Genomic DNA, 117,277 nt, shown 5'->3' on the forward strand with positions numbered 1-117,277 from the left:
CCCCCCCCCCCCCCCCCCCCGTGAAAAGTGCTCTTTTAATCCCAAGCAAAGTTTCGCACTCCATCTGCATTTGCTGCTGTGAAAGATCACGGGCGTGGCCTTTCCTGCTCACAATGAATCATGCGATGTGAAGTGAGACAGGACGGAAGAGAAAGAACCAAGGCATTAAAATTCTTGATGAGGAGCCTGGTGTTCTCCCTGCTCAATCTGTACACCTCCTGTCTCCAGGCAGGTTGGAGCTAGCAGCACACCACGCTACACAAACAGACAAGCTGCCACCCCTGGCACCACCACACAACTTGATGTGCCATCACAGCCGGCATGTTCCCAGAGCTTGTTTTTATATTTGTGCGGCAACATGGGGGACTTCTGCATAGTTAGTTTTAATGTGTGTATATTTAACCCATTTTTTTGTGATTGTCTTAGGCAGGGAGCTGTTGTCAAGGAAAATTGAGCTCCTAAATATACAAATCCTGTGGAGCTTCTGGTCATGCAACAGCAGAGCCTCACTAGAGTCCCTGTGCAGACCACTGACTGAGCTAATTCACACATATCTTACCGTATTACAAGAAAGATCTCGGGCTTTACTGGTTGTGTGGGTGAGCCACATATTCTGTCTGGGTTGCATGTCTTTCAATCACGTGTTTATTTTCAAGATGACACATTTTCTCCTCCATAGTGAATTATATTGCTGCAGATGCAGAGCAAAGTACAGACAATTATATGAGCAGCAAGCACACATCTCTGCTGGTATCACCCTGCAGACAGGATGTGGGGGCGGAGGAGGTGGTTTCAGTTTGACTGATTTATCTCTTCAGTCACACCTTTTCTTTGGATTATCAGCTGCTGAGCACCCAGACTCCAGGTGAAATTCTCTACACAGAATAAACAAAGGTTTTACACAGAGTGGCGAGAACCTCAACCATGAGTTATTTTGAATGCATTGTCTCAGGGAAAAGTACAGTACAGTGTGCGAGAGATGGAAGATGAGGACGAGGGGGTGGGTGGGTGGTGTTACCAGGCGCTGATTGGTGCACCCAAGCTAGTCACACTCAAAGTCTAGAGCGTGGGAGGCTCTGCGGGCTGGAAAAGGGTCTATGCTCCACTGAGGTGTGTGGGCATCGCTGACTTTGAGATTCAGTGGAATTAATCCACAGAAAAAGAAGGAGAGATGTGGTCAGCAGCAGTAGTGGTCCTAATCGCACAGAGGCCCATGTGTGTGTGTGTGTGTGTGGGTGTGTGTGTGTGTGTGTGTGTGTGTGTGTGTGTGTGTGTACGCCCCTCTTCGTCCATGCCAAGCCCCAGAAGGCAGAGCTGAAGGGCCATGTGATGCCACCCACTCTCGAGTGCAGTGCATGGCAGGGCTGGCGCTAGATCCTGCGGAGCGGGTGGGATGAGCTCAGATATTGGAGGCTGGCACTGGCTGAGAACAAGGCTTAGCTATGGGAGGTGGGGAGGGGGTTGGCATTACCACTCACTGCAGCAGAGACATCAAAGGCAGCAATCCTGCTTAAAACACAACAGCACCGTAAATACTATCAGGTAGAGTTGCTTACAGTTTAGCTGATGAGAATAGTGCAAAGAGGATCTAAATACTCACTTCATATATATATATATATATATATATATATATATATATACACCCATGGATATGCATAATAGTCCCACATATTAATACTATCTTCTTAACGAGGCAACTGCTTACCATAAAAATCTATATTTATGAACTATTGTGTTATGTTAAGGCCTGTAATGGGCTCTAATTACAGGAGGAAGGGGACACATGCATCTGAAAGGGAAATAAAACGGCAGTTAACAATCACTGCATCCTGGTGATTTCAGTGTGCGTGTGCGTGTTAGAAATGAGTTGAGTGAATTTGACAACATGGAGGCTGTGCTGTACTGTTGGAGAGGATGAGAGGGCTGCCAAACGACTGCTGTATGCCTGATAGAGCTCTTTGTTGCCTCAAAAAGCAAAGGGAGGTCCCTCATGCAAATTCAAAGGATATTCTGAGAAAAGAGGATCCAAGAAAGTAGACAATGCACTCTGTCTCATTCACTACTTGTTATGGAAGACGCAGGAAACAAGAGCTGGGGATACAGTGCTGTGAAGAAAGGGGCCCTCTGTGACTAACATTAGACATCACGTGGAGATGTAATTCATCCTCAAAACTTAACAAGTCACTCCATATTATTAGCAGCCGCAGTCCACAACCGTGACCTGGAGCACGGGGCAACAGTTGGAGAAGTGAGTCTAACCCTCATTGTCGTCTCTAGCAGCCCAGTCACGGGACTATATACACTCAGTCAGAAGTATGCAACCCATCCCACACATAACAGGCTTCTGCCCACAGAGCAGACCCTCCCCTCACTCTCACTCCACCGACTCAGCCTGCTGCTATTCTGTACACTTGAAAAAGCAGAGACTAGTTTTACCTCAGCTCATACTTGTAGGTTGTTTATTGAAAAAGACAAAAAAACCCCAAAACAAAACAAAACGGAAACATACGTATCTTTTTGTAGCACGAGTGTATTTGAGAGTTCTCACAAGCTGATATATTAGTGTGTTTACACTTCTGTTTCCTGTTACAGGCCTTTGTGTCTCTCCTCACTTTTTAAAAACTGTGGTTTCTTTATGGTTTAATCAGCCAGGCTAGCAGCTCTGTGAGGCTGGACTTTGGTACAGTGTGACTTTGAGCTCAGTGATAACACTAGCATGCTAACATGGTTACGTGGAGCAGCTAAAAACTTTTAACCTGTTCACTATCTTAGCATGCTAACACATGGCTGAAGGGAATGTCATAGTTTTGCTTGCAGGTATTTGTACATAAACCGTTATTTGATATAAGTTTGACATAAGTTGATATAAGTATTTGATATAACTTTGACCTGATGAAAAGTCAAAAGATCATAGCGTCATTAGGATCCATCCTCTGGGGACCATGAATATCTGTAAAAAAAATGTCATGGTAATCCATCTAATTGTTTTTGAAATCTTTCCGGCTGACAAAGGTGACCTAAAGACCTGATGATAACCTGATTGGAAGCCTTTGGAAACAGCTTTTAATGCACTAGGATGAAACCCTTCTTACTGAGCTGTTCTCTTTTCTCTGCATTAGAAGATTAAATTAAGCTTTAAGTAAATTAATCCTTACATATATCTTCTGTATGGTGACCAATACACGACTAAACCTCTCCTTGAATATGCTCTGAATCATGTTTATGCAAACTTTGATACCTTTTGTCTCTATAGTGTGACAAGCCCTCACTAGAAAACTAACTAACTGTCATAGGGATGCAGAGGACACTTCACATGAATGCACTTGCATTTTCTGCTGCTTTCCAAAGGCCTGTTTCGCTGCTTGGCGTCGATCCTCTTGCCAGTGAGCGACCACCTCTGGAGGAATAAGGCAGAGTTACAGCTCTCCGTCTGGAATGCTGCCCTACTTGGCAGTTCACTCCTAAGAATCTCAACTCTGTAACCTCAGACCAATTTTGGTGGGAATTTTCCCCTCATTCAGTTCCGTCTCATTCAATAAGCCGACCCAAGATTAATTACCTTTTTCCATTAATGCTGAATGTTATAAATCAGTGTGTGTCCTATTCTAGAAACTCAGATAGCCTCTTAAAGGAGCACTGCACTTATTCTACACATGAACATCAGTTTATCCATCAAGGGGAGTGTCATACGTCTTTTGAGGCTCTGTAGGAGCTTTGTCTAGTCTGATAATCCTGGTGATGTCATAGTGATGTTATCTTGTTTGCAGCTTTCAGAAATTTAAATTTTTTATGGAAGCAGGTGTGTAATGAAAGATGCTTTAGAGCTGTATTATGGGAATTGTAGGACCCAACCTTTTGGGAGCTTGACCCATATTAAGTGACTAAAAATATTAAAGGGAATTTTTGCCTCTGCAGCAGCAATTTTGATCAATATTTTAAAATGACGTACTCTGGTGATTGAGTATCTAAAGGTTGCTAAAGACATTAAAAAATCGTTGCTATCTGAGACATCCTGACTTTTAGTTCCTATAATTCAACCTAACAGCATCTTTTTTATTAGACCTTCCCTGCTTGTTAAATAACTCATCTTTCTAACATTGATTTGTTTCAAAACAGATTTTCTGTCAAATACTTGAAGTCTCAAGTCTAGTTCAAGACAACACTGATGATCACTAGGGGTTACTTTCACAGACTGCTCCTCTAGAGATACATAAGACATTATATGACTATTTTCACAGGCTGAGTAGTGCTCTCTATTATGGGTAAAGTGACCTTTATGTGTAAAATCATTGGAGTGCCTCTTTAATCTAAGTCCCCCAGCATTATTGAAATGCAATACTAATGTACTGGAGAACATGTTCAAGGATGTTGGGTAACTCCAAGCACTGATTTCAACTGCCAGAAAAACAGTTCAGATGACTTCATTGTGTGTTGTGTAAAATCTCACAATCATATTCAGTCTTGATTAGTTCTGGTACACTAATACAGTAATGTCACCCATTATCATCTGCTTTTAGGCCCTGCTAAAAAAAGGAAAGAAGATTAAAGCAAATAGATGGCAAAACAAGTGTATTGTAGTGCTTGAAGAGCTCCCTGGATTCTTATGAAATACCTGAAAACTCCCAGAACACAGTAAAAACATTCCTCAGCCTAAAGATAAACAAAACAAAAAAGACGCAGACACACCATGTTTGTAACAATAAACTATTTTTTTCCATATTTACATCTGTACCTAATGTGCAAATTAATAATTTAAAGTAGTGTAAAACTCTTAAAGGAATACAAAATCATATCTTACAGTTCTAACATGGTGAGAGTCCATGAACTGGTCACATAGAAACAAAGAGGAGCAACACTGCAGTGTGTACAGGAGAGAGAGAGAGAGAGACAGACAGAAGCGAACTGAGGGAGCAGTGGACATCCTTGGCCAGGACACACTTAGTTAAGGACAGCATGGTACATTATCCAAGCATCACCAGAACAAACAGCAACACAAACACTGCGTCTTTACAGTAGTCATGTCGAATGAGCAGAAAGCACTTGGAGGCCTGGGGTTTTTGACAAACCCACTGATTGATTAAAGCACTGATGATCACAAAGGCTTGAGGTGCTCTTAGCAGCAGGTGCTTCTTTTAACGGCCTCTAGATATGGAAGAAGAACAGACAATCTCACACTGGATCGGTGACACATCTATACTGCAGGTCACCACATAGTGCTAGTAGCATGATTGCACATCGTGTAGTGTGTGTGTGTGTGTGTGTGTGTGTATGTGTGTGTAGGGGGGGGAAAGACACGTAAATCACACTTTGGACAAATACGCATCGGCCTGCTCTCATTACCCCCCAATTCTTCTCTCCTAACATATTTACCGAATAGAGTAGTTAACAGGCGACTCAGAGAAACACACCATAAACACTGCATATTTGAGATGCTATTTTGTCCTATGCACATTGTTCAGTGTTTGGCACGAAAAACATTTTGAAAATTTGAATCAAATTCTTTTTTTCTAGTTTTTTTTTTTTTTTTTAAAGAAGCCAGTTTGGCAGTGCTTGTGGTCTTCAGGAGGTTGACTATGGGCAAAAATGTGAAATGATATCTTACACAATATTTCGAGTCCAATTCTGACACAGCAAACCCTTGTATCGTGGTAAGAACAAAGGTACACTTAACAAATGAGATAGTTTTACATTTCATCCTAGTCAGACATTACAATCTATAATGCTTACACATTTTAATTCCTGTAGTTCAAATTGTTTACAAAAGCACACCGTGACAATCCTTTACAATTTACAAGACACAGTTAACCTACAGTAACTATATTATTGGTGCATAGACAAAATTGGGAGAGGGTGTAGCGAAAATCACCAATTTATTGCTTTAAAGTCTAATATTGATCTCCCGTTGAATTTCTTTTGATTGCAAAACAACTACAAATTTTCCACAGAGATTTTGAAGAACCAAGCAGAGGTATTGCATTCAAACTGATTAAAAGAGCTAAAATGTTCCCTCCATGTAAGATGCAAATCTTTTGAACTTTTGAAAAATAAAGACCTTTCCCTCACACAAAGGAAGTTACATCACAGAGATGACTTTTACTCTAAAACAAGTAAAAGACTAAATTCAATGAGACAGAAATAAAAACAAAGTAGCACAATATCTGGCCAAAGCTGCTCACTGTTTCAAGTTCTGCTTCCCCCATCATAAAGTAATCATCTTTACTAACAAGGGGAGGGTGACAGGAATACAAGAGCATTCTTCAACAAAATAGGAAAATGTTTGCCATCATGTTATTCTAAATGCAGAGTGCAGATGGTGTCGTTCCCTCAAGTCTCCCGCGGCCTAGCTGACAAGTGGCTGAAGTGGCGGTGATGGCTATGCAGGCCTCTGCACTTTGCTCTCCCTCTCCCTGCGTTTCAGCTCCTCTCTGTAGCAGTAGGAGCAGTAGTTGTCTGTCTCTGGCCTACCGTAGAAAGAGCAGTTCTCCCTCTTGCAGCGGCGCTGCTGAAAGCAGTACAAAGGGCTTCCAGAGCTCCGCCCTTTGGTTTTGTCTTGGTTGAGCCAGGTGTGAGACGAGTTGTCCTCATCAGCAAACTCCAGGCAGTCCTGAATGTCTCCCGCATCAAATCCATTGGTGTAGGTGTGGGATTTGTGTTCGCCAGGCATATTGTAGGACAGCGTCTCTATGGTGTTAACGGTGCGGACCCCCGACAGGCGAGCAGGGCTGTAACTCTGGGATGAGAGTGTGCGGTTCTGCTGAGGGTAGGTGGCACATGTCTTTAGGGTGCCCACCACAGGCTTATAGGGGTCATCTTGGAAGATGGAGGATTGCATGTTGACATCTTGTATGTGAATCACGCTGTGCCTCTGGATGGGCGGTGTATGGCTGTAGTGGGCAGACACAGGAACAGGCCCAGGTCTCTTAGTACCAATACTGGGGGAGGAGTAAGGCGCAGGCGCTGGGGCTGGGTGGGAGACATGGTGGGGGACTGTTGGCGGTGTGAGGGGGGGCACTGGGACAGAGACAAGGGGGGCTGCAGGAGTGGGACTGTTCCTGCCCTGCATCTTAAGACCCAGCGGGGGCTGTGAGTTGTGGTTGTGGTTGTAGGTGTGGGTGTGGTGGGGCAGGACGGGAGAGCAGCTCTCCGGAGGCGAGCTGTCTGATCTCTCCCTCTGGAAGACACTCTCATGCTCAGGCTTCTTCACGGCCACCTCATTAGTGGCAGGGGGCTTCTTCTCGGTCTCCTTCCTCTTCTGCTCCTGCTCCTGGCTGAATCGCTCCTGGGCGTTGGTCAGATAGTAGCTGATCATCTCCTCGTGGAACTGGTGTCGATGGCTGGTGAGCAAGAGGCCCGCAAAAATGAACTTGCGCTCCCCCTGCATGGCCGCCCGCAGGATGTTGAGGCTGAGCTTGACATCGGTGCTGTATTTCCAGTTTTCCATGGTCTTGTCCCCCGTGCCTCTCCCTGTACTGTCCTGTCTCTCGGTGGGGGAGGAGCTAGAGGGTCTGTCTCTGTCTGTCGGAGAAGGACTAGTGGCCTTCTCTGAGGAGGTGGAGCTGGCTGACTGACCCGACTCCTCCTTGCTTCCCTTGGTTGTCTTTGACTCCTTCTTCTTTGCCTTTTCCCCTCCGTTCTCCCCATTACGACCTGAGCCAGAGTTAGATTTGTTCATTTTGCCGTGCACAAGGCCACCCAGACCTCCCATGTTCTTCTTCAGCTTGATTCCCAAGGTTTTGCTGAAGCTACCCAGTTTGTTGGCTACAGAATCAGCCCGGCTCTTGTCTTTGTCCTTGCGCTGCTTGTCTTTGTCCTTCTCCTTGCTGGGCTTGCCCGTGTTGACGTTAGAGTTGCTGCCGACAGACTCGCGGTCAGAGTCCATGGACTCAGCTAGAGACTGGACGTCCTCACCTGCAGAGGCTGTGGGAGACTCTGGCTGAGCCAGGGGAGCCTGCACAGAAACACACAAACACACACGGCGATGAAGAAAACACAGACCAGAGTGGAAGCAGTGATGTCTCAGGGGAGAATTTTGATTTAAGGGATTATTCTAAATTAATTTCTGGTGTATCCCAGGCAAATCCACACACACACACACACACACACACACGATAACTCCGCTGACTGTATTTTGAATATTCATATTCAGGACACACACATAAATTCTTGAGAAGATTGCATTCTGACAGCAAATAAAACTGATTGATTGGACTCTGTGGTTTCAAGAACATCTGGAATGTAGGAGTCTCTCCAGAGGTGAATTAACCATGAAGAACAAGACACACATGCAAGAAAAAGTTACCCTTGTTTCAGATGGAATTCGGATCCATGTTACATTCATGTAGTTGTGCAGCAGGTTGAGTTTGGCCTCCAGAGACAAGATGAGACTGTGGCAGAGCAGGTATGCATGATTAAAAACAAGCAGTTGGTACAACACAGCTCACATTTGACAAACGATTTTACCAGAACTTCATGGCATAAACAGTTTCTGAAGTTTCTGAATTCAAAAACTTGGGGAGACGAAAAAGAATGAAACCCGCTGCTATTCACCCTTTGCATGAAGTAGAACCCCTACATAAACTGTGCCTGCAGTGCATTAAGGGTTATATGAAGAGGTGGTATTAGGAAGTGGTTTGAGCATCTTTTCTCTGTATATCTGCATTGTTCACACTGCAGCTTGTTGGAGGATAAGCTAACCCCCTGACTGGCAGGAATGTGAAACAGAAACCCTTACATAAACTCTTTGCTAAACTCAGAGAGGCTGTTGCTGCTTTAGTGAGGCCATTCCTGGGAAACCCTATGGATGACTGACGTGGCTCACAATTTGTTCTCTCTCTGCTCTCTCTTTGAAGTAACCTGAACCTGCAACCCATAATCAAAGCTAAATCCCCCACATATAGCCTTGTGTGTAGAATAACAGAACCTGCCTTGGACTGCAGTTTTCACTCTTTCACCCTTTCCCGGGGCTGCTTTCGTAGTCAGTGCCTGTGTCTGCTTTGTTGATAAGCATCAACACTCTGTGATACACTATACAGGACTTACTTGGCAAGCTTGGTATTATCATTGTCGTCCCTCCCCCACTCCCAGTCCCTGCCAGGGTCCACGGCAAAATGGAGCGCCAGCAGCTTGTGCTCCGAGTCAGTCAGAGGGATAACAGCTGGAAGAGATGAGATTATCAAAAGGTTAGTTTGGTCTGGTTTCACCACCGGAGACTACGCTGCACGCCACCCATTCTCCCTCAAGACCGCCGTGGTGTCAGAGTTAAAGCGACGCTGTAATGGCACACTAGGATAATGCCACGTTAATTATCCCAGATGCCTGTCAGCGTGGAGTAAAGTATACTACAGGGTGGATTCTATCTGCCATCCATTTTTAAGGCAGAGAAGTGACTGTGACCAGTGAGTGTCACTCATACTGACTCATCCAGACAGAGAGGGTTCAGCGGTTGCGCCTTCTATAACACAGACTGATCCCTGGCTCTCTGAGCTACTGTCCTGGCCTGTCTGGTCTAGTGTTACAACTTGGGTCGTAGCTGTTCTGAATCAAAAGCTGTTTGTGAAGTTCACTGTTCCCAAGGTCAAGAATGAGCTTTCAGTCCCAACTTTTGAACCAACATGCATGAGGTGTCCTTAAAGTGCTCAGAAAAAAAAAAAGGGGGGAAATTTGAACATTTACTATTACTTGACGACTGGGCACGCTATGCAGATGAAAATTATTATTTTCTTGGCCACCTTTTCTATCAGCAACAACAACACTGCAGTTATCAGAGTAATTACAGAGACCTGGAACACAGCAACGTTGCTACAACAAACACAAGCATTTAGACGATACGTCAGTTTGTTAACAAACTCAGTCTAAGAGCTATATGAAGGTGATGGGAAGACGTCTTATCTGACTCTTTGATTGAGGTATACATACATACCAAAGATCTAAACCACTTTACTTGGAGGTGAATCCAAACTGAGCACACTTAAAATGTCAATGATGATCCCTTGATGCACAGGGAATCTGTGAATGCACAACTATTGCAATTATGTTGCGTCAACGTTTAACCAGGAAGTCAGTCTTCCTGGTAATGACTGCTTGGGTCATAATTCTAATGTTGATCTTCCTCTTCCAAATAAGTTTGGCTATCCTGGGGATGTGTTTAAAAATGGTTTCTTGGCCCGTATGACGATGTCACCGGGTTCCCAGACCCAGGCTGCACTGAGCTGGAACTGTTGCTTAGCTATCAATAGAGGAAATGTTAGTCTAAACTTGGCATGATGAGGCCTCTACTTAGATTTATATTGAACCGAGTGGTTCTACAGCTGATCAGGGCTGTATATGACGATTTGGTTTAGTAATAGAGTGCAATCACGCAGCAGTACAGGATAAGAGCAGGACTGCTGAAATAATTTCATTCATCCTCCGCTGATATGATCAGCTACTTACAAGCAGGAAGAGATTTTCAACACTAATCACTGGACACTGAACATAAAACAGACACCCACCCGGGTTTCCTCTCGTGGGAGGCATGCTAACGGTGTGTTAACAGCGTACGTGTTTGTGTGTGTGTGTGAGTGCATGGCTGCCTTTCAAAACGAGTGCAAAGGAGGACTAGCTAGACCCCACTGGCCCACATGACAGCTCTCCTCAGGCTACCTAGTGTGGGGGCTGTTGTCCACATGACAGCAGAGAGAGGCAGGCTGTTCAGGCCGAGGACATTCCAGCCTTCACTGTCAGTCCCAGATGGAAGATACAAGTCTCCTCCCTGCCTCATCAATTCTTCCACTGCCAATAGGCTGCTCGGCTCTGCAGGCTTCATAGAGACAGTGACACCAGCAGCAACTGCCTGTGTCCCTGATGAAACTGCGGGTCAAATCCTGACTCTGTCCCTCTTTTTGAGTGGCCCCGCTCACTTAAGTACATGATGAAGCAGGCCGAGTGTCAAAATACCGGTGCTGCTGGTGCATAGTGATGTTGTTTTTAGTTCCTGAAACAGAATGAGTGCAGCCACACCCACGCTAGCACACTTAACGCTGTTAACATAATTACTTATTTGTATCTGACACCATCAGCAGCAAAGCAAACAATTTCCATCAGTGGTGTAAATATACTGCATTACTAACAGCAGTGCTGACAAACTAGGCCTGTCCAGAAATCTGTCCCAAAATGGCAAGCTTGCCTTTGCGTCATACCTGCACATTGCAATGCATTTTATAAAATCTACCTAAAAAAAAAAGAAAAAAGGAATGACTAATATCTGCAGTCACAGAGTCAAACAGTAATAAGAGCATTGGCATGGAAGCACTGAACACTGGGAGGGAAAAAAAGAGGTTTTCTTAAATCAGGGTCATTCATAGAACACTCCAGCCCAGAAAAAATCAGTCATAAACACAAACACACACACACGCACACAAGCACAGACAGACAGAAGACAGTGAACCAGCTCCCACTCAGTTCCCACTCGGGTCATGCAGCAGGCAGCGGAGGTCTGTGAGGTGCCGTCCTGGCTCCCACGATGCAGCTGTCCTCCTTTCTCCCCATTCCAAAGTGCTGTGTGTGCTGTTGTTCCCACTTGGGCACGGTCCAGATTCAGAGATTCAACACTGCCAATTGAGCTCTGGGGGACTAAAGGGTGCTGTAATGTATTTACTATCCCTGTTGGCAGCCTTGTTTTGTTGTCCTTGAATGACCGATTCCCATAGCTTATGCATGGATGACATCATAGCCCTCTGTGGTATGTGAGCTGTGTACTCAGCAACACAGCCTGCCTCGCCTTGCTCAGTTTACATCTTTGATTCGAGGGGGGATACGCTCAGAGAGAAGGGGGAGGAAAAACTTGGGTGTAACCTGTGAGGAAACAGCTGTTGGAAATGAGGTACATAACCTCTCTAAGCATTTATTCACATGATGTGACTGGACATAAATATCCTCACTTTTCCTTTTTTATTTAGTTTGTGCAAAATGGGCACCTCAAGTATATGATGCCATGGATCATGAGAGCAGAAAGAGAGTGAACTCTCCCGCCTCTTTTACTCCCTTCTGAGAACAAAGTCACCCATTACAAGCTTTAATTCACAGCAGGAACACTGAGCCAATGTTTCCTCTGTTTTGCGATTCAAGAACAATTTGTACTGTCTGGAAAATGCACAAATTTGAATTCCTGACTTTGGTCACTCTGCACAGCTGCAGATTTAAAGGGCCCAATTCACCAGAGTAAACAGCAGTCATGCATATAAACAAGCCTGAGCTTTTTTTTTGCCACAGATTTTAACAGCGGAACCATGGTGATAATAACAAGAGTATCACATTTGAAGTAACACATAAAACCACAACAAATAAAATTTTTATTCTGATTGCCATGTTGATCTAATTATGCAGACTGCATGGTGAGTAATGCACTGGGTGCCTTTAATAGATAGAGAGGTGAAACCTTGCCAAAGCTACATGGTTACACTGCGCTGATATGTAGGTGGTCTTTGTGTAAAAGACGTCCATTTACTTCATTCACATGGGTGTCAGAGCGTTGATGATGGGATGCCAAAGAAAACCTGGAAGTGTTTTGGTCTTGGGACCAGGGCTTGAAATAGCTCCAGAGTTTTCCGAAGGGCCAGTTCCACTCATACGTTGTTTAACCACAGGAGCACAAACAAGCTGATAAAAGACATGGTCAGCAGCATCTACTGAGCAGCCAGTAATTATCACGCAGCAGGTGAGCAGTAAGTGGGCTGATAGAAAACATACCCATGTGCACAGGACTCTGGCTTCACCTGACTGCCTTACCCAGGAAAACCACATTACTAATAAAAAAAGAAAAAAAAAACAAATAAAAGAAAGTTTTGATCCTTAGCAATAACCTCTGACTTCAGTCTCCCCTCCCTTGTTGTTTTTTCACCATCAATACAGCCCCAGAAGCCATGCAAGCAGGCCATAAAAGGGGCAGTAGCGTGATGTGTCAGTGTGATTTAGAATCAGGTTACTGGGAGGGACTCTGCCATAATCTTCCATACAGAGGGCTGAAGAAAGAGCCAGTATTCTAACCCAGGCTCTGGCACCTGAACACACACAGGGCCAAAGGCCCCTCGGATGCTCTTCGCTGTGCTGGGGGAAACTGAGAGCAGCCCTCCACCTGAGACGTCCACACAGTGGCCTGACTGTCAGGGGAGAGGGTTGGTTTGTTGGGGCCCCAGCAGCCCAGGACCCTGCCCATATGTGGTGTTGTGGTGAGGCCTTAGGGGCCGGCCGGGGCTACTCTGCCCTAATTGGCAGTGGAAGATTAGGTCTGTCTGTCTGTCTGTCTCACTGTCTGTCTGACCCTCTTCTCGTCCCTGGCATCTGTTCAGAGAAATGAACCAGCAAAGGCAACATTGTACTTGCCTTGAAATTGAAAGAACATCACCTACTTCTAAAAATATCATACAGTAACTCACAATTATACCTCTAAAATACATGAACATAAACAAAAACATAACAAAAGCAGCACAGATTTGTACCATTACTGTGTATCATAATTCATCACATGACAAGCACATGCACCAGGCTAAGCATACAAGTGTTTTCATAACAACATGGAGACAGACTGCAGACAAAACGCACTCTGACCCTATCTCAGGACACAGTGTACCAGAATGAAAAAGTACAGTCATGCAGTGGTGTTGTGATCGCGCTACAGCGAGATCCTTGGACATAGGCACCACCTAGTGGACAAAAAGAGAACACCCCTCTGCCACGACTAAAACACCCAAAGAAAAGTAGGAGTGCTGAATAGTTATGGGCTGGCTTTGATGTGCTGCTGGTACTAAAGGGAACGATTTCATGGAAGGAATGGCAGGTTAGTAATCATGTCTGTCTGCTAGTCTGCAGTGGTCATACCCTGACTTAATAACTAGGTTGGTGTATATAGGCCGGGAATAGGATCTTCTGTACTCAGAAAAGCACAAGGAGAGAGAGAGAGACAGAGAGAGAGAGAGAGAGAGAGAGAAGGAGGAAGAACACAGAGAGATTAAGAAAGAAACAGTTTGCGTAAGTGCATCTGTATTTGCGGGTGAGAAAAAAGAGACAGAGACGGAGTTGGCTGGCTGCCCACGCAAATGACAAGCGAGTTCCACCCACTGAGTCAGATACAGAAGAGTGCCGTGACTACTAAGACTGGTTGTCAAGGAGATCCTCTCTATTTGTCAATTAAAGAACCTCCGTGTGAGGATTACTCTGACCTCGAAATATAAGCAATGCATCCGCAGTTGGGAACACAGGAAACCAAAACGGGCAAAGCAAGACAAAAACAAGAGTCACTCAACACAACGGAAAATCAACACTCTCTCGCCACAACTTAACACAGTCAGTATGCTGCGCACAGCGCCGCATAACAGATTCCTGTGAAAGAGGCAAAGGCATAAACAGACACACCTACTCTGACTAAACTAAATTCAACTGACAGTGACCTCAGAGAACAGAGACATAGAATAACACACAGGCTTGAATTATTTGGTCACTGCTCAGCAAGAACGAGCCTGCTGTCCACTTTCCCTCCATGTCGGCCACTCCCCGGTCCCTGCTGCCAACTGGCCCGTTTTAATAATGGATCACAGGTAATTAGACTGCTGTCTCATACATTATTCACCTCCAGCAGGACAGGAAGACCACTCGCCCTCACTCTCGCAATCTACGCACTAAGGTAAAAGCAAAGACGGCTTAACCATTGCACATTAGAGGGCGAAACTTTGGATTTTTAAAAGCAGGAGGTCAAGCAAAGGTTTATATCCTAGATTTCAACCTGCTGTCGATATTAGTAGCTCGTAGCTAGCTAGTATGCGAGTCAGGTCGCGATGATGTACAGTTGCTTACCTTGCTCTCGTTGCTGGTCTCTCTGCTCCATGGACACCAGTGCGGAAAAGTGAGCTTGATCGTAGGCCAGGACCAGAGGCGAGCAGTGACAGCGACTTGGAGGCACCTCCAGGGGCAGATAGAGCCCTCCAAACGGGATGGGAGCGAACGCTGGAATTCAGTCAGAACAATACATTTAGTGTCAGTCCATCGCTTGACCAACTATGTTATAGAGCGTTACAAGATGCAGTCACTGTACCTTCTCCTCCCGAGTCTCTGAGCATCGTGTCAGCCACCACTACAATTGGCCTGCGCAGCACATGGGCCAGCACAAACACATGGAACTCCTCTAGACTCTCATAGACCGGATCCTCAGAATTATCCACACTGAAGAAGAAAAAACAAAAAAACAAAAACACATGTAACACTGTGGGATCATGGGATACAATTTCCTTGAATTGGTATTCACTGAAAACATCTGCAGTCAAAATAGTACATGTATATCATAACCATTTGCCTGCGTAATCTAATCTCATCCACTTTAGATCCGTTTTGCCTACTGCCTACCGTCAACAGACCACGATGTACAAAGATCTATCTATTCATACATGCATTTGAATGAGGGAGAGGGGGAGAGAGGGAGGGAGAGATGGAGAGGAAAAGCAGAGGAAGAGCTCTCAGGCATGCAACCACCAGGGAACCAGCGGATGTACAACAATTAAGTTGTCAGCCACACAAACAGCCACGCTGCCACATTTACTCTAATAAAGAGCGTCTTAATATGTGAATCCCACTCATCCCATTTAGGGGCTCATCTCACACTAGGACCATCAAACATCCCTAACCTGATTACTGTATTACAGTCAAACTCAATGAGAGGTTAAAACCACCAGACTAAATGAGCAAATTATGCTCTTTAAAGGGATATTTTCAGTGACAGAGAGCTTTGTGCTGGACACTGAGAAAAATGCAGCGAGCGAATGTGAAAAGACAATGTACAGACGCTGCTGTTTTCAGTTGCATTAAGGAGATCCTCTGTTCATCATAGCTGTGTTTTTTTTTTTCTTTCACCACCACATCAGCTGCTATACCTACCGCGTACATGAGAAATTTCATTTTCTTATTACAGTGAAAATGGAAACAGAAAACCACAAGGTTTCTGTGCGTAGGAGGAGGAAACCAGAGTTAGTTTCCAATCTGCCTCTGAAGCCTGAGATAAACCCACTCTTACACTTGTTTATAAACTGGGAGGGAGGGAGGGAGGGGGGTTGAATCACATCACCTGCAGCAGCTAAAATAACCCACAGCTCATGGGAGGCTGTTGTGGAGGAAATGATTAATACCGAGGGCAGCCAGTAGATGGCACAGTCTCACACGTGTGCTTCAACAATGCCCTTAAATCAAAGAAGCAATTTGAAAGAGCAACAGTCCGAGTGGGAACAGTTTCCCTGACAAATCCATCTTATAGCGAGAAGGTCACTTTTGTTTTCACTGTGGGCATCCTGCACTGATTCAATGCAGGAGGCATTAAAACGCAGCAGGAGAGCTGCAGTGTGTGATGTGGGATGAAAGCTGCACAATTTATAGTGCTGCTCTGTTTCACTGTGTTCCTGTTCTTACACAATGATTACAGAGCAAACACTGCTGGATTCTGGTTAAAGGAATGTAATATGTGTTGTGTCTTAGGGGTGCAGATTGTGTATGCCTGCATGCTTTTGGGGGTGGGTGTGTGTGTGGGGGGGTGGGGGTAAAGGTGTATAATATGAGAGTCAAACAGCTTACCCTCCACTGGTGTTGCCGTTTTTGCTGAGGTGAGTGCGAGGCTCACTGGAGGCCAACTTCAGCAGCTCGTTCCACTCTCTCTCCCACTCCTCCTCAGTGTACACCAGCCCCGACTGCACAAACGCACGCACACACACACACACACACACACAGAAATGGAAATTCTGATAAAACACGTGCCGGTGCTCACCCACACAATCCCTATTATAATTCATTTTCACTATTTCCATCTGCATCTGCAAGGTTATCCCCTGAAGCTTCATGCATCTGCACATGTGGCCATTTTCTTTTGTAACTTTTGCATACTACTGTTGTTAATAGACAGTTTGACAGAAGAGGCAGAGAGGAAATATGGGTAATTAGAGAAAGGTTGACGACATGTGACAAAGGTCCATGCCCGGACTGAAACTGGGACGCTGCGTTTACATGGGTTATGTCTCAGATCACTGGGCCACCAAGACGCCCCGGGCATTTTTAAAACATGAGCATCTGTACTACTTCTTTGCCTGTGCTATCTTGGGTGACACAATTTTTCTAATAGATCGGCAAATACTTTAATCCATGAACATCAACAGAAGGGAGAGGAAGTGCAGAGGATTTGACAGTATTAGCAGCACTGCTACTAATGCATACTTGGTATCATAGAAAGACTCTTTTCCTTGCAGCAGAAATCCAAATGCGCAGCCAGACAAGGAAGCTAAAATCAGCGCTTATTAACAGAGGCTCATCCCTGGATGTATTAATGTGTCATTAGTGAAAGAGGATGCGATGCGTTTAGGAGGTGCGGTTTGCTATGATGGACACTGTCCCAACCTCCTTGTTCTGTTGGGTTTGCTGCCACCTCCACCTCCTCTTCAGAGCATCTCTCTCCGCTCCGCTCTTCATCATGGTGTACAGGGATTTCCTCAGCATCAGGTCTCTGTCATGGAAGCCCCACATCCCTGATTGACACAGAGAAACAACACTGTCACTGCAGGTTAAGATTGCGGACATAAAACAACGACAAACACCACCATCGCATATAGTTGACTAAAACAAAAGGTTGCCGTTCTTTTAAATACTTTATTTACAGATTTTACAATAATGAAATATGTAGAAAGGTCGCGCAAAACACCAGTGGTTGCAATTCTTAACTGCACCAGGTCATACATTCGGATGTGACCTCAGCTCTTTAACTAAAAATGTCTTTCATCACTCATCAAAGGGCTTTAGTTATCTGACTGTCAGTGCAGATTACATTAGCTCCGGTGCCTCTAACCCTCTGCTGCTCCAGCAGTCCTCACACTGGGGAGTCAACCATCTCCTTCAGCACAGACCTGAATACGCTGCCATTCCCTGAACCCCGCAATCTCTGCAGCTTGCAGTTTCCTGCAACGTATAGGTGAGTTATCTCCCCTCTCCCTTCTTTTCCCTGCTTCCTTCATCTCCCTAACTCCTCCTCATCCTCTCACTCCCCTCTCTGGGTTCAGCAGCTGTAACCCTGACTTGCACAGTTGTTCCGAACCGAGCTTAATGTTTAACGCTGTTTTCAAGAGATGATGATGGATATTATGGTTGTAGTGTGTATTAAATATACTGAAGTGTACACGAGTAGCTCACCTAAAGAGGCAGCATGCAGGAGGCAGTTTCCGTCCCCTGTGGTGGCCAGAGGAAGCAGCTTCTTACAGCTCGTGCACATGGTGGACCACCAGTTGAGACGACCTGCACACAGGTGCAATATAATAATAAGTGCATAAATTCTGTACAAAACTGGGACACACAACAGCGCAAAAAAAAAACTCATCCCATTTTCAATTTCAACGTTTTCTTAATCTACGTAAATTGAAACACATTGATGAGATTCCAGACTCAGATGTATTTGGATAGTCCAGTCCAATGTCTCACCATTGATTCCTAACCCAGCCGAACATCTCCCTGAAGAGAAGTACATCATCTACAAGAAAGAAGCCTCGGTGGAAACTTTGAAAAATTAAAAAAAATAACTTTGAGAAGAGAAAGGGAATTTATTCCATGAGCCCAGCCTGAAAACAGAAGCCGTAGGTTGGGAAAAAGGCAATCAAAATAAATAAAACAGAAACCTGTTCATATTTTAATAGCAGTCCAGCAGTAGACTAATAGTGTTAAACTGAAGTAATTGGTGTCATTTTGAGTTCAGATTAAGCCCAAATTTTTTTGGAGACATCTGCGTAAATCTTGACCACCTTGTGGAGAGAGTAGGTCATTGCTACTTTCCAGTCCGTTAAATGATCAATCACATTCATTTTTTAAAAAAGTGTGTCACTTCTACTTCACAGAATGTCTCTCGGTCGAGTACCGGAGCAGGTACCAGTAACGGCCCATTGAGTACAATTAGCCAACAAGAATAATTAGCCTTGATAGCTGAACTTTGAAGGCAATGATTAGCACAGGCCATATGCTATGCACCCTCAAACACCCAGCGGTTCCCCCTCCCTCCTCAAAAAAAAAAAAAAAAACCTCTGAATATCTTCCTTCTCAGTCTGACTTTTACAGTATCTCCAGTCTCTGCTCCATCACCGCCCTGCCTGTGTCCCTGAGGGAGAAAACGACGGCTTCACAGCCCAGGGCGCTGCACACTGCTTTACTGCAGGCAGCCTCGCTGCTCTGAGCCTGGTCTGATCTGAATGCATCATTTATTCAACAACAGTAAACACAGAAGAGGCTCTGAATGATTTACCCCACAGTGTAGACAGGCTCAAAATGCTGATGTTTTTGAATTTCCCCATCAGATTGCAGTTGGTGATTTTAGTTTTTCAACTTATATATTTAAGTTTATTTTCTGGAAGGATGAACTGCCATCACATCCCAGTGTGTTTAATGATGCTACATCCCAGAAACGTCCATCTGCAGAGCACAGGGACGATCATGCCTAAGATTCAACCACCCATAAAATGAGGCTAATACACAACTGGCTGCTGAACCTGAATTTACCTTTTCTTATGTGCAGAGTCTATGCGTTTGTCTTACCCACAGTTAGTGATGCAAATCATTTAGATGAAATTTATGACAGTGTGAAGATTTTTACAATTGTAAATTGAGATCAGATGCTATCTTCTGGTTGGCTGGACAGTGGCTCCCAACTTTCTATATCGGATGTACACTGTCACCCACAACACAACCACAATTTCAGTACATCTCCACTGGTACCACCCATCATAAATGTGTTCATTTGAAATGGTTTTTATCTATATTCTGTTTTGACCAGTTATCGATTACTTATAGATAACTATAAGCTTTTATCCATTACCTTTACCTCATTATTTCATCTGTTTATTCAGTTCTTGCAGCAGCTTCAACCTTACTATTTGCTTCCCGGTGTACACGTACGCTGGGTTGGGAATCACTGGACAGAATCACTGTCAAAAATGTATCTATAAGACTATTAAAACAGTCGGTCTCTTATTTATATTTGAATGGTTAATTGATCCAATATTCCTCTTGGTTGACTGTACTCTGATCTTGAACACAATTAGGTGAGAGAGGCTTTACGATCTGTGCTCTCTCTGTGTGGGAAAGTCTGCTGGAAGATTTGAAACTTCACTAACTAGTTTCTCTTCATTATTTCAAAGCTTCAGCTGGGAGATGGATCCCTTTGGGATCCAGGGTGCTTTGAATTAGTTGTTGTCGTCTTGCTAGTCTGATCTGCTCAGTCTCACTCTCAGTCTCACCCTCTTCTTCTCTGTCTATGTTGCTGACTTTCATTAGCATTTCTCATTGCCGCTGCTTCTGCATTTCAGTGTAATCTAAATTAAGGAAATAGTGAAGTGCATAAGAGTCTTACATATTTCATATCAGGTTTTGGAGGGTACGATAAGTGAGTGTATTGCATTATATTATATCCTGCAGTACTCACCAGCCTGCTCCAGAGCCATCATGGTGGACTGCTCTATCAGGTCTCTCTCTATGAAGCTCCTGAAATCCTCGCTGTACACACTGAGGTCTGGTAGCTGGAATGTGTAGATGGGCATCTCAAGAGGGAACTGCTCGCTGGTGCACTCGCTGGCCACCTGCAGCCGCGCCAGGGAGACAATAGCAGAGCTGGCGTGGGAGATGCCGCGGGACAGACGCTTCTCTAAAAGGGGAGAAGAGGCCGAGAGGAAGTTGAGTGGATCAATTGAAAGCAAGGGAAGACGAAGGAAACTGCCGAGGTCACTGGCGATGGTAATATTGTGTTGAGGTGGCCACGCTACCTTGTGCATTGTCCTCCTGCTTCTGTGCACACGGCCTGTCGATCTTGCTGACATGGGTGGGTGTGTCACGTGTCTCTGGCTGCTTGTAGTAGCGGCCCTCATTGAAGACCTGCGGCAGGTTGGCAGTGTGGACCTGCCTGAGCTCCTCATAATCATTCAGAGCAGCACTGAGGTCCCAGTTTTTACCTGCGGGACACAAACAAAGGTTACAGACACTAGAAATGATAATGATAACGATAACAAATATCCAGGATAAATGTTCCCTCTCATAAGTTTATCATCGACAGCGTGATTTAAATTCAAATTTCACCCAGTGTCACATTCCCATGCAAAAAAAAACCAAACAAAAAACTGTTGTTGTTTTCCTGGTGCAACAGGACACTGTTCTCTGCAGTTTACAGTAAACAGGATTATCTCATGGAGAATCACTGAGAAAATGCAACTGAGAAGCAGAAAGTGTAGAGGAAAAGAGGGGTAAAATCCTGCAGATGAGACAGATTCAAGAATCAATGCACTTGGTATTGTGATAATCTCATTTTCAACAAGATTTTAAGATTACTGTCTTTTTTAATATTTTAATTAAATACTGATAAATTCCCAGATCTCTAAACAGATCAAAATACTGAGTGCCACCATAATGGTATACTATATAGCCCCTATGGAAGAAGGCCGTACAGTGCTTTTGTCTGAGTAAAACATGCTGCATCATAAGGTGAATAACTAGAGGTTGAGGTTGGGTGGTGCCACAAAAAATGAAGATAGTGAGGGGAGACAGATCCTGTGCTAGAGTGACAGCAATATCCTGATGGGCAGGAGGGACCCACACAGACACACACATACCCACACATATATATTGGTAACACATGCACGCCATGAAAACACAAACAGAGAAGACACAGTTGTCTCCTCTGGGTGCTGTCTCTCTCTAACGGAAATCCCTTCCAGGTTGAAGAGACACAAGTCACGCCTCAGTCTTATTATATCTTAGCGTGTCTTCTCACGATGCCACAGGAGCTATCTGCAAAACAGTCTTTATAAAACTCACATAAACGCCTTCGACGGCGAACATTCAGAGGGCCCGGTGTCTGTCTGCATGTAACCTGAGCAAGTGCGTGAGACAAACAGACTTAACAGACTTGAAAGAAGTTGTCCTCTCTCTCCCTGACCTCCAGACATGATGATTCTTGGCAGTCTAAACATGAAAAGTGGCGCCACTAATCACCATCTCTCATGCCAATCAATGCAAAACTGATTGCACTGTATGGATCTAAGCAGGAACACAACCCAAGGTCCGGTTACATAGCCACTCAGCACCTAATGCGTGCTCTTTAAATGCCTCTACATTAGCCCACTATTACTGTGGCATGGAAAACATTGTCTCCACCGCTTCATTTGTAATGGCTGTCGTCAGCAAAAGGAACACTGATAAATTCATCCGCAATGAACATACATTATCCCTGTCCATTAGAAACACTGTAGCCTCATTGCACTTCTGTTTTCTCATTACAAGATTCAGAATTAAACCATTTTCATCAGAGGATTTTCCATAAAGGAACAGTAGAAGTAGATCTTTATGAGCAAGCTTTACTCTAAAATCTACTTTCTTTAATTAAACAAAATCACCAAAATTAGATTCTTAACCTTTTTTTTTTCTTTCTTGTGAAAATTAAAAACCCCCACCCTATTACTCAGAAAATGTCCTAGTTCTTAATAAATATGAAGACAAATTCCTCTCCTCTTCCTCTCAGAGCACATGCAATGGTGTGGATTCAGTACATAAACCGGCCTCTAGAGGGAAGCACCACATTTTGGTGCTGTCATATTTCTCTGTCACGCCCCTTGTCTGTCCCCTCATACCAGCCTGACTCAGAGCAGAGGTTAACAGAGCAGCTGATTGATGCAGGTCTGGAAAGCTAGGCTAACATCAGAACAAAGCAGCAGGCATAATACTGAAATAGGGCACCCGGGCTCACGTCTGTCTTGTCTTGAGTGCAGTGTCTTGTTTGGTGTCTGTCAGTGTCACACGTATTCCCCTGTGGCTTGGTGCCAAGGCAGAATCAGGAGGAAAAAACAAAACAAAAAAATGACTGAGTGGGAGGGAGAGAGAGAGAGACACCCAACACTTTAATCCTTTTATCAGACTAGACACCGGCTGCATTATGTACACACAGAGACAAAAATATTTCCAGGACACATAGGTACTGCAAACACTCCACAAGGATTTCATCCCCTAATGGAAGTCTGATTAGTGTGGTGCATGCTTTTATTCCCATGAAGCAGACAGAAACTGTATCTGCAGTGATTTCTGCACTTCTCCTTTCCTGCAGTTTGAACAGATGCTGGGATGCACATGGTCAAAGTGAAACTGGCTGGAAAACCACCCAAAAAAAAAAAAAAACAACAAAAAACAAAAAACAGATCACTTTTATAGTCTCTAGATATCGAAACCAATCCAACACTTCAGCTTTCTGTTGCTGTGTGCACTTTTGCTCTCCTGTGTGTTTTTTCCAAGTGGCAATGTATGTAAGCTATACAAGTGCCAGTAGCACTCTGCTCCTCAATGAGTTCCAATGAATGGGCACAAAGCTCTCCCTGGGGAGTGCACTCGTAAAACCGTCACACTGGCCTCTAAATCAGCAAGCTGGCTCACTGTTGCAGGCCCCACTCCTCTCCTCCTCTCCTTTGTTTCCTTTACTTCCCTTTCATCTCATTTCCTCTCCTCCTCTGTTCTTTGCTCTCCTCTGCTCACCCGGGTGCAACCACAGCACAACGGGGGAAAGCAGCTGATCAAAAAAACAAATTCCCAAATAGCCAGTCTTTTATATAATAGTTTAGCTGTCAGTCTCTGGTCTTGAAGATGCGGGACGGTGTCTCTCAGTGTCACAGTGATCTCTTACCTTCCAGCAGGTCTCGTGCCAGACCCGGTTCTGCCCCTGTGGACCGAACAAAGTCTGACAGGACCGCGTCCATGTCCAGAGTCATGTGATCATGTGTGTGCGCTGCCCAAGGTGCAGCGGTGGCCTTGGTGGACGCCAGCCTTCACGTTCTCATCTGGAAAAGGCAGCAACAACGCACAGTTTTACAGTAAATCCACACAAAAACAACAAAAAAAAAACATCAATCACTACAAAACTCACTGGACTGCCCCTCTCTCTTATTTTAATCCCAGCCAGTATCCCCAGCCTGCTTGTACTGATGTGTAATGCTTCATAGAGCTGATACTTCATAGTACTGTGAATAGCTCCCCACTCCCAGTGCTCCTCCCAGCTCTTGCTAACAGTCATAACATAACATCCAGCAGCACAGATGTAACGTCAACAACACAGCCAGAGGTCGAATCCAGGACACACCTGCCTATCTCCAAAGCTTCTGGCCCACCGCCCATGACCATAACAAAGCTAACCCTCTTCCTGCCTGAGTGTCAACCAGAGGTTTTTGGGTATGATCCAGTATCTTAAACCACATTATCACTATGCGTCGGACAGCAAGGAAGGATGGCTGGCGACTGTCTCCGGAGCTGGGGGATTCAGTGTGATGTTATTTTGTATGACGCTAGCTGGAGAGCATGTTTACATCATGGCTATGTAACACTAGAGCCCTAATTAATCAACAAGCGTCGCCTTGCTAGGTCGTAAACAGCATTTCGATGATACACATGCGTTCAGTCCCTCTGCCGGTGGAATGAATGAGTCCATGCATAGCTTTCATTCCAGAAACGGAGCTCACAGCATTGTCAGTGAAGAAACAAACACCCACAGGTTTCGCAGCTCTGACACCAGGCCTCTGTGTACGGACCGGAGGTTTGAGGGATGCTCAGGCTGCTCAGGCTTGTGGATTTGACCTATAGAGGAGGGAGAGCATGCCGGAGACATCGAGACACTCTGCCCACGTCTCTGAGCAGCAAGCAGGCGAGCGGCACCACCTCTCAGTGTGTGCCACATGACATGACTGTCCATTAGGTTGTGGCTCAGTGTTATGAACTGACAGACACTCTGACGCACAACAAATGCTGTTGTTTCCTGCTTCTGAGGCTGAGCAATATTAGTGGATTACACTGAAAGCAGGATGAACAGGACATCATGGCATATTTCTTTTTTTACTGACCGTGACAGAAAAATCTCAGATTTGAATTTATCGTCACATTAAAATTAAAGGCTCATGACCATAAAAAAAAAAAAAAAAAAAAAAAAAAAAGCTGCTTGATTGTTAGCATCAGAGAAAAAAATATCTTTGTTCAAGACCTGGCAACTTTAGTCTTTATCATATGCATTATTAATGAGTCAAAGCCGCACTTAAGCTGTAGTTTAGCTGACCTACTTACTGTCAGCCATTTGTATTGTGTTGCATGTGCGTTATTGTACTGAGAGAATCTAAGTACATGTAAACTACAGGAAACACAGGGTGGTCGACTGCAGCAGTTACAACTAACATTTGTTACCGATCACGAGATTATGGTTAATACATTATAAATGATTAGATTAAAGGTGACCCGAATGTATCTCTGAAGAGGTTTACTTTCTTTATTTGGACCTCTGCATGTTTGCTTTTAACATGTAAAAGCATTGGACACCTCTTACAGGAAATTTAAAAAGGCCTGAAAGCCAGTCTGTGAATTATTAGCCTTCTCTGCGGACCGAAGAGACAAACTTGTGCACAATCACACTCTCTAGGGATGGACACTTAACTCCATATCGCTAATACAGAATAATAGGCTGCAAGTGAAAATCAAAATATTGCCTTGCGGGGCAAAAAGCCTCGAGTCTAGTGGTGTGGAGCAAGTCACAGAAATAGCTGAATATTGTAAGTCATGACCTAATCTTTTCCCTTAGAGCCCTGATCAGATCGCAGTCCCTGTGGGAGGTAATTATGACTCAGAAACGCCCTAATGCATGCTTTTCTATCTGACATAAAACCATGTGGATGCGGGGAAGGTCCAGCTTCCTGTTACTCACAGTCTCAATTAGCATATTTGTCACACATGATGTATCAGGCTTCCACAGAAGATGAAGGCTTGATGACACACAGTGACAGGCAGTGCAGTGAACTAGAGGAGTATCTACTTATAAGGACGGGGCTGACATTTGTCTGTGTTTTTCTTATTTTCAGCTTATTCCATGAAAAAGACCAGAAGCAACAACGAGTCAGTCCATCTATTACACCTACGACGTCTCAGCCCCAAACAGCATCAGTATCAATAATAAAATGATGTTGCCTGCTTAACAAATATGTTTACCTTTGTTGCTCTGAGTACATTTTGCTAATAATACCTCTGCTGCTCTTCCATGTATATAAGGTTCTGAATGTAATTTTGCACTGTTTTATTGCCACTTCGACACAAGTATAAAATCTGTATAACACAGTGCCTGTGTACACCAGAATGAAGAAAGTTCCCAGGGTTTTTAAGAGTTTTTTGTTCAACAATGGAGGTCTCTGGAATAGGGTTAAAAATCAGGCTTTGGTGTCACAAGTAATGTTTGATAACAGCATTAATTGTCATTGTTGTAATATATATTACCATTATATTGACAATGAGGATATCATATAAATGCTATAAATGGTGACATCATTTATTATCACTATACATTGATTATCATCATTATACTGTCTTCTTCACTCTCCCCATCCAAACACACACACACACACACACACACACACACTACAGACTCATACCATACACATCATATTCTTGTAATATTATTATTATATCTACATGTCTGCCCATTTTGTATCCATAAATTCATGTCACACTTGTTTTTGTTCCGTTATCTTATCAATAAAGGGAATAAAAAAAGAAAAAAAGAATTGTGATTGTCATTCGTTTTTGTCTTTCTATGGGATTTGTTGACATTAGAGAAATAGAGAATACCTCCAGAATACCTCCTTTATTGTTATTTAGTGACTGTCAGTGACAATGTGCAGTAGATAATAGCAATTCAACTTTTTGATTTTTAAAATCAAACTTACTTTCTGTATTTTCGCTGAGGGTTGTTGAGACGCCATCTGATGACCACGGGACTGTCAGGACCAGATGCAGCTCTAGTCCATGGCTTCAGAGGCAGCAGTGCAGAGGAAGACGCTGGGGATGCACAGAACCCTGAAAAAACAGAAATATTCAGCGTTATCATCCTGAATCAGAAAGTTATGCCTCTTAGTTCTGATTGGCTGGGTTGAGTTTGAAGCTGCTGTAAAAACACCCAACTGACACATATGTGTATGACTGCATCGGTGTTGATACGCTAATCCAAAATTAACCCTCAAGCCTTTACTTTCATCATGTGTCATTTAGAAACCACTACTGTCTACTGACTTTTCATCCAACTGACTGAGGATTACAGTTGAATAGTTAACATTTCATTATTATTACATTATTGACTGAAAAATGTTTTTTAATAAAAATGTGTTTTATGAAATTGCATCACTTGGTGTTATGCTCTATTTTTAGAAACCAAAAGGGTTTGGTGGTGTTGTTTGTAATGACACCAGTCATAGTGAAGCAGCGTCACTTCTTCTTGGATACTCACAAACATTCCTTTCAACAGCTAAAAACAACTGGAGTTTTAGCTAATAGCAGCACCTTTTTCCCCAGCCCCCACCTTCTTTTACATTGGCGTAATCACGTTTTCAGCTTCTCACACTAACATGCAGGTGTTTATGTGACACCACCACCGACGTGGTAAAGAAAGTGCAGTGCTAGCTTCACGATCGCTGCTTTTACGTAATGAAATGCGAACACGCTGATGCCGGTAAAGGCAGAGAAGGTCACTGGTGGGTTGTTGTGTTCCAGGATGATCCTGCATGACACAGCGGGCAGAGATGTGATTATGTAGTGTGTGTGTGTGTGTGTGTGTGTGTGTGTGTGTGTGTGTGTAGAAAAACACACATGGAAACGGTGAGAGAAGAGTGTGAGAGCAGCCACAGTGGAAACTCAGTGGATATTCTGCCATCCTCCCCGGTGGATCACACCACCCTTTCAGCAGAATACTGGCAAGTGCTGAGGAGTTAGTGTCAAAGCCATCCTAAGTGGGACTGAAATATCCTTTGGGTGTCATACATAATTCACATGAACAGTAAAAAGGTTCACATACTGTAAGTTTCCTATGTTTATTTGTACAATCTCTTACAGCAACTTTGTCCACAGCACCTTTAAAATCAGCCAGATGTCGTCTTTAAAATATCAGAAATACTAAGTCTAAGTTTGAAATCAGTGGACTTACCCATTAGTTGTATGTTTGTTGATATAGTTTGGCCTGAACAATGACAATCAACCGTGGAACAACTATCACTACTTCAGCCATTTGTAAGAAACATGTATTTTCAGAAGAACCACTAATAATCAGCAGGTCTGGACAAGGATATTCAACTCCAGAGGCGGAGGTGACGTGACTAAAGCTGAGATTATGTGTGTTAAAAATAATTAAGCAGAAGTTTGCAAATAGAACATTTATCCGGCTAACACTGATTACAAAAAGGCACCTGCTGGATCATGACTAACATTTCAAAACAAGTACGCCCTACTGACTTCTCCAATTTAGTCATCTCTAAAGTGGTGACCAAAAGTTTTTGTTGTGAGTGATTCAAGTTTAAAAATACAATTACATTTGGCAGACGCTTCACATTATTGCTCAAGGACGCTTCGACACATGAGCACAAGGAGCGACAACCTTACAGATAATGCTCTGTCACCTGAGCTACAGCCACCCCATGTATTAAGTCAAATCCTTCACATCGTTTCACAGTAACTATACTGTAGGCTTTGCTCTAATTCTTTTAATTAGTGGAAAGTAACAAGGTACATTTACTCAAGGAGTGTTTCCATTATATACTACTTTGTACTTTTATTAGCAACATTTCAGAAGGAAAACTTTACTGTACTGTACTTTTTACTCCACTACATTCTCTTCACAGCTCTATTTACTTTTTCAGATTCAAATTCTACAAAAATATTGTATGATCTGCTTTCAAAATATGTAGATTAAACTAATAATAATCGGATAATTTAATGACATATCACTGACGGGGGCTATTGCAGAAAAATGAGTACTTCTATTTTTGCTACTCTAAGTACATTTTGTTGCCAATATGTCTGTAAATTAATTTTACTTTACATAAAGTTCTTAATGCAAGACCTGGAATGTAACCACATATTTATGTGCTAACATTATGTAAGAATACTCCTTCCTTCACAGAATTCTTTCATTTCAAAGTATTTGTCGGCAAATACTTAATATTACAAAGATCTACAAGACTTTAACCGTTAATACAATATTGAGAGTACGTACTGCATACCTATACACCCAGAAATGAATGTGTGTTTGCTAGAACTGTATTTGGGGCAGAGATGAACGGGCAATGTTCAGTACAGGTTGTATGTTTGATGTTGTGGTGTCAATTCAAAGTCTGAGACCACCGGGGGAAATGTGCAGCCTTGCAACCAGCTATTTTCACTCTGATGTCTTATCTCTTACAATCTTGCTATTACATTTATGCACAGCAAACATATTAGTAACAGAACAGAGTCAAGTTGTGTATTCTCCTCATACGCAAACACACACTGCATTGTTTAGATATTTTGCATGGTCCACTGACCCGTGAGCACTCTGCCCCCAGTCCCTCCGTATTTACAAGGCGCCATTTGTTGACAGTGAAAAGACATAGAACATAGAACTTATTTCTTAATCATCTGCCTGCACAAAAAACTGGACGACCGTCCTCTTAATTATTCTTCATCGTCATCATCATCATCTTCATCATCATCATCACAAAACACAACAGCACCGCCTCACAGACACTGCAGCTATACAGTTTGAAATCCAAGAGTCTCACCTTGTTAGTTAATCTAATCCCAACTTCCACCAGATGTGGCCTGTAGCATCAGATCTGATATAAATGTAACACCTACCTAATATACGTAAGCAAAAACACATTACCATTGATCCACAGCTTGGATCTAACCCACTGTGATTGGTACAATGCTGATGTTTATAATTAAAGTCCCCCTTTTTTATAAAGTGACATTTAAATAGCTAAATCATGTGTATATTTAACAATAACCACCACCATACAAAATCAATCATGATCAGCTGACAATTAGGTTTTATAAGTAAATGTTACACCACAAGACAATAAACATACCTGATGTTTTAAGATGAGGGGCTTTATAGGTGTTTAAATCTAATTAACCTTTTCTCAGAGGATAAATACAGCATAAATAAAAAATGAAAAGCTAAGAAACACAGCTGGTTTTAACTCGACCTCAAAGCAACTATGCATGCAAATACTGTACAGCAGCACCTCAACCACTACATCCTTTTTTTTCTTTTTTTATGTTCAACACTATTTGAAGCTTCACTTCTTTAAACTGCCAGTAAACAAGTTGGCTGATGAGAAGGTGTGAAATGACTTACTGTGAGTTGATCTATGACACTGAACAATGAAGGCAGGATTTAGTCGGTGAATACTTCACTCGAGCAATACAGACAATCACAGGAAGACCGATGCACAACTGGTTCCCCTTTGACAGGAGCTTATTTGTCATTTAATACAGATTCTCTTTTCCACCATAACAAGCAAATGTGCTACAGGCTATTTTTCCATGATGTACATCTATATATACACAACAATTTTACCATAATAAGATGAGTTATAGCTGAGATAATTGTCTCCATAGTGAGTGGTGATCGCCCACATGCACAGCAGATACACAGCAGGTGGGAGGTGAACATACCGTACAAACACTTACACTCTACTCTTTACACGGCATCTCCTCCAGAACTATAAAAATGGTCAGGCAGTAAATCCTATACATGCACACCAAGGTTAACAGTTTTGCAGTTATGCTCTTAAATAAACTTTTAAAAGCTCCTGCTTCTATTTTGACTTAGATTTTTATATTTTGCAAATGTGAGGTTATGTAGATGTCAGAGTACTCTTGAGTGCACCGAGTGGACTGTGTGCTACAGCATAAAATACCGATGCTGTTAGGGAAAGCCCATCCTTTATACACTGTTAGGTATCTTTAATGTATATTCATAACATTACAAGAGTCTTATAATTATTTTTTTTTGTCCCTATTTGCCATAAAGCTGCGTTGTCTACTTCTACCTCTGACTTCCTCCATTTCACAGAACCCTTTCAACAACATGAAAAACCTTTGCTTCAGAAGGAGAGCACACAGTACTGTGCTGAGGAGGGGCAAAATAACACAAACACCAAACAATATTATGCAATTTACTACACTATTCTGGTTGATTGAGACTTCTGCCACCATATTTTGTTTTTACAATGAAATTCCTGATGAGAAGCTTACCAGTGATGCTTTAAGTAAACTTAAAATAAATTCCTACTCAAAATTGTATCTATGAATAACGTCACATTATGTGGACCAGTTACACTGAAGAAAGAAAGGCCCAGTAAGGCAAAATATTTCATCAATATTAGCTGATTAGTGTTTAAGTGTCAGGTCGTTCTATCTTTCAGCCCTCACTGTAAAAGGTGAGAAGGCTGTCAAAGTTGGGAAAGGATCTCAAACTGAACGCAAAGTAAAATCCTATCATGAGGAAGTGTTGTGTCTCATCATGCCCTTCCCCCTGCTGCAAACGACCATCTTGACTTGACAAAGTGTAAAATTGATTAGTCTGATGGTGGTGGATGAATTGTACCTTTTTAGAAAGACTGGATGTGACACTGTGACAGGCTGCTGCTGAACCTGCCAGTGGCAGAACATCTGGTGTCAGTTTCCAACCCACCTCCAGCCGGGAGAGGAGAGGAGAGGAGAGGAGGCCTAGCAGCTGAGGAGGGTTTTCTTGTTTTTATTATATAGATAAAACAAATGATGAGGATGATCACCTGGAACTTATAATAAAATACCCCCCCCAATATTTCTTGACATTTACAGTCCAAAAGAATAATCAAAAAACAATCTATATTGAAAATAGTTGCTATACATCTTGGTTTGATCGGTCTATATGATCTAATTTAGACCATTTCTTTTTCTTCAACACATCCATTTTTTTATCTTCATGTGTTATAATTTCTCTGCTGTAAGATGTGCCCTCTGAAAAAAGATAGCTCACCGGTGCCACATACAGTGTGTCCTCATAAAGGTTTCACGTTCAAACTGTGGATTTGTCAGCTTGTTGTTGTAATTAAAAAGGAACTAAATACAATATTAGACAACATCTATGAATCAGACAGTTAATCTCAGCATGCACGCTGCGTTTAAATGACTCGCTTATTTCACAGCTCCCCGGTATAGTAGACGGCAGTGGTCCAACGTGTCCAACAGAACCTCTGAAACCTGAAACCTGAGCATGGTTTACAAAATAGTGGCAAAAGACTTGTACTGCGAGGGCAGGGCAGAGGATGTGGGCTTGTTGGTCAAACGCAAATGAAGTTACTGAAACCTCAAAGGGTCTGATCCCTCCTCTACTTGACAGAATATTTTGGATTCTTCAGGCCAAGCAGAGAATAAAATCTTGGACTCTGGCTCGGACAAACAGCTCTGGCGGGCCAAATGTTGCTTCATCGGCGGTGTGTGAGCTGAGCTGCAGTTAGCTGGGCCAAGCACCACCAGGCTGAAACCGCTGTGCTAAACATCCTATGATCCCTGGTGTTGTAGTGCACGGGTGTGTGAGAAGGCAAAAACATGCATGTGTGTATATGTGTGTATGCAAAAACACTAACCAATGCATGTTCGCTACCCAGTGTGCCCGCAGTGTGTTTACCCATCTCAAAGCTAACAGAGCAAGTGCTTCCACGAATGGCTGCCAAAACACAGAAGACAGCTAATAAAAGATGGCATTCATTCTTACCCGGTACGTCTTCACATGCCTGTGCACAGCAAAATGTCAAGCCACCCTCTCAGTTATGGTCAGAGGGGGAAAAAAAAAAGAAAAAAAAGACTGCTTTTGCTACAACAATGGATGCGGCTTTTCTATTTTAACACACAAGAAGATGGAAACACTAAAACGAGACGTCAGTTTCAAAACAGCTCTTATTGATGTGATTCAGTGAATAAAAACAGAAAAAGGAAAGACACAGCAATGGAAATTAGTGTTGTGTTAGACTCGGGGTAATTGTGCGTTGGAAAAACAAATGAGCACAATTCCAGTCAAACAGATCATTTCCACCTTGCATCAGTAGTGAATAATCAACACAATCCATTAGCGTGCTTCAGAACACGGCACACTTAAGTGGCACGGGAAATTCATGTAATGGGATATTATAATGTCTCACCAAACTACAAACTTCAAAGTCCTTGCTTGAGAGCACAAGATTCAATCAGTGAATTTCAATGCAGAGTAGAAGCACCACTTGCTATTCAGCCTTCATATCAGTCAGTCAGCCTCAATCTCTGTCCCTCTTCTTCCTCCTCCTACTTCTCCTCCTCCTCCTCCTACTTCTCCTCCTGCAGCCACAATGGCAAGCTTGTATTTGTGGTGATTGTGTATGTGCATCACCAGTAAGAAATGTATAGGGAAAGCAAAAGTGTGCATGTGAGTGTACATGCCAGACAATATCATGGGCGGCCTTTGCAACATATGACGTTGTTTCAATCAGCGCCTGGGAGGACATGTTCAAGCGAGGGCTCTTCAGGCTCATCAAGTTTAGCCATTTTGATTTTTGAGAGCGCCATCTCTCGCCATCTCCATCTCTTTCTGTCTCTCTCTTTCTCTCTCTCTCTCCAGTCACCACCTGGGAGTGTGCCGAGTCCCTCCTCACCCCTCCATTATACTCTATTCACTAGTGGGATTTTCCCTGCCTTCAGGTCCCGCAGAAAGGCGTTTATTTGCTGTGACCTCAGAGCACCCTCGCACCCTGAGAAATCGACTGCTGAGCCCCACTTCCAGAGACAAGACGATGGAGAGACCAATGGTGAGAAAGCCAAGAAGGTGGAGGGACTGACTCTGTTGCATGTCAGTCAAACACTAACCACTCCCATTTAATGCACAGCAGACAGCAAGTGTAATACTCTGAAGTCTTGACCCCTTGACACAGTCAGTAATGAAGCCACGCACAAACACTTGTATAAATACTTTCTCTTTCACTCGCTTAATCCTTCTCTAAACTTAAAAAAAGCAGAGCTTCTGTGCAGCAGCATTTCACATGCTGTGAGAAAGATGCTGCCAGAAGCAATAATGTCACTTTACATCTCATTGCTGCGCTGCACACTGCAAGCACAGCATATGTATGGAGGGGAGAGTTGTTAATTTACACTCAATGCATCATCACATTAATATTTGAGGTACATTTTGATTAATGCTGCAGTGGACAGCATGAGCACTGCGCTGTGTCTATACCTGAGGGACACCAGTGTTTCTACAAAACTTTCGATTTTTGTTCATCTGAATCTGAATTAACCATCACAGCTGTAAATTTGACCGCTTTAACCGTGGTTTCCGTTATTTATGGACACAAAAACAAAACGACATGCTACACATCATATATTCCCCAAAACAAACACATTCAATATTTACATTACAAGCAACAAATCGATGTAACAAAGCAACTGATAATTCTTCTGTCTGACCTTAGAGTAGACCTCCAGTTCCAACAGAGCTGCAGTCACAGCTCAGCTCTGTGTGCAGCATGCACCCAAACAAAGAACTGGTTGCTGAGGGGCACGAACAAGATCATAACCCCTTAAAATGTCAATCCCTCCAGCCCCACTACCACAGCGGCCAATACCTCTTTTGCCCACAAGCAGACAGCTGTGACTACAGACCGAGGCCTTACCAAAGCAGAGGGTTCATGACTTTCTGTTGATTTGAAGAAGATGCCAGAGAAAGGGAAAAGGCATCAACAGTATGCTGTGGATATAAATAGACACTTAGTAGCCTGTGTCAGGTGTATTGATGACAAGTGTTTGTTTCAAGCAACGAGGCTAATATGTAAGTAATATACAGAAGAGATATAAAGAACTGTTTGTTATCTTAATCTGAATCGTCTGATCCCACATTAGATACACAGACCCAGTAGCTACGGCCAGCTGGTGTTTCCTTTTTGAGTTTGTGTGCCAGCTCAAAGACCTACATGTGGTTTACCACGTACATGTACAGATTTATGCTGTACAGTAAATGTGATGTACGATTGGCTTCATCTGTGAAGATTATTGTCATCACCTACAGATCAGTGATAATTGGGGGTGTACTATATTTTTACATCTACGCCCTGCAGAGGATGTATAAAGTAGGCTGATGATGATGTACTCTGAATTCACAGAAATGAAACACACACACAAACACACACACACACAAACACACACACACACACACACACACACACACACACACAGCCATATATCGGTAAGCTAAGCAGCTATGCAGTACTTTATGTTCCCTCGTCAACTTGATTATTTCATTTTAGTAGGCTATAATTATTTTTTTTAAAACACAGGAAAACAACATTTACTACAAAGCAGTGCATCATGCCATGTTGGCTAGATCACTTACAGTTGTACCTTCTAAACAAGCATCACAAATGTACAGAAATGTCAAGAAAATAACTGTCTTTAGCTGAAAAATCACACAACAGCCAAAATGTCCTACAATGACTCCTGAAAATGTGAATTTCATTATCTCCACAGAAACAAAAAAAAGGAAATACTAGAAGAGATTGTTTTGACACCTGTTATATCTCACACTCTACATCTCACAATACCTGTATTGCACAGTTTAGCACCAGTATTGGATTGATTCTGTGCGTGGGTGCTTGCATGGTTGTGCATGTACATTCAAGTAGATGGAAAGGGCAATATCACATAACCTCATTCTTAACTTAGTATCTGAGGAAAAAGACATTAAAACCCATAAAGCTGTAGGTTTTTGGGTTTTAAACAGTTTTCTGGCTATAACATAAGAATGCAGTGGTGATCTTTCACCACTTTACTAGTTACTGATTACTTCAAATATTGAGAGGGTACAGCTCTTCCCTCAGTCAGCAACTGACCAGCCAACCCCCTTCCAAAAAAATCAGCTAAGCAACATAAGCTCCAATTCAGGTATTACTGCCTTTGTTTTCGACTGTTATATGCATTAATCAAATCAAACCACACCCAAACCCCCACCCACACACACGCACACTCAAAGACGTACATGCACAAAGGCACTGCTTTTATATCCACATGGTTTAGGAGACACGCATGTTTACTGGCTAAAGGGGAAAAAATCCATTTGCATTTTCTCTCACAAGGACTGCCTAAGGATACACTTTCAAAATTCACTGAATTGGTTCATGGAAACCATTCGCCTCTAAGTTTATTTGACATGCACAGCTTCATAGTTATGCATTTAGACAGAGAGTTAGTCACCTTTCCAACTAGATTATATGTGTAAAATAAGCTTGAGTTGCAACATTTGATGGCAGCAACAACGTCTGGATTTGAAATGAACTCATCTCCCTCTGATGGCAAAATAGTTTGCAAACACAAGAAAAAGAAACTGACCTACAAGACATAATACTAATATAACCATGGCCAATGTATTCTTATCAGAGGTAAGAGATAAATGCCCCTCGACTCTCCAGATGCTAATAACAGTAAAAACACAAGCCAGTAAATAACTAGAATTACAGCCCCGTGGTCGTAAGCCTCTGCTGACCAGTCAAGTTTACATCCATGTCTGTCTAGACTCATATAATACACGTAGTGAAGACTTTAGAGGTATTAAGTGATTTGTGATGAAGGGATATATAAATAACATTGATTTGAATTGACTATGTCAAATTCCTTGTGTGTGTTCACATGCTTGGTCAATAACGTTGTAGTCATGACAACCGACGATGCTTCAAATATGGATGTTGCTGCAAAGAAGCTACAAATTCTAAACTGTGGATGCTTCACACACATTCACACAACACAGCAGCACAGAAGATCTGTACAGTCACCACAGGTTCAAGGTGGGCACCCAAGATTAGTGCCACCAATTCAGTATCTGACCAAATATGTTCCTGAGTTATGGTGTTGAGTAATGGCCAGAGGTGTTTTTGCATGTCATTATGATGTCACATTGAGGTTGACCTTTGACCTTTTGGGTATTTATCCATTTCTGTGAAATTGTGTCATAATTAGCATATCAATTCTTGAGTTATGGCCAAAAATGTATTTTGTGAGGTCACAGTGACATTGACCTTTAACCTTTGTAGGTTTGTGCCAAATTTGAAGAAATTCCTCTCAAGGTGTTCCTGAGATATCACATTCACGAGAATGGGGACGGAGAACTCGAAAACATAATGTCGCCGGTATGGAGGCATAAAAAAGGACAGAATCCACTGCTCACTCTTGTTGTCTGACATTTATAAAACTATTGAAGGAAGCTACAAATGATTGTAAACTGAACCGCAGGTCCACAAGTGCTTCCTGCAGCCAACACCCGAACTGTGGCTGTCGAGGATACTTGACCGGAGCACAAGTCACCAGTTAATGGAGGCAGAAAAAAAATAAGGTGCAGATACTTTGAATCTGATGCATGTGTTATTTACTCCTATTACAAAAGGCCAGGGTGGAGTTCAAGCCCTTACCAGAAACAAACAATGGTTACTTGATCTGAGCTCGACAAAGATCTTTGATATCAACTTTTACACTGGCCTTTTGGATGAAAAAATAAACCTTGGGCTAAGTAACTTACTAACTGATGTGTGTACACTGGCCTCAAGTGCACCCGCAAAGAGGGCATTCAGTGGGCGTGGGTACATTGCGGAGGAAAGATGTGTCATACTCAGACCAGTATCAGTAACTGACATTTAATTAATTATGTTGTAGTGACTTATGACACATGCATGCAAAAATGTTTCCCCTTTATAGTTCAAAGGTCTTTCACAAAAACAAGTGTTTTAGATCCAACAGAGATGGTTAATTTAAGTGATTCACTGATCTGGCACTGTACAGCCTATGGTCTGATCAAGTTCAAAGAGGGTTTTTATTATCCATTAAATTAATTGGCTAGTTTAGGCCAATTAAGTTCCTGATAAAAGTTTCTTATGCTTTTTTTTTTTTTATGAAATAGTCAAAAAGATGTAACATCATTTCTGATGTGACAGCAGGAGTAGTACACATACACTCCTCAAACTCCATCCACCTCTTTGTGGATTTGTGAACCATATTTTTGGAATAACATTAAATCACTGATGTGGCATTAGCCAATCTTGTAAAATAAACCCCAAAGCAGCTGTTAAGAGTGCAGGTTCAATTTCAGCTTCTTATATCCGTGCAGAGCTTCTTAACTTTCATTTGATTCATTTTAAAGTTTTAATTAAATCAAAGCTCATTATTTACACTATTCCTGGTTGACATTTTCAGTGTAGCTATTTATATTCTGTAATGACTCGAATGAATGAAGGAGTGTTTGCTGCCCCCAGAATTTTGCAAACTGTTACTTACTGTTACAATTGTTAACTATACGCATCACTAAAGCAACAAGGAATGAAACCTTAAGGTGCTAAAATGTTAACCACAGCAATAACAGAGTTGTCAAGCTGAGCATGACATACCAGTGCGTTCTATTGCAAAAAGTACGGAGGGGTGCAAATAAATTGTGTGAATATGAATGATAATTTATTTCAAAACAAACCCCTTATTTATTTTTTTAAACAAATATCCTACAATCAGTCTCCAGCGACCCCATCTGCATATCAAGTAACCACATATGGGGTTCAGACCCTACAGTTGAGAAAGTATGAAGGTTGGGGGTGGGCAGATAGGTCAAAGAGAGTGTGTGTGGGAGGGGCATAAAAAAAGCAGTGGGAGGAAGAAGCAGCTGGGTGAATCTGAACAGACTTCCACCACATATTCTTTAGAAATTTACACAGCTTTTAATTTATTTTCCTGCAAAACTTCATAAGATAATTATAGTTCACAAAAACAATTCTACTTCATGGACCTCTTGTGTCACTCAGATCTCCCCAGAAAGGAAACAATGAAGATTGGAGAATTATTACTATAGATGAAAGAAAGGGCAAATTTACTCCCTGAATGCGTTTTGTTGGACATTTTATGAGAAAGTGCTGTGTTAACGCTACAGCTGCATCTTATGGAGTAAAGATGAAAGTAAGGGCAGTGACAGTGACAGACGGCAGAGCATTTGTTTTCTCTACTTAAGAAAATGAATGACGTAGAAAGCAAGCGGAACAGCGCTACCTCTTTTCTTCTCTCCGGGTAGTGTCTAACCTGCATTTCCTTTTTAATGTCTTCTTCAGTGACAATACATAGAGCTGTGTCTTGCAGAGAAAAGGAGGCCTGACCTCTTTTTCTGAATGAATGAAAATGACCTACACTGTGGGCCTGCGTGAATCTAAATTGAGTCACCAAGGGTATCCTGTGCAACAGTGTTCAGTTTGATTTAGAAACTGCTCCCTTGCTGATTCGAGGCAGGGCAGGGGATGGCTGTGCCCATCGGGCCTAGTGGGGAGAATGTTACAATGGCTGATGTCTCTAGCAGCCAGCCTGATCCCAGACTGAACACCAGACAAGCGAAGCAACGCAAATGCAATTAGGTGCAGGAGGCGCAGACACACACGTGTACTCACACTCACACACACACACACACACACACACACACACACACATCCAGGCTATATGGCCGTCACACAGGATATCGTCTTGGCAAAATATAACATCCAACTCCTGTTGCTGCTTGTTGTGTCAAAAAAATCGTTGTCTGTCACACACAAACACACAACCTGTGGTCTCTCTTTCTTTCTGACAGTGTCACACTCTCAGCCTCAATCCTAACACCAGCTCATGGGTGAATCTATAAAACTTATATGTCATATTTTAACAAGCACCGACTTTAAAAACCAAGCAAACATGTTCCACAGAAACATTTTCTATTGCAAAACATAAGGGTTAACTGGAAATTCAACTGCCATTGTTACACTATAATAGCCATAATCACACGTGCTCTGTGGTGCAACGATGTCAAATTTCAGGGTCTCCCAGGGGAGAACTTCATAATACATTTTATAAAAATAATCCTTTCTGAATTAATTCAACCCCAAAACCTTGAAATTATATTGAAGTAAAAAAAAATATATATAATAAACAATATATAAAAAAATATATATAATATGGATATATATAAATCCACACCTTTGCTATTAAAGTATATGTAGCTCAAATGTGGCAACGCATTAAGCTTAAGGTTAAGGGTAAATGTTAGTAACCATCAAACATCATGTAATCCAATGGCTTTCAGTTGTGTGTTAAACCAGCAGGTTTTAGTTTCAGCATCTGGATTCAATAACTTCATCTTCAAGTGTTAGATGAAAAGGACTAGACTGGGCTCTTTAGAAATCAGACAGCAGCCATTGTGACTGTATGCTGTAACCTTACAACAGACTTCATCTAATGACTGTTAGATGCCACCTTAAGGAATCCTGTCTGTATTCAATATTAAAGAGAAAGCCTCCCTGATTCTCTCTTGAAATACATTTCATTCAAAGGAGGATTGCGCCTTAATGTCGATGATTAAAAAAAACAATGTCCATTAGAACAACATTACGTGTGAAAGAGGACCATGTTTGTTGGGGGTGTTTGCTTGACTGATAGCCGGTCAGAGTCAGCCACAGTGGTTGCCACTTCCCCATCCCACCTCATCCTTGTCGAGGAGGTGCTCATTTCTTCACTGTGGCTCAAATTAGGATTTTCTAGCTTCAGTATCTCCCAAAGATGACTTAGCTAATGTCCAATCTTCCAAATATCTCCACCTTTATGGTTCCCCTAAAGACTATAGTTACACGCCACGGGGGGGATCCCTTATGTACCCCTCCAGCAATTCAGACAACACAATCTGACTTGCAGATTCACACTGTCTAATCAAGCTTCACTATTTAAAAAAAAAGAGCATAAATCATGGTTAAATGGTTTCTGCAGTCAACATATTATAATACGTCTGTGGTTGAAGCCACCACCATAGCATGATTACAGCTTCATGGAACAAGGCTTACTACTTCATTTGTCTGTGATTTTGGACGTACAGTTTGTGCTTCCATTCACACACAAGTCTGAGAACGGGTTTGCTCACCGGGAGACAAAATTCCAACATCGAGGCCTGTGCACAGACGCACATGTGACCACAGTACAGTGACTCTGGTGATGGTGACCAGTAGCCCCTCCACCCTCCCCTAATTTGATGCATGCGAGAAGCCCCTCTGCCTGCCTCCATGGCCTCTAGCTGACCTCCCTCCGCCTGCAGACAGAACACTTAACATTGCTTCCCCACCTGTAGAGATGTCTGAGGAACAGGGCCCACTTCAAAGCCCTGCAGTGATTGGGCCGTGATTACCAGGGGCACTTGACTCATTTCATCTCCTCTGAAGGACTAAACTTTGGGGGAATCAGGCATGGAGACATGGAATTCTTTTGAAAGGAAACAAGAGATTTAAGCCCCAGTTTGCAGGTGCTGTTCAGGGTCCAGATGATTTATTTTGATCGCTCTTTTAGATAACTGTCCAATGACACCGGTGGAAAAGCACAACATTACTACTGAGTGCCCTGGTGCAAAATGTGAAGAAATATAAACTGCAAGTATGTTTTGATTGAGCAATCTTTTTTTTTTTTTTTAACAATGAAAGCTTATGAAGGTAATTTCTCTGCTAAGGTTTTTGAAGTAGGTTGTGTGCAATCGGCACAGATGTTTGCAAAGAAATGTCATTTTGTATCAGTGGAAAAGCAGTTTGATAAAGCGGCACTGCTACAGTGACATGAAAGCCCAACTGAGTTCAACAACAACCGTCATCTCTGCTCTGCTTTTCTGTAGCTAAATGCCAGTGACAGGAACAGAATTCACTGTGGTAACTGATCAGGTGCCAAGCGCCCTCTCCCCAGTGCCCTGCTGCACTGAAGCCCTCTATGGAGTTGGCATGGCCTGGCTTGGCCAGGCAGCCACGGGCCCTGCTTTGTAGCTTTGCCCCGTCCATTCGAGCTGTCTCCAAATCAGACTTGACTACTGTCAGCTGCCCGACTCAACAACCTGAGTCAAGAATTTAGATGGGGTAAAAGGTGGCTGGTCCAGTTGTAATGGTAAGACAGCAAACAAGCTGATTTGATGTAAATCATCAGCTTACAAATGACCCAGAGGAAACTGTGGCAGACTTTATTCCACTAGAGTTGTACCCAGCTCAAATATAAGCTGATATTAATGATAGATTAAAGGTTTTATTATGTAGGTCTTTGTCAGTGGGGGACAAATATCGTTTTAAAAGTACCAAAGCAATGAATTAGTACCCTCACCATCTTTTCATACAGGCATAGTTAGAGATATTGTGAAACCAGGCCAACAATAAAAAAAACGTATATGGGCACCAGAATTAAACCAGACAGTGGTGTTTGCAATTAATGTAAGGCTTCCTATATTTCAAGATGACCATATGAGATTTACTCTATGAAACATATAGATGTTATGCATTTCTTTATGATCTACATGTGAAGCCATCTGGGCCAAAATACACTGTAATGATTAATATTCCATGTCTGTAAAATGAACTATAGCCTTCAAGGCTTCATAGCCTCAATAAGCTAATGTGCTATTTGTTTTAGGATAAGCTATCATCACAAATTATACTCATCTGCCTCAAGATACATATATACATTGCTACTGTTGGTTCCTACATCACAAAGGTCTGTGACTAAGCATACAGATTCAAGACCACATCCATGTTTACAGCATTTAACTGTCAGACTCCGGCTAACGTCTCATCCTAAAACCGTCGATGAGATGTGTGGCCTCGTTGTGTTTGCCTTCGACCTAAAAATAAAGGTATTCGCACGGAACCTGAAGTTGAATGCGTCGAGGCACGTACTCGCATAAAGGCAGGTGCACCTGTCTGCAGTGGCAGCCTATTGTGTTCACTATCAAATGAGCCATGAATCGGCCTGTCGCGCTGTTTGTGGGAGGATAAAAATAAAAGCAGGTCTGTCTCTTACCGTTCTGTTTTCAGTCATTACTCCCCATCGTAACGTTTTCAGTCCAGACCTCTGACGAACCGTTAATTCCTATCAGGCTGTCTCACTCTCTCCCCCTCTCTCGCTCATCCCCATGTCATATTTCTCCGCTGCAGCAGAACAAAGCCACGCCTCCTCCGACCGCCGCTGCCGCGTGACGTCAGCCGGTGAGCAGCGTTGGCACACGCCCTCGGATACACGTCCAACCCGGAACCGCGAGAGGCCGCTGTGTCTGAACAAAAACAAATCACTTCAAATCACTTGATTTTTGCCAAAACTGGAGGGATGTGAGTGAGTTTCCAACAACAATGAACGGTAAGATTGCTATAGCTAACATGAGAAGGTAGTAGCAACTATAAATCACGATATCTTTCCAAACAATGCACTTCTTCAAACGTAGCCTATAAATCAAGCAAAAGTAGGCTGTGAATTGTTTGTTTGTTTTGTTAAGATACTTGTACTCAATACCTCTATAGGCCTACACAGCGCTATACAACCCTGTTATTCTGCTATGAACATAAAATTTTTACCATGGTTCACTATTTTCTTTCACATTTTATGCCTTTCCATAGGCCTACTATTATTTTATCCCTCCTTTTTAATATAGGCTACTATTCTTTTTTCATTCCCCTTTTTATATGATGTTAATGCAGAGAAAAAATGAATTTCATTATAGTGTAACTGTTGCTTTGTTCATATGACAATAAAGTCTTTGAATCTTGAATTTATAAAGGCTTTATGAGCTTAAATTAATGGCTTTATTAATGGTCAATAAATTGCTGACTAATGCTTTGCAGATCACTCATAAGCCATTAACAACGACATTTGGGTTGCCAGGATGTGAAAAATCCTCATCCAGCCTGACATTTTGCAGCACTTAAATTCATTTAGGAGGACGCCTGTAAGCCATCAAGTTTGCAGTTCTAAATGTTAGTAAGCCATTGATAAAGAGTAATGGGTGTCTCTGTTAATCACCCCCCTTTGTTAATAAGAATAAAGGGTTCTACAATAAATGATCATGGCTGTAGTTATAAATGTATATATATAGGCCTAAATTTTGGTCCAGATGCTCTACCTGCCTTTTCCAGAAGTTCAGTGGTCAAAAATTGGAGCGATCTCACCAATGAATTAAAACAGCTGACTAAAAAGACAAAAGTGGCATGCTGGAGTAGGATTTTCCACAACCTGGCGATCCGATTCGATTTTATCAGATTTATTAAGCATTAATAAATCATTTAAAATCTACATAATACATAGCCCAAGTGTCTTACCAGTGAGTGGTACCTTAAAAAAAAACACTAGAAGTCTTCCTTTTAGGTGCACCAACTAAACTATCTAAATCTCTCATTACTGTTGAGTTACTGACGAAACTGGTGACGTGTGAATTTAAATTGGGGGTAGTATAGACACCTATTTATTTTCTAATCATACAAACCACTTAAATATTCAGTTTTCAACCTTAATCCAGGGTTGTGGACTTCCTCAGCAGTATTTCAAGGTGCTTGTTATAACCATCGACATTTTACCTGCAGCCACAGGTGAGTGTTTATCAGGTTTTTTGGTGTGTCAAGTGTTATCAGATCCGGAACCTCCCTCTTTTTAGGCGAAACACTGCCTACACTCAATTCCTATAAAATGTTTTGGGGGAAATTATGTGAGGTGTTCTGGTTTATTAAGGTTGTACTGTAAAATATCTATCTATCTATCTATCTATCTATCTATCTATCTATCTATCTATCTATCTATCTATCTATCTATCTATCTATCGAGTCTTTATTTTCATGTAATATGCTGACCGCAGTCCACGCTCATTGTCCAGTACTTCACTTGGACGAACTGGTCCAGCAAGTTATTTCTGGGCTGGTGTCTCAGAGCCCCATATCGATCAGCCAGCGTACCTGCTGCACGGACACTGCGTCTTTGGAGACAGCGCTGACTGTTCGCTGCCTTGCTGTCTTCCAGTGAAAGTCCTCGGGCGCAGCCATGGGGTCCGTCGCCGCCTTCCTGATCTTTCTCTGCTGTGTCGGATTTATCGCGTGTAAACCCTCGTCGCCCTGTCCGAGTGGACAGTTCATGCTGAAGAGCCAGTGCGTCCTCTGTCATCCCACCTGCTCTGAGTGCGACGGGCATGAGCTGTTCGAATGCACTACCTGTGGAGTTGGTGAGTAAGATAACACAGCGTGAAATAATGGCTGCATCTCGTACGGGAAAAGACAAAGTGTATGTCAGTTATAATAATAGGCTACTATATAATTCGATGCTCTCGATGTGACCCAGGTGGAGGTTTAAAAAGTAATGTTTTTGGATAGTTTCTAGAATGGGCAGCAAATGAATCATCGCCAGCTAAACTAAGGTTTCATCTAAGTTAAAAAAAAAAAAAATTATGTTTTTTTAATTTATTGCCTCTAAATTGCTTTCCACTGGCAAATATGATAATTATTATTGTTTTTATTCATTCGTGTATTTATTTATTTTGGCCCCACAGATGCCAGATTAAAACAAAGCCATGTCACAGACTCATTAACCCAGCTGAAAGCTAGGTGGAGTTTTTCTTTTTTTTCTTTTCTCTTTTTTTTCAAAAGCAACACTGTGTAATGAGTGCTGAGAGCAAAGTTGTTTAAAGGGTTTTGCATTAGAGGAGGAGCATTCAGTTCTGGTTTACCATTTACTCTTAAACAATCAAGACAGTGGCTGTAGAACTTTTTTTTTCTCGCAGGGGCACCTTTGAAATAGGTAAGAAATGAAGGTGTGATCGTTTTTCTCCCCAGTTTTCACAGTGTAATCTGATCATGTCAGAATGGGGCCTTTGTTAATCAGAGGGAAAGGGAAAAAATATCCCCTCAGGCTAGAAGTATTACTGTTGCAGTTCACTGGGCTTAACCTGCTAAACCTGCAAGTCTCTCTCTCTCTTTCCCTCACACACACATCCCTTATATGCTTTCTGACAGTGCCACAGTCACGCATTTCTTCTTCTGCTGGACGAATCTCAGTGCACACTGCTGTAGATGTTTTTGTTGTGTAGACTTCAGTATACATCAGTATACACTGGATCCTGGCGTGTATATCTGTGTGATGTTCTTTGTGGAATGAAAGTCTCAACCCCATTCCTCGTGCTCTGTGGTTTGTAGTCATGTAGAAGCCACATTTCTCTGTGCGTGCCGTGGTTACGTCTCTGGGAAGTGGAAGGTTTTAGAAAGGCAGCAGCAGCTTGTGGCCCCTCTCCTCCCTGTCTCACACATCTTCTGTGCAGCACTGAGCAGATGAGACAATGCTGTAACTCATCGGCTTCCAGAGATGCCTCAGGTGCCACAGCTAGGCTAGTGCGGCAGGTGGCAGAATATTAATCATTAGGGCCAACACAAGACTCTGTCTCTGCACTCAGCTCTGATCTCTCATCTGCCTCTGATTGCCCTTGTTTACAATAGTTGGAGCATCATCAGTCAGTGATCTCACATGGGGATCTGTTATTTGCAGGCCTACAGCCAGCACGCTGGGCGGCAGCCATCAGTTTAGGATGTTGTTCAGGACTTGGACATGCATTTTCTGTCTTTTTTTTGTCAAGGATGCATGAGCAATGACATGTTGTATGAATCCTCCATTTCCTGATTAACTGCCGCCGATGCACTGGCTGAGCCACGTGACACCTCTCTCTTTTGAAACAAACAAATTTGATCTCTGCAATATGTGTCTGTGCTGTAATTTGTTTTGAGCCCTGAACTTTCACACAGTTGGCAGCGAGTCCTTTCATCTTTTCTTCATCCCATGTAATTGTCGGGCCCATTTGGCTCCACCTCTGAATTTATTATGAGAAGCTCATTGATTTTCACTTCCAGAAGGGTTTAGATTTTTTTTTTTTTGGAAAAGGCCTATCCTGGCAGGAGTTCCATATGGATAGTGGCATCTTCATCAGAGGAGAAAATAGAGCAGGTTGTATGTTAACAAGTCCTCCGTGCCCACCACCTCCTTCTCCTCAGATGAAGATGGACAGGAGCGCTTCCTCCACCAAGGTCGCTGTCGGACACACTGCCCCCGGGGACTCTATCCTGACAGGGGTCACTATGACTGCCTGCCCTGCATAGCCAATTGTGAACTCTGCACAGATGGCAACATATGTGCCAAATGTCGGGAACACTACAAACTCCAGAATGGGGTCTGCCAAACAGCGTCCTGTGACATAGGTAAATGTAAAGCAGAGTTTCTGAGTAGGCTGTAGCTGAAGAGGAGGACACTCGGGTTTATAATGCTGGGTGTCTCTGTTTCCAGGGCAGGTGCAGGACCCTGATACAGGAGAGTGCATTGACTGTGAGATGGGCTGCAAAGCATGTTCCACAGGTAAGTTACACACGCTTCCTGTCTCAGACTAACACAGGATCAACAACGTATATTAAAACCCTGGTGATAATGGTGCACAAGTTTGGTTCTCGCCATCAATTCTAATGAATCACCTTTTTTCATTTGTACGCAGAAGATCCCGAGATCTGCAACAGTTGTGTTGAAGGTTACTTTCTGTGAGTTTTCTTTTTCTTGCTTTATTATTCTGTCTTCCCATACCTTCCCATATCCCATGTCTGGTATATTATCAAATGCATTCTCATTTTAGATGCCTAACATTTAATACCAGGGCTGCAACTAGCAGTGTCAGTTTTTCTGATTAGTCTGTTATATCCTCTCAACTGGCAAATTGGTTGGTTTATGAAATGTTCCCCAAAATGCCCATTGCAGTTTCCCAGAGCCCAAGTTGACATATACAAAATACTTCTTTTGTCTGACCAATACTGCAAACCCAAAGGCATTCAGTTTACAATCATAGAAGCAAACATTCATCGCTGGGAGGCTGGAATCAGATCATTTTTGGCAATTTTGCTTTAAGAAAATGATGAAAATTGTTGTAGATTCATTGTTTGTTTATTGACTAATTGTTTCAGCTCTATTTAATGCAGTAAATCTCATTATTGTCTTTTTGATGTGAAGTAGGTGTGGTGCTATAGCAGTTTTAAATTATGGACTGCCAAGAAATAATTAACCTCAAAATGATCTTGTTATTGTTTTTATTTGCGCTGCTTTTGTCTTGCTGGATAAACAGTTGGGTAGTTCAACACGCAGTGCGTGTGGTAATATACGGTGCCTTTCCATTAATTGTTTAGAAGAATTTGGTTAGTTGTTCTTCACGCAACAAGAAACTACAGTTCACCTGTATTTCTGTTTACACCCGCTTATCACTCGGACCCAGAGCGTAACACAGGTTACAGAGCGAGAACAGACCTCCAATTGTGTACCTCTCCCTTGAGTTTAGGCCCACTGGTATTGTGTGAGTCAGGTTACCTTCCATTTTGAGTCATACGCTGTTACCTGAGCCTTGGTGTGAGCACAGAACAGTGGTCTGCCTCACAGAGATACTTAACAGAGTGTGTTTTTATGTTATGCGTGAGGACGAGAGGAGAAGGGAGAAACAGAGCAGGTATAAGTGAAAAGCGCAACCAGTAGAAGGTGTGATTATATAGGGTGCACCATCTTGACTTCTCTGACTGCTCGTATGAATCACATCAGAAGAGGGTTGAAGGAAAATCCGCCGCTTCACTGCACCCACCTCCTTTTACTGCTGTTACATAGGTGCACTGAGGTACTGCTTTTTATTGAGAATATACTTTTGTAACTTTTACTTTAATAGCTATGATTTTAGAGATTTAGAACGACAGGTCATCTCAATAATTTCTGCGGCTGCCGTACTTATTACATCTACCTCGAGAGGCAAGCACCAATAAAAGAAATCCAGTAGAGCATGGGCGATAATGAACTGCAGTAAGAGTCGCACTGTGATTTCCAACATTTACAGAAATTCCATTATTTGAAGGTTTACTTGTAATAATGAAAAATGTTGAAGTAAGACAGCCTTGGCATAACTGTGAATCGGTGGGGTCAGTGTTTCTCTCACATAAAACACCCCCTATTGAAAAGAGTCCCTGCATGATGGATGCTTGGTATTTATTGACATTTACCTCCCTCTCCGAGGAGCCAAGTTCAGCTAAACCAAAAAAAAAAAAATGCTGTGATTTATTCTCAATATGGTTCATACCATTCATTTATATAGTGTTTCTTAACTTTAGCCACTACCTGGAGCATATTTATAACTTTTCCAATCTAATTCAAGGAGTATATGTCCTAAACAAAAGTTGCTTTGGAAATGCTGATGTGCTCGCCTGGAATGGATAGTCTAATATTTGCACAGAGGGATTCTTAAACATCCCGCACATTCTTAAGTAGTGCACTGTTTCCAGGCCAGCTGCTATTGTGAGTGAGTTGATGGATGCAGTGTGGCGCCTCCAGCTGTTCCTCCTCAAACAACCACCACATCTTAGCACCAAATCCTCGGCAACGCAGTAGGAAGTGCAGCTTGGGCTGTCAGTGGTCAGATTCTCTCATGTAGAAATATGGCAGACGAGGCAACAGACAATGTTGAACTACGTAAGCTAGAGGTTTATTGCTTTTTAGCCTTTTTCATTTAAAGTGAAGTGTTCAAAGTAGGAGTCGTTCTTGCTTCAATGGTTTATGTGTGACATCTCTGCAACTCAATATCTCAGCTGCTTTCAGCTCGATTTTTTTTTTTTTTTTTTTTTTTTTTAGGACAGCCGTCTCATGTTTAATAGCTCAGTTAAGCCCTGGAGGACTGATAGGACAGGTTAATGACAGAAATCTCCCCATGCCTCTGGGCTACAAATAAAACACCAATTAACTTTCTGCCTTAAGAAGAGAATAGAAGCATGATAAGCTTGAAGAAAAGCAGCCTACATCATTTTTTTTCATCTCCGTGTGCTGTCCTCACTGATGTTTGATTGAGTGCACCTTTTGGCCGAAGAGTGCATTGAAGTCAACAATACAGCTGCAGATGTGCTGTGGACTGAGACAGTGCATGTTAGGATTGCCTCTTGCATGCGGCGTGTTTTGTCTTTCCTCTGGTTTCAGTTTGTCTAGCCTCAGAGTCATCTATTCGGGCAGAAACTGCCTGCAGCAACATCATCTGTCTTCCACTGTAAAGCTTTGAAAGTGCTATTAAATCACAATAGTTTTCATCAGCTCTTTGAAATTTCAGTAGCTTTTGTTCTCCATGTTTGCTTTACAAAACAAAAAAGAGCTTCATTGTGTTTAATAGCTGCGACAGCCAGGTTAAGTCAACACGTTATTGACCGATTTCACACACATAGACCAAACAGATGGTTTGCAAATTGTTATGGATTATCAATAGATATTTTGAACGGTATTTGATTTTAGTTTTGAATTAACCTTTCTCTCTACAGTTTCAGACACCAGTGCCGTAGGCATTGCCCCCAGAGCACCTATGAGGACTGGGGCAGGGGTGTGTGTCTGTCCTGCCCAGCACCATGCACAGACTGCAGGAGTGACACACGCTGCCTCGCCTGTCAGCCTGGTTACTTCCTCAACGGTACCAGTGGCAAAGAATAACCATTTTTTTAATACATTTTACTTGCTACTAACATAATGCAGGATATAGATGGCCATTTTGTTCTATATAGTGTTAGTACAGTGCGTTTTTAATAAATCACTGTGTATGTGGGAGTAATCAATCATTCTTGTTAAAGACAAATGATGGCACTCTGAGTCTTCATTTGGATTGCAAATCATGTCCGTGTCAGCAAATCTGTAACATGAGATATGTAAATGTGTGGTTTATGCAAGCAAGGAATTAGTATGATGTTGTTAGGTTGTGTTCTCTATGGGCATCGGAGTAAAAGCTCTGAGACTGCAAATAAAGCCTGTAGCTATTTACAAAAAAAAAAGAAAAAAAGTGAAAGTGAAAAAAATGATTTCATTAAGTTCAGGAATTTTCATTGGCACGCGATTGTACATTGTGTCAGACAGGGTCCATCTCTACATACATGCTCTACCAACAAGATCTGGGTGATTGTTTTGAGCCCGGGCGGTCGAAAGGAATTTGGGGAGGGAAAGATCCTGGATAGGTAGACAGAGGAGAATGATTTTAAACAGTTAAACTAAATGGAGAGATGAGCAGATCTCTTCTAAGACCACATCAGAGCCACTTAAAAAGACAATAGAGTAAAAAAATAGATGTGATCTACCATATTGTGTCTGCTAGGTTATCCAAGACAGCTATTTCGTGAAACAGATGACATGTTATCCTGGAAAATAATGTAATTTTACTCTGTGTGCTGCTCTGCCCTGTCAGGAGGTGAATGTATTAAACAGTGTCCACAGCAAACCTTCAGTGACTCCAGTGGGTGGCGCTGCCAGCCTTGCCACAGCTCATGCGAGACATGCCACGGACCTCGTTCAACAGACTGTGATCTTTGTCTTGGTGGGAGCCCCTCCCTGCATGGACAGTGCCCTCTGGTTAACTGCCCTCTGGGACAGTATTTTGATGGTATGAAGAACCATTTAGAGATGTAAATTTATAGGCTTGTGAGTAAAATAGAGTCAAAGAATATGAGCAAAGTACAGAAAGGCAAACGTGGTGACAGTGGATTTAGCGATTACACTGAGTAACGAGACACTTAACTGGTTGATTCACTGATGGAAATAATTGTTTTTGTCCTATGGGAGGTCAGGCCAGAGGTCAGTACAGTGTCCCGGGAATTTGAAGGGATTCAGTGTCTTGCTCAAGGACATTTTAGCATGGCGGATGCTTGCCGCTGAGACAGGGGCTTGAACTCTGCTGAAGGACCTCTAGGTTGAAGGACGATCTCCTGCTCATTGTGTCACCCTTGCCACACATCTACTGCGTCATTCGAGAGCCGTTTTATTTGAGCGATTTCAAAAGGCTCCTCTGACTCAAGCACAGGGCTCTTTATCTGCTTCCCCTTTGGTGTCTGTGTCAACAGCACCAGAGCACAGTATTCCATTGTCATCAACCATACAGGGTTTCCAGGCTAATCCTTTACATTTCTGCCTCGCTAATGTGATTGTTTATATCCATATATGGATCAGTTAGTCTGACATTGTCATTTAGCTAGGTAATTTTCTAAACTACCTACAGCTGAAAACTGTGAGTGAAAACACCAACGTTTTGCATTTTCAGTGCAGTGTGCCTTTTATGCCACTAGCGGGTAGCTGATAACTCTAGTGCTCTACTATACTTCAAGTCAATCATCATTTTTGTGCAAACCTCCATCAAAAGATGTACATTTTTTCTCACACACACACTCACAAAATAACATCCACTTTCAAGTTGTTATAACAGTGGTCCAAGAGATGTGTGACACTGTACACGTTTCTATAATGGCCGATAATATGTTGAATGTTTCATACACATCAGTGCACTAAAAAACACATTGTGGCATGTGCTGCATTGTGTCTGTGTTGAGCAATCGGTGACAGCAGGCACCTTATCATTCATCACTTGCCCTCATTTGTGCCTGAGAAACAGTATGCCTACAGATTATTGTGCTTCCCTCTAGTGGTGAAGTTTTTAATACCTCTCTCTGTGTTCTATCAAATGTGACATTTTACTATACTATCTTTATTGTTTTTATTTCAGGGAAATACAGTGAGTGTCATCCATGCGACGCATCCTGTAAGACCTGCTTTGGCCCTCAAGCACTGGACTGTTCTTCTTGTTTCACAGGTACAAATATTAATTGTCTTCGCTGGTGACAGTAAATGTAATCATTACCCCAGTTGTTATTGTGCAGTGTGTGTGTGTGTGTGTGTGTGTGTGTGTGTGTGTCTGTGTGTGTGTGTGCATGCGCGCGCCACAGGGTATTTCCTGGACCAGGACAGTTCTTGCGTATTGCGGTGTCCATCTGGCTCGTACGCAAACTCTGCCACACAGCTGTGTGAGGATTGCTCGCCAAACTGTGAGGCCTGCATGGGCACCAGTGATAACTGCATCAGCTGTTCCAAAGGCAGCTATAAACTTTTTCTTCACCAGGGGAAGTGCTGGTCGAATTGCCCAGAGTAAGCAGCTGGCTGATCTAAGCAGTTTTAGAATGATGGTGTATTCGTGTTTACTGTATTTCCCTCTCATCATCTGTCTCCTGACTTTACTTTCAGAGGGTTCTTTGAGACAGCTGAGGGATCATGTGAGGCCTGTGACAGCTCCTGTCTGACATGTGACGGGTTCAAGTCCCAGTGTCTGTCCTGTGCTGATGGCTACTACTTAGGGAGTGGCATGTGTAGACTCAACTGCTCACTGCGGACATTCCCTGCAGATGATGGTACCTGCAGACGCTGTCCTCCCCACTGTGATGTTTGCTCAGATGACAGGACCTGTTTCAGTGAGTTATCTTTAGCTTTGTGGGCAGCTTAGCCTTAAGAGATTCCAAACTGATGACATTTTGAAATGAATTGTAAAACATTGCATCACGTCCTGAAATCTCTTTGTACAACTTTACTACCCGTCCTCCATATCATTTCAGAATGCAGTTTCCTCTACTTGATGCTGAATGGTGCATGCAAAGCTAGCTGTCCCATGGGCTATTATGAGGATATGGAGGAAGGCCGCTGTGGTCAGTGCCACCCTACCTGCGCCAGCTGTTCAGGGCCCTTGGCAGATGACTGTGAGACCTGCTCGACGATTAGCCCCAAACTCTATAAGGGTACATGCTCCAAGGACTGCCTCGCTGGTACTTACTATGAAACCGAAGCTATGGAATGTCAAGGTGAGCCACTGAATTCATAGATTTGACTTGGTTAGATACTGAAGCGCTGTTGAATATGCATGGTTCACAACACAGGAAGAGAACTACACTACTACTAAAATACATCTAGCTAAAGTAATGGAGCAATGACTCTTCAGTTTTTGTTGAAGCTGTTTCAGGGAGGTATCAACTTTCAACTTTATGATCATTTTGGAGGAAGCAGTTTGTGGTGACGCAGCCTCCAAAATGATGAGACAGTCGAATCAGTACCTCTCTAAAACAGCTTCAACAAAAACTGAACATTGTAAACTTCAGGAGGGAAGGATTTACTGGCTTTAGTTATAGCTAGGAGTTGAAAAACAGCCCTCAGGATGGGAGACTGTGGTCCTGATAAAGACCCTGGATGTGTTGTAAATGTGCATATGGTTGAACAGACACTCTAATAAAATGAGAGAATAGCAGAAAGCAAAATATGAGAACGTAAAGAATATAGAGTCAAAGCAAATCAAATCACATTTTATTTGTACAGCACTTTCCATATATTAGATTATTATTTCAAGTGCTTTACATGTGCTAACAGACAGTGTACATATAAACTGTTTGCTAAGTATTTAACAGCCATTTCTATGAGGTGTATATCCCATGAGAATAAAGGCCCAAGTGACTTGACTCACTCAATACCTGGTAATACCTTTATTACTGAGTGTTCAGCACAATAAATTGTGGAACTTGAATATCTTAAGAAGTGATGAGTGAATTGGATATCTGCCACAACAAGCTGGACTTACTGGAAACCTTTAAACACAACATTAGCTCCAACAACCGTCACTACCATGTTTGACCTGTCAGAGCTATTCCAGCTTAGTGATAATAAAGTCTTTATTTAAAATGATAATCAGGTACCTCTAAAATAACAGTGGTGATCACACCCTCTTTTGTAAATGCAGTGATATCACATTTCAGTGATGCAGTCTGACTTTCTTTGATTATGTGCAGAGTGCCACCAGACTTGCATGAGCTGTTCCGGCTCAGGCGCAAACCAGTGCATTCAGTGTGAGAAGGGACTCGTGTTGGATCCAAACACACTGTTGTGTGGCGTGACAGGTGACACGGACTGCCCACCGGGGACCTACCTACACGAAGACCAGTTCACCTGCATGGGCTGCCACCGGCACTGTTACTCTTGCGAGGGGCCGGGCAACGATGAATGCCAGACATGTGCCATCCCCAAATACCTTCACAGTGAGCAATTTCTACTAATGTTCAGCTGCATGCACAGAAGTGAAATATACAAAAACCAGCCGCATAACAAAACCAATCAAGACCACATATCATCAAACTATCAGCTCTTCATAACAGTTTTGTCTTTAAAATGATGACTCATGAAATTCTTGCCTGAGTCACAGATTTTCTCTATCAGTGTTTGCAGCTGATGGACCCAGTTCAGCTTGTAACCTGGCTACATGATGAAGGCTTTCATGATAATATATAACAGCTTCAGTGTCACTTTAACAGCTGCTGGTAACTGATCAACAGATAACAGCAGCTGGATACATTGCTGATGATAATGGACATGTGTGGCTAAATTTAAATACGCTTCTTTATGTGGAAAACTGCTTTGAAAAAAATAGTACCACTTAAAATTCCAAATTGTGGAGTCTTTGCAATGTATTTTATAGAAATAGCCACTGATATTGAAGTGTAAGTGCTGAAAAGAGCTGAAGTGCCAGTCAAAGCGGAGGAACTAAAAGGAGTTGAATATTTACTACCTGTGTGATCACTATTATTAGTGCTATTAGTGTCCTCAGCCTTCAGTTTCAACGAATGACATTATGAGAACATTTGCTATACACAGTATGCGTGGAACTAGTTAGGTGCCAAAAAAAAGTGTCTTGATGAACAGGAAAGAAGAATAAAGAAATATAAAAGAGTGCATAAGTGAGCATTAATTTGTCTGTGTGCTGTTTTCCAGATGGCACATGTGTGAGCGAGTGTCCGGCTGGTACATATGACACAAGGCAGGAAGCTGATGGAAAGGAGCTGGGATTCTGTTTGCCTTGTGACCACGTCTGTTCCACCTGCACTGGGGCATCGCCTAGAGATTGCCTCACCTGTTCCCCAGCATACCTGCACCTCCTTCAACTTTGTGTGACCCATTGTCCCACAGGGTACTACATCATGGGATGAGAAATGTTTACTTTGTGGTGAACCACAACCCTGTTAATCGTCTGTTGACTTTCTCCCCACCCTCTAACGGATGATGTAAAACCACAGAGCACTTCTGTTTGAATATGAGCAGCTTATCTGCCTGCCATTTTGTTCTCCATTCCTAATGTGTCCCTTAATAAGATTTTGTTGCTGATATTGAATTTTTTTAAATTTTTTTATGTTGACTGATAATTATCATATTTGATTTTGAGCTTGCCATAGATGGAGACATGCTTATGAATCTTATTAAATCTTAAATGATGTCTGTAAGAATCAACAGCCTATGTACCTTTCTGACTGGTTGATATTGATTAATTTCACACATTTGTTCAGGTATTACAAAGACGGCTCCCGCTGTGAGAAATGTGACAGGTCCTGTGAGCTGTGTACGGGACCAGGGCCCGAGTCCTGCAGGGCCTGTCCACCTCCTCTTCTGGAGCTGCAAGGCACCAAGCTGTGTGTTGAGCGCTGCCCTCACCGCTTCTATCGGCTCGGTGACGTTTGCAAACAGTGCCACACCAGCTGTCAGACCTGCACAGGTACAGATAAAGCAACAACAGTTCTGCACTACAGCAGTCATTGTTGTTTGATTCCAATATCAGTGATTAGCTTAACGTCTGCCACCTATTGTCTATATCTTGGTAATGTGTCAACACTGTTCATTTGTTTTTCACTTTACACAAGATGTGAGAATATGCGTATGTACGTGTGTTTGCAGATGCCTCACCTCAGAGCTGCCTGACATGCGACTGGGGGAGCACTCTGAAGGAAAAAGTTTGCTATCCACGTTGTGAGGAGGGGCGGTACTTCTCAGAAGAGGTGTGGTCTGAGCTACAAATTCATGAACCCTATTGCTTTTCTTATTATAACTCTTATTACGTAAAGGGAAAGGATAAGTGTTTCCTTCTTAACTTCTAACCGGTCACACTATTTATTCCTTAAATCAGTGAGTATACATCATAAAAGTGGGTGGAGAATGGCTGATGTATTCATAAACGAGATCCTAATCTCATGTCTTCCTCATTCCAAAGTCATATTTAAGTTAATGATTAAAGGCCTCGACAACATGCAGTATTTCCTCATCCAGCTTCTTACTGTGTGAAAAAGTTTGCAAAGGTTAGAAAATATTTGGTTATTCCAGATGTTTCCATATTTGTATTTTTGTACTCTTTATACTGATTCAGCTGGAAAAATGTGATATCACATACTTTATGCACCAATCAGAATGTAGCAATAATTGATGAAAGTTGTGTGTTGCCCGACTCCTGTAAGTCAAATCTAATCAAACCACAACTCACAGTTCTAATGAAGCAAATTACTTTGTCAGAATAACATGAGTGTTAAATGCGTAATAAAATAATAAGTGAGGATTTTTTCTTTCCAAATGCTGCCTCTGGTTGTTACTGAGTTCATAATGAATATTTAATGCCATAAAGACATACTACTAATAAAGCATCTATCTACAACAAGATGTCAATGAAAGGCACACCTGTTTCACTCTGTCCAAACAGTCCACATTGCTGACAATGTTTTTCTTTTATTTGCGTTTTACAATAATTTGTGCAATTGTACCATGGCAGGAAACCTGTGAGCCATGTGACAGCTCGTGTAGGCATTGTACCGGCCCCAGAGCTGACCAGTGTCTGACTTGTCACCGTGATTCTGCTCTTCACGCCGTGGAGAACCGTTGTGCCCGCTGCTGTCAGGCTGGAGGGAATGACACTGGTTGCTGTGTTTGCGACAGCCGCTCAGGTAGAGATTCGCCTATCGTAAGAAACACAGGTTTCTTTGGACGCAACAATCTTCTGAAGTCATTTTTTTTTGTGTTCTAGCTCTGTGTGTGGAAGCCCCCCAACGCAAGTCAGGTGACGACCAGGTAACTGACCTGAACATGTCCTCCAGAGCTCTGAATCACACCTCAGCCGCCTTGCCTATTACCCTGTTGCTAGCACTGGGGTTGGCTCTGGCTGTATTTGCCTTGGTCAAAGCTCACGCCAGGAAAAGGCTTTGCTGGAGTCAAAGCTACGAAAGACTGAGTGGCAGTGCCAGTATCAACATGCCGCACGGTGTGCCCGAGCCAGACAGCGGAGACGAGGTGGATGTTGTGTACACCAGCAGAGGTGGATCAGTCTATCGACGTTACAGCTTCATCCATGAGCAGGACACTGACGCAGACCAGGATGTGGATGAGAGCACTTGTCTCAATCAATCTTAGATACATCCAAAGCAGAGCTTACTGTAACTGAGGAATGTATTGTGGATGCTCACATTATCATGACTGACAGGTGAATTCAAATTAGTTCAGTTAATGTTTAGAAGAGAATGTAGTGGTATGTTTCTTTTGGAGTCTGGGTGTTTATTTTATTCTACGAAGTGCCTGTATCTTTATAATTCACATTCTTAGATGAGGCATTTGTGACTGGAAAAAAAAAAAGATATAAATACATATAGTTGTGTATATGTATGTATATGACCTTTTCTTTTTTTTTTTACTTGATATTAAAGAATTGTGTAAGATTTGTGAAACAGTATCATGTGTAATAACTGCAATCTGCATGATTTGTTGTAAATAGAAAAATAAAGGAAATAAATTCTACCTAATGTCCCCAGTACATCTTGAAAACTGGCTACATTACTGTACAATGGCTATCCTGAGAGTGACTGATGGTGTCATTTCACAGTAGAGTATCATAAAATTACATAGAAAACAATCCAAGTGTACCAATGTGATGTGTGTATCATGAAGGTGTTGTCCACTGGCACAACTCAAAGCAAAAAGATCCTTGAAGTGTTGATATATCCACCAGGACATGCAAGAGATCAGATCCTATTCAGGAACTATTGGCAGGTATGCTCAAGAAATCCCTTCCACACCTTTGTTTGACACACCTCCATTTAGGGCTGATACAGTTTGCAGTCCTTTATTACATGAAGCACTGCAGCCTTTGCCCACTTGGTCAATCTATAACCTGCATTGAGGAAAAGGCTACCTGTTTTGTCGGCACCACTAAACAGGACTTTTGTAAGGATGGCAGGGTTGTTGAAGGGGCTGATGTTGCGGAGGACCCTCTGTGCCATCCTCATGGGTATGTCCTTTTCTTTTGTCCTTTGGGGAGGTAGCTTAAGTAGGCAGTCAATGCCTGATCTCAAAATACCACAGCAGTTCTCTACTGACCTTCCCGGCTGCTCAGCTATCATCAGTGGAGAAATACATGGCAAGAAAAGTGAATTAGAAATACTTCTGGCATCTAGGAAAAAGCGGAAGCTTTTATCCGAGGATTTCTACCTGAATGTGACAAAGGACTGTCCAGCTTACACTGAAGAGAGAGGTTTCATTACAGTGCCTCTCAGTAAAGAGGAGAAGGATTTTCCCATTGCTTACTCCATGGTGATCCATGAGAAGATTGAGACGTTTGAGCGACTTCTACGAGCTATTTATGCTCCTCAGAACATTTACTGCGTGCATGTGGACCAAAAATCCTCGAAAGAATTTCAGCAGGCTGTGAAGGCTATCATTTCATGTCTTCCCAATGTGTTTGTAGCAAGTAAATTAGAAAGCGTTGTATATGCCTCATGGTCCCGAGTGCAGGCAGATCTGAACTGCATGAAAGACCTGCTGAACTCGGACATCCAGTGGAGGTACCTGCTCAACACCTGTGGGACAGACTTCCCCATTAAAACCAATAGAGAGATGGTTAAAGCCCTGAAGGCCCTGAATGGAAGAAACAGCATGGAGACTGAGGCCACCAGTGAGTACAAGAAAGGCCGCTGGCAGTATCATCACAATGTCACCAACACTGTTTACCGGACAAATGAGAGGAAAAGCCCTCCACCCATTGACAGCCCCATGTTCTCAGGGAATGCCTACTTTGTGGTCACAAGAGCCTTTGTGAAACACGTGATGCGGGACAGAGAGGTCCAGAAACTTCTGGAGTGGGAGAAGGACACATACAGTCCAGACGAGCACCTGTGGGCCACTCTACAGAGGATGCCCTCAGTTCCCGGATCAGTTCCTGCCAACATCAAGTATGATATGTCAGACATGCAAGCCCTCGCTCGTGTTGTGAAGTGGAGCTATTTAGCAGGAGATGTTAAAAAAGGAGCCCCGTACGATCCTTGCACTGGCACTTACAGACGAGCTGTTTGTGTGTACGGAGCTGGTGACATCCAGTGGCTCCTGAGACAACAACAACTCTTTGCAAATAAGTTTGATCCGGAGATCGATGATGTTGCCATTAGATGTGTGGAGGTAGCACTGCGTTTCAAAGCTTTAGGCCACAGCCAACTGATGACAGATCACTTTTCTACCACTTTGTAATGCTTATAATCATTTGAAATGTAAAATATGTTAAGGCAATCCATACAGAACCTTCTACTGAACCGTTTTGACATATTGACAAAATATTATGTTCTGTGTCCATCAATATTGTCAGAATATTATGTAATTTTGATGGTGATGCCATCTACTGGATTCTAAGAGGAAGAGCTCAAAACAATAAGAAAAAAAAAAAAAATTACCTATAATAATTGTATTACTATTTGAATCCTGTCAACATACTTGCCTTTTGGTTGCTATTCAGTTTTAGTGCTGCTGTATAATAATCTCCATCTTGTTACAACTGTAAAACAGGCACTAAATTTAATAAAAACAGAGATATGGATCAATGGGCCTGTTCTTGATACGAGGCTAACTGAGTTATCCAGAGAAGAATGTCGACGATTTGGCATGAATCTGGAATCTTTTTGGTTCTTCCAAGCTGGTTTAAAGTAAATCTGCAGTCCTCAAGTCCAAATCTGCATGAGCGCAGGTTACTGAGAGTGAGCTGGATCGTGACCAGGTTTTCAGGTGAACCCAAAACATGAACTCATTTTCAGATATGCATGTCTTGCTTTCTTATATTTATACAAATGTGATTTTAGAGAACACACAGGCTATTGAGAAATCTTTATGATTTGTTGCTGCAATTACAACTAAATTTTCATAATATTTACCTACATTATAGGTACACATATGTATACATGATAAAATATACAAAACATAGTTTGATATACTGTGAGCAAACAGAAGTAAACTCAATTGAAAGATTCCCACTGGTAAAAGCACAAAACTTAAACTTATTACTAGCTGCAGTTCTCACTTTGCTGAAAACTGAGATTTCAGGAAGGTTTTATTTTAATAGAAGGCTTATGATTATCTCTTGCATGTCCACTGTGAACTGCCAGCAATCAGCTACCAACATTGCTCATGGTCTAACCATGTTCACCAGTAATGTTTAAGAGTGGAAGTGATGAAAACATTGTGGAGAACAATGTAGAAACAAAATGACACCTATAAAAACAGAGGAACAAACAAGAAAATAAGACCCCAGTGCATGCTGGGAGGGTCCCCGCTCCCACACCTACCTCATGTAACTGCAATCACATGATCAGCCAATCATACGAATGCAGATCATGGTCTCACTTCTGTGCTCATTTTGCTTTTATTTCAAAATAAGAGTGCACTGTGATTTAAGATAACTTCATCCAGGATAAATAAATCAATTCTTAAATTGTGTTCAAAGAACCAAATTAGCTGGATGAGAATAAACAGGATTATTTCAGCCAGTTAGCCTGAATTAGTTAAGCCACATTTGAAGAACAGGGCCCGTGACATGATTTGGAGGAAATAGTGTTATGTTATGACCTACATCTTTGCTTGAGACTGTTGCTCTCACAAATGTTCTCCCTCTACAAGTTAGAGGGCACATTCAAGTGAGGGGCAAAAATAAAACTTTATTTTTCCCAGGCAGGATTTTAACAGAGAACGTCAGCAGTGAACAGTGAAAAAGGTGCTGTCAAATCTTGTCCTATGAAATGCCACTCAGTGGGTGGGTCAGAGACCTAAAATGTAGTTTAAAATCAGAGCAACCATAAAAATATATTAATTTCTCTCCTTTGTCACCTTTTGAATATAAATATATATTTAAATGTAATAAAGCAGAGCATGCATCAACCATTTGTAACAGAGTGCCTTAAATAAAGTATAGATACAACAGTAACTAGGGAACATCAATTAACTAAGTTTGACATGATATATTGGCAGTAAATAAAAAGGATTAAAAACATTTCAGACAGCATGTGGAAAAAATGCTGAAGATCAAGCTGCTTGACACAGAAATACAGCAAAAATGTAACAGGCAGCATAGTTTCAAAAAGGCACTTTCCTGATGCAAAGATCTAAAGTCTCCAGTCGCGTCACCCAGAACATAAACATAAGAGTGGCTGCAGTTCTGAACATTCTTCATCGTTCTCCCCCTCCACATCTTAAAGTGTGAGCAGGGTCACTCTGGAACAGCGGCAGCTGCGATCTCCACTTTGCCATGCATGTCCTGGTCGATCCTGCAGACAGATTCAATAGTCATCAGATGTCTGCGTCAATGTGATGGCATTATATCTAACAAGGCTGGGATATGTAATAACAGGCCACTACACTGCCCATAAACACACTTCTCATATATTCGCATCCTGAAATGTGATTATGAGCTTTACACCATGACAAAGGAAATTCTTTGTGAGAGAATATTTCTATAAATAAAATGCATGATTTTTTTTGATTTACCAGAATTATTTTCCTGATACAAATTAAATAAATAAGTCTATTTGTATTTTCCACCCCTAACAACTTCCCCAATTTATTATGCATGCTCTTTTTTATTGAACATACAATATCTAGGCCAGTGGTTTCCAACCTTTTCCATTTGAAAATCTCAAAAATGTTGGTAGCCCACATCCGACCCCATGACAATACAGAGGAAAAATACTACGTTCTCCGAGCACTTCTTATTTTAGTGATAGCCATTGAACATTCAGGACTTTCTTTTTTGTTTAATAGATAAACAAAAAGATAAATCATTTGTCAGTTCACCACCCGTCTCTTGACTCTCTTTGCTTTTAACTCTTCCTGTTGCTAACCAGCTATAAATTTTGATTCGCCATGGATGTAATCTTATAACGCAAAGTAACAATAGCAAAAGTATAAAATTTGGTCGAACGGTGACAACATAGAAGTTCCTGTCATTGTCTTATCACAGTGATAGGCCTTAAAAAAACAATGAAGGGGTTTTTAAACATTTTTAAAGCTAATTTAATTTTAAAACATTCATAAACATTACTTATTTTTTATAATACTTTTTTTTTTTTTTTTTTAAACCAAAATTGTATTGTTTTGCAAAATGATTTTTCGGCCAACTTGCAATAGCTTTGCGGCCCATAGGTTGGGAACCACTGATCTAGGCAATATAAACCATCAATATCAGTTGTATTATTATGAGGTTCTTACTTCCCTTGAAACCTTGTAAGACAAATGCACTAATGTGAACTTAAATATGTACTGTAGAAAACCAAACTTCATGTCAGTGTACAGACTGCTTTCATTATCTGCAACACACTGCAAAAGTGGTAGATTTCATACTAATAATAATGGGATAATATACTGTAAAGTAAGCAAACCTGTTAACAATCTAATGCAATTGTTAGCCTGTAATAGATTTAAGCTCTCTGTCATTAAACTTTTCTGTGTTTTTGTTAATACTGACAGACATTGCTTGAACTCCATGGCAATGAGTAAGTTTTTAGTGCATTTGTCTTGCAAGTTTGTCAATCAACCTAGAAACTAAGAACAACTAATTAATTGGACGTTTTTTATACATTGAGAAAAACACACAATACCACATCTCTTCTTCAAAACCATGGGCCCTCTAAGATGGCATGGTTTTACACTTTTCTAATGTTCTTACATCCCACGACATATATGCAAATTAACAACCTCATCAACTGAACATTCACTACTTATCAGTAATGAGCAAAACATTCTTGTGTCCGTGAGCAAGGCTGACAAAGGTTTGTGGCAATTACCAAACATCAGCAGGGAGTGGGTATGCAGTGAGTCATGCAAAAAGCTGTGAGAGTGAACAAGCTGAGTTTTCAGTGAGGGCAAGTTACTGAGGGGGAACCATGTCGTTGAGGACATGGTTACAGTGCAACCACACACCACAGTGACTAAGACGAGCTACTTCCTTGTAATTCCACCCCATTCAGTTGTACAAACATGAACAAACTTACCCACCATCAAAAACATCAAATTCTAAACCTGGTTTTTAAAAAGACACATGCGAGTAAGTGTTACTTGATGCCCCTACTTTTACATCAGAAAGCAGTAATGCAATAAACTGACATCTTCACATGAATTCATAAATCTTTATGAGTCGGCATGACAGTGAATAAACAGCATCTTGCAAAAAAAACCCCAAAAAACTAAGCCTTATAAATGTACATGGTGTATTTTAAGCCACATACAGATAGCTGAAATTGAATGAGTTGGCTTTGAGCTGAACTTCACAGAACTGGCTTGGAAATGGGATTTATTTAGTTAAACAATGACCAAGCCACCTATTTTTGGAAATCAATCAAACAGCTACTCAGTCTGCTTATTAGGAATGTCCTAAATCTACTAAGAGGAAAATGTGGGGCATTGAGGAGGAAAGTGGATTTTGGCCAGAATGTATCATCCAATACAAAAACACCAAGCAGAATGAGGTGTATTGGTGCATTTCTAAAAGCCAACGGATAATTTTGTTGTTAGTTTTGTGAAATGCAAATGAAAAAAAAAAATGCTGAGATTGATCCTAGGTGAAAGTGCATATACCTTTTACGGTTTTTCCTATTTTTTTCGTCGTCAAACCTTAAGAGGAGGGTAGGGAAATTGAGTTAAGGAAAGGAGACATACACAGCCAACAGCAACCAAACAACCAAAGAAGCAAAAACATTTTATAAGATGAGTATTGTGCCGAGGTCTTTTCAACTGCCACAAGAATACAAGATCCGCCTCGGGTTAAGCCACATCAAGGAAGAATACAGCATGAGTAATTTCTCAGCATGAGCTCAATACTAATGCACATCAGGAAAGGTTAACACTTGAAACTAATGTATTCTTTAACAGCAGTTTAGAGGACAAATACATCTTGATGCAGTAATAGTGACACTTAAAGAGAACCTGGAAAGTGCATACCGCCCACCAAGGCTAAACTGTGCTCCAAATGTATTATTTTACAAAAGGAAATGTTTAGATATTTGTAGTTGGCACCTGGATCTCTTCTCTATCATCATGGTGTGAGTATGACAATAACGCTTATAGGCATTGGGCAGACAGCATCCATGATTTTGGAAAATACTTAATTCAAACGAAGACGAATTGTGCAAAATCTCAAATGAGCCAGACTCATAAGACAGTCTGGCCACACAGGAAAAGCAGAGTGTTGCTGTAGCACCACCTATTGGCAAAAGGCAATTCAATTTTGCAAGATCAGTCAGAGTTGATAGTGTAAGGGCACAAAATGATTAAGCCACATAGGCAGCCGCGCCTACTAGAATCTGGGACCCACTTAAAGGTAAAACTGCAAGGCAGGTCTAACGAATTTTGGTTTCAGCTATGTATTGAACCAAGTCCTGTGAGGACATGATGAAATCTGCTGAAGAGGAGGTTAGAAGGCAGCCTATACTTATGTGGTCACGGTTCCTTTATTTACTAATTCACTTAAGCAGCCATGTATACTTTCTCTGCCCGATGGTTTATAGTTGTAAAATATAGAAAAAAAAACAACTCATGCTACAGTTCTACCAGGGACAGAGACCCCTCATCTGGGAACCACCACGATTTTTCAAAACAATATGTCTATCACCCATATAATTAACTGGCATACAGTATACATACATTTTAACTGCCATATGTATCAAGTCTTGTGAAACTGAGCTTGAAAAGTGCTGAAGATGTGGTTGAGTTAAATACACTTACTGTTTGATACAATCTGGTATGGACACATACTCCATTGGAACGAGCTCTGCAAGGTCTGCCAAGCTGTACACATACTTGATTTTCTGGCTAAATTTGGAGCTGTGAAGAGAAGAATAAAATGTCAGACTCTCAAGGTTACCCTAGACAATCCTTATTTTATCATTATAGTGACCTGAAACATTATGTTACCTTATGAAAGGTTTTGTGAGTGCCAGCAGGGTGCGAATAAACCAAGAGGGATGAACAATTATCAAAGACTTCAAGTTCTTCCTTAACCTATAAAAAAAAAGAGTGAGATGAGCCGTTAAAAATTTAAATCAAACCATGAATATAATGATGCCGTTTCTACTTGTTTTGAGTGTTGTGACCATGAAACTCACCTCCTATCGATCTGCTGATAACACTTTCTGAGCCAGCCGACAGTCGGCATTTTTTTCCTAGACGTTGCCCCATTCAAATACACTATCATATAGTTCTCAGCAACCAAAAGCTCCAGTGTGCCGATGACATACCTGTGAAAGGAAAACCCCATTAGTGATGGCTCTAAAATGTTCACTCACAAGGCCGAAAGAATTCAAAGAAACACTCACTTGAATAAATTGTCCATGATGTATCTGTAATTTGGTTGATTGCTCTCAGGCATAAAGCACACAGCAAACACAATTATGGCATTCAAGCCATCTCCATAGTAACCTGCAGTGAAAAATCAGTCATCAAAAATTGATGTTCCAGTTTCAAAACACTTTTTCATCATCAAAACTGTTCATAACACTTTTTTACTTCTTATTTTGAATACACACACTTATCAAAAACACAAATGTAATACACTTAAATATACTACATAAATACTACTTAAAATGACTGGATTTATGTGACTGTGCCATAATACATGTAATGCCACCGACCTCCATGGCTGATAACCCTCTTGTAAGGTTCAATGGCCTTCATGTCCACTCTGTGTTCCTGGTCTCCGATACGAAACACCCTCCAGCGTCGACCCTCCTCCCTCTCCTCCACGGCTGAGTACTCCTGAACTGACTCCACACCTTTCTGTAGTAGTTCTGTGGTTTTCGGCTTAGGGAGGTCGTCTAAAGGAGAAGAGGCATTTTAAACCCACAGCTTGGATATTGTAGCTATTGATTCTGAGGGTTGCCTAGTTGTATCAAATTAGCTCCATTTTGATCAAATACTTGTTGTAATTTTCAGATCAGTCAATAATTCATTATTTACCTTTTCAATCACATGCATTTTAATCAGTGGGCAGTAACATTACATTTATTTATTTTGTGCATTTATCTCCTGTATTTGGATGGCATGCTTCTCTCCAATCAACACCAACAATCACACCTCGACTTCCATGTGTCCCGTTCTCTTAGGTCAGCATTTTCCTGGGAAAAATCTAAAATTTAATGGGAGACACCCTGCAATTATACTGTGCTGCATAAGCCTGTCATGTCAGGGTATAATAAAAAATAAATCTTTCAATTCACAGTGATGCACCACTGGTGAGACAATGAGGAATTCTGAGCATCTGTTGTTTTTTGATGTACAGCTGCATGATGCGCACAAGGTCTGCTCATCATAAAGACATGAAGCACAGTGTTCAAATGATCATGTACGTAAAGCATGCAACAGGCAGAACTGAAAAGGGAATTATGAAACAAAATCACAACAACGAGGATCGTTCTCTGAGTGGCCAATTTCCTACATATACTGAATCAAACACATTGATCTGCGTTTCTTGTTTGGAGCACTGTGTGATCCACATACAGTGGGGTCCCAAAGTCTGAGACCACTTTCCCATTCGAGTGAATCATGTATGTAAAGCATACACTCATGTGTCATGTATCTAAAGCAACCCATTCAAGTGAATGGGAAAGTGGTCTCAGACTGTTGGACATTGAGGTTGAAAATAACCAAGATGTTTATTGTTTATGAAATTGTGCACCAAATGAATCATTTAAAATTATAAATGCAATATGTGCAATTATGGGCTAAATTAATAAGGGATATATTTTTATCACACTATGATGTATTTATCTATGGTGCAATTTCTTGTGATGTGTGACATCTTGTAAAATGTTACACAATGAATGACTAATCATAAAACAGTACACATGTAGCTAATGTTAAAATGGCTCCTATTTGATAACTGCACCATTAGAGTACTTATTAAACCACTTCTTAACCAAGTTCATATTGATTTTTTTCTCAAATGCAGGAAAATGTCAGGGAAAGGAAAAATATCATGCACAAAAATGTTGACTGAAAATGAAAAGGTATGAAACATGAAACATCCCATGATTTGTCTGAACGAAATAATCTGGACAAAATAGGTTGATTGACTCATGGCTGGCAGAAAAAAAAAAAACATGGGCTGTCCAGGAAACCTTACCACAGGGAAGAGAGAAACCTGTTGCTGGCCTGCAGCCTGTTTCCAGGCAGAGAATGGAAACAATTCTTCCAAGTGAAAAAGAGGAAGGCAGCAGTGTGGAAACACAAAAACAACAAAGCATATTTTAACTACACTTTAGGCAGTCAGCCTTAGCTTGTAAAATCAAGGATAGAAAATGCCAATGGAACCAGGACATAAAAGACTGGTTTGATAACACACTTGCTTTTGTGTTGCAAGCCAATGAATAAACTCAAGAAGGGTAAATCTTTTCAGAAATAAATTACATCACCATAAACTGGTATTTGAAAGTATCTTTCCTTCTCCCACCTCATCAAGTCAACTTTACTGTTTGGACTTCAGTATCAACAAAAAAATCTGGAACAAATAGGGTTTAAATATATTCTAGGATGTAAACTGTTATCATCATCACCGGATGATATAAGGTCCTTACCTTCCCATTCAAACTCATTGCTGTTGTCTGAGGGTGTATCAATGTCATCGAGGTCCAGCTCTGTACTATCATCCAGCTCATCAGAGAGAAGAGAACCTTCACTGCGGTCAAGTGTCAGACTGATGTCCGGAGCTGCAAGCTTTTTCTTTGCCTTCTTGCCATGGTCCATTATATAGCCTAGGGTAGATACCAAGACATTAGTAGTCATACTGTTTGTTATAGAGGTTCAGTTTCTTTCAATCTATTATAAAAAAATACTCACATGCAAATGAAGAAATCTTTTCCCATTGCATCTCTAATTTAAGAGACTGGTGACAAAATCCAGAGTGCTTGCGAGGCTTCAATAGTCTGGGTTACACAAACCAAGTGCTATCTTCCAGTGCTAGTCTTTACTACGTAATTCCCTTTTTGTGTTACTCTCCCCGCACTCGAGCTAAGCAAAGAAAACACTGTCCAAGCAGATTTTGTATTAAAATACTGTGTTGGAACATACTCTTTTGAACTGGGTAACTGGTCAGACTGCTGAAGCCTAAGATTAGTTTTGGCTGAACTTTCAAATGCATTTTTTGCACAAGCAAGATCAAACAAGAATCGACAGGAATGATTACAGCAACCAGTTGCTCTCCCAACGGACATGTGGGGCATGTGAGTTTGTAGATAGACTCGAAAAAATGTCCTTTAATATTGCCCTGTGTCACAGCAGTAATGCACCATATACTATTCTGTTTTCATTACCGGGGTCTCTGTCTTCAGAGGTCCCAGCAAAAAGCTCATCTTCAAGCTCCTCCTCCTCTGGTAGGGGCCTAATGATCAAACATGAGGTGATCAAGTCTTCAGTAGGTGTATAGTTTGTGACTTTCAAAACACAAGCATGTGATAGAATGCTTTTAACCATGATCCATAGATAATTTACAACATTACATGTATAAACACAATACCGTGGAAAGTCCTCATCCTGCCACTCTTCCTTAAGTTCAACTCCTTCCATTCTTAGGCGGGCTTCTGTTGTGGCGACTGACTCTTGGCGCTCCAGGCTGGGAAAGAAAACACAAAAAAGGTTATGCCATCTTTTATGTTTAATGATCTGTAATTGCTAAAAGACTCTCTTGTACTACAAATGTATTAAGGAACCAGAGCAGGGCGAGCAAAGATTATCCGTGACAAACAAAATCCAAACACATACAATTGGTTATCTGTCAACACTTGCTTGTGACTTGTACAATCCTCAAAGGATTATGGGGAAAACGTTCAAATTGTATTGATCTACCAAGAGTCAAGGGCAATCTTTGTTCTTAGGTTAATACCTCAGATACTAAAACCTTTATGTAGTTCTTGGATATGGACATGAACAGTGATGGAATATTAAAACATAACAGACACATTTTTACTCGATTGAATCAAGCAGCAATAAAAGCATGATAGTAAACTCTGCAAATAAGGGTCTTTGTGTTGTAAATATGGTAGATTCTGTTAAGAAAATGCTAAACAATACTGAAGAAAGATACATAGGAGATTTTCTAAAGAAGGGGTTAATTTGGTTTTAGTGAGTTTTCCAAAACAACTCAGTTTATCAGTGTCTCAATGTATCATTATATGCTCTGCTGATGTCTATGGTTCATAATACCTTTCCTCTGGTAGGCAAACAAATTTATAATTGTTCATATAAACTGGCTCAGTGACAACTTTGTCAGTAACACCCAAAATCAATTTGCATCACTTTACATAAGATTTTGGTCACAATGAGCACGACATGACAGATGACCATGTCCCCTGTCAAGCACATTTTGCAACATTTAAGCACAATCTTTGGTTTAAAAATGTTTGAAAAATTGTTTTTTGGTCTCACAGCTAGAAATATTGTCTGAAGTATAATTCTATCTGAATTCTGTCTGAAGTGTAATTCTGAACACAAACCCAATATTTGGGAGAAAGTGTCTTTGGCTATATTATAAACTTCCAATACTTTCTGTAAAATAAAGGGAAGTAACCACTTTTCATTTTGCTGTGGTCAGTCCTACTCTTACTTACCACCTCATTAAGCGAGGGAAAACCCTTGTTTGTCTATATACTAAGTAGTATGTTGTTCTTTACCATCACAGTAGTCCTCACAGGTGATATGGGCTTATTACCTTTTCTAAACAAGCCACATACTTTAACATGAGAAGAAAACAACCATGAAACCTTCATTGCACCAGCTACTGGACAGATGATTTGTGTTGCAGTGCTAATCACAAACAATACATAGCTGATGCATGTTTCATGCTGCATGAGTGTGTCCTCGAGACTTTAGGCTTGCAGCTGGCCACATAATCAGATCACTGGCTTCTTGAAAAGCTTACAAGCTTGTGTTAAGGGCTTAGTTTATAAACCAAAAGGCTACTTACTAATGCTGATCATGGTATCTATATCTTTGCTGTACAGAGCTCCCTTTGCTGCATTAATCACATGCACGACTGTATTTGTGCTCCCAGACACACAAACATTCTGGGCATTTGGTACTCAACATTTCATAATGTATCAGTTTAGCTGTTTGCTTATGTATAGCACTAATCCCCACATTACATTTCAAATCCAACTGAGAGAGGTATGAGTGCCACAGGAATGTGGTTTCCTGAAAAGGAATTCTTGCAGTCAAAGTGCACTTGGGACGAGGCTGCATGTAAGTGGAATCAGCCACATTAGGGAGTTCAATGGAATAGAAAAAAATAAATGACAGTTTTAAAACTATAATGACAATGCACTTAATGATGAACTGAATGAAGAAGCACATCAATGGTGGATGGTTTGGAAACATTGATTGTGATTATGTTGACACTTCTTGGTTAAAGCTTCCATCAACACAGTTCGCATGTGACAATATTTTATGCTAACTTCTTTAAAGAGATGTCAAGACAACTGCAAATCTGTGTATAGATTTTGATTACAGCTCAAGATCACAAGATCAGTCTGTACTGCTGTCCAGGTGTTACCCTTCTCATATACTTACTTCAATTCTAACTTTGCACCTGTAAGGATGTGCACATACTTGTATGTATAGGATCCACTCTTTTTGGCACATAGTCATCTTCTTTATAAGTTTGTCAAAGGTCCACCAGGTGCTGCTCTGTGTATGTGAGGTTGCAGAGCTGTGCACAGATGTTACTTACTATAACCTACAGACACTTGAGATATTGACAGTCACACTTGTACAATATCATGCAGTCCATTAACTAGACCTACAACATAATACATTTCTGAAGCTTAATTTCCTTTTATTTGTTTAGATTGTACCAGAGAAGTCTGACTTTACTCAGTGGTCATTTTTGATGTACAAACCTACAGTTCTGTTGTATTAGATTGCATTATAATGTAACATAATCTTATTAGCTTGTGTCCACAGATGGACAAAATAACATGAGACTCAGCCTATTCCTATTAGTGTATCGACCCTGTCTATAATGTTCAGGAAATAAATGTCATACCAGCCTAGGTCTAGCTTGCTGCTTTACTTGCTTTTCTAACCAGTCTACAAATGGGGGAATGCCACAGGGTTTGCAAAACGACATGTCCTCGAATTTTAGTCAAATAAAGCAAATATTAACAATTAGCACTGGGATTAGCAATAACGCTAGAGGATCGCTGGCCTGCCTAAGAACTTTCAAATGAAGTACAGTAGTATAGCCAGTCATTTGGATCAGGTGCTGGAGTTTGCGAGAACAGCATTCTTGTAATGAAGAGATGAAACCAGAAGCTAGCTAAAATTCTCGCCAGCACGTAGGCTAAACATTCAAATGTACACATACAGACCTTCCAGTGGGTCCAGATGGTGAGCGTGGCTGGGGAAGGTTCACTGGGGTAGAGCTCCTTGCTCCCGGCTGTTTCTGCTCATTGTCTGGAGTTGTCCTTTCCTGTGGCGTACCTCTTGTTTTGGTTAGACTTTCTCGAAGTGCCTCTTCGCCATTTCCAACCATAGGAGCTGTGCTATTTTGTAATTCCTCCAATTCTTCCTCGTCACCTTCTCCAGACACCCCAGAAGATGAGGGACTGGAAGTCTGTCCGTTCCCCAGCTCCTCATGAGTCTTCCTGGGTGTGACAAAATCTGGGCTGCTATTGTTCAAATTCATATCACTTACACCCTTCAACACCGCTTCACTCTCAATCACATCCGATGCCATATGTTTGTCTTGTCGCCAAAGCGGATCAGAGTGAAGAGTCCGCTCTGTGAAACGTCTGAAAAGGCCGTTTGCAAGTTATCTAAATTAGTCAGATGGCTAAATCTAACTTATTCAACTCCTTTAAGAGTTTGTGGCTAGCGTGTTAGCTCTTTCCCGCTGTACAGCTAGCCGGGAGGACTGTTGTTGACAGTTAGCTACGCCAACTAACAGCATACCTTATTAACCAAATAGTGTTAAATGTCACACAGGGTGCACAGATAGTCACCTTTTCTAAATGCGTCACGGTGTGAACTCGGGAGCCCCAAAACTGCGCTAGCTTTGCATAAGCAGCGGTGATCCGACTTATCGGTTTCCTTCCTTCCTTCCTCCAAGTCAGACTGGTCTCCTGCGAACGTTAACACACGTTGGTCACGGTAGCTAATGGGCTACAGTTAGCTAATTTAGCCACAGAAAAAGAGGCTAATGTTGTCCACTTGACGCCGGCTGTTATCCATAAAATCAAGACAAGGCAGTTGTCACCTACGACAGAAGGTTAGGACAACCGTTCAATGGATCCATGTACAGTACTAATTGAGTATCCGCTGATTGAAATAGCCAGGGTCTTCCAGCAACAATCTTCGCAATGTAAAGACAGAACTCTGTTGTTTGCTAACGACGCTAGCTAACTGAAGCATTCTGTAATTACGTTTCCAGCTAGAGGTAACCAGCCTTCTATGGAGTTGCCAGTTGTGTCTCCCTCAGGTTCGTATCTGAACTTTCTACTGCAAACTCTCAATCACAAAGCCCACGAAAGCACACACAATTACTCTAATACTCTTAATAATAACGTTTTTCACTGCATCATTTTACAATGTTAGAATATTCCAAAGATATCACGTATTTTCAGTATCTCAAGTTAAAACGTTCAAAACAAAGTTGATAAAGTAAAATTTTCCCCAGCTGTATTTCAAAATATGTCACATAACTACATTTAGAGGCTATGCTATAGATTAACAGATAATATGTGAGTTTAATCTTTAGTGTTGGGAAGTAGTGAAGTACATGTAATTAAACATTTTGCAGTAGCTTGTTGTTAGTTCAACTACGTTCATATGTCTATAGTGATTCAAATAGTTAATTACTTTTTTTTGTTGCCATTTTTGCATGTTAACTACTGAAACTATAAGCGCTTTTGGTCATGAAAAGAGAGGAATAATTTGTTTTTTTTATTTTGCCATTGCTTCTCCACTGTATTGAATCCCCTTTGACCATCCCTGCCTCATTTTTCTTTCGTCTTGACTACTGTGAAGGATACCCATGATTGTGCTTTTTCTAAGTAGCTTTAGTTAACTAAACTATATTTCTTCCTGGCGTAGTTTGCTGTGTTTCAACTTATTCCAGTGTGAAGTAAGTGGTAGCTTGCAAAGTTATGCTTTCAAAGTAGCTTCCTCAACACTGCTAATAGTTCTGACTGCTCTATGAGCAAACCTGGCACCCCTGCCAGTCTTGGTCCTACCGTGAACTGTGGAAGCATCACTGCCTCAGCAAGGTTTCACTGCCCTCTGCTGACAATGGAAGTGATCATTTTTAAAAGACTGAGACTATCAAAACACTCCCAACACGTTTTACTTTATTTCAATTGTTGATGTTTTGAAGTGTTGGGTTGGCTTTCCATCTCTCTAAAAGTTAAATTTCCATTATTAATCTGCAAAATAGTGACTGCAGCTTTGTGATTCCATATAATAAGCAGGGATAGCTATGGTATTAATTATACTTATTGTGAGTTGTAGTAATAGGTCTGTTCCTGTGGTGGATGTTGTGTTGGGTTCACAGTGGAAAGTACATTTCCTGAAGTAATGTAGCCATACTCAAAAAAGCACAAAAAATTGCTTTCAGTTTTTATGAAGGCTACTTATTTGAATATTATAATTTTGTGCTAATTTGTACTTGTTGTTAACTTCATTTCAGAATTTTACTCATACTTTCACATTTTACTTTGCTAACTGTAACTGTTATTAGTTAAACAACCCAACAGAATAAAGTTGTGAAAATTAACCTTACCTTGACTAGTAACAACATTAACATGCTGCTTACATTTGACTAATCAGTAATAATAATCCAACTATATAAAATATATTATAGGGTCCATTCTGCATAACAAATAGTAATAGTAATGTTGCTAATACTTCTATAATTTTACTGAAGTAAAATTTAAAAGCAGGACTTTTACTTGTAGCAGAGTTTTTACATTATAGTATTTGCTACTTGTAATTAAGTAAAAGATCTGAGTACTTCTGCCAATGGAGGTCTATAAGTATTGCCCATTACGATTGCAAATGTGTAAGCATCAAAATGAGAGCAGAACTCCACAGTGTAGCCTAGTGCATGTGTGAGACCAGGGCTAGTAGTACTCTCAGTGTATTTTGGCAGTGCACATATAGGTTGGAGTTATAAATCTGTGATTAACTGTTTCTGAAGAGTGTGGGCTTTTTTCTCTGAGATGGCTGTGGGTAAACATGTACAGATATATTGGTTGTATTTAAGAGCATAAAAATATCAGATTTTTAATTGTTTGATTACACGTAATGTAATGTGTGGTTAATTATGCTTGTTTTTACCAATATAATTTGAGTCTGATTTTGAAAGGATTACACTATTCACTACACTATCAGTGTGTAATCTTTGCCACTAGGTGGAGGCAAATGCTTACTTAAATGATGCAGTCTGGGGATCTATCTTGATTTAAAAAAAAAAAAAAAATCTGCCATAGCTCAAACCCTTGTGAAAAGCAAACTGTCTGAGACATAATTAGGAGATTTTTTTTTTGCAAAACGATTATAATCACGAGAACCAGTTTTAACTTAGGCTACATTTTCAGTTGGAAACCTTATTTATCTGAATTTAGCAAATTCTGTGTAATTGAGAAATAAATACATTTTCAATACACTTTCTTTTTAAATAGTGATATTCTTGCAGGCCTTATTGATGAATGCGTCCAGACAGAAGCGAGCATATTAGATTATTTAGTTTTAAGACCTTTCAGCAACACTCACTTCCAGACAGAAGTGAGTCAGCTGCAACAAATGCACTATAATTTCTCTTTTGGGGATAATTATAATTGCCATTTTATTCTCAGACCTCATGGTAAAAAAAGAAAATACACCCATAGATCTAATATAATGATGCTGCTTGGTTAATACCTCCTCAGTGTGCAGCAGATCATTCAGTGTGATTTCTAATTAACACATTGCTATTTACTCTGTTGGATCATTAGGCCTCATCACAAAAGGATAATCCAGTCAAATTGAGAGTTTATGCTTCCCCTCTACCTTCCACCATGGTGCTGTTTGCTAATGAGTCATGTTGCAATTATCTAACAAATTAAGACAAATGTTGCCTGTTTAGCCAAGAAAAATCTGTTGAGCCAGGCTGTAGCATAACATGTAGCAGGGATAGAAGAATTTATCCTAAATATTTCTAGAAAGTTAACAGCTGGATATCCTAAATTTTGGGGGGAAAAAAGCTAAGCATAAAAATGGGAATTTGATCAAGACTTTTGATTTGAAATTTATCTCATCTTTATGTTTGAAGTTATTCATCCAGATCTTTGGTGATGAATTGAAAATGCAAAATATGATTAAATATGGTAATAAGGAGATTTTTAGCACACTGGCACCAGAATAAGTTTCACCGTAGCCTAGTAGTTAAAATCTAAAGTAGCATTGTCTGATTCAGGATGCATCCGATTCCTTGCTTTTTAAAAGTAATACAGGAACTCCAGATCTCAGCGCAGATGCTGTCGCAGACCCCTCCTTTCGTGATGAAAGGAGGGATGAACGTTAGGATCAGAGATGGAGGCATAACCTATTTGTGAAGCAGAATCATTAGGAAGGTTCTCCAACCAATTTCCATAAGTGGGGTAGCGGGAAGTATTTAGGCTACTCGAAGTATATCACTAATGAGAAAAGACAAAAAGGATTCATGTGCATGTTTTATGCAATCTCTTTCTGGGTGTAGATGAATAATTATTTATGATTGCAAAGCCTAAAAGGGAGGCAAGAAGATAGCAACTGCAAAGAGACTGGTAAAAAATTTAAAGAGGAAGTTAAATGAATATTTAAGGGAAGATGAAATATTTAATGGAAACAAATGAGCAAAACATTTAAAACGGCATGATAAATACAAGTGAGTGCCATTAAAATGGCCCTCATAATTTGTGCTATTTGCTGCAGTAGCCATAAGGTCTCATTCATACTCATAATGGTGTGAACTGAGGACTCCGACGATTGTTTTCAACACACCAGTCATTGTGTGAAGACACTTTGTCTGTAACCCTGGGCTGACCTCATAGCTGAGAAATATTAGCCTTTGATTCAGTGTAGTTTGTATTGATGCCACGAGGCAGAAACAATTCATGTTTTATTGACCTTCTTCAAGTTGAGGTTAGGGTTCTAGAAAAGAAAAAACACTCATAAATTGTGAATATGGTTGCAGTTAATTTATCACGAGACATTGTGAATCAGGATTTATCGTAACATCATAGTTTCAGTCTGATGCTCACACCTACAGTACATTTTATGAATTTCACCTACCAAAATCAAAAGAGAAAAAAAAAATGGTGTATGTACCAGCACACGTTCATTTGTTTTCCAAATGCGAAAATAATTAAATCAGCAAACAAATAATTATTCAAGTCAATGAGAACAATTATCTCAAAGACGCCTCTGAGACTTGGATGTGCATACTGAATTGATTAATTATCCTGCTAAAGAGAATTGAGTGGAGCTAGATCTTTGACTGCTTCCTCTCAACAGCTGCCTCCATTTTGATCATCTACACCATCATTTACAATATGCGCTCATTGTGAACACTTGTCTGTGTGTTCATAAAAAATGCCATGGTGTAATGACATATAGGACTTTTTCTTTATTAGTTTTGCAGTCAACTTGCTCTGCACCTACTCCACATTATTCCTGGATCATAAGGAAAAATCTAAAAATGTCCATGGCTGCTCACCTCTTAATTAAAAACTTCATGAACCCTAGGTTTTACAATATATTCTAATCTTTATTAAATTGCCTATTAAATGTATCAAAAAAATATAGCAGTGTACTGACCTGTGCTCATCTGTCCAAGTTCAACTTTGTCAGCGACGCTGTGTCATGCCCTCACTAACCTGTGGGCAGACTGTTACTTACTTCTGAGCCAGACAGAGATCATTACCTCTGTGAATGATGGCAAGGCAGCCCGAGCCCAACAGCTTTATTTCCCAGCTCAACTCAGCGGATGCAAGCCATCACATCCTGTTAACAATTCCATGGCTCCACCATAAAGATAAGCTCTCTCAATCAGCTCCGTGCGTCTCAGCCGCCACTGAAGGGCCATCAGTCATCACTAGCCGGGACGGGGGCCCTCCATATTCACTTGTGATTGACACCATTTAGATGAATCAGACAGAATCAGTGGGCTGTTTATTTCCTCTATGGACCGGCGCACTGTTTTCTGATTAAGGGAGTTCGTGAAATATTTATTTTTGATATCAGCTTAGTCAAGTTTGTGTAATCTGTCTTTCCTCTTTGAGCAAATAATGGGCCGTTTCATGTGGAATCTTACAAATGCCGAGATGAATTAAGTCAGAGGCTTTGACATTTTAATCAGAGTGAACATAAGAAGGCAATTGTCACTGTCGACACATATGAGGGTCATTTCAGTTGTTAAGGATCTGCTTGCCATAACATTTAATCGTTACATCCTAATGATTCGTTTACATGTGAGATCAGGTTTATATTTTATGTATAAGCACACGTTCTATTCAAGGCCTTTTATTCTATTAACCTGTCCTGTCTTTATTAGATCATTTCTGAGATAATTCCCATAAGGCTTAGCCTTTGATAAATATGCTTTTAGGTCTATCTAATTAATGCATTCCACTGTGATTTTCTTCACTTGTCACCCACTCTTTAACCTCACAGTGAAGGAAGAGACTATTCCTACTCAAATTAAAGGTCCTCTGAGACGCTGCACATGTGTGAGCTAATGATGTAGTGTGCTGTACAACCTGATATCTTATCTTGAGGCCCTTGTTGAAATGTTTTGAGTAGAAATGAATTATATGACCTCACTATTATGGACTGTGGATACATTCCAAGCAAACATGTTTTAGTTTAGTGTGTCTGTTCTCGGCTGGTAATTCTGACATTTTTCAGTTGATTACCCCATGAATTAGAGTTTTTTTTAATACAGGTGTGTCTGTGTTAGAAATAGAATATCAATGCGAGATTTTCTTTACGATTATTATAGTATTATTATTGTATTATAATTGGTAGTGTTGTTCCAAGACACTCAAATCTCTCTGTTACATGTTTTAACTGCAACTGCCTCTTTACATTTTTCTGAATACCAGCAAAAAAACAAAAAAAACAAAAAAAAACCATTTAGATTCACATGGGCCAACAAAGCAGTGGCCTGGTGTTGAGGCAGCATTTCTGGAGGGACACAGAAGACTCGGCCTCTACTAGCTAAGTCTACTATTTCCAAATTAACTTATGCAATTCAGCATTTTTAAATATCCCACTCAATTTTTCCTTCTACTGCCAGCATAATTGCCGTTTCCAGCCATGTGACCAAGGGACCAATTCATAGGTATAATGAATGGGATAAGGTGGTGATCAGCATAGACGCTTGCGCCGTTTTTGCAACTAAATCTGCTTAATAAGAGAAAGGCCAGCTGTACTCGTGAGTTATTTCTATACAATATGACACATATCATCTATAAGATGTTATGTTTTCAGAAATCGCACCCTGCCATTATGTGCATTAGAAGTATGTTAGCATTTAGCCAGCTGCCTCCTGTTACTGTAAAATGTCACAATGTAGCTAAACAGGAAAAAAAAGGCTTAAAAAAGTCACTATAGGGTTTGTTGTCTGATTCTATGGTAACTAGACCCAGGGTGCCTGGTGGTAAAGCAGAGTCTTTACAAATAGTAAACATAGTCTTTATACACATCCAGAGCAAACGTTGTTAGGGACAAACAGCTGAGGTTCTTGGGTGGTCAGCGTGTGAATACATTTCCAAAAAAGACAAATAAATCAGCATTTTATTAAGTTTCAGATAATACAGAAACAAACTGGAGGATGTACTTCTTTTTACAGTATTTAAATTTTTTTTAATTTTAACCGGCCACAAAGATATGTAGTTTTAAGAAGAGTGCACTTTACTGCTGCCAGAAAATGAAGGTAATTTAAGAACCTACTTGGTACCATGAGACCACTGGACTGCACATCTGAGGATATTGTTATGTGATTTCTCAGTATTGCAGTTTTTGTAAAATTTTATGATAAGCACAACTTTTATTGTCATATCGAAAATGAAGACATTCTGCTTTGCAACATAACTACTGTATGAATACGTAGTATCATTAGGTGAGGTTATGTTAATTAGGTTTAGGTTAGAGTCACTTAAGGAGGTACTGACAAAATTTCTTTATAGTTAGTTTATTGGCGAAATGCATATGTTGGATGAGTACAGTTTCATATCCATCAAAGTGCTGAACTATTGATACAATAACAATGATTTTGCTATGAAATGAGGTTCACTGAGGACACTCAGTGATTTGCACACTCCCTATAACTCAGTTAAGTGTTATCATGTTATTTAAGCAAAATAGTTTTGACATCTGACTGAGCTATCAAACAACCTTTAGTACACCCATTGTCAAAGTGAGAAGAATCTTTCAAAATCAAAGATTGATCAACCCCTCAGCCGACACGAAACTCTTTGAAGCACCCTTTTAATTTAGCGTGTAAGAGAAGCCTACCGGTAACTGTCAGCTCATGCATCTTACATCCACTGTGATGAGTGATGAGTAAAAGCAAAACTTATAATTACTCTTTCTGTCACTTTTTTATGATAAATGTTTAAGTTACCATCCACACAAAACAATAAATATTGTGCACAAAAGCTGCTATTTTCCCACTCTGGCTTCAAGCCTTCTAAAGAATTTATTCACCATTACAGCCAAACAGTGTAACTACAAAAATACTTTTCCTTGTCTTTTGAAAAGATGAAATATTTTCTCTGCTGTGTAATTCTCCTCTCTGTATTTCGAGAGATACTGACCTAAAAAGGTTGATCAAAGACTGTTGGAACTCTACAGCCTGCAGCAACCAATAAATTGGTCCATTCGATGTTTTGCACTGACAAATTATTCTCCAGAGTACTAACATTCTTGGTAGCAACTCAATTAGCAAGAGACAGATGTAGCAAGAATTCACATTTATGTTTCATAGGCGTTTCAATATTTTATTATTGCAGTGCATGTTGGCATGGACCTTTTTTATGTCATAGAAATGATAACTGTTTGCTAATTCTCACATAAAGTGATAGTTGTTTTGGTGTGAATTGCAGATTTGAGGGGGAACTACACTCTGTATAAATCCCTTTAGGCTTTTGCACAATGTTGGTAATGCCCTGAGCATCCATATGCTTTAATGTGACTTTTAAAAGCCAATATTTCTTATTATGGCTGAGGGGAAACTGATCCCACTCACTGTCAATGTAAAGAGAAATGTCGACAAAGGAAAGTGGGAAACTCATACCTAGGAGAAAAATCACTTATTAATGCAACTCTTTGTGAAGTTAATATATTTAAACTTTATGAGTCAGTTCAGTGTATCTCAGCCTAATGTGACATGATGGTTGTCTGATTAATAACATGAGAAGTAAAGCAAAAATCCATTATTGCCATTAGTTGAGAATGACTTCTGCAGATTAATCTAAAAATCTATTAGTCAGGTAATTAGAATAGACTGAAAGTACTTATTCATTAATCGTCTGTCATTACTGTGAACACCGGACACTGTTGTCTTAAGAAAGAAGTACAGATTTGCCATCTACCTGGTCTTCTTTGCACAAGGGAATATAGACCGTCATTAATATGCATGGGTCCCTCTTGTCTATGTTTGGGCGTTTGATATTAACCCTTAGAAACATTGGTGACCTTTTGCACGAAACCATATGGTTAACAGTGAGTGATCTCCCTGCTGTTCAAGCATCATTTACCACAGAAAGGCATGAAAACAGAGAGCTTTACAACACAACTCAATGACGGCAGGTAAAAACAATTGAAAGAATTCATTTCAGTTCATAGACTGTAACAATTTCAATTTAGGTGAACTCATTTATTTTACTTATTAACTTATTTAGTTATATATGGACCATTTAGATGTTGAAGTCTCTCTTGGACATTAATTCTTCAGTGTTTTGTGTATGTGTACTTATGAATTGCAACGCGTCAACAGCGTAAATATATAATTATACTCACGTTTTGAAAATCAAACATCAGGGATTACTACCTTATGTCACAGGAACTGAATCCAGTGAGGTATGACGTACATGCTAATGCATACAGCGTTTTTCTAAACACGCTGAGGCTTTGCATGTGGCGGTAGCGACAAAACACATGGTGCTCTTTCTGTTATGCAAATATGAAATGGAACCAGAGCACAATAACAGCTTTATAGTCTCACTGTACATTTGCCGAGAACGTCTGAGAATACCAGACTGCATAATTAACTGCCAATGAAATGTTCCCTTGAGTCTGTCTTCTGCTTTATTAACAAAGTAATGCAGTTATTTTTAATTGGCCATTTCATTGCAAACCAAATTAGATAAAATGACATGGGGCACGTTAGAAAGTGTATTGTCTTCACTACCTTTGACGTATGGCCATGATATATAGTATTATATTTTTCTCATCAAACATAAAGGATATGATCTGAAATATACTCTATTGTATTACATCGCATACATCACAACAGTGTAAGTATTTATTATGACATGCTTGCTATAGGTGGGCATGATGACTTATTCTGGTGTGTAGGTGTTTATTATGATTTGTATTATGCAATTTCTTTTCTAATGGCAGGTCTATTTTTATCTATTCAGGTTTGTAGTGATACATATATTGTGTGAGTGTGATGGAGCTGTGAATGTCTGCATACAGTGGTGACAAGACTGCGATTAGTGTTTTCACTTATTGGTATTGTTTGCTTTTCTGTGACAGTTTGATTTCAGTCTGGTAATATTTGAGATAACTATATTGGTCATACACTACCTGTGTATTTTATGCAGCCTAGCTGCCTATGCCGTAGTAACACTGAGTAGCATTCAAAACATGATCTATGGCTACAAGAGTTGCAGAAACACTGCAATCCTCTTCTCATCAAGTTTGAGATGGACTTGAAACTGTTTAATAATGCAGATCAAAGTAAAAGTTAAAGAACTGAAAGCAGAAGGCACCCTTTGTGGCACCCCATGAAAAGTTCTTGCAGCGTAGCTTAAAGAAGACAACCAGAGGGTTGATGAGCACTTGTGAGGACATCAAACAGTTCTGTCTCTTACTGAAGAAATACTGGAGAATTCTTTGGTAAGTGAGGCTGTCTTTTTGCTGGCAGAGATTTCAGAGTTGGTGTTGCACTTAGCAGCAGGGAGTCACCAGTGGAGAACTACCTGGATAGTTTTCCTAACCACCGACCTCTCCCAGAATGGATCATTAGCACTGTGCCAAAGATGGATGGCAACTTTCTGCACGACTTGCTGGCCGCCAGTGTAAGAGCAAGGCGCGGGCTCTCCTCTGGTCCCTTGGCCTGCCTGCTGACCTGCTCCTGGGTCTTAGTTAACATTCAGGGGGCCCTGACCTGAAAAGCAGGCTTGGCAGCAAAATCAAGGTCCCATCCTCCCCAAAGAAATTAGAGGTGGTAATCTTTCAGGAACAACTTGCTAACCTTCCCAGACCATGTAAATGTAATGGATGCAGCTGATTGCCCTGCTTCTGTTTTGCCGCCCCTCTGTGTCTCGCTGTCACTGGCCATGGCAGGTTGTGGCCAATTTGTGTGTATCTGACAGCTCAGAAGTGACAAATGATGGCTAGGGCTAAAAGAAGGTTACATTTAAACACAGCACAGGTCAGTGGGGTAGATGGCTGAACGCTAAATCATTGTCAGGGAAACTAATGATACAACATTAGAAGACAACAGGGCAGGGTAAAAGATAAAGTGCAGAATGTCAGACTGATACTGTAATCAACCAATGTCTGTTTCAACCCCACATTTGTCTTGATTTTGCATAGACATTCACATATTCTAGTCACTGCTGGATGGAAATACCGAGGAATCCCATAAAAAGCTATTTATGTAGCTGGGTTCTTTTGTGTGACACGTGAATATCATGACATTATGATTCCTGGCTACATTATTATAGTGATGGTAATGACCATTTATGGCCCTATAATACTATTGGGACTATTCCAGTTCCACTGTAATTAAAACACAAAATACACTTTGTTAAGCATTGGAAACAAATATTCAATTCACTGTGTCTAAGATCTGTTACACCTGCTGTAGCAATTTCAAAAACACACAGGAAGTCTGAATAACAAACACTGAAAGAGCCTGGGAACCGAAGCACGAGTTGTGGCATCTTGACAAGTCTTTAAGTAATTCTTACAAGAACAAACACCCCTAGGCTCACTTGCTTCATTGCTTAAGTCAAAACAGAGAGTACATACAGCCACTATGCTGCCAAGGAAATCAGATAAGTAGTGCCCACTCTTTTAATGAGAAAATTTAGATTATCACAGAGGAAAATACGGGCTAATGTGCTGTTGGACAGGGTGTAAACTCAATATAAATCTAGTAATATTGACATCAATATACAAAAGCATAGATATGTAATTATTTAGATTTATCACTGGGATTGTAATCCTCCCATTTCTTTCTCAATTTAGTTTACATTATATGAATAAACACCAAAAATGTTATTTCAGTATTGCTAGGATTTTTTTATTTATTTTTTTTATTCATGGAATCGCCAGTGCGGCAGCTAATAATAACCATTAGTACAACCTAACTCCATGTAGCTGGAGGTTATGTGGACATGGAGTGTCTAGGAAGCTCAAGGACGGCTCAGACTCCCAGATTAAACAACATTCACTCTCTGTCAAATGCCTAGCTCCCAAAACTGCCATGCCAGAGGAAAATGAGCCCCCACATGACCCTCACTGTGGATGACAGGATAAAACACAAGACAGTTGTGCCTGAAGGAGACCCAGGATAACGAAATAATCTTTAATCTCTGTCCCTTCAAGGCACATTCAACACCTGTTATTCTTGATGGCATTGTGAGAGAGGGTAGCTCGCAAATTCATTTTAAGCCTGGTAATTATTACACTAATTATTCACTTCGGTGTGGGGTGATTACCAGTCCTCGTTCAGGTGAATACACGTCCGCTTGCACACCAGCTGAGGCCAGAGCAGCTCGGTGGAACAGTTGTTCCACTCCTTTTTCCCTTGCAGATATTTGACCTCTTGTCATGTTTGCAATCTGTACTTTGGGGGGAAGGGAGAAAAACAGCCAGAAACTTTTAATTGCGCAACAGAAACAGTAGTGAAAGGCACAGGTTTGGCCATCTGTTCAGCCCACACCATCTCTTTAGCAAAGAAACTTCCTGTTTAAACAGGTTGCGTGGTTTCCATCATCCTGTGTGATGGATCTATTGGGACTTTGGTATTTCTCATAGCAGAGTAGTTGCTAATGCCATCCTGCGTAACGATGAGACATTATTTCTCTTAAATTAATGAGTACCCATAGTATTTTTTTTTTCCTCCCTCTCATCAATAATGAATGAATCGAGATATATTCTTTTCATTTAACGGGACGCATTTATAATCAGGGCTTGGGGCTCTGAAAGCCTTTAAGACAAATATTTCTGCTCTTTGACTAGATTTAATTCAATTAGTAGAAATACAACATCAAATACTATGCCTCCATTAACAGATCTTTCATGTTAAAAATGAGTATCATGAATATTGCATTTGTGACCATATGAAGACAATTACTTTCTGATGCTCTGAAGATACAAAAAAAAAAAAGGGCGGAAAAAAAGTACGAGTAATTTCCCAAGATTACACAGGTATTGGTGAGTTTTAGATCAGGAAGATCGTAAAGTCCACATCATCATGACATTGTTTAAATATGCAACTTCACAGAATCTATTTAAATATATAGCAAAATCATCAGAGGGCAGATACTAAACACTGGATCACGTGGCAGTGAAAAGAGAATTTGGCTCTTTATGTTTGCTGGGAAACGCTTTATGTCTCCTCTCTCATCATAATTGTTTTGTGTATGTGTGTTTAAAGGATAAGGTTAGGGATATTATCAAAAATATTGATATGTTGTTGATATGTTATATCAACAAATTCCTGTTGATAATACAAATTCCATTCATTTCTACTGTAGAGTTCAATATTGACAGCAGGTCACAAATATTTACTTTCATTTTTTCATTTATTTATTTTTTTTATTTAAAGGGCCAAATAATTTACTAAAACAACTGGGCACTGTAGCAAATGTTAATCAAACAGAAGTAAATAGTGTGTTTGTTGTGGTCTATTTTCAGCTGCAGAATTGTTGAGCGAGTGATTTATTTACGGCACCAGAATGTGTATGTGGGATTGACTCAGAATAAACTACAGTCCCCATGCTCATCGTAATAAAGACGCATTTTAGCCATTGCAACAATTCATTTCATGGATGTGTTTTTTTTAGAACCAACGTATGAGGTTATACAAACAATACTTGTTCGTAGGATAAATGAATTTAAGTTAGTTTTGGTCTTTTCGTGGCATTTGTTAATGATAAGAAAAATGTGCAGCATCACCAGATTTATCCTTTAAGCACACCATCTCAGACAGAGATCTAGAGTTTATGTAAAGACTTGGATTTACAGTGATGGTAGGAAATGAGGCACAAAACATAAAGTCAAGTGTGAGGAAGGGAGATGGGAAGAAATGGCAGTATTCAGCAATGGTTTTCCTCAAAACACTCCAGCCCCCCTCGACCCTCCAGGATAAGCAGATATAGTTAATGGATGGATGGATGTAGTAATTTTGGTGTTTATAAAAAAGCCATTATAACAACAGTGAGAGAAGAGAGTTAGGATTTGGATTTGCATCCTAAGAATATTTCCAAAAGCGCTATGATACAAATACTGCCATCACAATACTGTGATACTCAAGCATTCACCCACCTACTGCTAACCTTGAGAAACTCAAATGGCGAAAAAAAAAAAGTTAAGAAAAATCAATGACAAGACATGTAATTCTTTGTCAGGCCTCCTAAAGGTCAGGTTTCACTGTCTGTGGGCGCACCACTGAAATATAAATGCTGTGTAACACCGCTGATTGCTTTACTCTCTAGGCAATGTCAATTTTGTGGAAGTACTTGCAGATTAAGTCGGCAGGACGTCAAGGGCCCTTGTAGGAGCTGCTATCTTGTCTTAGCGAAGGGTCCGAAAGCCCTTGTCTATTACCGGAGACACCCCAAGGACAGATGTTTTAGGCTTAGGGGGGTGATGGAGAATAATAGCACATTAGATTCCTAATGTCTCTCGGATGCTGGACTCCGGGGAGACAGAACTCCTGGGTAATCCAAATTCATCTTTCTCTGCCTCTCTGCCTCTCTGCCTCTCTGTCTCTCTCTCTCTCTCTCTCTCTCTCTCTCTCTCTCTCTCTCTCTCTCTCTCTCTCTCTCTCTCTCTCATTTCCTCCTTTCTTTCTTCGCTCTAACCAGAGTTGGTTCCTCTCTGCCTCTTGAGGTGCTGAATCTTAGCCTGAAGCTACATGCTACACAGTCCATTCATCAAAGGCATGACCCTCTCCAGTGAGGGACTGGATGCTATGGACTAATGAACTCAGTGCACGGTATGAATGTATGTGTGTCATATCTCTGTACATAGGGGAGGGAGTCTTTACTTATTACAGGACATCATTACACATAAAACATACCTGCGTCATATTTCATCACAGAGACATTGAACTGCCATTCTCCTCGTGTTGTATGGGAGATAATTCAGGCAAAAACAACACTGAAAGGCTGAATGTCATTGTAATGTATTAGGAGGATACTGAATGCCCTCAGCAGCCAATATACACGTGAAAGTGATGGATGTTTATGTTTTAGTGTGGAAAGAGCACCTGCCGGGACTTGAAGTTTTGGCTTGTCAATCTTTTACAAGGCCAACTTTTTTCCTGCAAGGCCTTTCATCCTGATAAATATATTGCCATAAAGCTAATATGTAATGAACAGCTCTGTGGTAGCATTCCCCTCTGGAGTCTTTTTTTATTGTCATACATCATATGTAAATTGGGGATAAAGGGGTTTTCATATTTTTTCTTCTTTCTTTTTTTTTTTTTTTTGTCCAGGCATAAATGTTCGGTGTACTAAACACATGCTAGCGATATGAAATCCCTGCCCCCAGCCCAACCTACACCGTTAGCATGGAGCCCCCACCCCCCTCATCTCCAACCCCAGGCCAAGGGTACACCTTGATGAGTGAAGGGGGAGGCTAATTCAGTCCTCAGGCTTAATTAATCCTATGTCTTATTTGATAAATGACTCCCAAATTGTGCTGTAATAGTGGTAATTTTTGTGGAGGGGGCTGCAGAGCTGTGTGTTGACACGATGCTAGGGGAAAGTCAAAGTCGGGACTTCCGAGAGGCTGGACTTGGGGCTTTGTTTGCAAAGTTGTTGTCCTCTGTGGACAGTTTAAGCCCTGTCCTCTGACGTCAGGCCGGTTGCGGAGACTGATGGTGCGCTGCAGGGAACATGTGTTTATGGATTTCTCCCAGCTAGGATCACTATAGGAGTCCACTGCCTTTGTCTCACGCTGGGTTTGTCAGTTTTGACAAACATGATTTGTTGTCTGTAAATACACAGAGTGCCCTGTGATGTTCTTTCTGTTTTACATGAATATCTGCCTCAGGGGTGCAACACATTACAATGATGAATCCAGTGTTTGACTTTCTAATGAGAGGTGCCTAAACTATTGAAAACCAACAGTTTTTATTTGTAATGAATCTAACTGTGATGCTAAACTGTTCACTTATTTGACCAAGGTTATAGCTGATTGTATGACATACCTCAGATATGGCATATATCTAACTTGACATTAAACATGGAATTGTACTGTTATAGGTGGGCTCCCAGCACAACTATAATACAGGATAATATAATTACTGTGATATGTAGACATTTTTTTTTCCCTGTGTTGTAAATGTGCCTTCAGACCATATGATATCAGTACCTCCCACAGATTCAGGACTCCTCCTTTTGCCCCGTTTAATATGAATCCTTTTGTCACAAAGGGTTCTGCTTTAAGTATGCATTGTCCTAACAGAGGTAGCACTTAAAACTAACGATGTCATAAATTTTTCTTGCTAATGTGGCAGGCGTAAAGGGAGTTTTGGCGGGTGGGGTGAGGGTCTGGTGATTTGAGAGGAAGGATGATGAGATTCGGTGGCCTAGCCCAAGCAATGAACTTGATTAAACTAATCTCATCTCTATCAAAGCATCACTCGGATCCCCCTTGTCCCATTATTCATGGCAATGGGATAATTACACTGAGATGCATGGGGCCAGACAGATAGCACTGTGACACGAGCCCTCAGACCCTGGGCTACGCCGCCACTACTATGCGGCCTGTTCATTTTAAACACAGATTAATTATGGTCAATGGGATGGTTCACATCTGTCACTCTTAGTGAGAAAAATGGAAATGATTGCCCTCAAGATGATAAAGGATGTATATTAAGTCATCTTCTGGTTGGAGGTTCAATAGGGATGAATACAATCAGCATTTTAATTTTGACAGCAGCACTGTGAGTGTCAGAGTAATGTGGAAAAACAGCCGCAGCAGACGTGAAAAAATCAATGTTTACAGCCATTGCAGCAGAAAACTCACAACCCCGTCTCCTAAAACTAAGATAACGACAAGTGACACTAAACCTGAATATACTCTGTGTGTGTGTGTGTGTGTGTGTGTGTGTGTGTGTGTGTGTGTGTGTGTGTGTGTGTGTGTGTGTGCGTGCGTGTATTACAGATATTTGTGTTTATTCCAGTACTTCGCTTTTACTTGAGTTTACAGTTTATAAAAATTGAGTACTGTATTGAAAAAGCAACAAAATTGATTTAGTTTTATTGGATTTCAAAATTTTTATTTGGTATCATTTTTCACCCCAAGCATGCAGAATGATAATATCTATGTTTATGCAGCTAAAGCAAGCTTCAATATATTACACTAAAGTCCTGTGATTCTACTTACAAATATTTTCCTTTTCAAGTAAAATGTTTTTTAATTAATAACACATAAATAATTGAGTAATGCAATATTTATGTAATCAACTCAGAGGTGTTTGTGGTGCAGCGCTAACGCCTACACACATCGGTAGTTTATACTGTGTGCACTCTTTTCAGGCACTTATATTTGCATCTTCTGAGTGCCTTTTTTTATTTATGGGGATTGTAAAGGAAAAAAACAAGTTAGGCCTTTTCCTTGAGTTCAAAATAAATATAACCCTGAGAGGCTTAATTGTGCAGAGTCTGTTTTAACTGGTTTCATGTCTTTATTTAATTTTTTGTTTGGATGGCTGCGTCAAACACGTGGATGTTTAATTTTTGTTCAGCAAAGCAGTAAGAGGTGATTTCAGGATTGGCCCGACGGCTTCTAGGGTCCCCCAGTACACACACACACACGCACACACACACACACACACACACACACACACACACACACATACACATACACACACCCCAAGGGACTCCAGTGGGACAACAGGGAGTGAACAGACACTAGCAATAGACACCCAGCCAATGTAATTATCTCCTGGAGTGGTCTATGTAGTCAGTGAGCTCTGCTCTGCCACGGTCAGAGCTGTGTGGCCCTCAGTGCTCGTCTGCAGGTTGTTTTTACCAGCACAATGATTGGGCTTCTTCCCAGTGCGCCCCAAGGATGTTTTTCTCCGGTTCAGTCTTTCAACTCTGTCCCTGAGGACTAACATCTAGTCACTGACAACTGACCATACCACTTGAAACTAAACAAGATTATTTGGTTGCACATTGTACACGCTTCCCTTTTCTGTCTTTCTTGCTTTTGAAGTCACCTGAGAGGACATTGTTTTCTGTTAGTTTGTTGTTAGAATACAGAATCCGCTCCGCAAGAATTGCTCGCTGCAAGGTTTATTATATCAAACATGCCATGCCCAGACGAGTGCAGACATGTTTATTTTCTTCTTTAAGGGCTTATATATTGAATTAAAAGTGCATATTAAATAACACTCCTCTCTTTGTGCAGTAATTCTTTATATTTGGATTTGGTCCAACGCAGTAAACATGCTCTTTGATGCAAATGTTTATTGCCATGTTGTTTGTAATAGCCACCTTTCAGTGAACCAGCATTTTACATGCTCTGACACAACAGTTAAAGATTGCAAATTAGGAATACTTTAGCTTTAAATACAGAGGGTGGTACTTAGAGGAAAACTGAACTTTTCATAAAGCATCTGTGTTATTTTTTATTATTACTCACCACTAAACAAACCTCTAGTTTTACCATATTGTCCAAACAACTTATTTGTAAGTATTAACTATACAGACATGTTTTAAACTACACTATGATATTATGATATTTTTGTTTACCATGGTTTTCCCACATAAAAAGTGACAAAAAAATGGAAAAACTGGGGCTGGAAGCACATCTACTCTTGCTTCCTCATTGAGAAATTGTGGACCAGGCCTTGTGCCTCACCCACCACTGCCGCTTCTGCTAAGTTGACAGGTGAAACATCAGTGCCTATCAACATGGTTAGCAGAGAAATCAGTGACATGGCTTTTGAGGAAACATCGGAGAGACTCGGCTACATGTCAGACCCAGTCTCAGATGAGGACTGTGCTGTGCACCAAAATTGGCGACTAGCAGAGCGGTTAGCACAGTTATCATCTTTTGTTTATGTTGTTTGTTAGCTTGTAACTGGTATTGGATGACACAGTGGTAAGTGGTTATGCTAATGCCAACTCTCGCTCGCTGTACTGACAGGGTCTCAGGTTTGTCCATATGGACATGTTAACAAGGTTAAAAAGTTGATTTTCATCAGAGGTGGTCATTAATAATCTCATTGTTTTCATTGTTAGACCTCTATGACGGTTTTTAAAATGATATGTGTATTTCTCCCAAAAATAGTCAGGGAAAAGGTCACAGAGGTCAAACACAGCTCTTTTAACCTGGAGCGCCTCGTTTTTTCCTGACTCTGCTCTTAAATACATAGATATTGAAATCTCTGCACTTGTCGCTCATGTTTGTGGTTGCTGTTATTGCAGCAGGACCACACCATTGTACTCACATTCACGATTTACATTGATCTGATATTCTTCTCTTACTGTGTTATTATCTAAATGTTAGATTTATATCAGCTTTGGTAAAGAATTTATCATGAAATGTTTTCTCACTTGGGACTTGAGTATTGTTGATGAGCTCCAAAGTGGAAGCTGTCCACATATCTGTTTGAAACGGTACGTTTTTGTCATCTGTCTTGATGGCACAATTTTCTGTTCTCCTCAGTAACATGGAGTAAGATGAAGCAGCAGCACGGTTCACTCGTTTTTTTTCTGCTATAAATAAAATTGATCAGTAAATCAATGATATGCTGTCATATAGTATATTGAGGTTGAGTAAAACTGAGTTGTGTCTTGTCTACGTCTATGTCTGCCCCCTAGTGTTGGCTAGCTTGATGTAGTATGGATGTGACAGTTGTTTCTGCTCTTACTTCTATTGCAACTGTTGTGGACCAGTTTCCAGTAAAGGTTTAGATAACTGCTGCCTATAACCTGTGGCACAGTGAAGAAAATGCATTTTATTCCACAAGCCTGTATCTTATTGTCATTGTTTCGACCACAATAACACTGCACTCACCGTCTGTCATTGTATAGATAGCAGTAACAAGCACTCTGCTCCAACAATACCAAAAACATACAAATGGCTTTTAAATACATTCAGTCTTAACTCAGCTGTAGGAAAAGCATTCATAGAAGGTCTTAATAAAGAAAATGAAGTTACATGTTACTTGATACGTGATACATTAAGGATGTGTTTTGCATTGGAGATACTTCCGAGTTCAATCTGCAGGTTTATCTGATGTGTATCTGTGTTTTCATTATGTTATCTGAGGATTCAAACATATTGAAAAGTACTGTGCAAATAGAGCGCAGAGGTTTTTGTCGTTGTTGCTGTTGAAAGAACTGTTTCAAGGTTTGTATTTTATTGGTCTCTGTAGTACTGTAGCTATTTCCTTTACAACAGTGTTTATGTTATACTAGCCTACACAGAGGGTATATTCTCATATACTATACACTATAACTATGACACTGAGACTCAGGTTGTGAAATAACATAATGTTTCCTTAATTAATGTGGATGCAAGTATTGAGGGCAGTGATGCAAGTGTGCAAAAAAAATTTTTGCTCAAAAGCTGCGAGTATGATGCTTTTGGTTGAGTGAGATACTTTTATTTTACCTTTCCTTACTCTCTAGATAAGGGCTTGTACAACTTGTTTGGTAAAACAAGAGTTTTATTTGCCTCTGGAAATAGTGCACCTGTGATACTTAAATTGTAAATGATCTCATCTGCCTCTAAACGACCTTTATATACACATGTCCTCAGTCCTGTGTTAAAAAGTAACTATGCGCATTTACTCGAATCCTGCACTAAGTTCAGTTTTGAGGTACTTGTACTTTCCTTGAGTATTTTGATTTATGCCACTTTTATTGGTCCACTGCATTTTAGAGGGAAACCTTTCACTTCACTATGTTTATTTCGTTGCTTTAGTTACTTCAGATTCAGATTTTAAGGACAAAACATACAATTAACAGATAGAATATGATGCATTCACCAGCACTAAACACGAGAATTTGTGATGTTGTACAGGACTGTAGGTATATTGTACAAACTTTCATTTTATATTCCATTCAAAGATAACAAGCTTGCGCTCAGGAGACAGGGACCTGATGCTATATTATATGACATGAAGATATGCATGGTGAACTCATCCTCAACTATAACAGTACGTATGCTGCTCGTCTTTACTTTTTTTCTTTTTGGCTGGCTGAGTGCACTTTGGAGAATTTTACTTGGATGATGTCTTAAGTAAATCAATATGCCTTTCAAGCATGGCTATTAACAGCAGCGTCCTTTCATTCCCTATTTCTCCATCAAACCACACTAATCCTGATTTACACAGTTTAAAACCTTGGCCATATCCCTTACCTTCCAAGGAGATAGGGTAATTAAATTGGTACTTTTTACAAGTCGTACTCAATAAATCTGAATAAATTAACAAGGCATTACTAAGACTGCTACATTAAATTTGCATAGTGTGTTTAATGAATATGCAACTGCAAGTGAAAAGGTCTGCTACTGTGAACTCTTGAAATTAGCATAACTACTTCCAGCATGTTTCTTAAATAATGCTCTCATTTGCACATCACTGAGTTGGCTAATTCTAACTTCAGTCAGTGTAGCCTCATAATTAAGACTCTTGCTTTAATTTTTAATGAAGTTTACGTTACATCAATCCTGACAGTAATGAGAGGGACATGGAAACAAAAAGGCTGCTAATAATTAAATTCACCAACCAGTTTGAGGCGTAGTAATTCCTGAGGAGAAATTACATGGCTAATTATTAATTTGATATTCATACCATCCCATGGATAGATTCACTGCTTGTCCTGGTGCCAGTTATGCTGAAATGCAAAATGCCTTTTCACTGGCCCCATGACTAGGAGGTCTCACATGGATTTTAGTGCACAATTAATCATGTTGACACTCACGATTAAATGCTTTTTATTGGTCCCGATTTATTAGGCCATATTACCTGAGTTGGTTTAACGCCTGTTGAAGTCTGTCAGTGAGATGAGGACATAAACAGAGTAATGATGAAATAACAGTGCTAATTTGCGGGCAGTTCAGAACTGGAGCTGACTTTCAGCTCTTTGATTAAACCAAGAAAATACTTTTAAAAAAGACAGTTTATCCCGGCTGTCAACTTTCCACTTAACTTTTTTGGAGTTTTCTGTTAGATTTTGTTTTGGTTTGTGAGTTTTGGGGGAAGTATTTTCTGACTGACAGTCATTATCTCCCACCTGTTGTCCCACCTCCCCGTCAGGACACTTCCTTGAATAAATACACATGTGCGTACTTCTTCTCCGCCGTGCATTACTGCCTGAGGTCTGCTCCAAAAACCAGCAAGGGAACAGGTGATGAAAAGTATTTTTGTGGATGGATGATTGGCTACAATCACATTTCAACATATCACACAAACTAATCTCCTCATTAACTGGCACATTCATTTAGCTTCAGTATACAGATTTTTTTTTTTTAAACTGACCAAATATATATCATTCCAATCAACTGAAGAGTTTGTATTTCCTCTTAGAGGAGGCAGGTGGGGAGTCAGGATGCAAATTCATCATCATCATCAAAAATAAAGAGTTAAGCTATGCAGAGGTTGTAGTTTAATGTTACAGTAAGACTGCACTATATTATATTCATCAGTTTTTTTACAATGGTAAGACGGAGAGATAATGTGTGTCAGCTTTATAACCTTTCATAGAGAAGGTGGACATTTTAATATCAAAGCTCTGAATCTGCCATTGAGGACTTGCTAGCATCAAAAACAATAACACTGATATATCATCTGGAAACTGGTTTGTTGCCTGAAGTCTATGAAAAGACTTCACAGATAGTGAGAGGAAGAACTCAGCAAAGCAACAGAGTTGCTTTCTCTTTATTATAAAGCAGATATTTTTGATCAAAATTGTTCCACATGCAGATCTTCTGATCGTAGTTGTCACGACAACTGGCTATTCTGCTGAAAGTTAATTATTTGGGATTGTAATAGCTTTGGTTTAGGCAGGCGAGCTGAGCATTTCCCCAGCTGATAAGGCTGTTAATACTCTGTCTGTGCCTACAGTGGCTGGGACCGATAAAGATTGTTCCTGATGTGCAGCAGTACTTGACATTTCATAGGATTCCTCCATGTGCTCTTCCATCAGTGCATTGTAATGCCTCAACTCTAGATTAAATTTGTTTGATAGAAATGTAATTGCATTCTTTTGTGTGCATGCTGTCTGTGTGTATTTCCCATCTATAATTCAAATGCTCTGTCACATCTGAAGTACTTTGCTCCTGAACAGGTCAGAGTCAACAACATTATTTTCAAGTGTAAACCCTTAAGGGTCTAGTAATCAACATCACAGTTCATCAGCTCTATTACTATTACCCTTCAAAAATAAATCTTCTCGTATATCAGCTACAATGCTGCTTCAAGAACCCTTAATCAACAGGAATTCAGACACATAAATACATATTTTTCTCTAGATATTAGCTATGCTTTCCAAAGTCCCTGGCTGCCAGCCTGGGGTTGCATCCTCACACTGTCAGTGTCACAGTAGTCTGGTGGAATAATGATGCCGAGTCGGCACTGTGCCCTGCCTTATGAGCATGCTTTTATAGACGCACAAATATTCAAGCCTCACCTTAATTAATATGACAAAATCCTTCTGCGGGGTTGTTTCCTGTGCCCTTTTGATTAGCCGTGGATTAGCAGGACCTTTATGTTTTCCTCACTGCACCCATGTTTTCAGCACAGGTTAGCTCCCCTATTACTAAACAAATGAATTAGTGCCTGGAAATGTGTCATGCATATTACCTTTCAGCAGGAGGCACATTGAGCCGGTCACCCATAAAGGAGCAGTGCAAAGCGTCGCACCATGCAACATTGCTTGTTTGCGTTTCTCTTTAAAGCTCTCTGTGATTTACTGTGAGGCTTGTTTATGCTTAGCAATGCAAATGTGAGTCTTACAGCAGCATATATCACACACCAATTAAAATATATCAATAGAAGTGGCACTTAGTGATTGGTCATTGTGTTAGTCACCCACAAGCAAAGGGCTGAACACCGTCTTGGTAGCTGCAGCCCTGTCTTGTAAAATACAAACAGCAAGTGACATTAAAACAAAGGAGAGGCCCCTTGTCTCTAAAACAAGAGCCACCTTGGAGATGTAGCTCAGAGAGAGCGACGCCAAGTTTAGCTGTTCTAATTTTCTCTCTCTTTTGCTCAGGTGTCCACAGATGGATTATATGTTCGCAAACTTTATAAATAAGATTTCCGCGAAAATCTTTTTCATTCCGTTACCTTCCCCGTGGGTGTCCCCAGCATCAGCCCTATGTTTTTGTTTATCTGTGTTGTAAACACTCCTGTATTGTTATTGTGTATTGTGTTGTTCTGGTCTTTGGCTCTTTTAGCCATCCTTGGAGACCAAGCGTTTCCCTGATGAATAAGATGAAAGACAGAGCAAAATGCCCCTCATTTGGTCCCAGTTGGTTAAGTGTGTTCTGATCACTGCCAAGGTCTGGATGAACATGAACATGCCACACAAAGGGACTGTGCCTTCCAACCACACAGCCTCACAATAAAAAAGGGATTTGCCTCAGTTAGACGTCTCACGCGCTAACCCCCAAAGGAGAAGAGACTTGTTGGTGGTGTTGCCGAGGACATGTCAGCGTTCTCAGAATTGATCCCACAGTTCAAAGCTTTTCATCCTTCATTATTCCATACCTTGCAAACTTAATTAATTTGGAGCAAACAGTCAAAGCTTAAAGGATGGTAACTGTTTTCTACAAGCAAACAGAAAGGTTAAGGGTTATAGGTTAAACTTACAACTTTGACCTCAAGAGGTTTTAATGTCACTTAAAGCGACCCAATATATTGATCCATTTAGTACTCTCCAGTTAATATGCCACCTGTCGTCTGGGGGTGTTATACATCAGTGTTTAATGACATATGACACAACACACTTCAAGGGAGTGTAAGCCCCCCCCCCCCGCTGCTTAAATTTGGCATACCTCCATTAACATGACTCGATCCTATGATCTTGCTGCACAGATTCGTGGTTATCCATCTCAAAGCCCTTCCACCTCATATCTATCCTCTGTGAAAGGTAACTCTTTGTATGTGACTGAACTATGTTAATTTATACTTCTTTTTTTTGCATAATAGCTCTTTAATCTTTCTTCTTCACAGTGAAAGTTCACTCTTCTGTTAAGTTTGTTGTTAATATATCATGATCTCACATCGCTTAATATTGCATTATTCTCTCATTTTCAACAATATATACAGAAACGGAGAATTTCCATGATTATTGTTCATTTGAAACTAGTTCATTATACAGTAATGCACAGTATAGTAATGAGGGCTTCTGCATTTTTCTCTCAATATTGAAATGGATTCTGTCATATTGTTATTCTGTTTTCTCCTCTTATCATCTTTCGCCCATTTACATTTTTTTTTCCTGTCTCACTATCTTTGCAGCGACTTTTCTTCTTGCTCTTTTGCTCCTTCCCTTTTATATCTGTCAGCTGGCTAAGTATCATATGTCATTTAATGGGATGATTTGTTGTTACGGAGTCATCAGTCACCAAAAGCTAAATGATGAAATGAGAGTGTGAGCGGCACTGTCTTGTCTGTAATGAATTATGCAGGGCGGGGGGGTCAGGGGCCTCTGTTTTGGTTACAGTCCACAGCACAAACACGGACCTCAGGTAGTACACTCATCAGTCCTGCTGTTTCTCACCATATGGAGGCAATGAACTGGGACACCCCTCCTACACACACGCGCGCACACACACACACACACACACACACACACACACACACACACACTTCACTTCACATGCACTCACTCTCATATGCCTGCAGAAACAATTTCATAGTAATACAGTAGATGGATGGATAGATATTCTGATGTTTTTCATATTATCAAAAATGTTCATATAAATCAAAATGATAGATAGATAGATAGATAGATAGATAGATAGATAGATAGATAGATAGAAAAAAGCATATCTATAAATCTGGCCAATAGTGGTCGATATTTCTTTCCCTTTTCGTGTCTTTCAGTGTTTAATTGGATGAAATTGTCCACAGACAAATTAAATTAGACGTTCCCGCCTCTGTTCAATTGAGATATCTGTTACAGATGATGTGCCGTATAATGAATGCCTAATTTATGTAATTAGACCATTAAGCATAATCCGAGCATATGTTGTGAATGCCCTGAGGTCTTCTTCCAGGTACTCCCTCTGATGTCACCCTAGAAACAACTAATGGAGTGGGCTGCGAGGAGGACTCTGGTCCCGCTGTTTAGCAGAATAAACAACAAATATATTATGATATCACCAATCATAATAATGGAGAACACCAGAGACAGGCCTGTACACATTTCTTTTTCCGGTGGAAAAAAAAATCGTATTAAAAGGGTGGGGGGCAGCGTGTGAAGATGGCCTTTAAGTAGTGTGGATATCCCGCCGTATAGGCTAAATTTGCCATTGAGGAGATTCTTGTGAGAGCCCTCTGTCTGCTAATTAATTGTCATTCTGCTGAATATTCATACCTTATCATCAGCGCGTCCTTAATTGCACCGTAAAACATCTCCAGGGGCTGAAATCACCACGGACTTAATTAGAAGCACAGGCCTATTGGTTGGGTTGGAGAGTCACAGTTTGCAGCAGCAGCAGCAGCAGACAACAAACTGAACCTGCTCTCTCTCTCTCTCTCTCTCTCTCTCTCTCTCTCTCTCTCTCTCCCTCTCCCTCTCTCTCTCTCACACACACACACACACACACACACACATACACACACACAAACAGTGAGCGTGTGTTTAACACTGGGGCCAGGCAGATAACAAATCCATTTAAACCTACAGGCCTACTAATGATAATCAGCGTGAAGACAACTGAAACATCTCAAAGAGAAAACCCGCGCTTAATTTACACTCATAATTCACCGGGATTAGAAATATTTGTCTTAAAAAATGTGAATTTGCACACCTCTAGCAATGATCTGTCTATTTGTAGGTTGATTGTAGTGATGTCGGCAGCCGGGCTGCTGTGGAGAGGTAAAGTTCAGAAAAAACAACAATGAAAGACAATTTGTAATCATCACAAAAATAAAGCTGGGAAGCTGTGGAAAGCTTTAATCGAGATCACGGAGCCTATTTATTATTTTTATTAATTAATCTCCATTTTTCAAACATGGGTTCAGCCCTTGAAGAAATGTTTCCATGTGTAACAAGCATCTCCCTCAGCTTTAAATTTCTCTTAATCGTTCCCTGAATAGCCCCCCCCCCCTCCTCTCTCTCTCCCTCTCTCCCTCTCTCCCTCTCTCCCTCTCTCTCTCTCTCTCTCTCCCTCTCGGTAGGTCTGGGTGGCAGCATATCTCAACTCGATTCAGTGTGACAATATTGTTTGGCTATCATTCGCTGCTTTAGGATGAATGGCATCGATCCGCTTTTAACAACATTTGTTTCCTATTGTGTCCGGGGCCGCAGCAGAGGAGGGCAGACGTGTGAAAGTGGCTGTTTGATTCTCTTTTTCATCCCCATGACCTCAGCTTTTGTGTCTCGTCACCCTGGGAATGTCACGCCTCACTACTCTACTTTAAGATGTTTCAGAAAGTGCCCTTTGTTTTCGCTCCTCTTTTTTTTTTTTTCTTTTTTTTTTTTTTAAAGCTCACACAAAATTGTTCTTGGTCCCCTCCTGCTATAAAGGATACTTCAGACTGAGGCACGGTTCACAAGTGCAATGCAATTTGGCTTATCCCAACCTTTGTTCGGGTTTCTACAAATGACCAAACATAGTGCGGACTTGATCTACTGCTGCTTGAACTCAGGAGTTTGGGAGCAGCTAAAAACCTCTATTCAGATTCAGAGTCATGGTGGTATTTTCAGTGTGTGCATTCGACAGGGACAAAGGGGCCTACCAATATCCCATAACCCTGAAGCTCAAAAAGCCACACCGTCTGTGTGTGAGAGGAGAAGAAGAAGAAGAAAAAGAAAAAAAAAAAAACTCTTGCTGCTCCTCGGTGGCTCGACTGGTTAACGCGAGTGTTGCAGGTTAACTTGCAAACGGGCATGACAGCAAGTCTGCAGTGCAAACATGAATTTAAAAAAAAAAGTGTCACTTCAAGGAGGGGGAAATGTAAAATTAAGAATCGTGCGTAATAATCGGTGTGACTCACTGCATGCCTCAATAATTACGTTTCACAATCACCGTTTTTGCACATAAAAAAAAGTCTAACTGCTTTGTGCACGGACATATTAATCTGGGTGGGACCCAAAAATATAAAAAGTTTTTTTTTTTTTTTTTTTTAATGATTGACTGGATGAATGGGCTAGATGTCAGAAGATGTTTGGCACTTGGCAGTGTGTTGTCATTATCCGCGGTGTTTGAGATGGGTCGACTGGGCCACTTCCTTTTGGACAAAACCTTTTCAGCTGAACATTAATGGGAAATGACAGGTGTTAAAAGCCACTCTGCAGGGTAAAAAAATAAAACAGCAATGGAAGTTTTAGACGAGACATTTTTCCCTATTTTTTTATTTTTTCTAGAATGATGTATAAACCTCCCATAATATGCAGTGTATTAAATTCTGGCATATTGCACATTTCCTATAGGTTAATTATAAAGTTTCTTATTGAAAAGTCTTTTTCTTTTTTTTTTCTTTTTTGTATTGACTCGGTTTTAGATTGTTAAACAGTCCTTATACAGCAGGGAGGACGCTCTCCTTCATCCTCCTCCTGGTTTCTGGGTGAAAATAGTTCAGTGTCCCCCCGCAATGCGATTCTTTTCGTAATCCGTCAGACTGGTGATGGGGTGCATTGTGGATTTATGGGGAGAAATTAGCATAAATTATGAGCAAATCTGCGTGTGCGTGTGTGTGGTCCCTGGCATTGCAAACCCTCCAAGCGGAAAGGTGGCCCTGGCCAAAAGCTTGAATAGCAATAGCTCAAAATAGGCTTCCCATTTGGTTTTCACATTCATATAATTGACTTATGGATATTTTATACAGTTTTCACCACACCATCCTCAAGGGTTTATTTGCATTTCTGAAGTACTTTTGAATCTTCTTTACATAAACACAATGGACCTGATTGCCTCATGAAGTTTCAGTTTGAACAGCATTGTTTGCATTGTGTTGATGTTTTCATATCGTCTACTTCCTTTGCTCAGCTCTGGGCGAAATTAGCTGAGAAAAACTAATAGTCGGCTCATCAACAAACTCGCTCATGGCGATTTATTTTGTAGGCGTGTGCATTTCGTAAACATTATTAGAGTGTAACTAGGAAAAAAAAAAATCTCAGCAATTTTGGCCTATCCGAAGAATCAGCTGACATTTTCATTCAAATCCACATCATTAAAAAAAAACATTCACCATAAAACATTTTTTTGGGTGAAAACTCCTACTCATCACACACACCACTGCACAAACAAGAGTATTTTAATAAATCCATGTTTCGATCAAATACAATAAACATCTACCTAACAGCAGCACAGGCCCTTTAAAGCGTATTTTTCTTATAATAAAAGAATATCAATAAATTACAATATGCCGAATCATTTCCCCCTTCACCCTCATTCCATATATAGATTTAACTGTAAAGTCCAGCTGAAGAAGAGTTAGCGCATACCTTCACACACTGAGTGCCATCGCAGTTCAATTCCGGTTGCCGAGCCTTTTCACCCCTTTTTCTGTCTTCAAATGGAAATGATTTCCATTGGCCCAAGGTGTCCATGTAAATAGGTGTAAATGAAACCAGATTATGCCTTCCTCCCAGCCCCCTCCTCCCATGGCAATTGTCATGTGATAGCAAAGAGGTGGCACATTAATGGAGCGCCCCTACAGGGGTCTTTTCTGCTCATGTCACTACATAAAACTATCAGATGGTTAGAGGAAGGCCATGGAGGCATCCACTTAGCTCGTCTTATCAAGGACGCCAAATGAAGTCTATTCAACTCTGCTAGCGGGACAAGCTGACTTACTTTGCGAGAAAGACTTACAGCAGCCGTCACTCCATAAATGTGCACCATCCGCCCGCCTGCACACAGCAGAGGCGCCCGACCTGGCTGTTTTACGCGCGACGCAGCTCCAGCTTTGCCTGCGCTGAAACTTTCCTCCGTGGCTGTTTTCATGAAGATCGGCAAGCTTTCGCCAAGGAATTAAAGGAGACATACTTTTGATTGCTTTTCTCAAAGAAATATATATATATATCCAGGATGCCTCGTCCGGGGAGAAACACGTACAGCGACCAGAAGCCACCTTACTCCTACATCTCCCTCACTGCCATGGCGATCCAGAGCTGCCCAGAGAAAATGCTGCCTCTCAGTGAAATTTACAAGTTCATCATGGATAGATTCCCTTACTACAGAGAAAACACTCAGCGGTGGCAGAACTCTCTGCGACACAACCTATCCTTCAACGACTGTTTTATCAAAATCCCCCGGCGCCCAGATCAGCCAGGTAAGGGCAGTTTCTGGGCACTACACCCCAACTGCGGGGACATGTTTGAGAATGGAAGTTTCTTGAGACGCCGCAAAAGATTCAAAGTGATGCCAGCGTCTGATCACTTGGCCCCCAGTAAACAGTCGGATGCTGCCCATTACCTCCAGCAGCAAGCCAAACTGAGACTGAGCGCCCTGGCAGCCACCGGCACACACCTTCCCCAAATGTCAACTTACAACCTCGGAGTGTCTCAGACGTCAACTTTTAAACATCCGTTCGCCATCGAGAACATCATCGCCAGAGAGTACAAGGTCCCGGGAAGTCTGGCGTTCTCCACCATGCAGTCCATGTCTGCCGGGTACCCGCTCCACAACCAGCTGACGACAGCCTGGCCCCACATGTACAACACCAGCGTGATTGACACGGCGGCCCCGATCTCCATGGCAAGCAGCGACTACAGTGCCTATGGCGTGCCCATCAAGTCCCTGTGTCACGGGGGACAGTCTTTACCGGCTATTCCTGTGCCAATCAAGCCCACCCCGACCTCCATGCCCGGTTTCTCGGCGCTACCTCCACACATCCCCGCGTTTCTATCAAACTCTCCACAGTCTCTGAGCCCGACGTCCCCACAGACAGCGACGAGCCAAAGCAGCCCCGCAACCCCGAGCGAGACTCTGACGAGCCCCTCCACACTGCAGTCTGTGGCTGTGCACTGACCAGCTGAACCTTTTCCCCTGCAGCGCACGAACTGCCGGCTGGCTGGCTCCCAGGCCCCGTTACCAAACCCAAAGTTTCTATTTTCTGTCGTCGGAAAAACTATCAAGGCGAGTTGCAGTTGCATATCGATTTATTTGTGTATGTGTTGAATGTGTCGCTTTAAATTGTGTCATAGGAGTCCAGCACAGAATCGCACAGCGAAGTACAGGGCCTCTTGCTCTTGAAAATATAAATTATTTGATAGTTCTATTTTTCAGTTTATTGTGAAATGTTGAGTGTTGACAGTGGGGCCGCTGAGGGGGGTTTCAGGAGGAATTTTGTTTCGGACACCATCGATTCTGATTTTTGAATGCTTGTAATTCCCGTGGCAATTTTCTTTTTTTTTCTTCAGTTTTTATCGAACAGCAAAACTTTTGCACCGTTTCTGTGTGACCACTGTAATGTCAATGAAATTGCGAGGCAATGGCTCTGTGTTTATGTTTGCTTTGAATACTGGAATGATGGGTAAGGGTATACCAAATAGGAGTAGGATTTAGATTTGTTCTTACCATCCCTGTAAAAAAAAAAGAAAAAAGAAAAAAGAAAGAAAGAAAGCAAACTGAGTTATGAAATCTTTTCAAAATTGAAAAGTAGTATTGTGAGACGTCCTCAAAATGCAAGATGTGAATATTGCAAATAACTGATTCTGAAATGTTGTAAAATGCACTTTTTAGTTTTATGTTTTAGATATCTATTTTCCAGAAAATGTTCTGTGAAGCATTTAATTTAAAAGGCTGTGGTGACCATGTGTATCAGATGCTGTAAATTTGTACTATTTTTTTTTTAGGTAAAGCATGCATTCTACAAATTTGTGTTGTTCCTGTTGTTGTTATTGTTGTTGTTTTGTTTATTTGTTTGTTTATTTTTTTGCAAGCATGCGTGCTTTCGAAAAGTGTGCAAACAGTCTGCAATGAATTGGAAAAAAAAACTGGTCATCGAAATATTTTCTCATTAAAAGTGAAGTAAACAATCAAAAATGTTTCTGAAGATTTAATCTAATACGATGTCACATTGTTATTATGATTATTATTTTGATTATCATTATGATTATTATTATGAATATTATTATTATGAATATTATTATCCTATTGTGATCCTATTAGCCTATTAGCCAGTATAAATCAGACTTTTTTTTAAATTGGATATCATTCTTCAATTTCATTTAAATTTAACAGTGACAATAATAATAATAATAACAATAATAATAATAGCACTAACAATAATAATAATAATAATAATAATAATAGTAATAACCAGACCTGTATGATTTCAGAGTGTGAGAGTCGCAGAGAGGCTGTGGGGAGAGAAATGAATCGTGCAGTCCATTAGGATGCATGGAGTTGCGATGCCATGGCCACAGCGCAGACAACTGGGCTCATTCATCAAGCTGTAGGCTAAACACAATTAAGCCCAACAATAAACATTTAGAAAAGCTGCACAGAGTGTCCGAATCAATATTGTTACATATTTCAAATGTCACAGATGGCAGTTAAATAAGTGCCACGTTGATTTTATTTTTGCGTGCAGTAATGAGAGCAACTGGCTGTTTCGACCTATTGATTTTTTTTTCCTATTTGGGGGGGACTTAATGCAACAGGTTTATAAATACAAACGGAGTATTTGCAGTAAAGTTCAAAATGCATTAAAGCGTTTTTTATTTATTTTTTTTAAAAATTGGTTTTCAGAGGCTGAAATAAAAATAACTCGCTGTATCTGCTTCCACTATAGAAAGCAACAACCTATCTCGGGGTATTAAACAAATACATTAGAATTCCGTCACTTTATGCAATCGAGTAGATCAAATAAAGGGTCTCGGGCCACTTCATTCTCCCTCATTCACTTGAATTGAAAGTGCAAAGAATGGCAAACTTAGACTGGGCCACCAATGTAGATTTAGCCTTTTTTTCAGCAAGACAAAAAGACTGATTTTTCACAAACACATTGCTGACTGGGGAACTAGGAAACGAGCTGCGAGACCCTTTTGGAATTTAAATCCACCCCTCCCCCATGGACTGTTTGTACAACAGTGTTAGTTTTTTTTTTTTTTCTTTTTTCTTTTTCTCCTCCCTATTTGGTGCATTTGTGTGTGTAACATTAATTCTGACTCTGGATGATTAAATGTATTGAAACAGCAACGCCAGATTACAAGCTTTAATTTTGAGGTAGATTTTATTTTTTCTGGCTGGCCATGACAATTATATTAAAACCATATTTACAAACGTAACTCAGCATATTAACACAATTAAATCTATTAACACCTGTCACAAAAAAAACCTGTAACAACATATATTGACAATATATATTAACTACACATTTATACTTGTGCATTTTTTTCTGTTTATTTGGAATTCAATGTACTTAACTTTGTCTTATTTGATCTGTATTGCACTGTTAGAAGTAAGTGGTTTGTGTTATATACAGATAAATGTATGAAAAGAACTTTTGTGAATAAGAAGTCATTCTATGTAAATTCATCATCTCAGAATGTGAAATGTAAAAAAAATAACCAAAAGTTTTCATTTGATGCATGATGTGCTAGTGCAATATTCAGTCGGCATCATTTAAAAAGCAACATCCAGTCATCTTATAATTATGTTTTAAGACAGAGGAAATTACAGCAAATTAGTGAAATGTTGCACATCAGTGGTTTGAAGTCAGTCAGGAGTAAAAAACATTTAAAATTAAAAAAAAAAAAAAAGAGGGCTTTGTTTGGCTTACATTAAGTTCCATTACAGATAAATAAACAAATACAGCAAATGAATAGAGCCCTTCAGAGAGCCAATAAAAGCCACTTGCGTTGAAACATAATGTTACAGGTGGGAGGAAAGGACAGCGCTGGAAAGCTACATAGAAAACTCTGACACCTGACAGTCATGAAATTGAAATAAAGTGTCTTGGAAAACTTAATTTTCTCTGAATAAAACAACAACTGTTTCTGACACTACAAATGTTTTCATCCGCAAACATGGTCCCAGAGTTTTTCTTCCTTGTCCATCCTTCAGCCCTCGCTTTTCTTCCGTAATACAAATGAAATCTGCTCTTTGCTATTTCAGAAACCATTTTTCACTGTTCAGTAGCATCTGTATGAACTCAGTTGTATAATCCAAGTCTGCATTGTCCTTGTTCTCTCAACTATGTTCCAGTGAGACAAAGAAGAAGGTCATCTCAGGCAGGGGATGAAATATAGACCACATGCAAAACCCCAATGTTGTAGTTTAATTAAAATAATTCATTAAAGTGGAGGCCTAAGGTAATTAGCATGTATAATTTATGATTTGCTTAATGCATGCAGGCAGTGGCCTCCGCAATAAACTCAACTTAACCTCAAGTAGGGAACTGATACGGACAGGGTGCTGTTATTTACTGTGTGTTTATTGTTTGGATATTTGTCAAGAGGAAGCAAGTGTTTCATAAAACCCTGGCCGTTATCTGGCTTCCACTGCACACAAACAACTTATTTGTTTATGTGTTTATCTTGTGGATTTATGCTCACTCATAAGAGAAGCTGACAGATTTGTTGGGAGGAAAAGATATTGGGAATTGCCCCTTTGTCGGTTTTTTTTTTTTCCTTTTTTTGAAGTTATCCTGCTGGTCACTAGTGTTGAAAATAGTTTATGCTGGCTCTTTGAGCTGACAGAATGAGGACATGGACGCAAGGTAGCTCGTCCTCTCTCGGGCAGCAGGCTGTCAGCACTGACTTTTAGAGGAGGCAAAATAATCAGTGATAGACAAAACTTGCATTAATTATGCTCTGCAAATGTGTCAATCCTTGACAAGCCTTTGACATTTTGAAACATGGCTAGTGGCTATATTTTATTATTTCTTGCAAGTGCATGTAGTTTTTTATAAAAACAACAAAGTAAAACAAATATTTTGAGATGGAGCTGTGGACCACGGTAAACAGATTTATTTTAGTGGTAAATAAAGCAGCGTGGGGCTCGATGGGTGGAGAAGGGGCTACTGATTGAAAATCCCTATTTTCAGACACTTATGACTGAGTTAAAATCATTCTTTTAAAATTGTGAATTTATCAGTCATTATTATTTGTCAATTTAAGACTATTAATCAATAATTCAAGTGTACAAATATTATAAAATTTGCTCTACGTGAATCTTAATCACTTAAGATTTTACCAAAGATCATCTTTTAGTTTTATAAAAGATGATAAGATGTGTGAATGATAATCCACAAGTGAAACTCACATACCCGTCCTGTCAGTGCACATCATCATTATAAGTCTGTGTGGTTAAACCGTCAGTCATAATGTGTGAGTCCCAGGCTAAATACATTACATGGATGTGTCGGGGGGCAAAGGGCAGGTATAGTGGGCAGCTGGAGGCAGAGGCAGGGGAATGCAGCAGCATTCAAGGCTGGCTCAGCCAAACACCCATGTGTGCATGAAATTAGAGTGTCAACATCTGATTCATGCTGCTGGGTGGTGACTGTGAAACAAATTATGTCAGCGGGTGGCGGCAGCAAAATTCCACTGAGCTGCAGCAGACAGTGGCTACGTGAAAGTTATAGCAGGCCATAGATTCTGTTTTATAAACTGTGATGAAAGTTTTTTTTTTTTTTAATATGATACATTTCTCAGCTCATATTCCAAAATAAATGAGGGAAAATATATTTTTTTAACAATTGTGTTTTCAAGGTATTGTTGAGCTGCAGACAGGGGAAATTTTAAGCTCCCTAATGGAAGTGGGTGTCGTAAAAGAAGATCTAATGGTTCTAGGAAATGGGGTGATAATTGTTATTCAACATCAGGATGCATATTGTCTCTGACAGGGTGTGAGGTGCAAATGAGAGAGTTCCTACACTGACACTGTCAGCAGCAAAACAAGGTTTTTATACTTGAGATTTTCATGTCCAGGAAGCACTGACATTTTTTTAAATGCAATTCTAAGTAGAAAAATCTTATTTTTTTTCAAATAGTAATCCCTCCAGTGTTCTTCCTTTCCCCCCCTTCTTCTATTAACTGTTTTTGTGGAATTTGTCCCAATCCGAACAGTGTCTGAACAGAGAGTACCACATGTACCCTTTGAGGCAAAGTTGTAATTTGTGGCTTCCAGCCATATAAATAAAACTGACTTGACTTTACACTATTAATACATAAACAGTGGAGGAAATATCTTTTTCTTTTTACGGTTCAGTGACAGTCACTGACATATTTTCCATTTTCAGTTCACAACATGTGATGCAACACAACACCGTCTCCCTACACAGATGGATAGCTTGTTATTCACTCCTGAGCGTGTGCGAGTGTTGGGCAGGTTGAGGCAAGGTGAGACTTACAACCAACAGAAAACCATTCCTCAAACTTCAGGCTCCAGCCCTGTCTACCTCAACCTCCAGCCATTACACCTGACATCTGACTCTGCCAAGACTGCTCCTTCTTTCACTCTTAAATTTGGTTCAGCAAATGGCTAAAATCAGTAAGATTTTGACTTTTTTACTTGTGTGGACAGATAATGAAGATGTCTATCTATTGTGTAAATTCCAGACAAATAATCTATTTTTATTCTCCAGTGTTTAACTTGGCATGCCTGTGAAGGGTGTGTTCTGCATGAGAGCAAAAAAGTGTCTGCTCTGTCCCAGCTTGTCTTATCTAGTCTAATGAATCTGTTGCACTTGCAGGGTATTGGATAATTACATTTATTTTTAATTAAAAGAAGTTCCACAGTTTGAACAAATGCTTTTTCACACAGGTCCTCAGTGTGGGAAGCCATACAAACACGTTCCTTTAATGAAGGTACTTAACAGATTTGACGCTACGATGTTTTTGGTTCTCAAGTGCTTTAGCTGTTAGGTGTTAGAACTGTAACAGATTCTGTGGATTTTAGCAGCCTGCTATTTCCCCTTTTAAATGTGGGACGAAAAGCTAATTTATCACCTTTCCATGGGATCTTATCGTACCCTCTCCAGCCATAAACTAACACTTACACAGGACTTCAAAGGTGCACTAGGTAGCAGAGGTGAGAAAAAGGGCCTACATCCACTTGAGGCCAGTTCCTCCCAGAGACGAGATGGAGCTGATTAGCAGGAGTGTGCAGTGAGCCCCGTGGGGCAGCAGCTGGAGGAGCACTCCCCACGGGAGCAGGGGAAGAGGTGTGAGTTTTGACAGCTCCCGTCTCTCCCCTCTGGATACTGCAGGGTCAGGGCACCCTCAGCGGGCCCGGGCTCCGTGCTGGATAGGAAGTCAGCAGTAATTGCCATTCAGCCGGTGGGACAGAAAACAGAGGCAACAATAACCAGCGAAGAAACACACAGCCCGTTTCCTCTTTGTCTTGATGTGTTTGAGGAAGGATGCTACCTCCTCTCTGACACAACAAAGACGCAATAAAGTTCCCACAATCAAATACAATCTTGCAGAAGTTGCTGAGGAGCACGTATCATTCTGGCGTAGCTGTGCACTTGGAGCCTTTTCCTATTCCCAGAGAAGGCCCAGATGGCTGCTTGTTATTGCATAACAAGGCTGCATTGTTTTGTTAATGTAACTTCATCTGTCTTTGATGTAATCTCATGTTGTCATGGCCAGTGTGAAAATCCCTATTAAGTGCATGATCCAGCACTACGCTCATTGTGATTGTGATAATCTCCTGCATTGAAATTCCACTTTGTTCCTTTGTTTCTTTGTTAGTGAACACAATGTGAGGTTAATTAGCAGCCACTGGTAACCTCTGCGTTCTTGGATACTTCATCACAGCTGAAGTGTACTCTTCACTGGGAAACGGGGGCCGCTGGCACTAACAAGACCAAACACAAGGCCTTGAGCCAATTGAAAGTAAGCAGAATACAAACGCAGCAGCAACTTAATCCCTTTCAGACAAACACACGGGCCCCCAAAAGTATCAACTGTAATTGTTTTTTCTTCACGTCATTAATTGCTCTCAACACTGTTTCCTTTCTTGGACTGACAAAACACACAGGGCACTGGCAAAACCAGCATAGCGTCAGGATACATTTACAGAAAAGGTCGCCGTGATCAAGTTTGTCAGACATAAAAAGGCTTTAATGTGGTTATTATCTGATTCCAAGGTGTCACAGTTTTCATTTTCTGTTTCTTCTGTGGCGCAGAAGCTCTCAGCACAAGCGCATTTATCTGCAATATTGCCCTTCCGCCACTTCAGATCTCCCCATTCCCTGGTGGTCTAATTTATGTTAAGTCACAAACCTCCCCTATGGCTGTTTTGAAATGTTCAGAATGGAGACTATGTGCTCCAGGTTTATACCAGCGCCACAATCCCCTGTGTAATTGTTCTCTATGGGAAAGCACATCTCAGTGAAACCATCTGCAAGTCCATGGGGCAGTTTCCTAAGAATGAGTGGACTTCTTAGGGGGTTCCACTGCAATCCAGTTTCTCTTGTGAAGCAAGTAATTAATTCAAATCTCAGGAAGTCAATAGCTGCCTGGATCAGAGGCACGTAGCACACAGCTGCTGATACCTCCGAACACACTGCTTGTCTTCTCAGGAAGTCGCCAAACAAAAAGGTTACAATGGGCGCACACACCCACACAAGGCTCAGATAACACCACTTTTAAACTGTGATTTCTTTTTTTTTTGTGCACTCCTATCATAACTTGCACACTTCATTAATCCAAATTGTAATGATGATAAGAGTCACCAATACACTTGGGAAATGGGGTTCTTTATGAATGATGTAATGTGCTGTCATTAAAAAAGCTTTCAAGGTTCTGTGGTTCCTCTAGCTATAATTATTTTTATCTCTCGTTGATTAGTTTTTTCTGGAAATTAAAGTAAAAAAAAAACATAATCTGCCTCAGAATCTTGCCATTTTGCAAACACAGATTTAACTTGGCAGGGTCTTGGTTTCCCAAATAGTTGATATCATCTCTATATAGAGTTGAGTTTCCCCAAAACTGTGTGAAGAAGAGCCCCAGTGTGTGTGTGTGTGTGTGTGTGTGTGTGGCAGTTTTTGTGATGATGCATTGAAAAAGTGGCGTTCCTCTGGTTTTCCACTTTTTTTGGGGTCATTAAATTCATTAGCAAAAGCACAGAATGATGAAACGCGTTGAAAGAGCCAGGGCAGCACTTTAAGAACCAAAAAATGAGCAACACTTGCTATTGCTGCATCCATCTTTCTTTTCTGTGAACCGCAAAGTAGAGCAGAGGAGGAGAAAGACTTACTTTGAGTCATTTATTCTTAAAGTTGACCGTGCAGCTTTGCTTTGTGTCACCATATTTTTGGATTAGAGAATAATTTCAAGGGGAAAAACTCGAAGGGACCAGACTCCAAATCTAACTTCAGTCTCTCTCCACTTGACAAGTATGATCTCCAAGCTGTCGGACAGAGATCAACAGGAGAGGAAGGCTTGGTGTGCGGGGAGTGAAAGTCTCCCATTCGTAGGCAGTAAACTTACACTTCTTCTCGAGACGGGGCAGGGCTGGGCTAAATGCCTCGCTGGGCTGCTCCCTACAGCTCATTGTTACCCAGGCCATGGAGGAAGCCACTGCTGTGCTTCCAGCCTGTCTCTGACAACAAGTGTAAATAAGGATCTAAATAACAAACAGAGGAATGCAAGCCTGTGTGTCACAGTGAGCTTCACAGGGCTCCGCTTCAGCCCCTGCACTGGCCACCTTAATGACTCTGTCAAAGGGAGCGTGCAATGGTCGGCTAATTTCTTTTCTTTGGCGTCATTAGATGGCACTGTAGTGGACAAATGAAAAGCAGGGCCAGTGTGTGTGTGTGTGTGTGTGTGTGTGAGTGTGTGTGTGTGTCATGGATTACTGGCCTTGTTTTAAAGCCCAAAGGCCAAAGAGTGAATCAGGAATGTTAAGGGCAAATGTCTTTCCCATGTGACATGGCATCTTAAATGTGGTTTACACCGTAGACTGTGCTAATATACAAATAAAACTTGATTTTGCAACATGCGAGTCATTTAAAAACTTCCTCCAACATGGCAGCTTGTCTTTCAGTGGTTATTCATACCAGTTAGGTGATGAACATCTTTTGGAAAAAACCTGAATGCAGTGATTGACATGGTGTCTGGGCCCTGAAGCAACAAATGAATTTCAAGTCTTTATTTACGATTCATATATTAAGTATAAAGTGTAACGTTCAGGCTGGATACACAACTATGTTTTTTGAAGAATGAAGCAGACAGCTCATAACTCTGTCGTGACTCTTTAGTTATGACAGAGTTATGGGCTGTACAAAAAGCTCCTCTTGTTGCTGTCAGCAGTTTGCCACACCTGTTTTTGAAACCTCATGATTAGTCATTATTGACGTTCCTTATGAGAACAAAGTAAACATTTTTGTTTGCGTACGATTCTCCGACTGTGAATAAATCCCCATGATGTCACCCAAGTCTCCTTCCACTTGACCTTTGACAGCCAGGAGCCCTGCTTCTTCATGAATGGAGTGTGTGTTGCGCAGCTTGATTGAGGGTCCTCGAGCATATCGACGAGTTATAAGTCTACCTCCTTCTGACACCCTCTCTGGTTTTTGGTGAGATCGTTGTGCGGGGCTGGAAAAGGGCTTGCCCTTCTGGCCACAAATCAGCGGGGAAAGCAAGCTTGTATCTTCAAAGGGTGGGCTTCCCCCCGTGATTTACAGCCCCCACAGAGACGAAGTTAGGCACGGCCACTGTCTCTGCACCTGGGCCTTTATCAAGCAGCCAGGATGAGCTCTTTGCAGAAGACATTCAAATGTACAAGGAGCAGATTAGGCTGACTCAATCTTCTTTTGCTCAGGGGGAGAAAAAAGAGAAAGAGAACCGACTGACTTCAAAAAGACCTCTTTCCCTCTGCTCTTTCAATGAGTGAAAGGGTTCGGGAATGAAAACAGCATTGTGTATTCAAAGTGCTAATTCACAACTTATTCCTCTAATACACTCATGAAGCACTTTTAATTGTGTTAGTTCGCATTCCAAAGACATGTTTGTAGCTTTTAATTGGAGGTCTCTTTGAAATCATTGAAATGTATGACTTGTGGGGCCAACTTAAACAGTTCTATTTGAGGCTGGCTGCTTTTCATTCCCAGGTCTGGGTGGCACCCAAATATTGGCCACTGGAGAAACATGGAGCTAAAACTATCAAGATATAAGGGTATTTTTAGTCATCATCACTGGAATATCTTTGACACATTTCCGAAAGGAATGTTTTGTTTTGTTGATAGATTGACCTTTTGATTGGTCCATTTCTTTCTTATCCTCTTTTTTACATGTTGATTTTTGAATATTATTCAGATGCTAAAGGAGGACATTACTTTTATATGATGACTGAATGACTGAAATAAGTTTTTTTATTTGATTATTGTTCCCATGTATTTTAAGAACCAATAAATACACTGCAGCTTTTGTAAATGAGAAACCAGATGAGCAGTTTCAATATCATAAATGTAATATAATATAATCTCTTTCCGAAAAATTTAACAAATGGGGTAAAACTGTAATTTTGACAGGGTTACAGGGTTATTTTATTCTGGAAGGGTTTAATGTATGTGTGAACTTCAATACTATTAAAACTGGGAATATGGAGTTACATTTGTTTCAATATTATTTGTGTGAACAGATGAGTCGCTGCTGAGACACACATACTGTATATACAGGAGAGGAGACAAACAGGAAAAAGGAAAAAACACTTTGGGACTGTGACAACTTACTTTACTATGATGTTTTTGTGCCTTACTATAATATGAAGCTTTTTAGACTTTTATGCCTTACTGTATATGAATATTTTTGACTTACTATAATATGAATTTTTATGCCTTACTATACTATGATGTTTTTATGCAGTACTATACAATGGCATTTTTTATGACTTACTATACAATGACTTTTAATGAGTTTTTTCACCTTTTTATGCCTTACTATACTATGAATTTTTATTTATTACTATACTATGATGTTTTTATGCGTTACTAAACAATGGCGTTTTTTTATGCCGTACTATAGTATGACTGTTCTTAGCCTTACTATACTTTTTCATGACTTAATATACGATGACTTCTTATGCCTTACTATACTATGTTGTTTTTATGCCTTAATGTACTTGACTATTTTTAGCCTCACTATACTATGACTTTTCTTTGGCTTACTATACTCTGTTTTTGTGCCTTAGTATACAATGGTGATTTTTTATGACTTATTCTACAATCACTTTTTATGCCTTACTGTAATATGACTGTTCTTAGCCTATGATACTATGACATTTTATTCCTTACTGTACTATGATGTTTTTATGCCTTACTATACTATGACCTTTTTATGACTTAATATACTATGATTTTTTATGCCTTAATATGACATTTTATGCCTTACTATACTATTGTTCTTATGCCTTACTATACTACAGCATTTTTTATAACAATTTTTAATAACAATTTTTTTTACAATATTATGACTTTTTATGCCTGACTGTACACCATTTGTATGACTTACATTTGTATGACTTATTTTTGCATACTTTTTATGCCTTACTATACTACTGATACTACTGATACTGATGTTTGACCCTAGAGCAGAGACAGAACACAAACCAGCAATAACAGTGCAAGGGAGTTTATTGGGGAAAAGACAATAGTGATGGTAAATGTAGAGGGTGATTGGGTCCAGGGAGTAAAGGTGTCTGGAGAGTACACAAAGCAGGAGTAGGGTGGACACTGGAGACCAGAGGCAGGTGAGTGAATACACTCTGGAAACAGGAGGGACAAAGGGAGACCAAACCAGATGGGTGGTGTGGCGTCAGCGGAGTGTCGCACGATCAGCAGCACCCAAGTCAGGAAGTCTTCTGGAGCACAGGGAACAAAGAGTTAATACAGGCAAAAATACCGGGGAAATCACTGAAACACTACATAACTCTGTAGTCACATAAATTAATCAGAGTGGCTGAGAAAGAACTACCACTGTGATGAGCAGAACAATCTGGCTACGGATGGATGGATAACCAGGGTAGATATACTGCAGATGATGAGAGATAAATTGCAGGTGTGGTGTTGTGCTGCTAGACCAGGCCACGCCTCCACTGAATCACCTGATGTCAGGGGAAGCACAGGGACACACACATATACAGGAGGGGAGACAAACAGTAAAAGAGAAAAAGCACTTCGGGACTGTGACACCTCAATTTACTATGACGTTTTTGTACCTTACTATACTATGACATTTTATGCCTTACTACACTATTGTTCTTATGCCTTATTCAACTACGGTGTTTTTTTGTGCCTTACTATACTATGACTTTTTTAATGACTTTTTATGCCTTACTATACTATGACTTTTTTTTTATGACTTTTTATGCCTTACTATACTATGACTTTTTTATGGTTTTTTATGCCTTACTATACTATGACTTTTTTATGACTTTTTTATGACTTTTTATGCCTTAATATACTATGACTTTTTTATGACTTTTTATACCTTACTAAACTATGACTTTTTAAAAATCTTTTTGTGCCTTACTATACTAAGACTTTTTAAAAATCTTTTTGTGCCTTACTATACTATGACTTTTTACGAATTTTTATGCCTTACTATACTATGACTTTTTATGCCTTACTATACTATGACTTTTTAAAACTTTTTGTGCATTACTATACTATGACTTTTATTATGAGTGTTTGTGCCTTACTATACTATGACTTTTTTATGATTTTTTATGCCTTACTATGCAATGACTTTTTCATGACTTTTTTATGACTTTTTATGCCTTACTATACTATGACTTTTTATGCCTTACTATACTATGACTATTTTTTTATGACTTTTTATGCCTTACTATACTATGACTATTTTAATGACTTTTTATGCCTTACTATACTATGACTTTTTTATGACTTTTTATGCCTTACTATACAATGACTTTTTTTAATGACTTTTTATGCCTTACTATACTTTGACTTTTTATGACTTTTTTTAATGACTTTTTGTGCCTTACTATACTATGACTTTTTTATGGCTTTTTATGCCTTACTATAATATGACATTTTATGCCTTACTACACTATTGTTCTTACGCCTTATTCGACTATGGGTTTTTTTTTATTCCTTACTATACTATGACTTTTTTAAAGACTTTTTGTGCCTTACTATACTATGACTTTTTAAAACTTTTTGTGCCTTACTATACTATGACTTTTATTATGACTTTTTGTGCCTTACTATACTATGACTTTTTTTTAAACTTTTTGTTCCTTACCATACTATGACTTTTTTATGACTTTTTATGCCTTACTATAATATGACTTTTTTTAATGACTTTTTATGCCTTAATATACTATGACTTTTTTTTATGACTTTTTATGCCCTACTATACTATGACTTTTTTATGACTTTTTTTATGACTTTTTATGCCTTACTATACTATGACTTTTTTATGAATTTTTATGCCTTACTATACTATGACTTTTTATGCCTTGCTATACTATGACTTTTTAAAACTTTTTGTGCATTACTATACTATGACTTTTGTTATGACTTTTTGTGCCTTACTATACTATGACTTTTTTTTTTTACTTTTTGTTCCTTACCATACTATGACTTTTTTATGACTTTTTATGCCTTACTATACTATGACCTTTTTTTTAAGACTTTTTGTGCCTTAATATACTATGACTTTTTTTTATGACTTTTTATGCCCTACTATACAATGACTTTTTCATGACTTTTTTATGACTTTTTATGCCTTACTATACTATGACTTTTTTAAAGACTTTTTGTGCCTTACTATACTATGACTTTTTTACGGCTTTTTATGCCTTACTATAATATGACATTTTATGCCTTACTACACTATTGTTCTTACGCCTTATTCGACTATGGTTTTTTTTTTATTCCTTACTATACTATGACTTTTTTAAAGACTTTTTGTGCCTTACTATACTATGACTTTTTTATGACTTTTTGTGCCTTACTATACTATGACTTTTTTATGACTTTTTTATGACTTCATGCCTTACTATACTATCACTTTTTTAAAGA

At 40.5% G+C, this 117,277-nt stretch overlaps 5 protein-coding genes across 11 annotated transcripts; 3 read left to right on the forward strand and 2 right to left on the reverse strand.

Annotated features, from left to right (window-relative positions):
* Nucleotides 1–4,552: 4,552 nt before the first annotated feature.
* otud7a (OTU deubiquitinase 7A) lies at nt 4,553–42,842 on the reverse strand. Its single transcript, XM_023422373.2, has 13 exons — nt 42,712–42,842; nt 26,760–26,889; nt 23,693–23,846; nt 20,796–20,981; nt 20,459–20,677; nt 18,187–18,288; nt 17,401–17,528; nt 16,588–16,700; nt 15,065–15,192; nt 14,827–14,976; nt 9,040–9,154; nt 8,300–8,384; nt 4,553–7,948 (listed from the first exon to the last, which is right to left on the reverse strand). The coding sequence occupies exons 3-13, from the start codon at nt 23,775–23,777 to the stop codon at nt 6,374–6,376; spliced, it is 2,886 nt and encodes a 961-aa protein (XP_023278141.1). The 5' UTR covers nt 23,778–23,846; nt 26,760–26,889; nt 42,712–42,842; the 3' UTR covers nt 4,553–6,373.
* Nucleotides 42,843–42,946: 104 nt separating this feature from the next.
* Nucleotides 42,947–58,159, forward strand: LOC111666912 (uncharacterized). 5 transcript variants are annotated; one of them, XM_023422432.2, is made up of 17 exons: nt 42,947–43,044; nt 44,692–44,890; nt 46,704–46,907; nt 46,993–47,061; nt 47,195–47,237; nt 50,022–50,167; nt 50,930–51,124; nt 52,238–52,324; nt 52,458–52,656; nt 52,753–52,976; nt 53,118–53,360; nt 54,336–54,581; nt 55,312–55,507; nt 55,881–56,086; nt 56,266–56,366; nt 57,128–57,299; nt 57,380–58,159. In XM_023422432.2, the coding sequence occupies exons 2-17, from the start codon at nt 44,713–44,715 to the stop codon at nt 57,760–57,762; spliced, it is 2,892 nt and encodes a 963-aa protein (XP_023278200.1). In that variant the 5' UTR covers nt 42,947–43,044; nt 44,692–44,712; the 3' UTR covers nt 57,763–58,159. The 5 variants fall into 5 exon arrangements, with proteins under 5 accessions (XP_023278200.1, XP_023278201.1, XP_087034441.1 ...); XM_023422433.2 differs by lacking the exon at nt 42,947–43,044 and having other exon boundaries at nt 44,364–44,890; nt 47,198–47,237; XM_023422431.2 differs by lacking the exon at nt 42,947–43,044 and having other exon boundaries at nt 44,365–44,890.
* Nucleotides 58,160–58,445: 286 nt separating this feature from the next.
* On the forward strand, nt 58,446–60,425 carry gcnt3 (glucosaminyl (N-acetyl) transferase 3, mucin type). The gene has a single exon (XM_023422437.2). It carries the CDS (start codon nt 58,576–58,578, stop codon nt 59,863–59,865), a length of 1,290 nt encoding a protein of 429 aa, XP_023278205.1. The 5' UTR covers nt 58,446–58,575; the 3' UTR covers nt 59,866–60,425.
* An 874-nt stretch (nt 60,426–61,299) lies between these two features.
* Nucleotides 61,300–73,069, reverse strand: bnip2 (BCL2 interacting protein 2). 3 transcript variants are annotated; one of them, XM_023422435.2, is made up of 11 exons: nt 72,009–73,069; nt 69,161–69,256; nt 68,958–69,025; nt 68,223–68,399; nt 66,282–66,464; nt 65,967–66,069; nt 65,757–65,888; nt 65,566–65,652; nt 65,377–65,475; nt 64,231–64,266; nt 61,300–61,925 (listed from the first exon to the last, which is right to left on the reverse strand). In XM_023422435.2, the coding sequence occupies exons 1-11, from the start codon at nt 72,374–72,376 to the stop codon at nt 61,868–61,870; spliced, it is 1,407 nt and encodes a 468-aa protein (XP_023278203.1). In that variant the 5' UTR covers nt 72,377–73,069; the 3' UTR covers nt 61,300–61,867. The 3 variants fall into 3 exon arrangements, with proteins under 3 accessions (XP_023278203.1, XP_023278204.1, XP_087034442.1); XM_087178316.1 differs by lacking the exon at nt 61,300–61,925 and adding an exon at nt 61,932–63,675; XM_023422436.2 differs by lacking the exon at nt 64,231–64,266 and having other exon boundaries at nt 72,009–73,068.
* A 28,669-nt stretch (nt 73,070–101,738) lies between these two features.
* Nucleotides 101,739–104,333, forward strand: foxb1a (forkhead box B1a). The gene has a single exon (XM_023422462.2). The coding sequence runs from the start codon at nt 102,358–102,360 to the stop codon at nt 103,297–103,299; it is 942 nt and encodes a 313-aa protein (XP_023278230.1). The 5' UTR covers nt 101,739–102,357; the 3' UTR covers nt 103,300–104,333.
* The last annotated feature ends 12,944 nt before the right edge of the window (nt 104,334–117,277 follow it).

The sequence above is a fragment of the Seriola lalandi genome, unplaced genomic scaffold, assembly GCF_002814215.2.
Source record: "Seriola lalandi dorsalis isolate HSWRI2012SDOR001 ecotype SW California unplaced genomic scaffold, Sedor1 jcf7180002054682, whole genome shotgun sequence".
NCBI classification, from domain to species: Eukaryota; Metazoa; Chordata; class Actinopteri; order Carangiformes; family Carangidae; genus Seriola; species Seriola lalandi.

Excerpts from the sequence above, each read along its gene's own strand:
- otud7a (XM_023422373.2), bottom strand. The coding sequence starts at position 23,777 with ATGACTCTGGACATGGACGCGGTCCTGTCAGACTTTGTTCGGTCCACA. Across the intron at positions 20,678-20,795 it reads GCAGGAGGACAATGCACAAG|AGAAGCGTCTGTCCCGCGGC; the intron begins GTAGCGTGGCCA and ends CTCCCCTTTTAG. Across the intron at positions 15,193-16,587 it reads AACGGCAACACCAGTGGAGG|TGTGGATAATTCTGAGGATC; the intron begins GTAAGCTGTTTG and ends TTTCTTCTTCAG.
- bnip2 (XM_023422435.2), bottom strand. The coding sequence starts at position 72,376 with ATGGCATCGGATGTGATTGAGAGTGAAGCGGTGTTGAAGGGTGTAAGT. Across the intron at positions 66,070-66,281 it reads GAGGGTTATCAGCCATGGAG|GTTACTATGGAGATGGCTTG; the intron begins GTCGGTGGCATT and ends TTTTCACTGCAG. Across the intron at positions 61,926-64,230 it reads AATAGGAAAAACCGTAAAAG|GATCGACCAGGACATGCATG; the intron begins GTATATGCACTT and ends ATCTGTCTGCAG.
- foxb1a (XM_023422462.2), top strand. The coding sequence starts at position 102,358 with ATGCCTCGTCCGGGGAGAAACACGTACAGCGACCAGAAGCCACCTTAC.
- LOC111666912 (XM_023422432.2), top strand. The coding sequence starts at position 44,713 with ATGGGGTCCGTCGCCGCCTTCCTGATCTTTCTCTGCTGTGTCGGATTT. Across the intron at positions 53,361-54,335 it reads CGAAGCTATGGAATGTCAAG|AGTGCCACCAGACTTGCATG; the intron begins GTGAGCCACTGA and ends GATTATGTGCAG. Across the intron at positions 57,300-57,379 it reads TGTTTGCGACAGCCGCTCAG|CTCTGTGTGTGGAAGCCCCC; the intron begins GTAGAGATTCGC and ends TTTGTGTTCTAG.
- gcnt3 (XM_023422437.2), top strand. The coding sequence starts at position 58,576 with ATGGCAGGGTTGTTGAAGGGGCTGATGTTGCGGAGGACCCTCTGTGCC.